At 39.3% G+C, this 144179-nt stretch overlaps 2 long non-coding RNA genes and 1 pseudogene across 2 annotated transcripts, besides 3 other annotated features; 1 reads left to right on the forward strand and 2 right to left on the reverse strand.

The window, feature by feature from the left end:
• RN7SKP142 (RN7SK pseudogene 142) lies at window positions 1729-2056 on the reverse strand (annotated as a pseudogene).
• Window positions 35145-35360: a silencer, noted in NCBI's record as "fragment chr16:51738563-51738778 (GRCh37/hg19 assembly coordinates)". NCBI's record gives its function as "represses an EF-1alpha promoter that drives an FKBP-Casp9 reporter gene in an ReSE screen in K562 erythroleukemia cells {active_cell/tissue: K562}" and the evidence as "EXISTENCE:reporter gene assay evidence [ECO:0000049][PMID:32094911]".
• Window positions 49572-102273, reverse strand: LOC105371257 (uncharacterized). The gene is made up of 4 exons (XR_001752182.1): window positions 102191-102273; window positions 97082-97146; window positions 92423-92909; window positions 49572-50237 (listed from the first exon to the last, which is right to left on the reverse strand). It is a non-coding gene; the product is annotated as an uncharacterized LOC105371257 (long non-coding RNA).
• LINC01571 (long intergenic non-protein coding RNA 1571) lies at window positions 93012-103139 on the forward strand. Its single transcript, NR_110916.1, has 3 exons — window positions 93012-93068; window positions 102057-102165; window positions 102869-103139. It is a non-coding gene; the product is annotated as a long intergenic non-protein coding RNA 1571 (long non-coding RNA).
• Window positions 103760-104260: an enhancer, noted in NCBI's record as "H3K4me1 hESC enhancer chr16:51807178-51807678 (GRCh37/hg19 assembly coordinates)". NCBI's record gives its function as "activates a minimal SCP1, AML or CMV promoter by ChIP-STARR-seq in primed H9 embryonic stem cells {active_cell/tissue: H9 hESC(primed)}" and the evidence as "EXISTENCE:reporter gene assay evidence [ECO:0000049][PMID:30033119]".
• Window positions 104261-104761: an enhancer, noted in NCBI's record as "H3K4me1 hESC enhancer chr16:51807679-51808179 (GRCh37/hg19 assembly coordinates)". NCBI's record gives its function as "activates a minimal SCP1, AML or CMV promoter by ChIP-STARR-seq in primed H9 embryonic stem cells {active_cell/tissue: H9 hESC(primed)}" and the evidence as "EXISTENCE:reporter gene assay evidence [ECO:0000049][PMID:30033119]".

The following is a 144179-nucleotide window of genomic DNA, read 5'->3' on the forward strand; positions in this document are numbered from 1 at the left end:
TATTGGGGAAGGAGGGAGGCTGTGTTTTAATCTCTATTTAAGCAAATTGGTCAATTGACACCTTTCTTTCTTCTGAAATCATTCACTCTGAAATTCATATCCATCTCTCTGATTTAGACACTGGGAAAATCCTCTTCAGGCTAAAAGTGGACTAAGATGGACTATTAGAATGTCTTCCCCGAATTATGTCCAGAATATTTCTCCAAGTGGGAAAAAGTGCATTTTAAACAGCTCTGATATTTTCCCCTTTGTTTTATCAATACTGCCTCATTTCAGCGTGGGGAGGCCAAACGGCTCTCGCTTCATCCCATGAATTAATGATTCTTCAAATCAATTTAATCTGGAGCCTAATAAATTTTCTTAATGACAAATCAATGTCAAAAATAATGAAAGAAGGAGTGATTCAATGTGTTTGCCCCACAATTTCTACTTTCCTAAGCAGAGATGTATTATCTGAAGGGCAGATTTAGCATTTTCTCTTTCTACAATGCATGACACTCTTTCCCGTGCAGGGTGAATTGTCAACAGCAAGAATACAGATTTCTTGCACCCCCTATAATCAGATGCTAGTATCTACAACATTTTCTTTTCTCATGCTTTTTAAAGCCTAGGAGGAGAGTGAGCAACAGAGAACCAACTTCTTAGGCATTGTCTGCTGGGGCAAACAAACAAACAAAAGGATGATGAGTGTGTGAGTGTGTGTGTAGTACATATGTTACTGGAAAATGTTTTAAACAATGTTGATATGTTGATAGGTGAAGGGGTGTAATCTATTAATATAGTGGAGTATGTAATGAAGAAGATGGCAAGGGGTGAGAAAGATAGCCTTCTAGTTTCTTCCTTCTAACCTAAGTTCTATTGCTAGAGACAAATAAATAGTGACACTATTAAACTAGCAATCCTTCCATCTTTAAATGCTTGGCTGGTAATTCTCCGCCCTCCCCCCTCCAAAAATTAACTAACACTTGGTAGGAGACTACTTACTATATGTCCATGACTGAGTCAGGTACTATTGGTGGTTAAAGAAATTAAGTCGCAACTTCAGGAAAATTACACCCAAGCTTAGGGATGAAAATCTAATACATGCATGACAATGAGAAGAAAAGGTGTGTGCGGATAATGATGACAGGGCTGCTTGAGCGTAGGGTGAGGTGAGAGCCAGTTGTGAAGGAAAGTAGAATGGGGAAAGTTGTATTTAGGAGGCTGGAATGCAAGGCTTAGAAGACAGGGCATTCCTAGTGGAATTAAGTGTGAGCTAAGTGAAGATAAGACCTGAAAGACAAGATGGTAAGCTCCTTGTTAGTTCTTCCCTATTTTAATTGTGAAGAGGGTCCACTCACACAATGATTTTTTTTTTTTTCTTTTCCATGCTGACTCCTGAAGGTGTGCTGGGCTAGTGACTTTGTGAGGTCCTGCTTCAAGTTACTCCATTTGTAAAGGGCAGTGGAGATAAATTCTTTTTTCTGCATTTATCTTAATTCTCTAAACTACCTTCAAGTTGGACTGAAAGGTATGGAAATAGAAAGGACAGAACTTAACATCTCAGGAAGATTTCCAGAGAAAGTTATTCTAGAAGTCTCACAGGCTAGGATTCAGACCTTCTCTTCCAGGATCATGAAACACAGATCATATGTACACAGTAATGGATGTTTTTAATAACACTCATTGTCCTTCTGGGAGCAAGGCTCAAAGCAGCTCTACCTTTCCCTTCTTAGAGATGAACATGATCAAATATTTAAGGCTAATTCTTGCCTTTATCCTTGGTCATTGTTTAAGATTGGGAGGGAAGAGAAATACCAATCTCAACCTGGGACACTTTGAGAGTTTATTTGCAGGTTCTAGCAGGGGAGTGCAGCTATTCATATATGCTTAACCAAAGACTGGTTCTCCTCCACCTGGGATGGTCATCCTCTTTGACCAAGCCCACAGCTTCTGGAGGGATGCACATGGAGTGGTAAGAGAGGGAAGGGACACACGCCTAGCCAGCCAGATCATCCAAATAAAGCCTAGTGATCAATGGGGTGACAGACGTCACAGCCAGACCGTCCTGACTTCCAACCTTGGCCACTTTGATATGCTGATATTTCTCTCAGACATTTAAGTAGAAAGGCCAGGTGTGGTGGCTCACGTCTGTAATCCCAACACTTTAGAAGGCCAAGGTGGGAGAATCACTTGAGTCCAGGAGTTCAAGACCAGCCTGGAAAATATAGTGAGACTCCATCTCTACAAAAATATTTAAAAAATAGCCCAGTGTGGTGGCACATGACTGTAGTCCCAGCTACTTGGGAGGCTGAGACAGGAGGATCATTTGAGTCCAGGAGTTCAAGGCTTCAGTGAACTGTGATTGCGCCACTGCACTCCAGCCTGGGCAACAGAGCAAGACCCCGTTTCTTTAAAAAAAAAAAGGCATTTACGTAAGAACGAGTAGGAACCAGGTAGATTTGTGACAAATTATATCAAGCTACTGGGACACAGGAACTGAACTTGGCAGCAAACCCCTCTTTTATGTAGCCTAACTTATTGAAAAGAAGAACCACTTTGTGTGATCCCTTTGATGGCTAACTTGTCCTTGTCAAGATGGCCCAATAATATTGCTGGCAACTCTGTTGACTGTTTCTGGTGAGAGTGGTCAGTTTACACAAGTTGAAGGCAGGGTTAAGACACAAATGGGAAATAAAAACCAGGAAAGACCCACACAGAAGATTTCCCCTATATCATCAAGTCATAGAGTGCCATTTTCAGCATACTCATTGCTTATCAAATAAATACTCAAAACCATGATTTGATAAAAAGAAGCATACGTCTTTCTCTTTACTAAATTAAATTGAATTAAAATTTATTTTTATTTGAAATATTTGGATGTTTCTTGAGATAAGTGTTACTGAGGTGAAATAAATTGAGGCTTACTAGCAAACAGAAGAGGACTGCTCTTGCTGTTGAAAGATCAATAGCTCTAACTCAAGCATCCCATTGCTCATAGCCCAATGCACATTAGCATATTACATGTTTTGAGAAGTCTTGCAGTGAAGAATTCTAGTTTTGCAGCACATCATACATTACATGACAATGGGGCATGTGTATTCAGGCAACATCTCTTCATTCTCTATAGAGTGCACTTTGAGAAATGTGCTGTGAGCTACGTTATAATTATTTGAATTCAACCCCACTCATTCCTACCACCTTGCACAGTGCTCAACCTATAGTAGGTGCTCGCCATATATTTAGAAATCCCTTTTCAAGGTGCTTTAGCACTCACGACATTATTTGATCCTTGAAACATAAAGTTGTCCTCTTATAGACAAGGAAGAAGAGGGACAAAAAGTTCAGTGATCTGCCCAGGGATCACACAACTAGAAGTGGTAGAATAAGGATTCTTATTGACATCTGCTCTCTCTAAAGTGTGTTTTTCATGCCACCACCCCAGGAACCACCAGGGCAAGAAGTAGAAAGTCGTTGCAATACCATAAGAATGAGAGCCACCTAACGCTACAGTCTCCTCTGCATCCCTATTCTCTCCTAAGACTCAGCATGAATGTTTCTATATCAGGCCTAGTCTCATTTTGCTTTGTTCAGGTCTGCAATCTAAACAATGGCTAAATGGGGCATGTGGTTTCCAGTCTAATTTTTCTTACTTTACCTCCTTATTTTTCTGAAAGTCTTGGCTAACCAACAACTTGGACTTTCATAGCAGGCTTGAGCTGCATCGAAGCTGGGTTACTCCTGGCTGAAATGCTAAGATACCAGGACAGATACACTGCGGTGTATGTTCCCTGACCAAGGACAGTAGGGTGTACGCGAAATTCAGGGAAATAAAACATGATTTTGGGCCCACCAAAGAGAGAAATGTTATACATTTATGGGTTGGGAAGGCTAGACTGAGCCTTGGTGAGGCAGGAAGTCCAGAAAATTCTAAGACAGTATCAGTTTTTAGTCTTTTTTAGTCCCGTCCATGTTGTCTATGCATGTGAGCTTCCTCCAGTACCCGCATATCATGGTCTTCCCTAGCACAATAGCCTAGATTGTCCATAGCCCAGGAGGCACACAGTACCTATGCCTGACCCTCAAGGCCTCCCAGAATACAGCACGCTGCCCTCTGCACACCTATCTGCCTGTCATTTCTCTATCCAGATTGGTATTCTCACTACTCACCTTCATCTCTGGCCCAAGCTCACCCAAACTGTGCCACCATTTACGCTGTCTCCTGGAACACTCTACCTGGTCCACTCTGTCTTTCTTACTCCTACCCATTCTTCAAAACTCAGATCTAGTCCCACTTCTCTGAAGTGTTCCCTGACAATTCTAGACCTCGTTGATTCTGAGTCTGACTTAGGTGGTCTCCCCTTTGGCTATATCAGGTGATAGAGTCCTGAACTAACACTTGAACTTTGCTCAGGTGCACTTGTCACACAAGATAGATTTTAAGTTTCTTGACTGTTATCACATATCTTCAAGGTCCTGTGCCACCACTTCCTCAGTTCCCTGGCAGTTAGCAGGGTTTGAGGCCCAAACAAGCACTCTAGTTCCCATTCAATCCTTGTTCATTGCATGATGTTCTCCAGATAACCCTGAAGGGGAAAGCATTTGTATAAATGAATGTACAATAGCGGATGATTTCATGAGCAATTTTTAAAGACTGGTTATTGCTAGCTTTTTTTTGTAAAGTGCTTACTAAACATCAGCTATTTATACTAGGTACTTTACATAAATTATCTCCCAACAATTCCATGATATCAGGGAATTGAGTGAGCCTCAGAGAGGTTAAACAACTTGCCCAAGCTCACACTGGAACTAGTAAAAATGAGATTCAAGTTCAATGAAGAACATTTCATTGGTGGCAGCTGCCACTCCAGGTAGGAAGTTATTCATTTTCCATTCCAGCATACTGATGCTGCAGTTGAAATCTTCCTTTGTTCCCCTAGCAGCTGGAAAATGGACTCTGCCTGTTCTGTGCCAGCCACTATGAGGCAGAAGAGCCGGGCTTTGACAAAGGACCCTTGGAAGACCAGCTTCGGTCTATGCTGTACCGCACCCCCTCTACCCGCCTATGGTCTGGAACCACTGTGGTTGCTGCCCTTCCTCCTGCCTCTTCCAGCTCCCTCCTCGTCCTCAGCCCCCAACCCTGCCATTAATGAGAATCAGAAGGAGAGTGAGTGAGGACTTGAAAGAGTAATTCCTTCCTTATTTATAGGTCTCCACTGGAGGACCAGAGGCGAGGAGTGTGGTCTCTACCCTGAAGCGAGGAGCAAAGCCCTCGTAGGGGGGCTGGGTCCTGGCTGGGCTCGGCCTGTGACCCTTTGTGCCTTAATCTCCCCAGCTGTACAATTAGGTAAAAGTTGGTCTACAATGAAAGCCAGATGTTCCATCAGGAGCAAAGTCTCCTGGGCAAACAAATTAAATAATAAATAAATGCTTTCAGTTTTACTAGCAACTGGCCATTCTGTGCCTCCTCCCAGGCTCCAATTAGAGTACTCCTGTTGTCTTGTGGGGTTTTAAAACCCAAGCATGAATAAGAAAGAGTCCTGGAAAGCCAGAAATGTTTGCTAGTTTTGATTTTGATTTTTGTTGACTGTTGGCTTGGGTTTGGTTTCATGCAATGTCACAAGACTTTTTTTTTTTTTTTTTTTTTTTGCAAATCATCGTGAGTTTTAATTTCACATTCTAGTTTGAGGGAGAGGGGCAGTTAACCAGGTGGTAACCTTTTTTGAGTAATTTGGGAGACATTGATCCTGGAACATCTAATGTGTGAAGGACTCTGGGGGATTACAGAGACATAGCGTCCTTTCTCTCAGTCTGCCTGATCCAACCCAAACCCAAGTCAGAAGGACTTGAGCTCCAGGAAAAGCACTCCTGAGCTTGGATTTCCAACTGCAGCCATTCACTTGAGAATCTCTTTAAAATGTTTATATCAGCCTTCCTGCCTTAGCATCATGTTTGTAAGTAGTCATATTTGGTTGAGTAAAGAACTTGAAAGGCCTCAGACACCTTGCTGTCATTCATTCTTTTATTAGCAAACTCATTCATTCATTCAACTAATATTTATGGAGCACCTGTTATGTACTCCACAGTATTCCTGGCATGGAGAGAGCAGCTGCAACTAAGAAGACTAAAGTTCCTGCCCCCTAATAGTAGAAAACGGAAAAAAACAGAATTCCAATTTCATAACCTGTTTTGGCATTTAGGGGTCCAGTCATTTCCATTTAAGCCTTTTAAAAATTTCAGGAAAATATGCATTGCCTGATTTAAAAAATGGTACAATTAGTGACTACCCTATGGCCAGCCACATTTGGGCAAAAGGGAGCTGAGCTTCCCGTTAGTGCAGTTGTGGCTCTCATTTAGTAAGTTCCTACTGTATGCCAAGCATGGAGATAAGCATTCCACATAAAATAAGTCACCTCATTTTATTCTCACTGCTTTAAAGTCAAGAAGACTGAATCTGCAAGCATCCTACTTGTGAAAGCTCTCCAATTTCTGCTAGCTTCTAGGAAACACAAGGAACTGTCTGGGAGAAGTGATCATAATATCTATACGTTTATTCAAAACCTACTATTTGGAAGACATTGAGCTGGCAACCCTCCATATGTTATCTTGTTCCATCCTCACAACACCTCTGTAAGGTCGATATTGTGACCCCTTTTTTTACAGCAGAGGAAGTAGAGGCTCATCAGGGTGAAGTTACTTGCCCCATGTCACACAGCTAGTTAACTATCCAAGCCAGAATTCATACCCAGATCTTTCTGATCCCTAAGTCAGCATTCTCTCAGTTTCCTCTAAGCATCATGTTTTATAAGCAAAAGAGTAAAGGCTGGAACTAAGAAAACAAGTCTGGATGGATTTATTTAGCTCCCCTTGACTTTGTAAGAGCCCGAACTCTCAAGACATGCTGTTGATATTCCCACATTCATCCCTGGAGGGTGATGACCTTCTCAATGAGCAAAAGAAGACACTAAAGCCTGGAACAATTGTGCTCTTTCCCTAAGCGCTCCTGGCAATTTCAAAGGCAGAGGGATTTCCTGGCTGTGTCCTGGTGGATTTCCATCAGAGATACTGAGTAGACACATGCTCTGGTCAGCATTTTCCTGGGTGGACGTGGATAGGGAAGGAGCTAAAGGAAAGTGACATTAGGGGATTGTCTATGCATCCATCCTTCTGTGTCCTTCTGCATAGTTCCAAATGCAGACGCAGCTCTTGGGTTCAAGAAAGATATGCCTGATTAGGATATGGGACTTTTCATTCTTCATATCTTGCCTTGTTTTTTGTTTTGTCAAAATGCACACCTTCTAATGAACAGCAATGATTTTTTGACAAATGTATACGCTCATGTAACCACCACCATTATGGCCCATATAATTTCTATCTTTCCTTTTCTCTCTCCTTCTCTTCCTCTTTTATTTTCTTCTCCTTAGATGATAATGTGTTTTCTCTGTGTGAAAGCTGGTGATCACAAATTGCGCACATTATTGGGTAGTTGTCTCTTTTGCTTGTTGTTTTTTCAATGTCTTTACTTGGCAAAATAAAAAGTTCACAACCCTAGGTCTGCAAATTTTACTAGTCTATGAAATCTAAAGAGCTATTTCTAGAAGAGGAGAAAGAGTTTGCTTGATTGGGAACATCAGAGAAAGTATGATGAAAAGGAAATGGTATTGTGGATGAGGAGTCAACATTTTTATTACAAGATGACAAACTCTGAACAAATAAAGTGGACCCAAGGCAGGATCTGAACACCACTGTCTGCCTAAGGAGGATTTAGGCAGCTAGTCCCCACATTCCACCTCGGAGTTCCCAGGTGACCTTAGAAGGGGCTGCCCCTCTCTAAGCTCATTTTGCTCATCTGTAAAGTAGAACTGGTTGGTTAAATTATATCTGTGGCTTGATTTTTCCTCTGGTAAGATTTGGATTAATTGGCATTGATTTCCCTAGAGCTGTTCAAGGTCTGAACTCTAGGCTAGCATTTCCAGCCCAAAACAAACACAGTTCTAAATATCAGGCTTCGAACAAGTTCTGCCTAAAGTTTCCCTCCACCTCTTTCTGGGAAGTAATCAAGGGGTCTCTTTCCCAGGAGACTGTAATTTGTTGAAAAGCATTTGATTGTTGTATTGAAAGGTTGCACTGTACATGTAAAAAGGTGTTTATGAGGCTTCGTACTGTATAGTTAATAACCAACCAAGACCAGAGCCTTTATAACAGGGACCCTGGCTGCGAGCATCTATACCATGCCTTGCTGAGGCCTGCGAATGTATAATTACAGTGGCTGGTGGTCTGGAATATAAACCTAGGGTGCTTGCTGCAGGCCTGGAGGGCAGCCTTCTCCTCTATCAATGGTAGCACTTTCTGTACCTTTTTCAGGCCAGGCCAAATTATGCATCCTTACTCTTTCATTCCAGCTCATTGGACACCTGCAGATTCTAAACAGTAGGCTGCAAAGTTGGCCAAGCAAGGTGCATTTTTAGATGCATTGGTAACTAAGAGCCAGGCAACAACCAGTCACAAAAGCGGTCTTGGTGTTTGCTTACTTGTGTGGGAAAACTTATGGCTAAAGGTCCAACTAGGTCAAGCTCTGACCATTCCTTGCCAGGAACAGGGAGACAGCCTCTTATGAGGTCTCCCAAATTCTAGTTTGCCCTCACTCCCCAATCCATGCCCCACACTGCAGGGAGAGCACTCTCCTAAATATAGATGTCTGACCAGGCATTTCCCTCCTTAAAACCTTCTGATGGCTTCCCCATTGCTCTCTAGGACAAAGCCCAGCCTCCTTGTGATGGACTTAGAGCCCTGCACCATCTTGTCTTCGCTGACTTCCCTGGACTCTCTGCACCACACTCCCCCTTGTTCCTAGCCTCTTTTCTCACTGACCTTCTTTTGCTTCCCTCCTGCCTCTGATTATCCATTTGAGTTATGGCAGATGCTATTCCCTTGATCTGAATGATCCTTCTTCTCTCCCAACTTCCCCCAGTACCTGGTCCCCTTCTCAGCTTGGCAAACACCTTCGTAACCTTTAAATCCCAGATCAAATGGCACTTCTTCCAAGAAGCCTTCCCTGATCTCGACCAGGTCAATTTCCTCTACTTGATTCATTTATTCTTTATTCCAAAATCACACTTCTAGAGTGCCTACTGTATGTCTGGAATTGAGTTTGCAGTTTACATGCAATAACTTATTTATGACACAGGTACTAAGAATATGGTCATTTAACAAATGAGAAACCTGAGACTCAGAGAGAGAAAGTTCTTGGCCCAGGCTGTGGGAACTGGCAAGCAACTGAACTCAAACTCCATGACTCCAAACACAAGCTCTTCTTTATGACGTTTTACTCCTGAGTGGAGAAAAAGAAGATCTAAATGATAGGTATAAAACTCAAAGATGTAAAATACCTCCCCCTAAAATGTAAAATAAAAAATGTAGGAAGACTCCAACAAAAGACACAGCCTATTAATAGCAATTGTTGACTGGTGATAGCTCTAGGAGTGCATTAATTTATCCTTTCAGTTCTTCGCTAGTTTCCTAATTTTCTGTTGTGAGATCCTATGTCTCTTACAATGGAAAGATACTCAACTTTAAGAGAGATTTAAGTAAGCAAAAGGTCTATGGCCTGAAATGTTATAACAGCCCTAGAATAAAAAAAAGTTATCCACAATATCACCAGGCTAAATAAACCAACTCTTCTCAATATTGTGTTTGCCTTCCAGGGCTCATCTCTTAAAAGTATTTTATTTATGCATAATCGTAATCATAGTGTACATTCTATTTTAGTTGTTTGTTCTTTTCACTTCATATTTGATCCTGATGATCATGTAAATAGCACTGCAATATTCCATCAAGGTGAACCTCAGTTTGGAGTCGTTAGTGGAATTCTGGCATTAACAAAGCCTCCAAGACTAGCACCATGTCTTCTACTAACACAGTCTGCTTGACTTTCATTCTATTCAGCAATTTAGTCCTTCATTCCAGAAGTATTATGTGAGTGCTTACTTTGCACCAGACATTTGCTAGATATGCTTTAACTTACCCATGCTATGTGACAGCTAGCTCCAACAGAAAGCAAAGCAATGTATTTCCTAAGAAATCTTTAAGAGACAGTAGGAAACTTCCAATGTTTAAGGGGTATCCTATACAAAGCCAATAATTTTGGCTTTCAAGATTTTTCCCTCTCATTTGATACATTTTAAATGGTGGAATTAGATAGAACCTTACAGTGTATAGAATTCTTTTGACTCCATTATCACCTTTAATTCTCCATCATCTGGAAAGTTGGAGGAATTCTCCACAAATGAGGAGACTGAGATCCCAAGAGGTCATTTGGTTTGCTCAAGGTCTCTTCATTCATGAAAAATAAGACCACACCACACATATTGTGTTTTGACTTGATTTTCTCACATATGAATAGGTCTTGGGAATATTTCTAAGCTAGAACATACCTCACTCAGTATTTTAAATAGTTGCAAGTTCTTCTGTAGAATGGATGAAACATAATTTGTTCAACTTGTTTTCTATTGATAGAAATTCATGTTGTCTCAACTTTTTCATTATTCTAATTCTACAATAAAAATTCTCGTAATATATATTTGAGTAAACTTGAGTATATTTCTGTAAAACCTGTTCTGAAATGTACATGGATCAGTGGGTATGTGCATTACAAATTTTGACAGACAGTCCAAGTAAGGCGTCCCCTCTTATTGTATAATGATAACTATTTGCCAGAAATGGTGTCAGCTCATAAAACTATTGATTTTTTAAATTTTGCCAATATTATGAGACCAAGATAATAACTCACTGTGACTTCCAGTCTGCATTTTCCTGATTGCCAGTGAGTTAGCTTGCGCATTTTTTCATATGTATAAACATCTTTCATGTTTCATCTAGGAAGAGCTTCCTAAAGTGTCTGGAAAGCTCTCTAAGAAGAGGGTCCTGGGGCTGGGGAAAGCGAGGACAGGCTTTATTCAGGGATCTTATGGTCTATGGAGTCAATCTAGAGGATAAATTGGAGCCAGAAAAGAAGAATAAATTTTAAGATCAGTAGATTAGAAATGGAGACAGAGAAAGAGAGGGAGAGGATAAGATTTAGGACATATCAAGCAGTTCATGAAATAATCCATAAAGGCAAAGAAGGCTCTGGACACTCCCTTTTTGTGGTTCCCAGTACGCACCCTACGAGTATACTGGGAACCACAGAACTCTTACGAGTTCCTCAAAGAGCCATACCAGCTTGAGCATGAAGCTTTAAGATGAAAGTCTGAGTCAGGGTAGCCCAGGGAGATTCAGATGCTTCATGAAGTTAATGGAGCTTGGTTCTCAGGGCCTCTTATTTTCTTATTAGGCCCCTCATCAGGCCCAGAAATGAGCCCTAGCAGTGAATTCACATAGTCTCATGTTTCTGTAAAAAACTTGCAAAATTAGATATTTGAACTTCAGTAGGTTAAGGCTTGTCTTTTTCCACCCTGGCTTCGTCTCCAATATACTCTGCATGTATTGAGTGGCCATGGACATTTTTTAGAAACTGATCAAAGGAACACTGAGTTGGGGGTACATTTAACTCGTATTTAGTAAGATATAGTTGACTTGTATTTAGTAACTTATATTTAGTAAGATATAGTTGAGGCAGTAGAGTAGGGTCTGGAGGCAGAGAACCTAAGGCCAATTCACGCTGACTTCCTACAACTGAGTAAAGAGGAAAACTCCAACTTTGCATGCAAAAGTAGCAAAAGGACCAGAGGCTACTCCGTTTGCAACCTTCTTCACTTTTTCTGTGTCACAGATGAAAAATGGAAAGTACCTCTAATCTAAAGTCTAAGTAACCAATCAGACTTATCTCTGGCCAGATCTTTATATGCATAAGTTTATAGCCTTGTAACTTCACTTCAACCTCTGATTGGTCTCTTTCCACAACTAATCAGACGTTCACATAGGGTCTAACTTTGTAACTTCACGTCAGCCTCTGATTGATCTCTTTCTGCAACCAATCAGGCTGATCATGGGCCACCACTTCATTTACATAAGGTGTACACCAAGTAACCAATGGGAAACCTTTAAACCCCAGAAAATTCTGTAACCAGGGCTCCTGAGCATTTGTTCAAGCCTGCTCCCACCTTGTGGAGCATACTTTAGTTTTTGATAAATCTCTGCTTTTGTTGTTTTGTTCTTTCCTTGCTTTGTGCATTTTGTCCAATTCTTTGTTCAAAACTCCAAGAACCTGGACACCTTGCAGTCAAGACCTTCCACGGGTAACTCCATGGGTAACATAGTTACCTGTCTCATAATGTCTACGGACAGTAAGTTGTTGCTAGTTGCCTCTGTGTAAGTGTGGCTTCAAGAACACTCCTCCTACCCACATGGCCAACTCATCTGCATAATGATATGAAGGAGTGAGTACAGAGACTGTGTATGAACAGGAATGTGTCCTGGGGTACTTGGCTTCAGAATTTGAGGGGCAGAAGAGAAAAAAGAAGTTTGAGAGATAGAAGGGCAGAAGCGAAGCTATGAAAAATTCTATGTTAATCAGATATGCGCAATTATAAGCAGAAATTTCTGTTCACATTGACTCTTAGTCAAAATAGAAGTTCTTTCCTGTCAGAATATACTCAGTAAAGTAGCATTTTTTGACTCTATAATTATAAACCCACCACAATTTTTGTGAGAATCCATGAAATATAATTTATCAGAAATATTGTGTGTGAAGGATGCAAATCTGTATCCTTCGGTGAGTACATCTATCTGTGAAATTGCATGTTTTATGCATCCCAAGTATCATATTTTTATGACTTTTGATCAACTCTACTAGAGGAAAGGCTAAATTATCTTTCTCTTCTTTCTTTAGGAAATATTACAAAGCCATCATCATAGGAAGAAGCAAAGAGTGTGACAGCCAAAATCGTAGAAAAAAATCACTGTAGAGATATATCAAGTAGTTAATTAATTAAAAAATTATTTTATTTTTCTGGATATTGCAGTTTATTAATATTGTCAGCTTTTTAATATTAGTATTGCCATAATTTCTTTTCTTATTCTAAATAAACATTATTTTTATGCCTAAGATGTGGTCATGACTGTGCATTCTTTTACTTGATAAGGGCTCCAAAATGGAAATATTCTGCAGGCCCCACAATCTATAAGAGATTAGCAGGCCTGGAGTTGGAGCTGGTCTCAGTGAATTTTTTTTTTTTTTAAATGAAGATGAATCCTCACCATATTGCCCAGGCTGGACTCAAACTCCTGGGCTCAAGTGATTCTCCCACCTCAGCTTCCCTAGTAGCTGGGACTACAGGTGTGCATTACTGCAGGATGCCCATTTACTTTAAGGACTTCTTTACTCTAGACTATAAGCACAAGAAAATATGGGTTTATTTCTTCTTTTGTTTAAACTCTTATATTACTAATACACCTTCAGTGATCAGTGTAAAGTAAGCCCTCAGTAAACATTTACTGCATAAATGAATGACCCCTTCTCATTCTAAGATTATCCTCCATGAGTCTTTTGTTTCCTATGACAGATCCCATTGTTATTCAAAAATATTCACTATTTTCCCTATTCTCACTGCCCTAGGAGCAATATACTTTCCCATTCTGCTGATACTGAGCATGGCCATGTGACTTGCTTCGGCCTCATGGTGGGAGGAATACACTGACTGTTCTTCAGCTAGTCTGCTGATTAAAGGAGATGAGTGGAGTAAACCTGAACCCAACCTGCAGCCTTTGGGCCTCTGAGCATAACTGGAGGCCGACTTCAGCCCCGTTTCCTGGTTTTTGTCTTGTGTCTAAAATGTAGTCAGGAAATCATACCCCTCCCTCTTCAAGCAGACACATGGGTAGGGGTACAATGAACTAGCAAAAGTGAGAGGCAAGAAAAACAGCCTTGCAATGCAACCATTTAGACAAAGTCAAATATAGATTTAACAACTAATTATAGGAGAAAGCTGCAAAGTGCGTTATAAAATCAAGTGTTTGCACAGAAACATTTTTGCTAGAAAGCAAAGTGGTAGCTCATTTGCATGTTTGGTATTGTTAGCATACAAAGGAGCTGAACTGCTAAAATTAAGATAGTGAGTTGTTTGAAAACCTCATTTTAAAATAGAATAAATCACACCACAGACAGATGTTTAAGAGGGTGCCTGATGTGTGGAGAGCTGGCCTCAAGTGTGAGGCTTGGCAGCATTTGAGACTTTACTCCAGAAAGGCCAACCCCAATCTCTTCCAGGAAGATCAGGGAGCTGGGAGCAGGAATGTGGGAAGCTCAGCATCTGAGGCTTCCTGGGGTGGCATCATGGTTGAGACTTTATAGTCTGAGTCTAGTCCAGGAGAGTGAGTGTCAAAGCTGGCAAGTCACCAGGGACTAAGAAATTGAGATGGAGAAGGAAATCCTTTTGGACCCTGTCGGTTCTCCCCACCCAAGCATAAAAACAAAGGAAAACCTTGAGTTCCTTCAAGGTAAATTCCAGGCACCTACCTAGCCCTGAGAACTCAATGAGCAATTTAGTAAGCAAAAAGGTGGTAGTGCCTGGAAACAATAGCCAAGGAAGCTGAAGTCACTGGATGTTTAGTTCCCCTATAAAAACTAAAGATTACATCTTAGCATATGTCCCTGAGTTGTTTGTCAGAAACCCAGACACTCACTAAATGGATCTGCTGGCACATAGACTTCAGATAAGAGGGAACTGAGGGCAGAGCTCTAACCTCTGATTTTTGTTCTAAATTTCTTCCTGGGGAGTCTGGAGGAGGTCATGCCCACGACCTGGAGCTAACATGCTTTTTCTGCTGATTCCAAATGTTTAGACAACTCTTTGCCTCCTTAACCAATTACAAATCAGAAAATCTCTGAATGCACCCATGACCTGTGGGCCCCTGTTTAAGGTGTTCCCCCTTTTTAGGCCAAATCAATGTAGACCCTTCATGTATTGACTTAAGACTGCCTGTAACCTCTGCCTGCCTGCCTTTAGAAACCTTTGCCTGCAAGTTATTGCAAAGGGATGAGAGGGACCTGGGTCTTAAGCATGAGCTGCCTGATTCTCCTCGCTTGGTGCCCTGCAAGTAAATGCCCTCCTTTCTCCTGCTGCAAACCTCAGTGTGAATATTTGGCTTTACTGTGCCAGACGAGTGACCCTAGGTTGGTTTGTTAATAAAATGTCTGTGTGCCAGGTGTATGTCAGTGGTTCCACATGCAGCAGGATGAGTCAAGGAAGGCTCTTGGGACACCCAGAATGTCACGGGCACCCACGCTTGGGGGCTGCCCCTGCACTTGCTTGGCCCTGTGAGGGAGCACCTCCCTTAGCTCACAAATGCTAGTCTTGGCTCTGACATTCGGGTTCAATTTTTACCCTCACCCATCTTTGTCATCTAAAATATTATTATTAAAATCCTGTTTTACAGATGGAAATGTGGAGGATGGGAGAGGTTCCAAAATGTCACCAAAGTCCAATGGACAATAATTGGGTTGACTCTGGCACAACCCAAGTCTAACTGCAGGGATCAGTCAGCATCAAACTTTTGAAATTACCCCAGTGTGGTGGGGCACGTGCCTGTGGTCCCTCCCAGCTATTTGGGAGGCTGATGTGGAAAGGTTCCTTGAGCTCACGATTGTGTCACTGCACTCCAGCCTGGGCTGGAGACCTTCCAGAATGAACAAACAAACAAACAAAAAACAACAAAACAAAAACCTTTTTTATTGTCTGCTTTACTGTGAAGAAAATGTGTGAACATACACTTCCATCTATGCCTACTTATTTATTTGAAAAGCATATGCATGCACAACTATATTATCTACTTTATATAGCATGCCCAGAAATAGAGTAATAAAAATGAAATAAAGAAAAAAATAAAAATATTATTTTCTTCACATACCAAAATTTGTTATTTTGCATTTTTGAGGGTGTGATAATTTCCCCGCATTGGAAAGAAGTGCTTAACTACTATGCCTTTCATTCTTACTTCTTCTAGGCTAGGGGAACATTTATTATAAGAGTTCACAGAACCCTGTCCCTCATTTTTATTGATGTACACTATATTAGTTTCCTATTTTTGCTATAACAAATTACCATAAACTTAGTGGCTTAAAATAATACATATTTATTCTTTTGCAGTTCTGGAGGTCGGAAGTCCAAAATCAGTCTCACTGAGCTAAAGTCAAGGTGTCAGAGTGTGAGTCCTTCTAGAGGAAGGAAACATTTTAGCCTGTAGGGGCCACCTTTGCTCACTGGCTATGGTCCCCTTCTTCATTTTCAAAGTAGATCACTCTAATCATCACCTGTTCTTCTCCTCCTCTGACTTTGCGTCTCCTGATGATCCTTCTGATTACATTGAGCCCACCCAGAAAATCCAGGATAATCTACCCATCTAAAGACCTTTAACTAAATCACTTCTGAAAAGTCATGTTTGCCATATAAGGTAACATTCACAGGTTCAGAGGATTAGGATGTGAAGATATATACGACAAGTCATTATTCAGCCTACCATAACATCTCCCACAATTTTTGCTTAATCATGGCTTTCTATAGATTCAAATCTCCACAAGAACAGGTCACCACCTAGAGTGACTGACTGCCCTGCTTTGCCTGGGACCTTACTGGTATTTGCCCTAAAATTCCCATGTCCCTGGAAGTGTTTCATTTCCAGGCACACCAGGATGGTAGGTCCTTTTACTCCCACCTGTAGGTGCAATGCCTTATTTAGAATTTGCACTTATTGAGTGTTAAATTGACTCCCCTTCAAAATTTCTCTAGACTTTTCTAATCCTTTTAACTCTTCTTTCTGGCCCAGGTCATCCCAGAATCTTGAATATTCATCCAAGCCCTAGCTTCATTTTATAACCTTTATATTCCTATATACATAGCACATTATGCAAATTAATTATTTTATGAAGGCAAGTCCTGATGTCCCACTTAACATGTTAAATCCATAAAACCGCACATTAAATGTCTTCAATTTGTATCCTGTTTAATACCTAAAACAGTCCTAACAGTCCTAAATCTCAACAAAAATTCAGAGTAGGTTCATTCTGCCTTGCCAGCAGCACTCACTCAAGATAGCTACACAAAACTGTCAAGTAATAAAGTGGTTAATGGAGATGAAGAAGAAAGCAGAGTGTGAGGGTCTTAAATGGTGATAAATTGTTGGACGTGGTAAATTCAAAGCCATTGCCTAAAGCAGAAGTTCCCAAACTTTAGTAATTTTTATGGTATTTGAAATACTGTGCCATGTCTGCATCAACTGTACTATTATTCTCTTATCTTCACAACAACTCATTTTTTTGGAACTTAAATACATTGACAAACCCAAAATATTTAGTAAAGCTGTATTTTTTCCCAATAGACATAATGATAAATATGAGATTATTGGAATGAACATCTTTCTTTATATAAGTATTAGTTATCTATTTTCTGTGTAATGAGTGTAATGTGTAGGGGCTTACTTGAGTCTTCTGGGTCAAGGTCTCTCAAAGGTTGCAATTGCGGTGTTAGTCAGGGCAGCTCTTGACTCAAGGCTGGACTGGGTGAGGACCTGATACAAAGCTCACTCAGTGATTGTTGGCAAGATTCAGATCTTCACTGGCCAATGACCAGAGGCCACCTCCATTCCTTGCCACATGTACCTCTCCATAGAGCAGCTCAGAACATGGCAGCTGGCTTCATGAAATTGAGCAAGTGAGAGAGTGAGAGAGGGTACACTTACTAGACGATGTCTTAGTCCCGTAACCCACCACATCTTGGAAGTGACATCCCAGCACATTGGAAACACGTCACATTGCCCCAACCCAAACTTAAAAAGAGGGGATTATCCAAGTGTGTAAATACCAGCAGGTAGGAATCACTGGAGGCCATGTTTGAAGTCAGTCTACCATAATATTCCATCTGAAATCCACTTGCTTACTCTTCAGGGTCTGTGCATAGTGCACTTTGGCAATCCCTCAAATTATGGATGCAGTAAGTTGAATTTGGCATGAGTTGCAATGGGATGAAAGGGATTTGGGGAGGTTGAGGAGGGAAAGAGTGCAGTACAGCCACAGAAACTGGAAAAGACATGGATGTGTGACAAAGAAGGTAAGTGAGAGGCTGCACGCAAATCAGAGTGGTTAGCTGGAGTGGAGGAATCACACTAGAAAAAGATGAGGCTCGAGAGTTTTCTGAACTAGGAGAAAAGCCCAGAACCATTTAGCCAGGCTCCACCCTTCCGTTGTACATGTCAGCCTCACCTCAGTGGAAAGCTGAGTAATACCTTCTTCGGTTACAAAGAAAATTATTCTAGATAGATTTTTACAGGTAGCATTTGATAAAGGTGGATTTGATGTAAAAGCTTCAGACTTGGATGCAGATTTTTCAAACTGTTCTTTGCTGCTCTCCTTATACTGAGAACTCCTCCTATTCCTTGAGAATCAAAATCTTATCCAGTTCTCAAGAGTAAGGGTCAGCAAACTCCAAGAGCCAAACCCGGCCAGCTGCCTATTGGTTTATGACCTAAGAGCTAAGAATGAGTTTTACATTTTGAAATGGTTACATTTTAAGTGTTTATACAAGTACCTGCACAATAGCTTTAATTTTGCCCCACAAATAGCACAGCCTAAAATATTTATTATCTGGCTGTTTAAAAAAAGTTTGCTAATCCCTGCTCTAGAGTTCCCCAAACCCTTGCCCAGCACAAAAAAGGGGATCAAAAAGAGTGAGCTATGTGGTTGTTTTATTTTTTGAGAGAGAGAAAGAGGAAGAGGGGAAGGCATGGAAGGCTGAAGGGCAGATCCAGTATGCACAGTTCTCTAGGGTCCAAGCCCATCTTTACCTGTGCTGCTTAATATACACCAGTGCTGGCACTTGCAGATGCTGTTTCCAGATTTTACTGTCTTTCAAATTATCAGAATCTCTAATAAGAAAGAAAGTGAAATATTCCCTAGGTTGAAAAATAAACATCATTTAACTCAAGCAAGAAAGAAGAAGCATCGCTGTCTTCAAAGTGTATCCCATTCTCAGGAAACTACTGTGGTAGTGATGTAAGAGGAAATGGAGCAGTGCTCAACACAAACCTTTAGTTCAAGAAACAGAGGGGAGAGAGATGGAAGAGAAACAGGTCTCGAAAGAGTACCAAGGGACCCAGAATCAATAGAAGGAGACATAAGCAAAAAGGTTACACACATTTTTTTCCCTTAAAAAGAGTACAGCACAGAAATTCCAACATCTTCAAGAATAGAGAATAAGATTTGAAGGCTTTCCCATAAGAGTCACGTTTGCAGCAAAATTTTGGGTGTCTTGTCATTAAAAATAGAATAGAATAAATTTGAAAACCCCAGAGACTTAGAACCTATGGCAGAATTATCAATCCATTGGCATGAAGGGATCAGACTGAACTACATGAGACAGAGGAAGTCTTTCTATCCCATAACACAATAATAACCTATATCTAAGAGTAGAAAAGACACCAGTGGAAGAAGCATTTGGCTTTCTCAACCTCAGAGGCCAGCCTTTCCAGTTGGTGTCATATCACATCCTTCATGTGTCAATGAACAGCTTGAAGACACTCTTTTTTTTTATTATTCTTGTTTTTCTGAAACATTCACTCTGTCACCCAGGCTGGAGTGCAGTGGTGAGATCTAGGCTCACTGCAACCTTCACCTCCGGGGTTCAAGCAATTCTCCTGCCTCAGCCTCCTGAGTAGCTGGGATTACACATATCTGCCACCATGCCCAGCTAGTTTACATATTTTTGGTAGAGACGGTGTTTTACCACATTGGCAAGGCTACTCTCGAACTCCTGATATCAAGTGATCCACCCACCTCAGTCTCCCAAAGACAGTCCCTCTTAACATCCCACAATGCTTCTTGGAAATGGGTTGGAACAAATAAATTCGTTAATGAACATAGGGTGAGTTGCACTGCCCCAGTCATTGATACCTTAGTTATTGGCTTTTTAAGCATCAGGAGGCTTTAATGTACCTATCACTGAAAACCCAAATCAAACTGATAATAAAATAAATGTATTGGTTCACTTGGAGAAAAAGCACCATAGTATTACATTTCAGCCATAGTTTTATCAGGGATCTGCCTCCATTTCTCCACACCTGTCTCACCTTTGCCCTTCCTTATGTGTTAACTACAACATCTATTTCCCTTGTGGTTGCAAGTGTCCATCAGCAGGAGCTGGAGCTAGATGCTCCACCATAGAGTGAGACACCTTTACTTCCCACAAGCATCTAACAAAGCTCTGAGCTTCATTCTGACCTCACCATTTTAGAGGACAGGTCCATTCATGAACCAATCACAGTGCAAGAGGGTGATGTGCCTCTGGCTGGTGTAGACCATCCAGGGTCCACTTCAAGATCTTAGAGAAGATCAGTCTCACCCAAATCACAGCACTCACTGTGGAGGAAGGAGTTGCCATGGATTAGCAACTTCAGCATGTGTTACTTCTGTTGGTCAGGTGAGAGGCAAGGGAAGCCTCCTTTCTCCTCCTTTTGTTTTTCCTCTCCTACAGATGCATATCTTGTTTACCTGGAGTTGGGTTTAACTTCCTGGAGCTGTGGAGCAACAGAAACTTTCACTCTCATGCTCCTCAATGGCCATGGAAACATATCCTCCCTTGTCTCCAGGACTCAAAAATGAACTGGTTAGTGTGGGAAAGTATTCTGCTTCAAAAGGAGTGGCCTAGAGTAGACTTTCTCAAAGTGTAACCCTTAACCCTTGGGCATTAGAAATGTCTGGGATTCTTGAATAAAAGGAAGGACTGAAAAACTGAACTCTATGTCTCACATGTCAGGGCTCAGTAAGCCATATTTCCAACACAATTCCCAAGTGATTTCACCTACTACACTTTTGAGAACTTGGGGTTTTGAATATAAGAAATATATTGTATTGATAAAGGGAACTTTGACATTCACCACTGCCACCATCACCACGATGTTCAAAAAAATGGCTTCTTACCTATTACCAACCAATCCTTACCATATCCATGAGGGACTGAGCAGGAATTGTGACATCCATTTTCAGAAAAAGAAGCAGAAGACCAGAAAAGAAGCAAAATATAGGTAGGTTAGCAGGGTAAATGACCTTTCAATAGTAACCATTGTGTCATTAATATTGCTTAAAGTCACATGGTAAACAGGAAGTTTACACTTCTGGCCAAGATAGATAAAGTAACAGATTTACCCTCGTGCTTGAACAATCAAAATAAACAGACAAAATATATGAAACAATGGTTTTCAAGACATTGGACATAATAAAATAAAGACAGTTGGCTGGGCACCATAGCTCATGCCTGTAATCCCAGCACTTTGGGAGGCCGAGGTAGACAGATCGTTTGAGGCCAGGAGCTCCAGACCAGCCTGGCCAACAAGGTGAAACCCTGTCTCTACTAAAAATACAAAAATTAGCCAGGCGTGGTGGCTCACACCTGCAGTCCCAGATACTCAGGAGGCTGAGGCATGAAAATCACGTGAATCCAGGAGGTAAAGGTTGCAGTGAGCCAAGATCACACCACTACACTCCAGCCTGGGCGACAGGGTGAGACTCTGTCTCAAAAAAAAAAAAAAAGAAAAGAAAAGAAAAGTAAAAAGACAGACAGTGATCCCTGAGAAAGAAAACACCAAACCAAACGGGCCTACAATTGCCCCAGCTTACTGCCTTGAGAGGTTTCCAGGCCATGGCATGGAGAAACAAAACTCAGGGAGAGCCCAGCAGACTCCTTGAGTTTAAGAAAGGGAGTTGAGGGTCTCGGGACTCAAGAAGGCTAGAGTTCACAGGACTAGTAACAGAAGAGAGAAGTGAACACAGCAAAGCCTGGAGCTCTTCTGAGAGTCCCCTCTGAATATTCAGCATAGTAGTGATTTGTGCATGCAAGTGAGGAAACTACGCAAGGCTGGGGAAAGAACAATTCAATTAGAGGATTAGAGGGAAGAATGCTGAGTGCTTGCACAGGGCTGGGCACCGTGCCTGTTCCCACAGCCCAGAGAGGAAAAACTCATAATTCGTGAAACATTGGGTAGAATACTCAGGAATCAGGAATGGTATTGACTCAGGAATTGGGAATAATTAGCCTTAAACTAAGTACTGCTCCTGACCCACCTAACAAATGGTATAGAAATAAAAGCTGGCTTCAAAAGGAACAAACTGTTTCTAAGTAACTCAACTGTATCTCAGAACAAAAGTCAAGAGTATTAACAGGAATACAAAAATATCCAGCACTCAGAGATTACCAGGCAGGCAAATTAAAAACACACTGTGATATTTTTACATACCTACTAGAATGGCTAAAATGAAAAAGTTTTAACACTTAGCTAAAAAGCTAAGTGTTGGTGATGATGTGGAGGAACTGGAACTCTCATGTCCTGCTTATAGAAATGTAACCACTTTGAAAAACAATTTGGCAGTTTCTTAAAAAGATGAACTTGTGCCTACCATATGACCCAGTCGTTTTACTTCCAGGAATTTACCCAAAAAGAAATGAAAGTATATGCCCATACTAAGATTTGTCCACAAATATTCATATGAGCTTTATTTGTAATAGTCGAAAGCTAGAAACAATCCAATGTCAATCAACTGTTGAATCAATAAACAAATTGTAGTATATCTACATGAATTAGTATTATTCCTCAATAGAAAGGAATAAACTGTGGGTGCATGTTACAACAGTTGTCACTCTCATAATAATTATAGAACGAAAATATATCACACCAAAAAGATTACGTGTGGTATGGCTCCATTTACATCAAATTATTGGAAATAAAAACTAATATATAGTAACAGAAATTAAATCAGTGGATGTCTGGGGAGGAGGGTGACAAGGGAGAGACTACAAAGAGTCATGGAGAAACTTTTGGTGGTGACTAATTTGTTCATTATATTGATTGCGGTAGTGGCTTTGGGAATGCATACATGAATCAGCATTTATCATATTATGATATAATAAATTCATAAATGCATAAACTGCACAATTTATATATGTGCAGTTTATTATATGTCAATTATGCCTTAGTAAAACTGATCTAAAAAGTTACATATGAAAAAACTCAATATTATAAATCTGTCAATTATCTCCAACTTGATCTATAGATTCGACACAATCTCAATATAAATTCCAGCATGCTCTTCTGTAGATATGAACAAATTGATTTTAAAGTTTATATTAAAAAAGCAAAAGCCTCAAAATAGCCAAGACAATGCTGAAAATTAAAAAAAAAAACAAAGTTGGAAGAATGACGTTACCCAACTTCAGGACTTACGATAAACCTACGGTAATCCAGACAGTATAGTATTGGAAAAAGAATAGACATATAAAGGAATGGAACAGAATAGAAATCCCAGAAATAAACCCCCACTGATATAGTCAACTGATCTTTGACAAAAGAGCAAAAGTAATTCAATGGAAAAAAGATAGAAGATAGTCTTTTTAACAAATGATACTTGGAACCATACAAAAAAAAAAGACAAAAGGAAGAGAAAGAAAGGAAGGAACAAAGGGAAGAAGGAAAGAAGAAATAATTTAAGCACAGAACTTACACCTTTTACAAAAATTAACTCAAAATGGATCATAGACTTAAATGAAAAAGTCAAAACTATAAAACTTCTATCATTTCTGAATTTTCTTGTGGAAAAAATCATTATAACACTTCAAGAAGGTAACACAAGAGAAAATCTAGGTGACTTTAGTTTTGGCAATTCATTTTCTGATATAGCACTAAATGCACAATCAATAAGAAGACAAATTGATAAGCTGGACTTTATTAAAGTTAAGAATCTCTGCTTTGCAAAAGATAGTGTTATCAAAATAAAAAAAACAAACCACAGATTAAGAGAAAAACTTTGCGAAACATGTACCTAATCCAAAATATACAGACAACTTTTAAACTTTTAAACAAGAAAAGAAATAAACAGCACAATCTAAAAATGGGTAAAAGATCTGAACAGACACCTCTCCAAAGAAGATATACTTATGGCAAATAAGCATATGAAAACTTGTTCAACATCATTTATCTTTAGGGAGATGCAATTTAAATGAACAGTGATATTACTATGGAACACGTATTAGAATTAAGATGTTAAAATTCAAAACACTGAATACACCAAATTCTGGGAAGGTTGTGGAGCAACAGAAACACTTCTCCTTCATTTCTATGAGAATGCAGAAAGAACAGCTACTTTGGAAGACAGTTTGGCAGTTTTCTCACAAAGCTAAGCACAGTCTTGCCATATGGTCCAGCAATTGTGCTTCTAATATTTATCCAATTGAATTAGAAACTTTTGTCCACACAAAAATATGCACATAAATGTTTATAGACGCTTTACTCAAGACCATCAAAAACTGCAAGAAACTAAGATGTACTTCAATGGGCAAATAAATCAACTGTGGAGCATCCGTGTTATGGAATATTATTCAGTTATAAAAAGAAATGAGCTATCAAGACACACACAGACATGGAAGAATGTAAATGCATATTGTTTAGTGAAAGAAGCCACTTTGAAGAGATTACATACCATTTGATTCCAATTATAGTACATTTTGAAAAAGGAAAAATTATAGAGAAAGTAAAAACGTCAATGATTGCCAGGAGTTTGAGAGGGAAGACAGAGGGATAAACAGGTGAAGCACAATCAGAGTGGTGAAACTATTCTGTGTGATACTGTGAGGGAGGATACCTGACATTATGCCTTTGTCAAAACCCATAGAACTTTACAGTGCAAAGGGTGAACCTTCATGTATACATATTTGAAAAAAAATTTAGGAGGTCAGGGGATCCCAGGAAAAAATGCAATCTGTGATAAGAGACTCTAACTGTAGCACAAATGTCTGAAATAACATCACTAGAGGGGACAAGGGTAAAGGTACTGATTGGAACATTGGAAATGAATAGGATCTGTAAGATTAAAGGCAGGAGGAACTGCACATAAGCACTGTACTCCCATTGATAAAGTTGTTTCCCATGGGGGACTAGATTAATAATTTTGATAATGCTATATGTGTAAACTAGAATGTTGTAATAGGGATTTATATAAGTATGGGCAGGAGACCAGAATGATCTATATGTTTAAAAATCCGAGTCAAAGACCTCAGTAAGAACTGATATTTATCTCAAAATAGAGATGATAACATATAGAAATACTTATAGATATGCATACATATATACACGGGTATTATACACACATATACAGTATTTCTTTGCTCTATTAGCTAAGAGGGTCTAGATTCAAAGATGGCTCAATAGCAACAAACATACTTATTGGCCAGATCTTGGTTCCTAATATTATTCTCCAATAAAAATAACCAGAGTTTCTTGAAACAATGTCTGATTGCAGGACTGGGGTGAGAAATAAACAAGATGAGCTAGGAACATCTTATAGTGCTAGAAAACCAGGAAGTCTTTAAGAACAATAATGCCATATCAATGAGGGTATGTCAAAGGCATATAGGAGCCAAAAGAGACGGCCCAGTAGTCAAAGCTGAAACAATTTGAGCAACAAAATAAACAAGGTAATATTAGGTTATAACCCAAAATATGAAATAAATATTGATGAGTGCATACTGATATAAATAAGTAATTGTATAAACTAATAAAAGTGGAAGAAGAGGCAAGTCTCCCATGTGACAGAATTCTAAACAAATTACTTAAATACTCCACCCTTAAGGACGGACTACATAACTGCCCATGCATTAAGTGTGTGCTACACACAGTGACATCCTTCTACAGAGTATGGAAAGGGGAAAGTAACTTAACAGTGGAGAAATGTGGCTAACACTGCCTACGCCAGGTGACCAAGGTCAACATCAACAGTGATAAAACACCTTGATGTATGATGTATCCTTGATATGATCTGATTAAAATGGTACGTTTCCTCTGTAATCCTCTTTCTAAAAAGCCATAGCCTCATCCAATCGTGAGAAAAACATCAGACAAATTCCAATAGAGAGACGTTGTACGATATATCTGACCAGTGTATCTTAAAGCTGTTGAGGTCATCAAAAACAAGGAAAGTCTGAGAAACTGTCACAGCCAAGAGGAATCTAAGGAGACATGATGACTAAATGTAACATGGCGTCTTGGGTAGGATCCTGGAACAGAAAAAGGAGATTAAGTAAAAACTAAAGAAATCAGAATAAACTATGGATGTTAGTTGATAATGTATTAATATTTGTTCATTAATTGTAACAAATATATCACACTAATATAAAATGGTAATAAAAGAACTGTGTGTGTATGTGTGTGTGTGCATGTGTGTGTGTGCATGTGTGTGCATGTCTGTGTGTGCATGGTAATAGAAAAACACTCTGGACTATCTTCTCAATTTTTCTGTAAATCTGAAACTGTTTTAAAGGGTAAAATCTTGCGGGATGCAGTGGCTCATGCCTGTAATCCCAGCACTTTGGGAGGCCAAGGCAGATGCATGCCTTGAGCCCAGGAGTTCAAGACCAACCTGGGCAACTTGGCAAAACCCTGTCTGTACAAAAAAAACCACAAAAATTAGCTGGGCATGGTGGTGTGCCCCTGTAGTCCCAGTTACTGGAGAGGCTGAAGTGGAAGGGTCGCTTGAGGCCAGGAGGTTGAGGCTGCAGTGAGCTGTGATTGCACCATTACACTCCAGCCTGGTGATAGAGCAACCCTGTTTCAAAAAGAAAAAAAAAAGGTAAAATCTACCAATTAAAAAACAAAGTCACATGATTTGTGAGGTCCAGAGATGAGACCCAGGCCCCAGGTGTCTAGACTCTAAGACCAGGCTCCTTCTATTACGTAAAATTTGCCTTGCCTTTTGCAATTAGTGACTAACATGAAATATTTCAGTTGCGGCCAGTACTACCTGGGGATGAGTTGGAGAGCCTACCACCTAAGTCTCTCGAAGCTGGGCCAGTTCTGTGTGTCCTGCCTGTGTCTCCGAATGGTTAACACCGCTCATATGCAGGAGGGGGAAGGGGCAGGTTTACCTCCTACAGAGTTTATGGAAGCCCAGGATCTCATACCATATACAACTTAAGCCTCATGTTTATGTCTGGGAATATATTAAATGCCATCTGCCTAACCATTTGCCATGTTATAAATTAAGGCGACATCAACAGTGCTGTAACACTAAGGAGCACTCTGCTGTCTTCCAGTTTGATATTAAATGGGTTTTGTTACCAAACTCTTCTGACAAACATGAAAAGAACAGTTGCAAGCCTTCTGGAGGAGCAGATGGTCCCGGAGGCTTCCCAGCACAGGCTCTCTGTGAAAGTTCCAGGGTTTACATTTTCTCTGCTGCAAAGAGTTGGCTGTGTTGTGGTTGCTATAGAGGAGAGCAAACACTGCTGTGGAGGAAGTTGAACCCTGGTCCTGTCGCTTTCTTGCTGTGTGAACTTGTGTAGGTTATTCAACATTTTAGAATCTCAGTTTTCTTTCCTGTAAAATGGGGATAACAATGCCAACTTTAGAGCATCGTTATGAGACTAAAATGAGAAAACTCAGTCTTTCTCTACTTATACTTGATACACAGTGGCAAATATATTTTACACTGTGACCTAGTGTGCACACATGTGCACATACACACACCCCCACACATGTAATTAAAACAGAGTTTTCATCAAACCAAACTAGTCCTTCTGAGGGATTAGACACTTTGATATTTTCCACTGTAACAAAATTTATTCTAGTCTATTCTGTTGTGTTCTCTTCTATTTCACAGGCAACCCAGTAAATTAATTTAGACCTACTGAAGGCTTACAATCTCCAGATTAAAAAACACTAAAGTAGTACGCTTAAACATGTAAAAAAGTGCTTGGAACATGAAATATATAAAATAAATGTTAGCTGTTAATATTATTATTATCGATAATATTATTAACTGTGTCAAGGTGATGTGAAAAGTTGGAATACAAAACAGCGTCAACTTTTCTCCCACTCTTTCCAGAAACCTAGTCAATGGGCTCATCCTGTCCTAATCCTGAATTGCATCTGCTGCCCCAAACGGTAGCATTCCAGTAATTCAAATGTCCAGGGCAATGTGCTTATTGAGCCCAAATACTTGAACTCAAGCAGGAGCTTCTGTCTCTCTTGGCTCCTTTCTGCCTCTAGCAAGGTCAGATTCTTTCTCTTTCTCATCTTTCTGCTATTTCAGAGTCCCGAGCAGGACCATCCCCCATGTGCCCACAGCAGTAACCTGCTCATTAACATGTGATGTATTCCTTCCCTTCCCTGGCTCACTTCCTATTCCCCTTCCTATTCACCAGTGCTTCCTGGGATCACCTCCAAAATAAACTCACATTCCAATCTCAGCATCAGCTTCTGGGAGAACCCAACCTAGGACAGTTCTGTGTGTGCTCTCCAGCCTTACTCTACCTACCAAGTCAGCCTCACATCAGACACAGGGGTATTAATGGTACAGGGCAGGCGAATCTCCACATTGGGGCTTAGCCTGGGAAGGTTCTTGGCTTTGCTCACGAAATAATTCAGGAGCAAGCTGGTAGTAGAAGAAAACAGCTTTATTGAGGCAGCAGTGTTATAGCTCTGTGACTGCTCCTGCAGAGCAGGGCTACCCTATAGGCAGTGTGTAAAGAGTAGCAGCTCAGGGAAGTTCTGCGGTCATACTTCTACCTGCTGTTAATTACATGAAAATTAAGGCATGGGTTATTTAGAAATTTCTAGATGAAGTGTGGTAACTTCTGGGTTGTTGCCAAGTGAAGGGAGGGAGGAGGGTAGCTTCCTGGTGTTCCCATGGCAGTGGTAAACTCTCATGGCACTGGTGGGCATGTTTTATAGGGAGGTGCTTTTGGTGACTCTTCCCTGTGTCAGCCAGTTCTTCAATCTGGTCCAGAGTAAAGTCCCACCTCCTACTTCATCAAGACCTATAGATTTATCAATGTCATTTCCACTCATGCAAGTTCCCAAGTCAGATGGAAACAGATAAAGATGGTCTACCAATCCTCAGATGAATGGGGACCACCTATTGAGCACCTAGGAGCTTTTCTTCTTTGTCTACATCCTCTACTTGTAGATGAGTCTTCTATCTCACATGGGTCTGTGTGCCTACGGACTTCTTCAAATAGCACATGACATCTATCTGCCCATCTTTTCAGTTTGTTTTTCAACCAAGTAAACAAAGTGCTCTGATCTTAAACATGGAATAGATTTATTTGCCTAGCTTTCTTAAAACATACCTAATATCCTCCAGGTCTAGAAGGGCCACCCCGCTGTATAACTCACAAAAGCACCCACAAAACTACATTTTCTTCAGACAGAACATATCTTTTATTAGGCTTATGTCTGTGATAATGATGCAGGTGAATTTTATCATTCCTTTCACCCTACTAGTAATGAACAAATTCACTGTGTATTACTTTGGACTTGATCTCTGGCAAAACACTACTGGAACAAACAATTTGATTTGTCAACACCTTTACAAGGGCTCCTCAATCAATGTCACAAATCCAAATTTAAACAGCAAAGTACATTTGACTGCAAGACCCTGGACTGATTAGAGCTCCGAGTTCAGAGAATTGCTCCAGACAGGGCAGCAATCAGATTATTAACTCCACTTGAAAATACTCTCTGCTGCCTGGTATTAGCATGCATATTTTGATATAGATCGATAAGCAATCTCCTTTCTATAAGAAATGCCTGCAACATTCATTTGGCTGATCAAAGGTAGATATCAGCTGGCTGTGACAGCTAGCTATTGTTTCCCCGCTTTCTTTACAGAAGAACCTCTATTAAAAAAAATTCTCTGCCTCTTTTTCAGCTAATAGTGGAAGCCAAGAAAGCCACAAAATCCCATCTCTTCTCAACACTGAAATACAATTAGTGCTGAAGGGACTTGAGTCTTTTCTGAGCTAACTTAACCCATTTTCACTGTGTACACTGTCCAGAAATGCCAAGTTTTTCTCCCTCCTTCCCCCACTCTTCTCCACTCTGATTTATTTTCCACTGGAGTGGTGGTCCCAGCCTGGAAGTGTTAGAAGGATGACACCCACCCTTTCCCAACTGGTTGTTTCCTTGGTGACATCAAAGCTCATATACTAAGTCCCCTGTATTGTTTGAAACTAGTTAGCTCAGATTCAGATTCTGGGTGGGGGCAAAGCATTGACTTACTGCTTTGAGTCTGTTATTCAATCCCCTCACCCCTCTCTCACCTGGATTCTGTTTTAAAATACCCATTTCCTTTTTGAAAACCATTTCTTATTTATATTCTTTGCCTATTTTGTCCATCTCAAGCTCTTCTCCCCTCACCTAAACCTTATCCAATCAACCAACTCAGAAATGAAAACCTAACTTATGCACCAACCGATTCCTCTCTTCTGTCCAAAGACCCTAAAAAATATAAAGCAAGATGTGTTTTTACTCTAAAGATAGATTACTAAGAGACAAATTCTAACTACAGTTTACACAGCATGATTCAGCGGTTCATTTTAAAACAAATACATGCTGTGTTTTATGTGTGTATATATATTAACCATATAAATACATATTCATTATATGCACATATACACATATACATGCATGCACAAACACACACAGAAAGCATTATAGTCCTATAGTTAGTGGTCTTAGAAAGGTAGATTAATAGGAGACTTTTAAATTATGTTTAGCTCTTTCTGTTTTATTTGACTTTGGAAAATCTTTCTTTGTATTATGTTGTAATTCAGGAAAACAATTACTTTAAAAACGAGAATTGGAACTGTCTCCCACATACTCTAGCTGCATTTATGCTCTGATTTGTTCTCAAACTACTTTCCATGACATGTCAGTGTGTTTGTCTTAGCTCATAGGGTCCATGAAAGCCAAGATGGCACATTTTGATGGCTTGGTCTCGGTGTGTACATTACCAGCTCGTGTCAAGAATGTGGCAGTTGTTCAGTGCCTGCTGGGTGGGTGGTGATGTGCTTTTCAGGATGATTTGATTTGTTTTAAAACCTCACTGATCTGAATTGATAGTGGGGGAGTACAGTCTGAACTAGTGAAAATCTGCATTTTAGTATTGTTTAAAATAAACGCACTTGGAACTGAGTCACTTAAGGTATACCTGAAACCACACAAACAGAGAATATCCAGATAGTGGCTGTTGAATACTGTTACCATTAAAAGGTAAAAATATAAAATAACTTCTAATTTCACAATCCTTCAAGTTTTGAAGTGTTTGAAAGAGTATTTTCTTGAAATAATTTGTTTTCTTTCTAGAGAGGGATTTGCTAAGCCTAGCTCTTATTCAAGTAACTCCAACTGTTTTATATGTGGAATTTTGAAGCATCCTTTGAGTTACTTATAACAGTCACAGGTTTTTACGTTACCTCACTGAATCTTCACAACAACATGATGAGCTAAGTTTATATATTTCCATTGTATAGATGAGGAAACTAAGTTTCAAATAATTGGATGAATTGCCCAGGAATTTCAATTTGAATCTGACCATGAAGCTGGAGGGGAGAGACTTATACTTAAATGGCATTGAAATCACCTCATGGTGGAATGATGTAACTGATTTTAAAAGCTAGAGTCAAAAACTGTGGATCATAAAAGTGGTATTTGTGAAACTAATCTTTCTAGAAAGACAATGGAACTGATTTTAATGTTTGATGTGGATGGAATCTTGCTCATGGGTCTAACTCCTAACTAGAAGTTAGAATTAGAGATTTAGAATTCTGACAATTCCTTTACTGATGGACCCCAATTATGTCCATACAGAAAATTTAGCTCTAGTAAATAACTAGATGTGGCAAAAATGTATATAAATGTGACTCACAGTTGGTGCATACTTCCATTTCCTCCTGATTGGACATGCATTCTGACTCAACTAACTAGTTAGGTAACTTTGGTTACGCACATTACCCTCCCTGTGCCTTTTCTGGAAAATGGGGATGATAATAGTGACCACCTGATGTGGTTGCCATGAGGTTTAAATGACACAGCATATATAAAGTGCTTAGAATAGCACCCAGAACATAGAAAGTGCTCAAGAAATATTAGATATTACTAGTAAAACAATGACAGTAAGCCTCCACAGGCCGTGGGTCACTCGTCTATATGTATAATCAGGGACTAGAAAATAAGCAGTTTCTTAAAATGAATTATTCTATTTTTCTAATCTATGAAGGCATTTAACTCTTTCCTCCTTTGCCATGAAGACTTAGGTCTTTAGTTAGAGAAATTATGACAATATTGGCTTCCAGTGTTTTTAAATTTCCAGAGTGATTTTATATACTTTACATTTTTCTATGTCTCACAAAACCTCCTCGTAGGAGGCAAACACAGGGTCATTTAAGAGATATTTATTAAGCATATATTGTGTGCCAGGTGTTCTGTTAGGTGCTGAAAAGTAAAAATGCTGATGTCCCTGCCCTCGGAGATCTCAGTCTCGTGCAAAATTATTAGTCTTATTTGAAATAAACATAAGTGGAAGTGAATTGCCCAGCGAGTATCAAAACCTGGGGCTTCTACATTACGTTTTGTTGCATGAAGACAGTGGCCTTGTATCTACAATCTACAAAGGTCTTTGTGAAGATAGGAGGAAGGAAAAGAGAAAGGAAGGAAGAAGAGAAAGAGGAAAGAAGGGAAAGAGGGAGGAAGCAAGAGAGGAAAGAAGAAAGAAGGGAGGGAGGGAGGGAGGCAGAGAGGGGGAGAAGGAAGAAGGAAGAAAGGAAGCAAGGAGGGAAAGAAGGAAGAAAGGAAGGAAGGAAGGAAGGAAGCAAGGGAGGGAGGGAGGGAGGGAAGGAAGAAGAGCACATTTGCCCATGATAACTGACATTATCTGTTATCATTAACATGATAACTAATAACATCAAGCTGAAATCTTAGCTGGAATTATAAACGAGAAAACAATTTAGTTATCACCTAATCAACATAGTTTGACTGGCTGAAGGAATTTCTAAATAATTCAACCATGCAAAGAAAACCAAAGAGGTAACTAGCAGCTTTACCTTTGTAATCTATGATCGTGATTTGTATAATTCAGAATTGTTTTCATTGTGCTGTCCCCACCAGGGTCTTCTGGTTTGAAAATTTAGTGTTCTACGTGCCTGAACATATTCTTGGAATCATCAGGTTTAGCTCCCTCAAGGGCCATGAATTTACAAGGGAAAGGGCTTTTCATAAGTTCCTGCCATGCAGGACTCTACTGAAGTAGAAACCCAGCCCCATTAGCAAGTATTAATGTGCCCTTGAATTCCATGATGCCAATCTACATGCCATTTTTCTGGATGCCTAAGTGCCAAGCCCTGATGGTGTTATCTGTAAGGGATCAGGGTCCATAGCTGGGGAAAATATGGCAAATTTTCTTTGCCATTGAACTTAAGTTTTGTCTTCTTGGTGTTGTGCAGTAACTACCTGCCTTGGGCATTTTTCTAAGTGCTTTCCACTACAATATATTGTATATAATGATGTGGCAAATGTTTTCTTTTTCCCTGACTGAAAAAGAAAAATGGTTTTCATTTCTAGCCCAATAATCTAGGACTTTTGCAGCAAGAAAAGCGAATCAAACTTTTTGATCCACCTAGTCAAGCCAAAAAGGACATTAAGACTATGTTACTAAGCAGCCAGAGTGAAGTCTTATATCAAATCACTGCTTTTTTTTTTTTCTTGTGTGAATGATGCTGTTGATGAGAATTCAGACAATTTAAGGGCATGTTTGATGAAAAATCTGGTTTTTCTCCTTGGCTTGCCACAGATAAATCAAATGCAAAGTTTGTGAGATGCACAGTGGGTGTCCATTTGTGAGGACAATTTCTCCTTCTGAAGTGAAAGATTGAGTGCAAGAGGCAATCCAGACTATTGGATGGCTGTGAGAATCAATGAATGAAAAATATTCTTCCCCATTCAATGGGGTAATTTATTCTCATTGATGGGACAAGGGGTCAGAGGATGGTTCTGGCTTCCTTAGCTCTCTCACTGGGAGACAGTTCTGATTGGGGCCACTCAAGACAGTGTTTACACCAGCACATAGTCAACATCCGTGCCTCGTAGTGTTATTGGAAATAAAACTTAAAGGAAGACAGTAAATAGCTCTACATTTTGGAATTTCTTTATTGTGTAGGGACAAATGCCATCTTGATGTTATTTAGTTTGATTTGGAATATCACCGTGATTTATGAGTCTGTTAAATAAAGGTCATTTAGTAGGGCCACATCACCTTACCCTTAAGATTTCCAAATATATTTTGGGGAGATTTTCTATATTCTGTACCAGAGTTTGACACATAACAGTTATATATAAATGTTTCTTAAAATTGCCTCTACATTAAAAAATGCAATGAAAATTACTGTTTGGCATGTAATAGGTAATCACAGATGATAGTTATCATTAATAAATAAAATATAGCATATGCTGTTAATTATAATAATGTGACTTTTACCCTAAATTATATCTTTGTTATCTAGTGGGAGAAGCAGAAAAACTATACATATAATTTAACATACTGTGATACAAGCAAGGATGAATACATTTACAAAGTATTATAGTCATGCGGAGGAGAAAGGAATTTATTTGACGTAGTTGAGGAAGGTCTTGTAAAGGAGGTAGTGGCTGAGTTGGGTTTTGAAAGATAAACAGGAGTTAGCCAGGTTGGGTGGGATCCGTAGAAAAGGAAGGGCATGTATACCAAGGGAACATCATGTGAACACAAAAGCACACAAACTCAGAATTTGTGTGCCAATTTATAAGTCAGTCAGTTTTGGAAGAGCATGATATTGTCTTGGTAAATGTTCCATGTGTGCTTAAAAATCATGAGTATTCTGTTTTTATCAAGTAGAGTGTTCTATAAATGTCACTTCGGTCAAGACGGTTGATTGTTTTGTTAACATCATTTATATTCTTCGACATGGTTTGGATTTGTGTCCTTACCCAAATCTCTCGTCAAGTTGGAGGAGAGACCTGGTGGGAAGTGATTGGATCATGGGGGTGGATTTCCCCCTTGGTGTTCTTATGATAGTAAGGAAATTCTCACGAGATCTGATGATTTAAAAGTGTGTGGCACGGCCAGGCGCGGTGGCTCACGCCTGTAATCCCAGCACTTTGGGAGGCCGAGGCGGGCGGATCACGAGGTCAGGAGATCGAGACCATCCCGGCTAAAACGGTGAAACCCCGTCTCTACTAAAAATACAAAAAAAAAATTAGCCGGGCGTAGTGGCGGGCGCCTGTAGTCCCAGCTACTTGGGAGGCTGAGGCAGGAGAATGGCGTGAACCCGGGAGGCGGAGCTTGCAGTGAGCCGAGATCCCGCCACTGCACTCCAACCTGGGCGACAGAGTGAGACTCCGTCTCAAAAAAAAAAAAAAAAAAAAAAAAAAAGTGTGTGGCACTTCCCCTTTCACTCTCTCTCTCTCTCTCTCCGTCTCTCCTGCTCCACCAGGATAAGATGTGCCTGCTTTCCCCTTTGCCTTCCCCCATGATTGTTAGTTTCCTGAGGCCCCTGAATCATGCTTCCTGTTAAGCTGGCAGAACTGTGAGTCAATTAAACCTCTTTTCTTCATAAACTACCCAGTCTTAGGTAGTTCTTTATAGCAGTATGAGAACTGACCACTACACCTTACTAATTTTTTATTTGTTCTATCAATTATTAAAGGAGTTATTAAAATCTCCACATGTCACTCTGGATGTGTCTATTTATTTTTGCAGTTGGATCAGTTTTTGCTTCATGTATTTTGAAGCTCTATTATTAAGTGTATAAACACTTAGAATTATTGGGTCCTCTTGATAAAATTACCTTGCATGTATGTGTATTTGGTTATATTCTTTGCTCTGAAATCTACATTGTCTGATATTAATATAGCCATTGTTTTGCTTGGTGTTAACATGACATGTTTTTGTATCCTCTTACTTTTTAATATTCTTTCACATCCTCTCTGAGTGAAATATATCTTTATATTTAAAGTTTGCTTATTATAGGCAACATAGAGGTGAGTTCTTACTTATATATCCAATCTGACAATCTCTTCCTTTTAATTTGGGTATTTAGGCCATTTATATTTAATATGAATATTGATATAATTAGAGATAAATATGTAATGTTTCTATTTGCTTTCTATTTGTTATATTTACTCACTTTTAATTTTTTATGCCTATTTGGATCAAATATTTTAATAATTCCTTTTTATCTGTTTTGTTTTTTATTAACTACAACTCTTTTATCATTTAAGGGGTTGATTTTGGGTTTATAGTATACATCTCTAGCTTGTTATCTTCAAGTGTTGTTATACTAACTTGTATATCTATAAGAACTTTTGAAAATTATACTTTAATTTTTCCTTTCTCAGTCATTGTGCTATTAACGTCATATATTTTGTTTCTATATAAGTTATGTACCTTACAGTACATTGTTATTGACTTTTGTTTAAAGATTTATCTTTGAAAATATTTGAATAACAGGAAACACTATATTTATCCATCTAGTTACCACTTCTGGTACACTATATTCTTCTGTGTAGATCAATATTTTCAACTGGTATCATTCTTCTTCTGTCCAAAGGACTTCCTCTAACATTTCTTATAGTGTGGATCTTTCTCGGCTCTTATATGACTGGAAAAATATGTATTTCACTTTTTAAATTAAACTGTATATTTTAGGATGGTTTCAGATTGACAGAAAAATTGGGAAGATAGTACAGACAGTTCCCATATATACTGCATCTAGTTTTCTCTATTATTGACACCTTATTCTAGCATTTACGTTCATTTTTGAAAAAATATTTTTGCTGGATGTAGAGTTCTGGATTCATAGTTATTTTTCTAATTCAGGATTTTATTTATTTATTTATTTTGAAATAGAGTCTCGCTCTTTTGCCCAGGGTGGAGTGTAGTGGCATGATCTAGGCTCACTGCAACCTCTACCTCCTGAGTTCAGGTGATTCTCATGCCTCAGCCTCCTGAGTAGCTGAGATTACAGGTGCTTACCACCACATGAAGCTAATTTTTGTGTTTTTAGTAGAGATAGGGTTTTGCCATATTAGCCAGGCTAGTCTTGAACTCCTGATCTCAGGTCATCTAGCCATCTTGACCTGCCAAAGTGTTGGGATTATAGCCATGAGCCACCACACCTGGCCCAATTCAGTATTTTAAAGACACTGCTATACTCTCTTCTTGCCTGCATAGTTTCTGATGAGGATTCTACTGTAATTATTTTCCTTTTCTCTCTGTAACATGTCGTTTCTTTTTTCTGGCTGCCTTAAGATTTTCTCCTTATAATTGCTTTTGAGCAATTTGTTTATGATATATCTTGGTATTGTTTTTATCATGTTTCTTGTGGTTGGGGTTCATTGAGATTTTTTCTTAACCCTGGATCCAAAGCAGTAGAGATTCTTGTATTTGTGATTTTATAGCAATTGAATCTATAATTTGTGCACCAAACCTCTGTAATATGCAATTTACCTATACAACAAACCTGCACATGTACCCTTAAACCTAAAATAAAGTTTTAAAAAGGAAATTAGTGGAATAATTTGCAAAATTTAGATATGCTCTGAATTTTTACCTTATCTACTATGTAGATAATAGTATTGAATCACTGTTAACTTTGTAGTGTGGTTATATAAGATGATAACATTAGGAGAAGCTGAGTGAAGGGTATACAAGAACTCTGCAATATTTGTAATGTTTATTATAAAATAAAAATAAAAATTAAAAACAAAAAATCTGGAATATTTTCAACCATTATTTATTTTAATTTTTTTGTACTATCTTCTCTCTTTCCTCTCCTTCAGCAGCACACATTGTACATACATTAAGCCATTTAAAATGGTCCCACAGCTCTTTGATATTATGTGCTTTTAAAAAATATTTTTTTCTTAGTATGCTTTATTTTTTATACTTCCTATTGCTGCGTCCTCAAGTTGACTAATCTCTTCTTCTATATTGTCTACATTTCTGTTACTCCCATCCAGTGATTTTTTTACCTCTAGATGTTTGATTTGGGTCTTTTTTCTATGTGTATCTTTTTTTAATATTTGGAATACTATAATAATAACCATTTTAATTGCTTTATGTAGTAATTCTAACGTCTGTTTCAGATCTAGGTCAGTTTTGACTGTTTGATCATTTTCTCCATGGGTACTATTTTTCTTCTTTATTGCATGCCTGGTGATTTTTTTTTTAAATCGGATATTCATATTGTGGATTTTACCTTATTAGGGTTTGGACATCTATGTATTTCTATAAATATTCTTTGCCTTTGTTTGGGATGAAATTACGTTCCTTGAAAGTAGTTTAATCTTTTTGGGTATTGCTTTAGGAAGTCTGAGTTTTCGCTGGGGCTAGTTTTCTCCACCACTGAGGCAGCACCTTATTGAGTCCTCTGCCCAGTATCCCATAAATTATAAGCTTTTCATTCTGGCTAGTGGAAACAAACACTATTCTTAGCACTGTGAGTTCCCAGTGTCATTTCCTCTAGTCGCTCCCGCGGTTTTTCCCCTGGCCCAGTGGCTTTTGTTATACAAACACGCTGATCAGTGCTCTGCTGCATACTCAAGAGAGTTTCTACTGACTTCTAGACTTTTCCCTCTATGTAGGTCTTTCCTGTCTGGTACTCTAACTGCAGCCACATTTGTCTTCCCCAGCTCTCAACTCCATCTTCCCAACTCCGAGAGTTCACTGGGCTCCACCTGTGATTCAGTTTCCCGGCATGAGAATCTGAAAACTTTCTGAAGGCAGTAGGCTGAGGCAATTGTAAGACTTGCCTAATTTATTTCCCATCTCCCAGGGACTGACGTCCTCAGTTGCTTGATGCCTAACAGTTTGAAAACTGTTGTTTTATGTATTTTATCTTGATTTCTAGTTGTTTCAAGAGGGAGATTATATCCAATTTGTGTTTCTGTGTCTTAGCTGGAAGTTGAAATCTAAATCCAATTGTGTGTTAAACAAAGGAATTTTATAACCTATTTGCTTTCCTGGAAGTTCTCTTTGGTGTAGTGTGGAGGATCCATTTTGCAGAAGGGAGAAAAGAAGGGAAGGGGAAGGAGAGAGAGAGAGAGAGAGAGAGAGAGAAGACTAGTGTGAGAAAATACTATTCGAGTTGCACTAGCAATAGTCCAGAAAATACATTTCAGGCCAAGTGCATGGAAATGATAGTGGAGCTGGAGAAAAGATGGATTTTAAAGATGCTTAAGAAGTGTACACAATAGGAATTGGTGACTTCGTGGCCAGATAGTTGTTTGTGGTGGTGGTGGATTTATCAGTCTATGTCCCAGCAGGAAAACAGAAACCATTCTAGATTTTTTAAGTGAGAAGGATTTAATTCAAGATATTGGTTACAGCATTTTTGGAAGAGCTGAAACAGCAAAATAGGAAATGAAGTTTACACAGAGACTGAGAACATGTACTGCCTCTGGGATGGAACCCATGAGCCAACATTCACTGCTCTTGTTACTGGAAGCACAAGCTTATGGTGCTAACCAGTGACCTGTGGTGTTGGCACTAATATTAGTGGAGCTGCTGCAAAGATACTGCTGGAAACCGAGATGTCACTATTTGCAGAGGTGTCACTAGAAGTAGATGGGTTTCTAGCGTCCCTCTATCTTCTAACTTGTTGAGAATGCTGCCTCCTGGCTGAACCTATCTGGAACCCAGCTGGCATGGAAATCTGGGTGATGGAATTCACAGGATTTCAGCCCCAGAGAGACAGAGAATACAGAAGGGTGAGTGCTGGCTGGGAGCCCACAACACATATTTGGCACAAGAAGTGAGGGAGGAGGAGGAGTCGGGGTGAGCCCATGGCTTCTGATTATGCTGGAGAAGAGGATACTAGCAGACCGTCTGTGGTTTGCCAATTGTATCATGGTTCCTTGTTCTATAGTAAGACCAAGGTCATCCCACAACTTGAAAAGACAAACTTGGTATCTGGCCTTGAGACGTGTATAATTCCTGATGGGTCAGAATCCCATGTGTACTTTCCTGTCATGACAGTCCCAATTATTGTAATTAAACAACTGATTTGTTGAGACTATAAGCTCCAAGAAGGCAGGTAGCATATCTGCCAGGATTGCCCCTATATTCTCAGTATCCTGAATGAAATCAAACATATAGTCAGTACTCAATAAATGTGGGTTGGATACATGCATGAGTGGATGGTGAATGAATCTTGCTAGGGAGAGTAACACATGTAAAACAACAAACTGCAACCCAACAATAATTCCACAAGAAATTGCAAAATGGTTGGGTGGTCAGACAGATCTGGAGATGTGGGAATGTGGTGATTTAGGGGGATCCAAGAAGCCCTGTGGAGGACGTGTCTGTTTGGAGCTGGCCTGGAGGAGCAGCAGAGAGAGGCAAGATCCCTGTCTTTCTCCTTGGCAACCACCATGAAGGAGAGCCTATGAGGAGGGCTCCAGGCCTCTGCATGCAAGGCCATCTGTATTTTTGTTTCTGCCATCTAGAAAAGGGGGATTTTCTTTCTTCAATGGGGAAACACAGACTTATCCTGGTATGAAAGAGCAGAGGCTTTTGGGTGTACAGAAAGTCTTAGCCACAGAGACAATTATGGATAGACAATAATAAATATCATAAAAAAACTGATAAGAAATGTTTATTTTTCAAGCACTAAAATGCAAAAGCCCCACACTCCACTGAAGGAAAAAAAAAAAGCTTAATTAAAAGCAGAACTTTTCTGAAGGGCAATCAGACCTAGTATCCACATAAAATCACCACACTGGGCACAGGAGACACCAGCAACCCAAAGGCCAACAATAAATGAACCCCGTAAAACCAGAAATAAAATAAGCTCTCTGTCTGAGGCTTGAGGCATGGGGAGGGCTGGCCCCTGTGGCTGTATAATTGTCCAGCTCTTACCTCATTTAGGCCAATTAGGAAATGACCTGGAGGTGACCACTTGTGCTTTATATCGAAAACCCAAAGTAGAAAGGGCTCGCCCAAAAGACGAGGGCTGGAGGTGTGATAAGACTGGAGGCATGGGCACGGAGGAGCATTGTGGTTCTTTCTGTCCTGACTCTCTCAGGAGACGCACAGTGGATTTTCTGACTCACAAGGTGATGAGACCGCAATTCCAGCACGCATTGGCAGGACCTGATTGGCCAGAGCCATGAACTGGATTTAAGCCTCTGAGCCCCGGTCTGAGGCAGCACAGGAAGGCAGCAGGGGTGAGGGCGAATGAGCTGAAATCGTGACTCCTCAATGTGTGGTCCTGAAGCAGCAGCTACATCCTCACCTGATTGCTGGTTAGAAACATTTCGGGCCCCTCCCCGGACCTGCTGGAGCAGAATTGCAGTTTAATAAGATGCCCAGGTAATTCATGATCACACGCTAGCATGAAAACTCTGGCTTATCTGAGGCCTGAAGGGCACGAATGTACTGCACCCAGCCTCCAGAGCCTGGCTCCAGCCACATTCACCACTAAGACTAAGTGGCGTTACTAAGACTTTCAGAACCTGTAAAATGGAGAATGTCATCCCTGACCTGCCCAACTCTCCGGAGAGAATGTTAAGGAAGGAAAATGAGATGCATCCATCAGAAAGTGCCTTCGAAAGGTAGATATGTTAAATGTTTTTTAAAAAAAATGCCAAAGATATTCCTATGGCACACATAAACAAGTTGCTGCAAAAGGCGACCCAGGGCAGTCTCCCACCTTCCAAAAAGCAAACATCCAAGGCAGATGTAGTCATATAGAGAGATACCCCATGTGGAGCTTACAAATATGGGCTCTGAGTCAGACTTCTCTCTGGGATTTATCATCTGCAAAGTGGCAATATTATAGGATGTTATGTGAGTTAAGACATAAAGCACTGAAAATGCCACTTAGTCCAGACCAAATGATAACCATTATTATTATCTCATAGTAGTGTGTTAGGGGTTAAGTGATTTATGTACCTAAAGGAACAACAGCACTACTTACATCATGGAGTTGCAAACAGTGAATGAGATACAGAACCAAAATTTGTGAAGTGCTCCTCTTGCTGCCCAAGAAGGAGTGAAGATTTAACAGCTTTTCCCAGCAGTGATTTTTGCTGACACTACTGTTATTGCTATTAATATTTGCAGACCATGTGCACAAATCCTCTGCCTTCAGATCTTCCTTGAGTATACACAATCCCTAACTGAAGCTCTGTAGATTCTCAACAGAATTACTATATAAGAGCAAGTCCCACCTTTGTGCATGTGCACATGCACACATGCGAGCATCATGCACACACACACACACACCATTTTCAGCTTCCTGGCAGGTAAGTGCCAGGTGGAAAATGGCCTTCATGGGAAGGGATGAGATGACAATGCCAGCAGGTAGAGACTCTGCCCACGAAACCCAGGAAAGCTAACTTGGAGCAGCAATTCTACAGCAGTTCTACTGCTCCAGGACTGTCAGCCTTCGGGTGGGCAAAGCCACCAATGAGAAGGCACACCTGCTTCTTCCCAACATGGGCTGCATGTACACCCAAACCTGCTTGCCCTCTGGGGAGACACCTGGCTGAAAACTCCACTTAAAAAAATCCTGAAGGAGAGGGATATATTCAAAGACGCCACCTGGGTCTTCTGAATCCCCTGCCTTCCTAAGGGTCTTTTCCTTTCTAAAGCTCTTCCCGCGAATAAAAGCTCTGATGTGATCCTGACAACCACTCAGAACAAAGGAAGCCAAGCCCACTGTACACACAAGGAGGCACAGACGTAGAGATGAAAGCACCAGCGGGGGTCATGCCACAGGTTGGAGCTCTGGCTGGCTTAGAACCCAGGTGTTTCCACCCCTCATCTAGGACTGGCTTAGGACAAGGAGCAGTGCACACCCCACGTTAGTGTTTGTACGATTATCTGTTCAATGACTAGCACCACTGAGTTAAGCTCTGTGTAGGAAGGAATTCTGTTTCCTTCTGTTGATGTTGTCCCCACTGTCTAGCACAATGTGCAATACACAATAGGTTCTTAATACATATTGATTGAATACATGTGGGAAAAGTTTTTAAACTGAATCCTATTACCAAGAAGAAAATCTTGACACCACCCTTAGAAGAAAGCCTAAGAGTGAAGAGGGACTCGGCAGAGCTGCCGGGCTTGTCTTTGTCCAGCTGTGGTCCCTTCAAGCAGACACCTGCTCCTTTGTCCATTGTTCATGTCTGTGAGATTAAGAGTATTTATATTATTAACTAATATTAATATGTTCTGTAAATAATGGCAGTGACTCTTGACTGAGCACAAAGGCTTGTGCTATAAATAAACATACCTTTGGTCTCATTTGGCCCCCATGGCTACCATGAACTAGAGATATTATTCCCATTGTTCAGATGGGGATGCTGAACCCCTAAGAGGTGAAGAGTCAGAGGTCATAGAGTTAGTAAACGGCAGAGCTCCAGTCTACCTGATTCTAAGTTTGTTTTCTCTCCATTGCATGAGGCTATCTTATTAAAGGGGCTGCCACTGCTGGGCTTCCTGTTATCCTCCATCAAAAGGCAAAGGCTTTCCACACCAGCAGATTGCTGTTGGAAGGTGGCCTCCCTCAGACCCAGAGTCCTGATGGATATAAATTGCAGGACACTAAGGAGCAACTCCCCCAGTCACCCACCCTCATCCACCCAGCTATCTATCTCTTACATAAACCTTTGATGACACTTCCCAAGTGACCTCTGTGTGTGTGTTTGTGTGTGTGTGTGTGTGTGTGTGAGAGAGAGAGAGAGAGAATGGGCTGTGAATTAGGGTGGAGAAGCAAGAAAAGCAAAGACAAAGTGATTCTTGCCCCCAAGGACCCTGCAGTCTAGGGGAAAAAAGATAAATATAGTCAACTGTAATAATATTAGGCACAGTGATATAGTTTGGCTGTGCCCCACCCAAAATCTCATCTTGAATTATAATCCCCATAATCCCCACATGTCAAGAGAGGGACCTGGTGGAGGTGATTGAATCATGGGGGCTGTTTCCCCCATACTGTTCACATGATAGTGAGTGAGTTCTCAAAGAAATCTGAGAAGTTTGATCTGATGGTTTTATAGGGGCTCTTGCCACTTTGCTTATTCACACTTCTCCTTCCTGTCGCCTTGTAAAGAAGGTGCTTGCTTCCCCTTTGCCTCCTGCCATGATTGTAAGTTTCCTGAGGCCTCCTTGGCCATGCAGAACTGTGAGTCAAACCTCTTTCCTTTATAAATTACCCAGTTTTGGGCAGTTCTTTATAGCAGTATGAGAATGGACTAATACATACAGTATGATGAGGGCCAAACAGGTTCTTCCCACCAGAGGAAATACTAATTGATTTTCTCATGGGCTTGAAGGAGAATTCCTGAAGGAGAAGTTGGTATTTGAATTGGACTTTGAAGAACAATTCAGATATTGGTAGGTGGAGAAGTGTAAAATGATGATAATGATGATGATGACGATGATGATGATAACAATAATATGAAAAGCATTCTAGCCAGAAAGCACAGCACAGGCAAAGGTGTGGAGGCGGGAAAGTGAATATCTTGGGTGAATCCCAGTTATGGGTTATGGTTCCCCTGCTGGCCTGCCTCAGTCCATGATATTGTCCAGCTTTAATTACTCTTTCAGGTGAAGAATGAGAAGGTCCATTTACAGTGCTAGTCTAGAACCAGGCAAGGATGCTATATTCAGACTTATAAATCTTTGGGCACTTTATAAAGGAGTTTTGAGAAAATGGGGCACTGGAAATGTGCACTTTTAAGGTGGAAGGAAGAGAGTAGAGCAAGAATGACATGTCTGTGGCATGTGTGATGCCCCTCCCTCTTTCTGAACTCGTAGCAGACATTACTAATCAATAACAGCATTTCCTCAAAATTTTTTCAATCCAGCACTTTCCCACCCACTGACAACAGATTAGAGTTTATGAATGAAATGCAATCAATTCGCCATCCTTGGAATAGTGCATAGAGCTTCTAGGTAGAGATCTCCAGCAATCAGATGACTTGAGTGAGTCCCAGGTTCACTACTTCCTGGCTGTGTCACTTTGGGTTATTTGTCTGGATTCCTCTGAGCTATTGCTTAGCCATCTGTGGATAGGAAGGGAAGGAACTAACATTTTGTGGATGCTGCAACAGAAGCAATGCTACATCCTCACTTAATCTCATTTTCTTCTCTTCCTGGCTATGTAGTAAAGGAACATTCCCCAGGCAGCTGCTCTGCAGTTAGGTGAAACCAAGTGACTGATTTGGCAAGTGGAATACAGATAGGAGGGGTATATACAACTTCAGGCTTGATCCTAACCACCATGCTCCTCCACATCCTCTGTCCCTTCATCTGCAAAGGGTTCCATGGAGGACTTCAAGGCCTTAGGGTATGTGAGAATAACTAGATGAAAGCAGCCTGGATCCCTGAGTCACCACATGGAAACTGCCCACCAAAGTCTCCATTAGAGTCCATTTAAACGAGAAATCCACTTCCATTTGGCTAAGCCACTGTGATTTGGAACCTGATTATAGCAGTGACCATTACTCATCCCAATTATAAGAGTAAACACATGATTTCATTTAAATGCATTAACAGCCCTCTTAGAAAGGTGTAATTCTGCCCTTTCTCCACCATTTTGCTATTTAACTAATGACAAAACTGTGGCTCAAAGTTAGATAACTTCACTAGTGTCCCATTTTTGGAAGATAAAGGACATTGAAAGACCCCTCCCCCTAAAGGCCCCTAATCTTTATAAAGCATCCAGAATCTTTTGAAAACTCTGTCTACAGTGCAAGAGCTTGAGGAGATTTTGAAGATCTGATGAACTCATGGAGTTGAATAGATTTATAAATACTTAAGGAAATGTACAGAGGCTGATTATGACAATGACGATGACAGGACCAGGCAAGACAACTTCACCCTTTGCAGAAGCATCCTGGCTCTGGCTCTTTCTAAAGCTCAGGCACATGAAGTAGGAGGGGCTGCCCTCTTGTGCTCCTTGGGAGGAGGCATTGGCACCAGGGAGCATTGGCATCAGGCACTGTTCCCCTGAGGAGCCCCAGGGATTGGAAGGGGGTAGGGTGAGGAGAGGGTGAGGAGAATAATTATAATGGCATAGCAGTAAATGAGCATACTTTTAAATATGAGCCTGATTTACAGGTTCCGCCCACTTAATTGTTTCTTTCATAAACTCTGCACATTCCATACATCATAGGAAAACATTAAAGAAAGATCTCTCATGTGAAATATTAAAGGCAAATGGCCTCTTCAAGGGACAGCCACCCACTGCTTCCCTGTGTGGCCAGGTCTGGGGTTTAGACCGGACACAGGCCTTATGTGAAAGAACTGCCCTTCCCCCACTTTGCTGAAGCTGGCCAGCCTGTTCTCCAGTCTAAAGGGACAGGGAGGAGGCCCCTGGCCCTTAGCTGCAGCCCTTGCTTCTGGCTTTATTGCCATTTTCTAAGATTAATAAACCCTCCAAAACATATAAGGCTTTTGCAGGGGGACAGTGCGTCACTTCCAGCTTTGCAATTACAGGAAGGGGATCTCACCATAAATCCCCCAAGTTGATCACAGCTTGGAGTAGAGGAAACCTCACTGAGATGTTCAAAGATTTTTAAAGATGCTGCTGAAAGAGGCTTTTTGTTTACTTTAAAGAGTAGTAAAACTGTCCCTCACATCTTGATTTTGAGTCTCTGGGTACTGTCGACCATAAGGAAATAGACAAGTGGATTTTCTGCTTCAAAATGGAGGATATTATTTAACTCCCTTCCATAATTAATCCACCACCTATTATGTGCCCAGTGTGGTTAGGCATTGTGGAGAATGTAACAGATTTCCTGCTTTCAAGGTGTTTTAAACTTGAGGGAAAAGATTAAAAATATATGATAGCACTCCACAATCATTCATTCAATTGTTGAAGACCTAGTATGTGCCATACTCAATGCTAGGCACAGGACAGATGTAGAAATGGGTAGATGGATTCATAGCTATGGGTAGATAAAATTAGTGGTGTGTTGGTAAGCTTGTAACAATGGGTTCACAGGGGAAAAAAATCCCTGTTTTGTTATATTTGTTGTGGTGTAAATACTCCCAACATGGCCCATTTCAAGCTACCAAAGTAGCATCAGTGAACTTGGGAGTTGGAAAGAGATTGCACAATAGACACACCCTTGCTGGCCAATATGAAAGAGCCAGTGCTGGAGCCACAGCAGACCACTGAATATCTAGACACTCAAAATCTAGCGTGTGTGGTATGCATGGTAAATGTCTTGTCATTCAGAGGGGAAGGAGGACAGAGTATCCTATCTCAATTCAGGAAAGGGCTTCTTGAACAGGAAGAATGTGAGCAGGCATCCTGGAAGAACAAGGTTTGGAAAGAAGGAAGAAAGGGGCTTTTAGGCCAAAGAAGCTAATCAAAGCAAAACCACAAAGACAGGAATGGGTAAGAAAAGTTGTTTTTCTGGAAGTAGATTGCATTGACAAGCTGAAATATTGTGAAGCCAGAAGGCAGACTATCTTGGAAATAAGGCCTAGACTCTTTGTGCCATCTTGGGCTAGGAAGGAGATTTCGGTACATACTTGGCCCAAGGGGTCTCCATCCAAGTCAGATCACAGATGCCTGCACTGATACCACAGATATGCACCCAGTGGCACAATCAGCTTCAGGGCAATTAAAAGGCCCATTGAATAAAAATTACAATAATAGCAAGTGCTTATTGAGAGCTAACTGTTCCATGTCAGAAATACACCAATCACTTTCCATCTATTAGCTCACTTCGTCTGCACAACCTAATGAGGTGGTTGCTCCATTGAGCCCATTTTACAGATCAGGAAACCAAGTCACCACAAGCTTAGATAATTTTCTGTACTCCTTGTTCTGGGATCACACAGCTAGTCATGACAGAAAGAAGATTTGATCCCAGGCAGTTTGGCTCTGAGCCTACCCTCTTAACCTCTCTGTTATTTCTTTTCCTTTCTTTTATTTTTCTTTCATTTTAAATTCATGCCCAATCTTTTATCTATATAGTACTCTTATTCTTTTCTACTCCCCAATTATTTTGAAGCAAATCCCAAGCACATGTAATTCCATCCATAAATAATTCAGCATGTAACTGTAAAATATAAGGACTCATTAAACACACACATACATCCCATTATTGCATTCAAAGTTAACAATAATTTTTAATATCATCCAATATCCAGTCAGTGGTCACATTTCCCCAATTATCTCATAAACACAGCATAAAAATAAATAACCATTTGTTCAAATGAGGATCCATGAAACATCCAAATATTGCATTTGATTGCTCTTTAAGTCTCTTAAAACTCCTCTCTTTTTTTATCATGCAGTGTATTTGTGGAAGAAATCATATTGTCTGTCCTATGATGTTTTCTACAATTTGGATTTTGTAGTTTATATGCCCACGGTGTCTTTGAACACGTTTCTCTGATCTCTGTAATTCTAGTAGATTGGTTGTTATTTCTAGAGGCTTGATTCGAATTCAATATAAATTTTTTTTTTTGTCAAACTTACTTCTCAGGAAAAATCGTATTTTTCTAATAGCTGGCACTTAAAATCTGGGGTCTTTCTTTTTGTGATCTCAACAGCCATTGAAGATTTTTTGCCTGGACCCATTGTCTCATTAGGGACCACCAAATGGTAATGTTCTAATTTTATCATTCCTTCTTCATTTATTCTAGAAATTAAAATACTTCCATGAAGACAAATAGACAAATTTTCCTTTACTATTAACTATTTGGTTACCTCAATGAATATTTTATAGATGAAATACAGGACAGATACTCTAATTTTTTTTTTTACTATTTTCCAAATAATTTGCTTCCTATCAATGTCCAAAGATGAACATTGAGGCTGTTGTTGTTATTGCTGTTTATATGTTTGTTTGTATGTTGCTTTTGTATCATTTTGAACTCAAAGATTTGAACATGTGATGTATTTTAATCTATTGCACTTGTTTTCAATTTAATGGTGCACTTGTTCCATTTTTGACCCATGGGCATATTCTCAGTTCTTTTGGCTCCTGAGTCCTTTTGGCATTGCAGTCTTTTACGTCTTTTTTGTTATCTGGAATGACAAGATATTCTCATTTGCCTAGTACATTTTCTCCTGACCCAGAATCAGCCATTTCTCCAGTGGGAAATGGTATTTAGAAAGTGTACTGTAAAAGCTAGAGAAGTTTTCCATGCTTCTTCTAGAGGTAAATAGTGGCATAAAAATGCCAAGCTGCAGCTCAGTCAAAATATTTTCCATTTGGGTTTAGTTTCTGCTTGAAGTAAAGAAGGGGTGTGACCTAGGTACATTTTCAAGTTCACCAAGTTGCTATGATTTTTCCTCTTTCATTCCTTGCTTCACCATTAAGGCTTCCATGAAAAAGAAAACAAAGCAAATAAACAAAAATTAAAAATTTCCCAAAGAAAACACTATTAATTTCAAAAGCCAAATTTGTTAAATTTTATTCTGCAATCTCCACCTCCTAAAAAGGAAACAGAAGGCCGGGCACAGTGGCTCACGCCTGTAATCCCAGCACTTTGGGAGGCCGAGGCAGGCAGATCACGAGGTCAGGAGATCGAGACCATCCTGGCTAACACAGTGAAACCCCGTCTCTACCAAAAATACAAAAAATTAGCCGGGCGTGGTGGCAGGTGCCTGTAGTCCCAGCTACTCGGGAGGCTGAGGCAGGAGAATGGCGTGAACCTGGGAGGCAGAGCTTCCAGTGAACCGAGATAGGGCCACTGCACTCCGGCCTGGGTGAAAGAGTGAGACTCCGTCCCAAAAAAAAAAAAAAAAAAAAAAAAAAGGAAACAGAAACTAACCCCTTGATCATGTTAGTATTGACCCTAGTGCTGTCTGTTAACTTGGGATATAAGGAAAGAGTTTGAAAATATTATTCTCAGCTTTCTTTACATATTCTCTTTACAAATTTGCTAATATCCTCTAAACAAAACTGTTCTCTAGAGTTCAGAGTATAAACTTTCCAGCAGATGCTGCTGATGCTAAAAATGTCTCCCAATAATACCTTTTAACTCAATTTCCAATCCTTAGTCCTTTTCTACATGCTTCAAGATGGTCTGAGGATTGGCTGTGCAACAAATAGTCTGGGCAAATCTTCCTACTACAAAGCTCTTTAGCACCAAGAGAAGTGAGAAACTGATAGTTGCCCACCAAAGTCCTTTTTCCTTATTCTTCCTGGGCACGCAGCAAGCTCACATTTCCCAGCTGCTCTTGAAGTTAGGTATGGCCAAATAATTACATTCTAGTCAATGGATTATGGGGAGGGATGTGATGAGTCACTCCCAGGTTTGGCCCATAAAATCCTCCTCTGTGGGCTTGCCTGTGCTTTTATTTGCTTCTGGCTGGATGAGATGGAGAAACCATAAGATCCTTGCAGGCAACATGTTGATGATGAACGAGATTCTATCTGCCTGAATCCTTGAATATCTGCAGGGAAGAGAGTTGCCCACCTCCACCAGGAATTCTCGCATAACTCTATTTGAGAAAAAAATACACTTCCATTAAATTTCAGCCATTTCTTATGACTGGGTCTATTTGTTACCAAGTGAAGCTCACTTATACCAAAAGACAGCAACTCTGTAAGGGCCAGATGCTCTGGGTTCCTGTGATCCCCGCCCATACTGTCCACTAACTCTCAAAAATCCTCTTGAAATTAAAATTTGAAGCACATTGTGTAGATATAGATTTCCTACTCATAATATTAAATTGGCTTCAGAAAGTGAAATGAAACTTTCGGAAGCATAGCCTCTCCTAGGAACATGAATAGCCAGTATACTATTGAGTCCAAGAAGAGGACACTTCAGTTAACAATCAAACACAAAACAAAGCAACAAAAATTGTGAACTATTTAGTCAGATTGCCTGGGTTCATACAGCAGCTCCAAATTTTACTACCTGCAATAGTAGTCTTGGTTTTCTCACCTGTAAAATGTGAATAAAGTTTTGAGTTAATTTATACAAAGTACTTAAGTCACTGCCCGGTGCATAAGTGCTCAAGCATAAAAGCTACTATTCTTGAAATTACATGAATTAATGAATCTATTTAACATATATGAATGTCATGCCTCCTATGGTCCATCTCTATGGTTGTCACTGGGGTTTCAGGGAAGTGGGTCCTAGAGGGAAAGGAGTTCTGATCACCATCATTAGACCAAGATGTGGAATGCAATTCTAAAATGGAGCCTCAAGTAATATATTTCCATGCACCCATGAGGGGTAAACTTTGTCAGCCTCAGACAAGAGTCTCATTTACTCATTCATCCATTCAACAAATCATAAAATAGATGTAAGGTATAAAAGTGGACACCATAGCTGGGGTTGGGGAGGGCAAAGATGAGTAAGTTATTACTAATTATTATGAGCTGAAACATTTTTCTAGGAGAGTCAGAAGTCTTCAGTGCCTTCTAAGGAAGCATGAAACAAACTGAAACTCAGACACCCATTGCTCAGCCTCCTGCCAATTCAAAAACAAGCTTTCTGATAACATGTCTGTAAAACTGGTTATTTCAGGGTGTCAAATTCAGAAACTAGGAGGGGGCCAGGCACGTGCCTCAGTGATGGCAATCAACCAGGCTGAACAACAGACCTGCATTAGAATCCCTTCCGATGGGGAGAATGGACTTGGCCGCCATATGGGAAGGTGGACACAGTTTGCCAGTTCTCCTAAGTTTCCAAGAAAAATATCTTCACACAGTTGTTTCTGTTTTCAGGGAAAAATCCATCAACTATTCTATAAACCTAGATTTGTATATGAAAATTTCCAATTTTTAAACATTAACCGATTCTTTAAAGAATGTTTTCCAACTGTGCATGCCCACCAAAACCCAACTGTGGGCCAAACCTGGCATGTGGGCCATCAGCTTGAGATCTCTGGTGTGTTTACTGGACAAGAGTTAAGGGGATTTGGGCAGACAGAGAGTGAGAATCATTAGTGGCAAATTTTTTTTGAGAAGAAAACAAATCAAAACAACAACAGGGAGGAGTCCAGGGCCCTGGGAAGGAAGCCACCGGACTCTCTCTTCTGTTGAAGGAAGCCACCAGCATGGCAGGGAGGCCCAGCCACACAACAGCACCCTTCACTCTAGGCATTCCATATAAATCAGAAGTATTCACAGAGCAAGAGCCCTCCAAAGCCATTTTTTCCCAATACGAATATTGTCCGAGTGATTGTTGGGGGAATACACAAACAGACTGCAATAAAATTAAAAATAACTTTTGAAGGAAATAGTATATTGGAAGGATTCATTACAGAAGTTCAAACAACAGCCCATATGTTTCCCCCCTCTTTATGGTAGAATATACAGAGGGTCTGTAATAAAATGAGGGCAGGGAAGGGGGGTGAAGTAGGACTTGCTTGCTGAGGTAAAGGATAAGATCCAAACAGCAGATAAATAACCAAGATATCTTTATGATTATATAGGCACTTGCCTCCTGAGTTAGCAGAAATTTCCTTGCTGATATACATTTGCAATGAAGTTTTAATTAACACTGGTTGACTGTGATAAGAAATGAATAGTTTTCCTGTCTATTTTTCTGTCCATCTCCCAACCCCCACTCTCCATTTGTCGTTAAGTAAACCTATGAATTTAGTCCCTCTGGATATAAGTCTCTCTCTAACTTTATTGCTTAGAATCTAAAATCCCTTGTGATTTTCAGGTTGACTGAAGGTTACATGGCGATGATACAAGAACCTACCCAGAAGTTATGGTTGCTTATAATTTAAGAGAATTACATTTATTCTCAAAGTCTGTCCTAGGCTGTATACAATGTAAAATTTTATTTTATCTTTAAGATAATAAATTTTCCTATAAATCCTGGAACATATTAACTGTTGTAGACAAGTTTTTGAGGGCCTGAAGGAACGAAGAGTAGAGGAGGAACTTTTTCATACCCACACACAATTGTGCTCAGCCTTAAATTTTCATCACAGCATATATATTAATGATATTTTTATTTATGCTTTGTCCTACAGGCTTTGATTCACAGGAGTTGATACCAAAAGCTTAGAATATACAGTTCAGGCTTAATGAGGGATAAAGGGAAGTTGAGATTAGTTGTATCCTGAACCATCAGTGTAATTAATATTAATTAATTTACTTTTACAAAGGAAGAAATCATCTTTTCTTTTGAAGTTTATTTTCTAAGAAGCCCTGGAGGGAGACCATATCAGACACAACTGAGCTTGAAAGGTTTAAGAAAGTACACATATGAATTGTACACATTTATAAACAGAAAGAAAAGGAGATAAGGAAAGAAGGAAGAAAGGGAGGAAAGAGGAAAGAAAGGCAAAGAGGAAAGAAAGAAAGAGGAAAGAAAGGAAAGAAAAAGAAAAAGAGTAAGAAAGAAAGGAGGGAGGGAGGAAAGGAGGGAGGGAGGAAGGAAGAAAGAAAAGAAGGAAAGAAAGAAGAAAGAAAGAAAAGAAAGAAAGAAGAAGAGAAAGAAAAAAGAAAGAGAAAGAAAACAGAAGGAAGGATCTGAAGAAAAGAAAGGAAAGAAAGAAAGAAAAGAAAAGAAAGAAAAAGAGAGAAAGAAAGAAAAGAAAGAAGGAAAGAAAAAAAAGAAGACCTTTCCACTGTCATTTTAGCTAGGGAGATAATGAGATGCTGCCACTATCTTTCTCAGACCACCTTTAAAGTTTTAGGCTCTTTATTTCCTTTGCTTCCTGGTTAACCTTAAGTTTAAGCCCTAATAAAATCCAAATTTATGGGGATCAAGCTTGTCACCAGCCTTTCATTACTGCCAGTTTCCCTTCAATTTCATCTAACTCAGTTTGGGGCATTTAAAAATGTTTTATCACACTTAGTAGAGACGTTTGGTGTAGTCGCCAGCAAGCCAAATAATGAGTGTTTTGAAATAAGCCAATACGGAGGACTCAGATCAGGGACTAAGATATGGATAGTGCTTTAGAGAGGGGGGTCTTTGCTGGGCCCCAGTCCCTCATGTTTTAATCAGGAAAGGCGGGTGGCAGGTCACAGAGATTAGGTTTAACCTTCCTGATATACATCATATCTCTTGCCCTTTCAACCTTCTAGCAGTGTGAGGAGGCATTCTTTCTGAAACCCATAAATTAGAGACCAAGGTTTCTTTGCAAAGTATAATGACAAGATGACAGAATCCCCATGAAGCCTAATTCTTTTCCCTAGACACGAGATTTTTATTTATTTTCTTTGGAACGTTAAGCTACGATCAGTGGGTCAATGGGAGTACTGCTTTTTTTAAAAAAAAAAAGTTAAAAAAATGCTTTGGTCATGAATGCATTCTGCTAAGATTTAAGATAAAAAAGTTAAAAAAAAGCAAAGGACTCTTCCTCCTTTACATGCTTGTTTCAAAATCCACTAAGTAAGTTATTTAGGTTCTGAAAGTTGTATACAATGTAAATCCATCCGGGCTGAAGTAAAAAAAAAAACCCAGGAGCTGTAAAGCTGGTTTCTATATTGTTTGGACATAATACTGTTCTCAAGTGAAGCCATAAGGGAATAGGGCACTTAAAATAGGGTGTCACATTTCAAGGTAATAAATAGCAGATTGATTCTACCTCCCAATTGATCCTGCAGTTTACTTATACACAAGATGGAAAATAAAGTAACAAAGCCACTGTGATTTACTTTGTAGAAAGGAGACACTCAGTATTAGCTTAAGTGAATGCACAGGCCAACTCTGACAATTTATTACAGGCTCAGTCCAAATGTAGTTTGGATCAAGTTGCACTATTGGCACACACATATTACCATGCATTTAGCATCTCAACAATTAAACACACTTTAGGCCTCTCTATTTCTTAACATACATTTTGCTATGCTCTTCAAACTAGCCTTGTCATTCAACATTAGAAATCTGCCCCTTTTCTTTGCTTAACATAGGCTCTCTTAAATACTGGGACATCAACTTGTTCCTGTCTGTGTAGGAGTGGTTCCTAATATTTGGAAATTGGGATGTGATCTAGATGTTTGTTTTTGAAATTCCCTTCAATTATTTTCTTCCTTCCAAGCACAATGTTACATAATATGGCTGTTTCGTATTATGAATTGAAAACACTTTTATTCCAGGAGTGTTTGGGGGATTTCCCAGCATCCTTTGGGGCACCCTTATCCACTTGTGTGGGTTTAGGGGAAATTGATCCTGGCTTCTGAATGGCTGGCTCATATTGGAAGGTGCTGACTGGCTGTATCACTTCATTCTGGACAAAAGTACTGAATCACAACGATAGAACTTACGATTTTTTTTTTTTTTTTTTTTTTTTAGTTTTCACAATGTGTCATAAACTGTGGTAAGTACTTGTCAATTATTGCCAAATACAGTTTGCCTATTGTCAAAATAGCCCTATGAAGTAGGTGCTAATCTCTGCCTTTTTCAGAATGGGAAACTGAGGCTTACAGAGGTCAAACCACAGAATAAAGGATTCACACCCAGGCCCATCTGATTCCAGAGTCCATGATCTGGGCCAGTATTGTATAATGTCTCCAAGAAGGGCACATAAATATTGTCCCAAACTCTAAATTACTAATGGCTAAAAGTTCATTGTAAAGCTATTGTTTATAATTCTCCATTAATTTGTTTCATTGAAGCAAATTATCCATCCTAAACAGAAACCTGGTGTGAGGGCTCATGATATTGGTATGCAGTTTATATTACCCTGTATCATCTCCTCTTTTGTTTCTTTGATGCCATAATAGGGCATTTCAGTTTTGTTTCTAATCAGTACTTTTTTTGGTCTTCCCATGGACTTAGAATGCAAAAACAGCTTAATAAACTAAAATTGTTTAAAAAATGAATAGTGTTGAGAATGCATGAGCATTTAATTTTTCTCCTAACTCATTGGACAAATGAGAATACATGAGCATGTTTCTATGAGGTATAAGAAAACGATGTCAAACATTGCAGTGGAAGGCATACTTTCAAAAAAGATAAAGGAACATAGAGAACAATAGTCTTTCTGGCTTTCTGGTTCTATAAATATGACAGAGTAGATTACCCACTGCACACACACACACACACACACACACCCCACACAGATGTTCACACAATTAAAAAAAAGACTGCTAAAAAAATGGGAAAAAACTTCTTCTATTTTCTAAAGCATTACTGAGCTCTGCATTTTTGTTTAAGTAAAGAATCCTCAGGGAGAATAAAACAAAAGGAAAAGACAAATCTAGAGAAGGAAAAGACAAATCTAGAGAAGGAAGGTAGTATTCAAATTGGCTTTTGATTTCTAAATGGCTACAGAGGGCACAAGACATGGAAGACGAACAGATACCATTGTACCTCATTCTTCCTGTAAGGATGAAAGAGAAGCATTCCACATACACACATGTCACACCAGGAAGCATCACGGGAACTGGACTCCACTGTCTCCACCTTGAAACTGGATAGAAATAATTTTTAATCATGAAACTGCTCTCATTGTTGTTCGAAAATTCCTCAAGCTGAAAAATTATTTTAAAGTGGTGGCAGGTTTATGGAGCTCCCAGACAACTAGCAGAAGAAAATCAAATATTCTCTGCAGAAACAGAATTCCAAGTATATGCTCACAGCTAAAAATCACAAGCAACAAATGGAAGGAGATCTTATAGAAATAAAAGCCATAATCACAACACCGAAGCCTTTGGTAATGAAATAACAAAATGCAAAATGTAAACAAAATATGTTTATTATAATTAGAAAATATAAAAGGAGATTAAAATATGAATTAGATGTAAGAGGTGATACAAAAGATACAGTAGATTTGAAAAAGTACCAAATAGAACTTCTAAGACTGAAAAAGTAAATATAATTCTTGAAGTTAAAAACTTAATGGATGTTTTTAACTGTAAATTCTAAATAGCCAAAGATATTGTGAACTGGATTCTCAATCAGAAGGAATAATGCAGAATACAGTACGGGGTGACAAGGAAATAGGAAATAAAAGAAGAGGTTACGAGGAAAGAAAGAAAAGGTCCAACATATGATTCACCAGTTTCCCCCAAAAAACAAAATGAGAAACTGAGGGAGAGGCAATATTTAAAGGCTGAGACTTTTCCAAAATTTATGAAAGATACAAGACTCCAGATTTTACGAAACACAAGGATCCACCCCAAACTATATGCAGTCACCTTATAACAAAAACTAAAACTGTAAATGATCTTAAATTCAAGCAGAGAACAAATTATCCATAAGGAAAAACAATTGAACTGACAACTGACTTCTCAAGAGTGACATAGAAGACAATGAGATAAAATCTTCAGTACGCAAAAAACAAAAACAAAAATAAAAAACCAGTCAATTTAAAATTGCATGCAATGTCCAGCTATCTAGAATGAAGGCAAAATAAAGACGTACTCAGTTAAATGGAAATTGAGTTTAACACTAAAAGATTATCAATTAAGAAAAAATATGTTTTGCTATGAGGTAAAAGGAATTTGTATTTAAATTTAAATTTAGGTAAGCATTAGCCATATTAAAAATGATAATGCTATTTTGAGAAATTAAAATATATAGATACAAGATACTAGAAAAATTACAGTTGGAAGGTGTTGACTGGATTTGTAGCATTCTAAAATTTTAGGAGAAAAATACAGATATTAGTTAACTGTAGGTTTTGTAACCATGCATGCAAAAACCTTAGAGTTGCCACTACAGTTTTAAAAAAGAGGAAGCATGGATAATTTACAAAGCAATGAATGAAATAATGGAATTAATGGGGGAAACAAAAATATGGAAGACACAGAGGAGAAAACAGGAAAAAATGGAACACACAAAAAGCATGTACAAGATGGTAAAAATAAATACAAGTGTATCAGTAATCACAATAAATGTAAATGTACTAAATTTATTCCCTACTTAAAAAGCTTGACAAACCAGATTAAAACAATATAAGCAAAATGCAGATGGATGCTGTTTTTATGAGACATATCTGTAATATAAGAACAAATAAAGTTTGAAAGTGAAAGGATAAAAAAAGATATTCCCAACAAAAGCAAGTCAAAAAGAAAGTTATGAGGCTATCTTTCTTTCAGACAAATTAGAATTTAAGGAAAAAAACTGACCAGAGATAAAGATAATAACTGCCATATGAATAATAGAGTCAAATTAGTAAGAATCTTACACAAAATTTCTAAAATTATAAGTGCTTATTACCTAGCTTCAAAATACATAAATAAAAAAGCTAGACTCTCAGGAGAAATTAATAAAATCCAGCATCATTGTGAAGAATTTTAACATCCTCTTAATAAGTGATAAATGAAGCAGCCAAAATATTTTTTTTAATTGTAGAATATTTGGACAGCATATTCAATAAGCTTGATCTAAGGGACCTAAATAGATGAATGAATCCTCAAATTTAAAACAGTACACTAAATGACACTCACTAAAAATTTTTGAAAACTGGCCATGCATTGTTTTTCTTTTTGCTAGTATTAACAGTTTTTAAAAGCTTACATCATACTGTCATGTGAATCACATAATCAACAACTGATCAACAATAATAGTTAACATGCATTAACACTTAATTGTAACTCATAAATATATACAATTTAAAAAGGAAGTGAAAAGACAACCCACAGAATGGAATATATACTTTGCAAATCGTGTGTCTTATATCTTATAAGGAACTTCTATCTAGAGTATAAAGAAAGCTTGCAACTCAAAAATGAAAGACAAATAACCCAACAGATAAGTGGACAAAACATATGAATATACATTTTTCCAAAAGTTGTACTAATTGCTGATAAGCCCATGGAAATGTTCTTAACATCTCTAGCCGTCAGGGAAATACAAATCAAAGTTACAATGAGATACTATGTCACAACCATAATCAAAGGAAAGTTAATAATAGGTGTTAATAAGAATGAGGAAAAGTCAGAAAAACAATTTCAAATGGCTAAACATGTTGTTCCTATCACTTTCACTCCAAGAAATGGAAAATTAGAACAGTCATAATCACTAAATAAATTGAATCCATAGTTAGACATTGTTCCTTAAAAAGACTCCAGTTCCGAACAGGCTTCTGGTGAGTTCTACTCACTTTTAAAGAACAATTCCAAACAAACACAAAAATTTCCAGAGAAGAATAAAAGAAAAAAACCCTCTCCAGCATATTTTATGAGACTAGTAAGTTGTGATTCCAAAACCAGTCAAAGAAAATATGATAGAGAAAAACACAGGCCTATCTCACTAATGAAAAACAAATATACTAAACAAAATATTACCAAACAGAATCTAGTTATGCATAAAATAGATAATTCATCAAGACAAGTCGGATTTATCCCTGGAATTCAAGCTTGAATTAACATCTGGAAATCAAGGAATTATTCACCATGTTAATAAATTAAAGGAGAGAAACTACATGATCATCTTATTAGATGCAGGAAATAAGTGTTCAATATGTGTTACTGTCCATTTAGTTAAAAAGTGCTCAGGAAAAAAGAGGAACTTCTTAATATGACAAAGGATGTATTTTAAAAAAAATTAAGACAAGCATTTTATTGAATGTTGAAGTGACAAATGACTTCTATTTAAGATCACAAAGAAGGTAAGGCCAGCTCCTAGTACAATTTCTAGCCAACATCCCATGGCAGAGTCTAGAAAGCGAAGTAAGACAGGAAAAAACATATATGGAAGGATTATTAAGCAAATAAAAATGCCATGCTATGTAGATGATGTAGTTTGTCTATATAAGAAAGCTAAAATTATCTACCAAAAATTATGAAAGTGAAAGAGTTTAGCAAGGTTGCCAGTTTCAAAATAGCCAAAATATAGAGGTCGGTAGCTTTTATAAACACCATCAACAGTTAGAAAATGCAACAAAAATATTATTTACAACAGCAGTTTAAAGTAAAATACATAGGATTAAATCTAGGCCTTTTACTTTTCCATATATATTTGGAAAGTAAGTTGACTTTCAACTTCCATTGGGATTTTGAGTGAAACTACAACCAATCTATAGAAAACTCTGGAGACAAATTATATTTTTATGGCTTTAATCATTTTTTGTGGATAGCTAAACATTAACATTGATGATGTTCAAGATATAATGCTGTGGGAATAAAGTCATAGCTGATTACCTAATATAAAAATACTTTTGCTCAAAAACATACAAGACTGAACAGATTAGAGACACAAGGGACAACAAGAGAATGATCACACACCATTTAGAATATGGGAGTACCAAACACATTGCTAATCTATTTCTTAATAGGTTGATGAATATACAAATATACACTTTATTATTTTCCTTATTCTTAAAATTCAATATAATTATTTTGTATTATTTAATACAAACATAAGTGTCTTTAGGAAGACATAAACTGAAAGAAAAAAGGATGTCAAAGATAATCTACAGTGATTCTCAAACGGAGCATTAACAGTCAGTTAAAATGATGACGATGATGATGATGACAATAATAGTGGCTTTCTCTATGACATGCTACTAAGAAGTTTATTTCTAGTAATAATATACCAAAGCTGACGAATGGTTTACCTTCAAAAATTATCAATTAGAGCAGAATCAAACTTCTTTCTATTGTAACATCATGTTCACAAACTGGCTTTATCATCTGCTTTGAACAGGGCATGAAGACAGCCACAGCAGGAATCATGCCTAACCCAGGGCCAATTTTGCTATGCCTCCCTTGGAATGACCTACTATAACTGGTAAAACTTGAACAATTGAGGTGCTTAGATGCATAATTAGATGTGTTTTCCTAAAATTTTTTTTTGGAATTCTTTCAGATTCTGGGTGCATCCATGAAAATGCTTTGCATGAGTATATATTATTGATTTATTTCACTTTGACATAACAGTAGTCATCCAGAAAGGGATTAACATTTATTGAATATCATGTTAGGCAGTGAAACATATGATCTCATTTAATTTTTATGATAGTCTAATGAGATAGGTATGTCGACCTAAAAGGAAGAAGTTGAAGCAAAATCAATATACGTAGACATTTGATTTGGGTCAAGCTTGAGGATTGCAACCTGGGAGCTTAGATTCAAGTTGCCCTGAATATACACTCTGATTATATTAGGAGCAGTTACAAGTGGATTTTTAAAGGCAAAAAAGGGGGACTGTGAGTGGGTTTATAAAAAATTGTCAGGAATTCTCATTGGTTTACAGAAATAACATTGATTAGTGATTGGCTATACATTGTGAGGCTATAGGGTGTGGGTACAGCATCCAGTACCATATTATTAGGTTACTTTATAGCTTCCTGTGCAGTTTCAAGAGATGAATACACAGCTCAAGGGGGAAGCAGGACATGACTGCTGTCTCATTTTAATGTCTCTCTGGGCCTGATTATTTAAAAGGACTCACATTCCTTAGATAAAAGTTCTTTTCTCAGGTACTATTATTCTGTTTTTTATATCGGTGAAGAAATGCAGGCCTTAAAATGTCAAGAAATCTACCAAAGTTTTCTTTATTCAGGAGTGACTGAGTTGGGTTTGAACTCAGATCTGGCTGGTTCTAGAGCCCATTTGTCTGGCCCTCATCCTATTCTTCCTTTCTCAGGAGTTGAAAAGCTCCATTCAAATAAAACATCATTATTTTAGAGATGAATGCACCCTAAGATGGGGGTAATTTTGCCACATAGTTCAATTTAAGACCCCAAAATAGGCAATTAATGATAAGCATGGCAGGAAAAAGAGATCATATGAAACTGGGAGAAAGCATTTCAGCTGATTCCTAATGGTTTATCTGTTAAAGAGAAGAGGGCATGGGACTATCAGTGATTCTTAAGCTGTTCAGGCCACAGTATCTCTCCCTGGAAGGAAGTGCATGTGTACACATCCATGCATAATTTGCATATGATGCCAGGGGTTCTCTAATCCCTTGAGCTCCATCTTCAAGTCTTACCAGGAAGAGTAGATTCTTCTGGATCCCATAGATCTGTGAAATCCCTTCCAGCTTAAAAATTCGGTGATTCTAAAATATCTCTTCTAATAGCTACAAAAGGGAGCCTTCCATGCCAGAGGAAAGAACAGGCGCCTTTGGTCCTCAACCGTAAGCTATCTGCAAACTGAGAAACTCAGTGGGGTCTCTCCGATATTTTAGTGTGTCTACTGAGGAGGGCTTTGTGTCAGGCTTGTTGGCAGGAACACAGGAAATGAGGACAGGGGCATTAACAGCCTTTGTAAACAGCACCTTCAAGGTCTTCAATCACCAATTTGAGGGTGTTCACCACCAGGGTGGAAAAAAAGAGAAGAAGAGGTAAAAGCCAAACAGGAAATGCAATGAAGGGAGATGAAAGAAGATCAATAAAGGGAGAAACATTTGGTTTGAAGTCTTAACTTTAAAATAATGGAAACCCCCTGGCCACCCCCTCCAGAAAGTAATTTGGGGCATTACTGCAGGTCTGGCCCTTAGGTGTAATTGCCCCAAATTCCAGGCCCGCAGAGGTTTAGAATTCCAGGGCTTGTACAAATAATTCAGTTTGGGGATGTAGATTTATTACTACCTTTTAAATTAAAAAAAGATTTTAAGATTACTTAATGCTAAAAGAAGATACTGTGGATTTTAATTTTTTCCCTTCTTTCTGAATTAAGGAGAGGCAGAAGGAATTTTCCTTAGAGTATATGTCCAAAAGACAATGCAATGCCATATTAGAGAAATTAATCTCTATCTGAATTTCTGGAGCGGACAGGGAATGGGATTTTCCAGGGCAAGCAATCCTTCAGATCATTGAGTGTGAGACACTGGTCCCTGTGGCCTCCTAGGTCATTCAAAATTCAACAGTCTTTGCCTAAGGAAATATGTAGCATCATCCCTAGAGATGCTAGGACTCTTGAAAAACCAAGCACTATGGGGTACTTTAGAAATTCCAGGTCCAACTGGCAGCACAGGAGTGAGTAGAGAATGAAAACACATTGCTTCTGAAGCCTTTAATTTTCTTTTAGGCATTCATTTTGTTTTTAAGATCTTGAACCAAATGCCAATTTTAGGAACACATTTTTCCTTTGTGTTTTGCACAGAGGAGAACAGAGAGTTGAAGATATTCTAGAAGGAAGGCAAAAGGATTGGAGATTTAAAAGAAGATAAGGAGACAGACACACGATTCCAATTATATGACTGAAGTGGCCATTATGTGGGGGCATGAAAGTATGAGCAATTCCAATCCCATCCCTAAATCGTTTCTCAAATTCCACCATTTAGAGAGCTCACCCTATCTCTGTAGCTTGGAGAGTCTTGAGGTGAAATGAAAATCCCAAATGATTTTCCAAATTGTAGTTTGCAAATTAAATAGGACCAAGTCACCCTTTCTGCTAATTTTATAACAACAGCTGTGTTTAAAATTAAACACCTGTCTTTCCTTATTATTATGGCTCAGCAAAAGAAAGAAGATCCATTATTTTGAGAAGAATTTATTTATTCATTAAATAATTTTTTTTTAAATTTACTTTGATTTGGTCTCTCATTGAAGCACTCAACCAATAGGGTGTGGACAGCATAGAATAATTTTTTTTCTCCCACATTCTCCTTTCTTTTTCATAAATGTAGAATTCTAGGCAGAAAGTGAATCCCTGTAAAATTTTAGGCACACAGTCAGAGTGACAGAGAGATATTAATAAATGCCATTGCAGGCCGGGTGCGGCGGCTCACGCCTGTAATCCTAGCACTTTGGGAGGCTGAGGCGGGTGGATTGCCTGAGCTAAAGAGTTCGAAACCAGGCTGGGCAACATGATGAAACTCTGACTCTACAAAAATACAAAAAAAAAAAAAAAAAAAAATTAGCCGGGCATGGCAGCATGTGCCTGTAGTCCCAGCTACTCGGGAGGCTGAGGCAGGAGAATTGCTTGAACCTGGGAGGCAGTGGTTGCAGTGAGCAGATATTGTGCCATTCCTCTCCAGCCTGGTGACAGAGCAAGACTCCATCTAAAACAAAACAAAACAAAACAAAAAATGCCACTGCAGTTACTTTTACTTTTATTCTCTGATGTTTTTTGTTTTTTTCATTTTGGGGAGAGGCAAACATTTTACAATAGATGCTTTGTGACATCTAAATTACTTATCTCCTCTGTCTAAATCCTAGTGATTTATAAGTCTTAATTTTGTAGATATTCCCCCATGATTCCTCTCCTCTGGGACCTCATGCTTTCTTTACATTCTTCTACTTGGGCCACAGTTTCTATGGTCACCAGGTCACAGAGCACTAACTGTCACCATAAACCATTGAGATTGTTACCTCTATCTTGGGCCAATTTGAGGGAGGCCAGCTTTTATCAGAGCTGTACATCATACCTGCGCACACATAGGGCAGTAAGTTGGGGAAGCTCCCATCAAAAACCCACTGACCACTGGTTCTCAGTCATGGTGGCCCGCTAGACTTATCTGGGGACTTCTAAAAAATACCACTGTCCAGTCCTCACTTCCAGACTTTGAGATAATCTGGTATTTCTAAGCATCAGGATTTTTTAAAGTTCCTGGTAGATTCTACATTGCAACCAAATTCAAGAAATACTATCTTAGAGTCTTTATCTTTTTTGATTGCAGATTTCTTTCCTGCTCCATTGACAGAATTAATGTAGCTCCAAATATGGGAAAACTTCTATGCACATTTCTTCTGCAAACTTCTGAGACTGGGAATTTTAATAGCCATCAAATAACCTCCCTTTTCCTCACCTTCCTGCCCCCAGCCTGGAAAAGCTGCCCATAGGGTTATTTATGAAAGTGGAGTCCATGCCGAGATGCAAATTGCAACTGTGTCCGTAGAACCAAATCAGCTCTTTTAACAAAATGTGTGCTCTTCTCTGATTCCCTGAAATCTGTATCAAAACCCAACTCCTCAAATATTTTGATGGGATTTGGCACCAACATAAGATTCCTCTCCTGCTGCGGTTCGGTGCCTGGGTTCTGTGGTGTCTGGAGGCACCTTTGTAGGTAGTCTCGGTCTTCGTCAGCCGGCAATTAAATCAGTGCCGAAGCGGCTTCATGTTCAGAACCTGAACTATGTGATGTTTTAAGAAATGATTGTTCAAGCTTAGTGGGAGTGGGAGAAATCTGATGTTTAATTGTAGGAAATTTCACATGAAAGGCATTCAGCAAACTCATAAGGCTCTTCCTTCCAAAACTCTCTTCTTTATGCCAGGTGCAAAGTGGCTTTAACACTCAGAGGCAAAGTATCTCTTACACCATAAAACACTGTTCTGGGTAAACATGAAGTGGTTTACTAGAGAGAGTGTAAACTTCCCAGAAAGATTAGATAATGGCTCCTCAGCAGGTGCAGCCTCAGACATCTATGGCCATGGATGGAAAATCTCTGCATGACTTGATTTAAACAGCAACTATGAAGCCCTCTCTTCAAATTAGGAAAGAGATATAGGAAACAAGAGAATTGGATCTAAATGTAGGGTTTCATTTGATCCTCGGATACCTTGCAGATTCTAAGATCTATTTAAACACTGAAAAAATCTAAGAGCATGATGGCAAGTGAATTTGCAAGTGAAAAGTGCAAATGACACAGTTAATAACCATGGAAGAACAACGCCAGCTGTAGCACACTCTTTGGCCTTGCAAGTTCTCAGTCATGAAAGATGCAGAAAGTGGAGGATGCAGTTTTGCTCACTTGCAAATGATTGGGTTCAATATGAATAGGCTATGCATTGAAGCTCTGGCAGACAATGCAGGTTAAAACCGTGCCTTTTGCTCTGCCTGGATTTCCATGACCTTTGAGTAGACTTCTGGGGCAAATGATCCAACTCCCTAACCCCTCACCATATACAGGATCTCTACCGGAACCTCTGTTTAGATGAAAATGCCATCTTTCATGAGCATGAGAATTTAATCCAGTAAAATAGCTCTGCAAAATGACTGCACTCAGCTTTGATTACTTCCTTCTGATTTCCTTTGGCATTCTGCTCATTTGGGATGAGTAGAAGGAGTGACCTATTCTGTGTGAAAGATGTGGTTAAAGAAGTAGGAGAAGAAAGGGAAAGACACATTCTCCAACTTAGAAATTACTGCTGTCACTGTATTTTAAAAAATATAAGCAGTGGTATAAATTGAAGGCAAGAGGGGCTAAAATTAACTTAAAAATGCAGCAACTCTTTGAGAAAACTGAAGGTCTTTTTTGGCACTGGGGAATCAATATTCTACAAAATAATTGTTTATCTATCTGAACATTCTGATTTGAATTCATAGCCCTGTTATCTTTTCATTTTTCTTTATAATATTTTAAAAGAGGTACCTAACCATTTGCGTAGAACAAAACATAAACAGAACAGAATGGTACGCAGTTAAAAGTAGGTGACTTCCCATGCATATCCTCCAGGCATTGTCTTCCATCCCAAGAACAAGCACCTGTATCTTGAAATCCAGGCTGAGAGCATGGGGCTAGATACAAAATCCATGCCAGGGTATTCAGATTGCTGATGACACACGATGGGGCAGCTTATGAGGTCATTCCACAGCCCAAGGAGAGAAGCAGTATTATTTATGGTGTGCCATGAGTCTTATATTTGACACCACATTTGACTCCATCAATACCATGTCAGGACCAGCTACATAATTTGTGGGACTCAGCGCAAAAAACATAAGAATTTTAAGATGGTGCCAGAAGAGCACTAAACTATGATTGCATGGGTCCACATGTCCACAAAGCCTACCTGAAGCACATACTGGGGGAGTATTATCCCCAGTGAACAAATGAGGGAATGAGGCCAACAGAGGCAAAACGACTTGCCCAAGATTGTTTGGCCAATGGGAGTCACATTCACACCAGACATATTGGACCCCCAAAACGGCAGCGTGTCTGCAATCTTGACTGGCTTAGCCCTTCAACTTTTCAAGAACATCTTCCTGGGTCACAGGGGCAAATCACCATGCCATAATGTCCGTATGGTACTCTTAGAAAAGAGTCCACTTGAGGAACGTTTAGGATGACCAGCACATTATGATAATTCAAACCAAATTACAATCCTTATCTTGGATTATGAAATACCATTCAGAGTGAGATTTCATAAGATGAATCGGGCTTATTTATAATAAGTATGTCTAGTCAAAATAGGAGAACTACTTAACATTATAATTAAAACCGATACATATCTAGTTGAAAAACTATCCGGTCCCTAAAATACTTCCACAGGAGACGGTTACATACTTTGGCACAGAATCCCCCTGTCACTTCCAAAACACTGACTTTTTTATTCTGAAGGGGAGATTTTAAATTTTCCCACAATATCATATCAAACAAGAGTCCAGCATTATGCATTCAATGAGCCTCAGCACGCAGCAGCCCCGACATCAAACGCACTTGTGTTGTAAGTTGAGACTCAAGGAAATATTTATTTATTTAAAATATTTTTGTCCATAAGTTACACAAACAGCAATATTTTATTTCACTGTGTTTTAAAACAGCCCTGTAGACAGAAATCCTACAGACCCCGTCTATGATCATGCTTACATCTGTAGACAGATTTAATTATCTTTTCTTTAAAGTCAGATACCTACTGACAATTTTACATATGAACCTAGTTCACTTGGAAGTGGGCGGGAGAAACCAACTATAGAAAATCATACAATCTTTTTGCATTATATTCATTATTTTCTCCGTAAATTTGACCAAAAGCACAGCAACTCTCCTGATGGCAGATACGGAAGTGGGAACCAGTGGCAGACAGAGCTGTATGGGTATTTTCAAGGAGACCCAAGCAGGGCAGATGCAGGTGGCTGGATGATGACATGGTTACTACTGGGAGAGATTGGAATCATCTCTTACAAGTGGTCCCATTTTCAAAATCTTCAAAGGAGGGGTTTTTACAGTGTCACTGCTGATTACTTAAGGTATCGAACATTCGTCTTTAAGACCAACTGAAATCTTTCAGTGTTTTTTTCTGACGTCTTTTATTTTGAAATAATTGACATCTTCCTTCCTTCCTTCCTTCTTTCCTTCCTTTCTTCCTTCCTTTTCCTTTTTTGAGATAGTATCTCACTCTGTCACCTAGGCTAGAGTAGAGTGGCATGATCACAGCTCACAGCAGCCTCAACCTCCCAGGCTCAAGCAATCCTCTTGCCTCAGCCTCCAGAGTAGCTGGGACTATAGGCATGTGCCACCACACCCAGATATATATATAATATATATATCATATATATATTATATTATCTAGATAGATAGATAGACATGTTATCTAGATAGATATATAGATAGATAGATAGAGAGAGAGAGAGAGATAGAGATATATAGTAGAGACTGGATCTCTACATGTTGCCCAGGCTGGTCTTGAACTCTTGAGCTCAAACAATTCTCCCACCTTTTCCTCCCAAAATGCTGGGATCACAGGTGTGGGCCACCATGCCTGGCCTCCATTTATTGCTATTAGCAGTGAGCATGAGCTAGACTAGTGGTTCTCAAACTATGGCCCCTGGAACATAGCAGCATCAGCTTCCCCTGGGCACCCACAGAATCAGAAACTCTGAGGTTAGGGCCCAGCAATCTGTGTTCTAACAAGCTTTCCGATAGATTCTGATGTGGACTACGGTGTGGGAAACACAGAGCTGGAAAATGAGAACCTAATTTGGGATGAGTTTTCTGGAGAAATAATACAATTTTGGTGACGTTTCAATTCTATCAAAGGAGAGATCCTGCCTGGCCTCAAAGCGAGACGCTTGGCCTCAGACAATGAGGAAGGGTGCATATTCACACACTTCTCATTGTTTTTTATGTACCTTTAAAGCTGGTGTGTTCTAAAAGTAAGTATGACTTCTGGTATTAAATCAAATGTCATGGATTCTATGACAGCTATGTCTTAAAAGTCTTGGGTCTCAACCCTCACTGTGCACCAGAATCACCTAGGGGAACATCTGGAAATAGCCAGATACCCACTGTCCCCTTAATATTCACATTTAATTGTTCTGGAATAGGACCATATCTTTTTAAAGTTTTTATATGATTCTAACGTGCATTCAAGGCTGAGGACTCCAAACTCATGGCATTCCTGCTACTATTATTTGCAAATGTTACTTGGTGCCATTTTTGGTAAAACAAAAAACAAAAAACAGAAAAACAACAAAAAAAAACCCTTGAAATTTCAGTTATCCCTTTACTGTAAAGGAGTCCTGGGCTGTGAATCTGAATTTTGTGAATCTATCTGAATATTGATGTGAAAGTTCCTTTCTCCCTCTAGGCCTCAGTTTCTCTCCCTGTCCACTGAGGATCTTGCCAACTGATGCTCTCTGGTTCTATGACCCAGTGAGTGGTCCCGAGGCTTCACAAAAGGGAGGCACACTAGAGGCTGGTGTTGGCAGTGCCCATGGACAGAGAGCCTCAGAGTAGACAGGGTTCAGTCCTTATCTGCTGCTGGCCCCAGCTGAGTTGAGCCTATATGACACCAAAGATGCAAGTGAAGAAGGAGTGACGTAAACATCCCAGTCTCCCTCTTCTACTCAGATGTTTGGCATTAAGAATGCCCTAATAAATGACACATCGTTTTCTGAGACCTGGGTAGTCCCCAGCCCCTATCCCAGCAGTGCAGATTGGGGTCCCTCAATCATTCGCACCCCCAATCAGTCTTCTGTTATTTAAGATGATCCTCCTCCCTAGATGTACCATACTGAGTCCACTCAACCAAAAGCTCCCTCTGAAAGCCCCCTGAGGGAGGGACTATGTCTTAAATTTTGTTGAAGCCTTTATGAGGTGGTGTTCAGTTCCTTGCCTGCAACAAAAATGTCTGACATATTTGTTGACTTGGAATTCAAGGCAATGTGTCAACATATGAATAACTGTTAAGTTCTGTTTTTAAAAAGAGAGTGAATGAAAATAGCTAATAAAGTTGACGACGGTGGTAAAGAAAGCTAATATTTGCTAAGAATAATGTGGTGCTATGTAGGTTTACACATTTAATCTTCACAGCAAACTCATGAGGTGGGCACCGTAATCCCACACATCAAACAGGTAAGGAGATTGGAGCTCCAGAGGTTAGGGAACTTGCCCATGTCACCAAATACTAGGTGGTAGTGGGGATTCCAACCCAGCCTTCTCTGACTTCGAACTCTTACCCAACTCTGTAGCATGACTTTCCACTTCTCTCTGTGCATTCCTATTTAACATTTTAATATAATTATAATCAACCAATATTTGTGTTTAGACTTTGTGCCAGCTCTTTGTTAAGCCCTAGAGTTATAGAGATGGGTAAGACGAGCTTCCATCATCAGAGATTTCATAATTGTACAGGGAAGACAGACGTGTAAGTCATCAATATATATTCACGGTTAGAAATACGTGCAAAAAGAAAGGAGTCCTTAATTCTTCTTGCATTATGTTATGTGCTCTTCAAAAAAGTTGGTCAAGGAAGGTAACAGTTATCCTGTACTACAGGGGAGAATTACTGTTACATAAAGGCAAGAATGCATACATGTATGTGCATATATGAATATCAACACATATATTTACATATGTAATATTGTATAGGTGGGCACATTTGCAATATTTCCTAAAATTTTCTGATTGTAAGAACTTGTTAAAAAAATCCCCAAATGCAACACCTTTTATCAAGTACCCTAGGAGATTATTTTGGCTCTGACAAGTTTGGAAAACATGCATATACATAAAATGGACTTTATGTCTCCTCCTTTTATAAGTGATTATAATTTTCTGGATATAATTCTTAAGTATAATAATTTTTTTTACTGAATTCATTATTACTTGGATTTCTCAATACCGCAAGTTAAATTGTGCTGCTTGAAACATAACTACTTGTAGGTAAAATTTCAATATAATAAACTGACAATAGAACTTTTAAAATATTCTCTCCCACAACATACACACACACACACACACACACACACACACACACACACAGAGGATTACTTTGTTCCTAAGCAAAGATGCTCAAAACTTGTTTGTTAAACAATTCAATGAATACAGTTAACCCTAAGCTGAACAGTAATTCTTTAAAATATCAGCATTACAAAAATAATTGCATCCAAATTACTATGTCTTACATAAGCCATCCATGCAAAATTACAGGGGACACTGTCAAATCTTATTTTTCTATCTCTCATCTTTCAGCAAAAGCATCTAAGTGCAAAGTGCCTTTCTACACTCCACAGTCCTGTTTATTGGTCATAATGTATTAATGGGCAATCCAGATCTCCAAATCCACCTTCCACTTTGTGTTCCCCTTGTTCCCCGTCTGTTTACAATTTCCAAACAATTTTACAGTGAAATTAAGGAAGGCCTGCATTAACATCAAATATTTATTCCTCTGTGATTCTGATTTAGAATTTAGCTTTGGAGTAAAACCCAGGGCCAAATTGCTTCTGTTAATCAGCTCTACAGGAGCTTCGTCCATCCTCCTAGGAGCTGACAATACACCAAGTCTGTGTTCCTCCTGCATGCCTGCAGCAAAAAACAAACAAACAAACAAAAAAAAAAACAGCAGTGGGATCTTATGATTTGACACCAGAGCCTTCCATGGTTGGGACTTTGATGGAGTAAGTAAGGTAGAATGTGAGTGAGCCGGCCCAGAAAGCACTTCTGAGTAAGTTTCAAAAGCACCATCCTATAGGTATGCCCTACTCAACACTCTACTGCAGCTACAAATGGTATCCAGTTGTTGCAAGCCAGGCAAGTCAGAGCCAGTAAGATTCAGTTCTGGAATTTTGATTTGAAAGAAAAATTTTCTTTCTGCTCTACTTACTGAAAGATTAATAATAATAATAGCTTTCTTGCTACAATATCAATTCAAAATAATAGCCCCTTTGGCTCTAAGTTGGCATACTTTTGATCCTATGGGTTAACTTTATGGAAATGGATTAATCAGCACTCTTGCAAATGACAGAAACCAGTTTATTGGCTCAAACAGAATTGTCACGACTTGGTTGCTTTTCTCATTTTCTTGATCCATTTTCCTCTATGTGGCCTCACTTCAGGCTGGGTTTTCCCATCCTGTGGCTAGAGGGTCACCAGTATTATCAGCTTATAGCTTGTTCTTTCATTAAGTCCAGCAGAAATAAATTTCTTTCTCTACCCAAAATCCAGAATTGAGTCTCACTGACTCTGGCTTGCCTGTGGTCAACTGGTCAACCCTTACAAAAATGCAGTGGACAGGCTGAATGTGACACTCAGATTAGCCAGGTCTTAGTATCATGCACACCCCTAGAAGTATGAGCTTTTACTGGGGCTGAAACCCACTGGAAACATGGAACTAAAACTTGGGAAGAAGTAGCTTTGCTTTTATCAGAAGACGAAAAATGGACCCTGGGCAGACAAGACCAGGAGAAAACAAATTTGTTCCTAAATAACCTTCATGGCAGAAATGTTTGCCAAGGTGTAGACATCAAACAATATGATTATAGCTTACTATCTATTGTTTAAATAATTTTCAAAAAAAAGGTGAACTCATGACTCTCATACAGATATACAAGGAACACATGTCAAAATTTGCATTTAAGTCATTAAGCAAAATGAGGATACAATGCAGATGTCACAAGTAGTTCAAAGGAGAATCTGAAGAACATCCATGGTATTAGCTTGGGAATATTGAAATGAACTTGAAGATGAATGCAAAACAGTCTTTCCATAGTGAGGGAGGGCTGTTCCTTCACAAGACATAATGTAGTTGCATGTCTGTAGAAAGAACCCTTCGCATTGCCATGAGTTCTCTAGTCCTTACAATTAACGGCTAGAACCAGAAAACTTGGAGGAGGGTGTCAAAATTGTACAAAATTTTCCACGAGAGATACCCGGTGATCTTTTTTGTTTATTTCAAATTTCTTTTACTCTTCCTCCCAAGGAGAGATTATTCTGATTACCAAATAAGGTTGATTTCATTAACACTGGCCTGATTATTTACATACGTGGAACAAGAGTATTCATTTGAGACAGGAGAATAGGATTTGGAGGCAGGGAACCTAAGGCCCCACCCTCACTTCCTAGAACTAATTGAAAGGAAAACTCTAACTTTCCACACCTAAGTAGCAAAAGGACCAGAAGCTACTCTCTTTGCGAACCCCCATGTTTTCTGCATGGCAGATGGGAAATTGAAAGTACCTCTGACTGGTTGTTTTTTGCAACCAATCAGACCTTTGCATAGCTGTAACTTTACTCCAGCATCGGATTGGTTGCTGTCCGCAACCAATTTCTATACAAATACATATGTATATTTCTAACAGTTATATAGAAATTAAACAATATGTTCCTGAATGACGAGTGGATCAATGAAGAAATTAAGAAAAAAATGAAAAATGTCTTGAAACACATGATAAGGAAAACACAACATACCAAAACATAGGGGAAAGAGAGAACAAAACCAGTACTAATAGGAAGTTTACAGCTATAAGTGCCTACATCAAAAAATAAAACAAAAAAACTTCAAATAAACAACCTAATGACACATCTTAAAGAACTAGAAAAGCAACAGCAAATCAAACCCAAAATTAGTAGAAGAAAAGAAATAATAAAGACCAAAGCAGAAATAAATGAAATTGAAATAAAGAAAACAATACAAAAGATAAATGAAACATAAGGGATTGTTTTTTGAAAAGTTAAACAAAATTGACAAACCATTAGCTACACCAACTAGGAAAAAATTAGAGAAGACCCAAATAAATAAAATCAGAGATGAAGAAAAAGATATTGCAACTGATACTTCAGAAATTCAGAAGATCATTAGTGGCTACTATGAGCAACTATGTGCCAATAAATTGGAAAACCTAGAAGAAATTGACAAATTCCTAGACACATACAACTTATCAAAGTTGAACTATTAAGAAATTCAAAATTCAAACAGACCAATAACAAGCAATGACATCAAAGCCATAATAAAACTTCCAGCAAAGAAAAGTCTGGGACCCAAAGTCTTCACTGATGAATTTCACCAAACATTTAAAGAACTAATACCATTCCTATTCAAGCTATTCTAAAAAACAGAGGAGGGGGAATACTTCCAAACTTATTCTGTAAGGCCAGTATTACCATGATAACAAAAGCAAAGACACATAAAAAAAAGAAAACTACAGGCCAGTGTCACTGAAGAATATTGATGCAAAAATCCTCAGAAAAATACTAGCAAACTGAATTCAACAACACATTAAAAAGATCATTCATCATGACCAAGTGAGATTTATTCCAGGGGTGCAAGGATGGTTCAACATATGCAAGTCAATCAATGTGATACATCATATCAACAAAATGAAAGATAAAAACCATGTGATCATTTCAATTGGTGTTGAAACAGCATTTAATAAAATTGAAAATACTTTCATCATGAAAACCCTCAAAAAACTGGGGATAGCAAGAACATACCTCAACATAATTAAAGCCATATATGACAGACCCACTGCTAATATCATACTGAATGGAGAAAAACTGAAAGCCTTTCCTCTAAGACCTGGAACATGACAAGGATGCCCATTGTCACAACTGCTATTCAACATAGTACTGGAAGTCCTAGCAGAGGAATCACACAAGAGAAAGAAATAAAGGGCATTCAGATTGGAAAGGAAAAAGTCAAATTATCCTTGTTTCCAGATGATATGATCTTATGTTTGGAAAAACCTAAGAACTCCACAAAAACACTATTAGAATTGATAAACAAATTCAGTAAAATCGCAGGATACAAAATCAATGCACAAAAATCAGTAGTATTTTTATATGTCAACAGAGAACAAGCTGAAAAAGAAATCAGTAAAGTAATCCCATTTATAATAGCTACAAATGAAATTAAAGATCTATGAATTAACCAAAGAAGTAAAAGATCTCCATAATAAAAACTATAAAACATTAAATGCATGAAATTGAAGAAGACACAAAAAAATGGAAAGAAATTCCATGTTCATGGATTGGAAGAATCAATATTGTTAAAATGTCCATACTACCCAATGCAATCTACAGATTTAATACAATTCCTATAAAAATACCAATGACATTCTTTACAGAAATATTTAAAAAAAAATTTATATGGAACTACAAAGAACCCAGAATAGCCAAAGCTATCCTAAGCAAAAATAACAAAACTAAGGAATTACATTGCCTGACTTCAAATTATACTACAGAGCTATAGTAACCAAAATGGCATGGTACTGGCATAAAAACGGACACATGGAACAATAGAACAAAATAGAGAACCCAGAAATAAATACATACATCTATGGTGAACTAATTTCTGACAAAGAGTCTAAGAACATACATTAGGGAAAGGACAGTCCCTTTAATGAACGGTGCTGGGAAAACTGGATATCCAAATGCAGAAGAATAAAACTAGGCCTCTCTCTCTCACCATGTACAAAAATCAAATAAAATGGGTTAAATACTTAAATCTAAGACCTCGAACTATGAAACTACTAAAATAAAACATTGGAGTAACTCTCTAGGACATTGGAGTGGGCAAAGAATTCTTGAGCAATACCTCACAGGCTCAGGCAACCAAAAATGGAAAAATTAGATCACATTAAGTTAAAAAGCTTCCATATAGTAAAGGAAGCAATCAACAAAGTGAAGAGACACCCACAGAATGAGGAAAAATATTTGCAAACTACCCATCTAACAAGGGATTAATAACCAGAATATGTAAGGAGCTCAAAAATCTCTATAGAAAAATATAATAATTCAATTAAAAGTAGACAAAAGATTCTGAATGAATGTTTCTCAAAAGAAGACATACAAATGGCAAACAGATATATGAAAAGGTGCTCAATATCACTGATTATCAGAGAAATGCAAATCAAAACTACAATGCAACATCTTGTCACCCAGTCAAAATGACTTTTATTCAAAAGACAGGCAATAACAAAGGCTAATGAGAATGTGGGGAAAAAAACCCTCATACACTGTTGGTGGGAATGTAAATTAGTACAACCACTATGGAATACAGTTTGGAGGTTTCTCAAAAAACTAAAAATAAAGCTACCATACTATCCAGTAATCCCACTCCTAGGTATATCCCCAAAAGCAAGGAAATCAGTATATCGAAGAGATATCTTAACTCCATGTTTATTGCAGCACTATTCACAACAGCCAACTTAGAAGCAACCTAAGTGTCCGTCGACAGACAAATGAATAAAGGAAATGTGGTACGTAGAGGCAGTGGAGTACTATTCAGCCAGAAAAAAAGGAATGAGATCCTGTCATTTGCAACAATATGAATGGAACTTGAGGTCATCATGTTAAGTGAAATGAGTTAGATACAAAAAGACAAATGTCCTATATATTCACTTATCTGTGGGAGCTAAAAATTATACAATTGAACTCATGGAGATAGAGGGTAGACGGATGGTTACCAGAGGCTGGGAAGGGTAGTCAGGGCAGTGGGATGTAGAAGGCATGGTTAGTAGGTACAAAAACATAGAAAGAATAAAGAAGTCCTAGTATTTGCTGGCACAACAGGGTGACTATAGTGAAAAAACAATTTTAATTGTGCATTTTAAAATAACAAAAAAAGTATAATTGGATTGTTTGAAATACGAAAGATAAATGCTTGAGGTGATGTATACCCTATTTACCCTGATGTCATTACTATGCATTGCATGCCTGTATCAAAGTATCTCATGTAATCCATAAATATATACACATACTATGTACCTGCAAACAATTTTTAAAGATATCATTAACATGAAATAAAATCATTGCTGCTTTCATATCAATCAGCAAAATTTTAAAATGTTATCAGTTTCAATTTCTAATATAGTAAGTATCAGTAGTTATAATCTATAAAAATCAAAGTTCTTTGAGGCCTAAATAAGTTTTAAGTGAGTAAAGTGGTCTGGAGATGGAAATAAACAGAAGGGAGATTCACGATATTAGGACAAAACAGAATATTTGAAAATTCTTGAAAAGCAGAAGCATGTACAGTTATATTTCTCTTTTACTCTTTCTCTTAATATAGTCTCAAATATTTATACTAATTAATACTTTAATCAAGGTAACTAACTTCCCTTTCAGGAAGAAAACTGAAGAATGAATAATTGAAAAACGTCTGTCACACACTGACATTCAACAGCCACTCATATTCTTTATACAGCTTCCCTAAGTGACAAATATAAACTTCTTCATTAACCTGGTCCAAATATATAGCATCTCTGTAGTGTATAAAAACAAAAAGGAAAGCAAAAACAGACAACCTTGAAAATATGTTTAGTAGTCAATGCTTTTTAGTGTAGTGTACCTTAGTTAGAAATAACCTACTATAGAATGGTTATCCGTTAATTAACTCCATTTAACATCATTCTCAGATTTTTAGTTACCTAAAGATGTGGGAATTTATCTTCAAGCTGACACACTACTGAATATAATTACTGTTGAAATAAGTAGTTTGTGAGAATAAAATGATTCAATTTAGTTAAACATAAAGTTATATTTACATTTTTCATAATTTAAACATAATAGAATGTATAAGTTTAGGAAAATATACCCAAGCATAATAAAAATATTTGCTTGTATTATAATTGACATGGAAGAAAAGAGAAGATACAGTGGTTTTTAATAAACAAAAATTATTAAACTAGTCTTGTTTGCCAAAGATTTGCCTTAATTATATGAAATTCAGTTACTAAAGTATTTCTGAGTTATTTCTGTAAGGATATTTTTCTTGTAAGTATACAATAGTATCAGAAATTTAAAGTATTAGAAATTTAATTTTCTTACATTTGGGAATTTTAGGAACATTTAATCTGCACATATACATATTTAGCTTTATAAACCAATTAGAACAGAATTCCTTTCATTTAAGACACCTTACAATATAATTTATTAATATTCTTGGGAAATATGGAAACATTACATATGCACTTAGAGTAAAGTCTTGTCTGAATTGCAGACATGACGTGTAGACAGGGAGACACGTAGAAAACTTGAAGCTTCTATTCTATAATTTCAGCCAAAGATCAAGAGAAAATCCAGAACACAAAAGCTCACCAGTCTGACTATCAAGGAGCTGTTCCCCTTCCTGGTAGGCAAAAAAGTCTTATTTGATTTGAACTAAAAATAAACAAACAGACAAAGGATAATGACTAGCAAGCCAGATTCTGTCATCTCTCACCTAATGGAGACTGGATCTCAACCGACCATTAATCTACATCCAGAGATCACCAAATGCTCTGACCACAAAACTAAATTCCCAAGTCATTATTTCCACCCATGGAAAATAACTTATTAGCCATAGACACAGTAAAAGCAAAAACAAAGAATAAAGCAAAGAAGAAAATTAAAATCAGAAAAGAGGAGAATCAGCAAAGTATTTGTGCCAATTCAGATTCATCTGATTCAGACTGAGAGCTAAGCAATGACATGCGTGGGCTTAAGCTGTCATGAAGTTCACCCTTTGACAGTGAACGTTAATCAGCTCTGACAGGTGAATCCACTGGACATCTGGAAGTATCTTGCAAACTGTCAAAATATAATTTTCAAACAAAGGTATAATTACAACACTCATACACATAAAAAATGAACATACGTCAACGATTTTATATAACATGCTATTAGATGAAGGAACAAGGTAGATGCTATAACAGGGTCAAAGGAGAATTCAAACAGTCACATTTATGGATCAGGAATATTGAAATGAATTTGCAAACAGATGCAAAACTGGCTTTTCCGTGGTAGTGATGATGCTAGTGTGATGGTGGGTGGGGAGTGTGGGTGAAGGAATGTTGTTTCTCCACTGGATAGAATTCGTTTGCATGCTCGTAGACAAAAATCAATTGCATTGCCATCAGTTCTCCACAACTTACGGAGCTGTAACACAGCTCAAAGTCAATGCAAGGCCAGGATCAGATTACCCAGACAGGTGTCTTCTAAACAGTGAATAATTTCCTATTGGAGACACTCAATGATGTTTTTTGCTTATTCCAAATTTCCTTATTATGAATGTGGCCAGAGTCTGACTGGCTTTGAGAAAATAGGATGTTCCTACCAAAAGCATCCCGGCAAGTATTCAGATTATCCATTGCAGTTAAAGGAAGAGATTGAATTTAACAGCTATGTACAGCTACTACGTCCAATGTAATGTGCTAGGCTATGTTTCAAGGATTGAAAAATGAATAAGACATTGGAACTAGTTCTTACTTGTGCTCAATGAGACCATGCTTAATTTGCCGCAGAAAGGCTTATTACCAGTCATCTATTGCTGTGTAACAAAGCACCCAATTGTGGCTGAAACAATAAACATTTACTTAGCTCATAAATGCATAGGATGATTGACAGTTTCTTTTGGTCTGGGATAGGCTCAGCAGATTTTAGCTGCCATTGCTCATGCGTCTGCTGTTACTTGATAGATCAGTTGGGAATTGCCTTGTCTAGGATGGCCTCCCCTGGGACAATTCTCCTCCACATGGTCTCTCATTCTTCAACAGGCAAATATGGGCTTCTTCCATGGTGTCCATGGTAGGGACCAAGAGAGTACCGAGAGCGGAATGTGAAGGCAAGGTCCTTTCTTCTGCCAAAGCAAGTGACAAAGCCATTCCAGATTCAAGGGCCGGAGAAAGAGTATCCACTTCTTGATGTGAAGAATACATTACCAGGACATGGTTACAGTAGGAGTTCTGCTGATGACTGCAATTAATCTACCACAGGCTCTTAACTCATGCAAGTTCACTCTCTAGGGCAGGAGGGAGCCGTGACATAAAAACCTGCCTCACAAAAGAGACTTTGATAGATGCTGCCCAAAGGCTCATACCACCACCATATAATAACGGAACAGGAAAAGGCTGACTTGAGAATATCTGGGAAAGTTTTATACATGTGTGATATGAGCTGAGTTTTGAAAGATGGGCAGAAAACTTCCTTTAAGGGGAGTGGGAAGAGGAGTTGGAGATAACTGAAGGGAGGCCAAGAAGCCCAGTAATTAAAACGGAAATTTATAACCACACTCACTTTTCAGGCACATATGTATAACTAAGGCCATGATAACATCCACAGAGAAATGGTATAGGGTTAAAAAAACACAACTCGGTTCAAATCTTTTCCCAATTAAAGGCAGAATAAATTTGAGCAAGTCACTTTTCCTTCCGAATTTCCTTTCTTCATCATAAAATCCATATTCTGATTTGACAACATTAAAACTTAAAAGATTAAAAAAAAAAACTTGTGTAGGACCTTGTAAACAAAATTAAAACTCAAACGAAAGACCAAGATATAATGTATTTAATCACTAAGGCGTTAGTATTAATGAAAGTTCTACAAATTAAAAAGAAAATGAGAAATGATTCGAAAATCGACATTTGCAAATTATGTGAACAGGAAATGCTATGAAAGTGAAATATGAGTGGCTAATAAACTTATACAAAGGTGATCTATTATTCATTACTAATTGAAAAAACACAAATAAAATAATACCATTTTTTCCTTAAAGTTGGCAAAAGTTAAAGATTGATATTATCCAGAGCTAGAAGAAGGGGAAAATGAGCCCTGTATATATTGTTGCAGGTTGTAAATTGGTACAATCTCCTTGTAGGATTTAGCAGCCTCTGTAAAAAACTTGAATTATATATATTCTGATCCAAAACACTCTATCTTGCCTAAATGCATATGTAAACTTTCTCTTTCTCTCTAACCGTGACTCTTTCTCATCCACACACAGGCACACATATGCACACATATGTTATGTATATGTGTATATGTATGTATAAATGTTTGCATGTATACACATACATTCACAAGAATATTAATTCAGCATTATTATATAAGAAAAATCTGAAGGCACCCTAAATGTCTCTAGTTAGACCGAATTTTCACATACTGACACAAAGGATATCCACAACATGTTATTGAAGGGAAAAAAGCAAGTTACAGAAATTAGACATAGCTTCAAATGTATATCATGGTATGATATGTATGCTATGTAAAAAGCTGTCATGTCATGCCCTGGCTCCTTCAAAGATTGTAATGTTAAAATGAGATAGTAGGTAGTTATGTGCTTTGTAAACTGTGAAGTGCTATAAATGTTATTAAGATAAGGCAAATCTAAACTACACTTTAAAAACTTTAAAAATATATTCATTTATTTAAAAGCTCTATGGCTTTCATTTAGGATCCATATTTGATTTTCCCAAGAAGATGAAGAAATTAGGTAGTAGGAGTCTTTGCAAACTGCTTTTCGGTGCATTGAAATGCAAAAAAAATAGCTCCAACTAGACCTATCTAATTTTTCCTCAGAGGAGAAGATCAATCAGCAAAGACAACATTTTGCTTTTCTCTCTCAGTCCTTCCCTCCCCTGAACAAATGCTTAATCTGAATAACAAACTAATAAAAAATAATTTGGAATCTGGGGCATGATTATGGCCACGAAAGACGCTGATGATCACTTCATGTGATCAGAGAAAAACCTAAAATAGAGCACTCTTCAATTACCATAATTTCTACTGTCATTGCAATTTCTGTACATAAAAGCATTTGGTCTGAAGCACAACAAATTTATCTGTAAATTACACAATAAAGGATGGGAAATGGACTTTCCTTTAAAAGAACAAACAGAATCAGTCATTTATGGGGACATCTTCATCTCAGTCGACATGTGAATACAACAAAATGCACACTCCATTATTGTATAAAGTTGTGAAGCTCGTCACCCAACCCCACACCCACCCTCTCCCAAGTTTAATTAAACCAGTATCACACTGAGACTGGAAGGGAAACACAATGATACAACAACAAACAAACATTAATCATGATCATTACATACATTTTATTACATGAAATAAATAATACTGTGGAGCTTTCACCAACCGATAAAGCTCTTCCTCTTGGATAACATCCGAAGGCAATTGAGGGGTAAAATAATACTAATAATGATAACAATAATTAGTATGAAAAGGAAAAAAAGGGTTTATCACCACACAAAGCAGAAACTATAGCCTCCTTCACTTATATTAATCTCATATTCGCTCATTTCTTCTGTTTAGGGTCTAATAAGGATTTCTTCTCATTGAGATAAATGAAAAATAGTTTCTTATTTATAGCCTGACTTTGGTGTACATAATTCAACTCTAATTGCCCTAGGGCAGGAAGAAACATGGAAGATTCTGTCAATATTCAATCCACACTTATGGGATTCTACCAGGAAATAGGAGAGGGGGTTTTGAATGCTCAGACTACACGGGAACCAAAATGAAAGGGAGAGGGAAGGGTGTTTGGTGAGACTGAAGACAATGGTTTTTGTCCTTGCTGGAGAAAAGGCCAAGCCCCCAGTCTCACTCTGTTCCAGGCATTTTCTGAACTAACTGAAGTTCTCCCTGGTTTGTCTCTGAATCAGGAATGAGCACCTTCTTTTGTTTTTCTTTCCAGAAAGAGGGCCTCCTGGCATTCTTTAGTATAAGGACCATGTTGAGAATTGCCACTAAGCATAGAACATGGCTGCCTAGCCCTATTGTCTCATCTCCATGTGAGGACAAGAAGAAATAGGTCCTCTCCTACAGAGAGGCCCAGTAAGGGCCACTTCACCAGCCAGACATGAATCCCACTCTACAGCCTCACTAATTGTCCAAACTTGATGTGTTTTTGTTATGTGCTGCCATGATAACATCTTAGGTAGTCTCTTTTAACCAACAAAGACACCCAATCTGCCCCAGCAGGCCTCATGATATAGAAATAGATATATATTTAGGAAATAGCTTGTGTTCCTTCTCAAAGACTCCTGGACATGTAATTGCTCAGAAGGGTAATAGAAGATTCCATTTCAGTCTTCTCTGGGAATTCCAGAGAACTGCCTCAGCCTATTTTGAAGAAAGAAGGGATGATTACATGAGGATCTACTTTTCACTTCTTTTGAAAAGTTTTCTCTGTTCCACAACCTAACTTCTGTTCTTGCTTGAATGAATCTGACTTTTTTAATGGCTTACAGTTCAGGAGGGGGCCCTGCCTCTAGGTTTAAAATGGTAGCTCTGGATCCATAGGCATGAATAGGTGGCCCTCTGGCCCCGGCACTGGGGCCTCTTGTGTGATCTTTTTGGAGCTTGTTGGTTTGGCTCCCAATCCAGTTAGGAAATAGAAGTAGATTCACATAGGGCATTGTCCTTCCTCAAGACAAGCTATCTCTCCCTCCTAGGCGGAGTCCTTGGTGGAAATGCTTGAGATCCGCTGTACACAGAGTGTGATCAGGGCTCCCTTCTTCTGGCATCTCACACATCTGGCCCTTTCTCCTGAAGATTAATCAGAATGGGGCCAGTTATGAGGAGGCCATTAGGGTTCTTGCCCCTCCCCACCCTGACACTTTTGGACAAATAACGAGAGAAGGAATAGGTGAGCTGACACCCTCCACAGCCTCCTCCCTACCTTAGTCCCTCAGGGAACATCTCCTGCCCTCTGCCAATGAATTTCTAGGGCTGCCTCCATCACAAATACTCTGATTAAAATGTAAATTTAGCCAACCTATCAGCTTCCCATTAAGGGGACTCTTTAAAAATGCCGTTAATCAGCTGAAAGATATGTAGTGAAATACCACTCATCAATTGTAACTGCTTATGACAGTTAACAAAGCTTTATATTTGCCCCAAACATGTGCTGATCTATCCATTATGCCAAGGTTCACTCTCACGCTAATTGTACATTTTCTTCTCTAATGCATTTTTTGCTGTTATCTCATAGGCTAATGAAAGCCAGGAAATCAATAAATATAAATTATACATGCAAAGAAGGACTGCTGCGAACATAAAGTTTCTAATTAATTGCACTTGATTAATTTATATCCTTTAATTATCTTGCTAAGCCACAAACAACATAAATATCTTTGCAATCTGGTTATTGCTATGTCAGTCATAAAAAAGCAGACACAGTAAATCTATGAAATCTAGCAAACTGCATTGCCAGAAAACATGGAATGGCATGGCCCATAAATATTACTGGACTTACTCAAGGCACCTATGAATAATTTCAGTGTGACAAATTAACACTAAATATGTTGTATGGTTATTTGACGAAGGTTATAGTGATGTGATAAGTTTAAATGGTGCATATGGAGTAAGCAAAAATATAGATTTTACCATTGGGCTTATAAAAATCTGCTCAAGCTGGGGAGGAGTAATGTAGGTAAGGACCCACATGCAACTAACCTGTGTAGTTTTGCAAATGGAAGTATTCTTTGCTGGCCAAGTTGAAAAACAAATTGTTAATTGTATTGTTTCTTAGTTTCCCTTAGATAAGTTCGATCAATAAAGAATCCATTTCTTCTGCAAAGGCAAAACTAAAATGCGTATTTGAAGAAGAAATTTAAATCCAGGAACTGAGTACCAGGTTGGGAAGAAAGCTAGACGTTGCATGCTGCTGTTGTCTTAGAAGATGCAACTTTTACATGGAAAGTGGTTTCTTTTCACCCACTACCCCCCTCTTTTAATTTTATCTGACTCTGCTAAGCCAGCCATCTGTCACTGATCTGAAATTTAATCCTCTCTGTCCACCAAGCTTTGCTCTTTGTCCTAGGCCACAGCATATTACCAGCATCTATATCTACAACTTTCATAAATGTGTAAAAAGAAACTGTATCTGTCCTCAGCTACATTCAGACAAAGACCATCTGTCAGCAACTGCAGCCATTCTTTAAAAAAGAAAGCATCCAAAGGGATTTGCCCTTTACCAAATAAACCCACTTAACCCTTCCAATAAGATTAACTGTTATTTGTTTCCATTAAATAAAAATGACCATACTAATATACATTTAATAGTTCTGTAACAGTTGCAGAAAGATCAGCTCTCATGTGGATATCTTTTGTAGATAAAACATACATGCATATAAATAAAGGAATTATGACAGCAACTAGATAACCTATGAGGCAGAGGGATGTTTTCACTTCCTTCCTCCAGTGTGGGGCTATGAAAGAGAAGCCAACATAAAATATAGAAGCCAGCGAGTATCATACTCTCCTGTTCTTCATTTTTACAGTAAATAGCACTCTAGATATAATAAATGGCTGAATACACACAATTATTAAGATTCAGAGTCTGTCCTGTGACTTCTGCCCTCTTATCACTGTACATTCTTGGAGACAGTTTTATAGCTTTTAGGCTACCCATTTCTAAAGTCTGTGTATGTATGGTATACAAATATACCCTCACTGAGTAGCACTGTAATTATGGGAAATCTGCTGGTGGATGGGGAAGAAATACTGTTTAGTGATGCTAATGTAGAACTACAGTTAACATTTTGGGAGTTTTGTCTCCTATTTTCATCTTAAAGATGGCCAAAGTTGTTTGGTTTAGCATTTCAAAAGCAAAATAAATAATGCATTTGCTTCAGTGGAAAAAAACCCAGGCAAATTTTCCAAACGCTTATCTATTCTCTAGATGTTTATGGACATATTACTCCAGTTTTTAATGCCACATACTCAAACTAGCAATACTCAAACTAGGAAGGCCAAGTTCTGCCCACAGGGTAGCTGAAGTGCACATTTCAACTCAGAGTTCATTTGCCACCAGATCCTGATAGCCATCGTGATACTTTCAAGTGCCCAGGATTTTCTGTTTTTTCACTTAGAAACGTGATTACTTGACCGGGGCAGGTATATTGTAGGTAACTGGGGTAGGGTGGGCACACGAACCAGTGGACAGGAAGCAGGACACAGAGAAGACGCTTCCTGCCCTGGTCTGGAACTCCTCAACTGCCAATCTTTGCTGAGGATCAAGACACATTTGTTTCTGGAAGGTGCTGGGGGATTAGAAGGGGTGAGTGGGAAACTACCAGGCAGATGAAATGACTTTGTTTCTTTCTCCCCCCTTGAGCTTCTAGGTTTTCTCCCTTAAAACATTTTATGAAGTTGTGACTATTCAGTTTCAAGGGAAAACCCAATCAAAAGATTCCCCAATCTAAACATATACATTTGGCATTTGGTGAGCCACGTCTGCTTTTCTCCTCTCCTTGAGAGTGACCGTAACTCCCTATGGCCGTTTTGCTTTTCTCAAATGCTCAGGTGGATGCTGCAGCCCCGCTCCCCCAGCCTACTCTTAGCTTGTCTGAGACCTCTGCAGTGAGAGGTGAGCGCCTCAGCCCCAGGGGTCCCCTTCTACTGGGGGCCTCGGCTCCAGGATCCAGACTTTCAGCTTCATACCCAGCAGGTAGCTAGGCTGCCTGCTGCGCCTCGTGTCTCAGGAGGGAAGTGTTCTGTGTTGTGTTTGATGTGGGTGTCGCAGTCACTAAGGAGACAGGTAAATTTCCCAGTGCTGGAATCAGATTGGTGAGGAAGACCTGCTCCTGAGGCAACTGGCCTGCCTCCCGGCTTCTTTCTCCAAGGTAATGAAAAAGCCAAGCTGGGAAGGCAGGCTGGTGACAAGTATGGTCCCTGCGCATTCCTCGGGCTGACGGTAGGAAAAATACCAATGCGTCCAGCAGGGAGGAAGTATGTATCTCCCACTGGAGTTCACTGGATTTGTCATTTTCGGTTTAATGCACCTAGGTAGCAAGCCGACTCACTAGGTTTGACTGCAATTACCTTATCTTTCCTATTTTTAGTGACAGGACCAGATTATTTTAAGTGCATTTTATAGAAAACCCTTCTTTACTGAAGTATAAAGACTGTAATAAAGACAATACAATGTTTTGAAACTGTTTTAAATCCTTCACTCAGCGTTGCTTCTACAGATTTAACATGTAGGGGTTCTAATCTTACCGCTACTAATTAGAGCTTTAGTGTAATTGTGCCAACAGGGTGCTTGGCATAATAATTACTATTGAGAGATTCTGGTGGCGCAGTAACATGCCTACATAATGCAGATATGTCTAGGATTACAGTGCAGTCACCTTTGTATGTTGACTCAAGTTGGATTTTAACCAAGTAAGGGGTTATTTTGCCTTTATAATAAAGCTTAAAAGGCATATACATATGTATGATTTAGGTATCCATTTTTCCTCTTTGAGTCTTTTGAATATTAATTAGCAGGAACCCCAGAAGGCAACAGGGACACATTTTGTTTCAAATATCTCACAATCTGGGGCAATTCACTCTGTAAGTGGGATTGTCCAGGCCTGTGTGGCAAAGAGTCTATTTTGATGCAACGGTGCACTGCTCCTAGATCACTCCCAGGGTGAGGGTGGAATCCTGCCTTGTGACAAGCAGGGTAAAGAAATGGGGACTCTGGGGCCAGCCAGGAGCTGGATTTGTTTAGGATGTGTTTCTTGTTTCCAAGAGGAATCTATAAAAACAGTTTCTCAGTAATTCTCTAGCACTTACATCTTAGAAAATGTCAGGCTAGTTTGGGGAAATCTAAATCTACCCCAGACTAGGTAGTTTCAATGATCATTATCCCTATTCTCTGTTGTTTGCTATAAAGCGGAGATCTAAAAAGACTTGTCCAGGTGGTACACGTAGGAGGTATGTGGAGTGTGGATGTGTGTTTGCCTATGGGGGACACGTGATCATATATACTAGTCCTTCTTCGCCAGGGACAGACCTCAAAATTGGGCAGGTGGCCTTGATGCTTCCTCCAGATTTATCAGGCCACTAGCAAGGGCCACGTTGGTTGGTTTCACTTTGAGTCATGTCAGCTCTAGGGAGGCTCCTTGCCCGCTGTGGGGGCTTCCTGCCGCTGATATGCTGGGCACAGAAGTGAGCAGATACTCCATGGACTGGTACCGATACATTGTAATGCACACACACAGGACTGCTGTTTTGTGTGCATGTGTATTTTTTGTGTGTGTGGTTTTTATTTTTGGCATATGTGAAAGAGTTTCTGCAAAACTGATTTCACAGAGCAATAAGTCACCTAAGAGGGTGTCACCAGCCATTTAAAGTGCACTACTGAGGTTTTTAACGTAATAAATATATTCGAAAGGTAGTGTGTCACGGCCCGGAGCCTGGACTCTAGCTCCATTTAGCTCCGACAGCCTTGTTTTTACTGCCCCTTAGCGCCTCACTTTTAAAGTGACAGGAAACTAATTTCTGATTACAAATCAATGGGTTAGGGTGTCACCTCCGGACAGTGAATTTAGCTGTAAATCCAAGGAGTCACTCATGAGCCTAGGAAATTGGGGGTCAACACAGAAAGGCAATTGCTTTATACAATGAAAATGGAAATACATTTGCGAATACAGCTCTTCAGAACTCGGTCTCTGGGGAAGGCCCAGGTAGCTCCAGCCTGCCACTCAGTCCCTCCTAACAGGCCCAGGGCCCAGCAGGATGGGTTTTCCAAGTGCCTCCAATGTGGCCGCAAAATTTCATTTTGCTGTAGAGGCAGCAGACTTTCCCCAGGCTGAGGCCTGAGTGAGGTCTCTTTCTCCCCGGACTACGCCGCGCCTTGGCCACATCATGTTAACCAAAACTATCTATGCTCCTGTCATGTAAGATACCTTTTGATGAGGCCCCTTTTTTCTTTAAGCTTTTAAGATAATCTTAGAGAAATCATCAAGCTATAAAAAGAAATCAATGAAAACAGAAAAGGTTCCCATCACCCCGAAAAAAATCCATAACTTTTGCATTTTAATAGAGACGCTACAGGACCAGACCCGTCATTTTCTTTCTGATGTGTTCCTTTGATTTCCCGCGCATCTCACAGGGCTCTTGACTTTCTTGAGAAAGGGATTATTGAATTGTGTGTCTCCCTCAGATGTACTTGATCACTCAAGTATCTGTACTTAAGAATGTTAGAGTCTGTTCAGCTGTTGCCTCTTTGGGAGCTCATCGGGGCTTGTCATCTTAATATTAATTGGGTTTTGTGCAGGAATCTCAAGTCCCACATTGAGTGGCTTTCAAGAGAGAAGATTATGCCTAAAGCCAGATACAAAGACAAACATATTTAGCACAACAATTATGATAATTGCAGAAACATTCTGTCATGAAATAAGCAAATCTGATTAAGAGCCCTTCTACATTAACAAATATTAATCTGATGTCTTCGGTCTAACCTGGTTTGAACATAAGAGGCTTCTTATGGTTTTATGTATTAACAGATTTGTAGAAGCTGAACATATAGAGCCTAATAGTATGAGACAGCCAAGCCAGGATAGTAAAAGGATCTTTGCTGAATGTAATCCACTTAAATTTAAAATAGACACAGATAGGATCATAAACCTCAAATCAAAATTAAAATGCACCCTGCCAATGAGACTTTTCCTATCATTCCAACCACATGGTAATTCAGAAACATATCATGGAAAGCATTATTAGTGGTCTTTTTTGTTAGAAAAAAAAATGAGGTCAATATCTTTATGGTAAGTCATCACAATAAAACGGACAGTCACTTGAAACTTTCCAGACATTCAACCTGGTTGGATATTGGAAGCAGTGATATTCTTGCCAAGCCAGAGAGTTAATTTTATTTGTAATTTTCAGCTGCTTTCAGTTTAATTGCACAATTTCCTTAATTATTAAAGTTCATTCTGCATACTTAAGTTCATTAGCTATTGTCAAATGGGCAAATTACTTTGCAATTTTAATATTTGTTGGACAAAGCTGTGTTAATAGATTCACCTCTCCAAACACAGTTTTCTGTTTTTGTTACAGTATCCATCAATAATTGTAACCCTCCAAATCAGGAGGCAGAAACTGTATCATTTTTTCCTCTTTTTATGAATATCTCTTAAATGTTAGTGATTTTAAGCACACAGGTAGGCTTTTTTGTTTGTTTACTTGGGAAGGAGGGAAACTGGGGAAAGCAGCAGCTCTAATGACAGGCTTTGAGTCTTGCATAAATACATATGAAAACGTATATATGATAGTGAAACTTCTCAATATGTGTATGCAATTTGCATATGTCTGATACAGTCATATGCACATAATATAAACCTATAAAAACACAACATGGACTTGTGAATAATCAATAAATCAAATTTTCAATCAGGTTTTTGAGTCATTAGGCTATGTATGGTATGATACTATATGTTATACGATGTATATATACCTATGTGTGTACTTCTGTAAGTACATATTTATGTATATTTTAATTTTTCCGGTGATACATTCCATGGTATATGTGACTGCTGGCATCAGAAAGGCAATCTCTCTCTCTTCCTCTCTCTCTCTCTCTCTCGCACACACACACACACACACACACTCACACACATTCAACATGGAGCTATTTAATGCTTGTGTCTGTAGACTATATTTAAATACACATCCATGCTCTTGTAACAAAAATGTCACTTTCTATTTGGCCCCTTGCAGTTATGACACACCTTTGCCCCCATTATCTCATTTGACTCATGGATATACACTTGTTTCCTCCTGTAGATGCAGTTTACCACCCCATCTTCCAGGTAAAGTGATTCCTGAAATGTATCAGCACCTCTAACGTGAAAACAAATGCAGCCCAATCTGCTGCTGTCTGTGTCTGCCCTTGTGCTCACAGACCCACTCCAAAATGTCTGGGTGCAGATAGGTCCAGACCTGGAGGACAGAATCCCTGCCAGCATGGCTTATCTCCCCAGTAATTAGGCTTGTGTTTCTGCTTTATTAACTCCAATACAACAGCACCCTGCCCTCTGTCACCAGGGGGACTAATAGATGATAGTCGGCTCTGATTTGGAAACCATACAAATTAAATGACGAAGTGAGAGGAAGTGAAGTTGAGGCAAATTGTGTCAAGATAAGGCGGTCAGTCATTTACATAGGAGTTTTTCAAATGTTAAGCAGGGAGCTTTTGATTTTACATCTGCAGATGCAAAACTGCTAAAATAAATAAGCCCAGTTTCCTTGCTGTGTTTGTTAAACCTCAACAATATGTGAATTCTTAAATGATGTTAGGAATAATTGATTGTGGATGTTTATAACCAGGGTAACTTTTCTTCTCCTGAAGTCCCCACATTTTATTGCTTTTCCTGAGAAAGATTTTCTTCTATTAAACATAGATGTGAATCCATGTGTTTATTTTCCCAGGAGCATTGCAACAGGTCTCCATCTTCATCACCTATAGGGCAGATTTGCTTTTACATTTTTAAAACTCATGTCCTACCTCTCTAGGAGAAACAATCAAACATCTTCTGGAAGATTAAAATTACCCACGGAAAGAAAATAAAATTGAATGATGGAAAGAAAAGAAAAAGAGGCTGTCCAGCAAAGCTGATTTCCATCAGTCAGCTGCGGGAGCTGTAACAATTTGTTTAGCAATATGATTTAACAAGAAGCATTAGCTCCGGGTATGTAGCTGCCGGGTTTTGAGAAGGCTGATGAGATGTGATTATCTCCAAGCAGAAATATCAGGGTGGTTAAAAGATAATTTGAAATGAGGTTAAAAATGAAGCGACACTAAGCTTCTCTCACTTGTGTCAAAACAATCCCATCTTTTCTTTTCTTTTCTTTTTTTCCCCTTTCACTTTGATGACATTTGCTCATATTGGAGGTGGAGACATTTCTCATAGCAAACTGTAATCCTTGACTAATTTTAAATTTAATGTGGCTCTGTTTGAAAGACAGCTCTAAATTTTGATCCAAAATCAACTTCTGGATATTACAGAAAGAATTTGCAGTGTTTGTAATATTTGGTGAGCCTTAAAAGTTGCTATTTTTCACACAACTAAAGTTTCATTTCACTACGTTAACTATATTCACGGTATAAACAGCATATGTTGATATGATAAATGACATTTGGTTAGAAAATGTCTTTGAACTTTAGCTTAAAAAATGAAAACAGGTAAAAAGAAAAAACAGAATCAAATGTTAAAAACCATATGTTAGTAAATGAATATTCTCTTTCAGATTATTTAATGACCTTAAATATAATTACTGCTCCAAATGAGAAAGTTTCAAAGCCTGAGAATATTGCTTACTTTGAAAAAATGTATTTTAGTATTAGATATATGTATTCATCATCTAAGAAAAAGAAATCCACATAGCGATATTTACAAAATAAAGCAGTAACATAGGTGAGGAAAGTTAAATATTATCTCTATGTACATTAAGAGAAACAGGAATTGAGTCGCTTGCTGAAAACTTCTAAAAAGTCCATGACAAGACTTCAGATCTTGTTCTTTTGTGTAAAAGATGCTCGGGCCATTCTGCCAGTTTTAAAAGATTAATGAACATTTAAGAAAAAGAAGCCCAAAGTTACCGTGTACACACACAACAGAACAGCTGTGTACTCACTCTTTAGGGCTGTGACTCACAGTTCAATCTGAGCAAGAAATGCTTGGAAATTCTAAAACGCGACATTCACCTCCATGTGGAAGGAAAGGCCTCAATGTTCCCCTCCATCCCTGCTTAATCAATCAGTTGTGAATCAATTCTGCAGTGACTAATCGCCCCCAAACCCCCTTGCTCCACCATCTCTCCCTAGTATGCGGTGCTAGAGATGTTTACGCTGATACGAGGAGATGACAATTAGTCATATTTATCCGTGCTGGGTCCATTTAATCCCCAGTGTTTTTACTCATGTCAAATCCATTATCCCAAACAAAGCTTCATACATCTTGTCGGAGATGCTCACAGACTTGCCTTGTTTACTTTGAGAAGACAGATTTTATGGCAACATTAAATACATACTGAACCCTAACTAATGGAGCCACTTGGCATGGTGAAGCAATTGCACTGGCAATTCCTATCACCCTTAACCCATTGTTGTTTAACTGGGTTCTGAAAACCCAGGGACTTCTGGCTGTGCCTTGGGTGTTCCGAGCATATCCTAAATTTTCTCCACGATTCTACATTTATGATCATTGCACCTCAGTGTTTCCAGCAATCACATAATGCAACCCCCTTCCCCCCAGTAGCCAGAGACACTTTTTCCCGAATGCCTTGAATCTCCTCCTGGCCGCTCTCATGAGTAATTTTTGAGCCTAATAAAGGAACACCTCCCTCCCCGTTTGTTTATTTAGAAAGACAAAATGTTAGGTGCTCTGTTTACTTACATTTCTCAGCACTTCTTTGTCTTCCAAACCATTTTAGCTCTTAATATGGAAGTTTTATAAGTTATTTTATCAGAAAATGCAGACCTTTGCTAGTTGACATGAACACTTAGGATGAGGCTGAGTGCTTGGAAACCCCTGACTTCACCAGGAAAAAAAAAAAAAAAAAAGTAATATGTGGCATATGTTAACATCTAGGCCTGAAAACACAGCCAGTAAGAGTGGCGCACACTAAAGGAAATCACTACTTAATTCCACAAACATTTGTTTCAGTCCAGGAATGGCACTAGAAACTTTGAGCCGTCTGTCTCCTTCCCTGAGCCGGTCGGGCACACGAGGGTCCATAACGTGCGGCGCAGCGCCATCTGCTGGCAGGCCACTCCTGGCCGCCCCAACAGCCGGCAGCCGCGGATGGCTCTGAAATCCACACGGCTTGGTGCCTCCACCTTCGTCCCCCGGGGCTTCTCGCTGCTGGGGAGTCCTGACTGTACTAAAAAAAGAAAGAGAGAAGGAGATTGTGCCGGAGAGAAAAAACAGTGCTGGAGAAACCGTTTCCAAAGATCTATTTAACATGTAAACGGAGGAAGATTAATATCTCTGGAACAGTCCCCAAACGTCTTGCCAAGGGCACAGGTTTTCAGCTTTAAAGGTGAAGTTGAGTTTATTTGCATCTAAAGCAAACAGTTGTTTCTCCTCCTTTCTTTCTCTCTGTTAAACATCGTATCCTAACCATATCCTCTTTACACTCCGGCTCTGCGTGCTTCTTTATGGAGGGGAGGTCGAGTTAATGGCAGCTGTCTGGGTGTCCAGGTTAATTCATTTCCTGGCGGCGTGGCGGTGGTGGTGAGGGGGATTCTGAAGTGCTTTTGGAGACACTGGGGCTCTGTTTGCCCATCCATTCCAGGAATCAGTGGAGGGACAGCCCCTCTCAAGGGCAGAATCTGAGGATTGTGGAAATGCAATCAACACACTTATGCGTGCGCCCACACTGCTTTGAATGGGATCCCAGACTCCAGGGAACTCATCTCTGATAAATTGCAAAAGACCCAAACTAAATGGACCAAAGAAGCAGTCATTATGCTTAAGGGAGGGACCTCACTGTAACACAGAATAAAGTGTTACCTGCAATTATTTTTTAAGGTTGTGGGGGAAATCTCGGTATCCCAATTCTAACTACCCGGCCTTTTGCTAACTGACTGCAACACTGACTTCCAGCATCTCACATCCTCTTCCTCTCTCTATCTTGCTCTATCTTCCCACTCTTACCCAGTCCCATAACAAACAGGTTGGGGTGGATGCCCTCTATGTCCACATTACTTAGGGAGAAAGGGGAGGCTGGATCCATTCCTGGTTTCCACCTAAGGATGATTTGTTTAGGCCCCTGTTGTGAGGATTCTGTGATCCTTGGTGCCTGGTGGCTCACAACAGGGATTAATTGCAATTGTCTTTGTGTATGGAAGGGACTAGGCTTTTTCTTAGGGCGCTCAGCACAGCACTGCCTGCCACTGAGACGGTTCAGGGCACAGAGCTCTCTAGGCCCACAAAGAGGTCTGGCTCTCAGGACAGCCATGGGAGGGGCCTATGTCATCAGGAAAGGGCGTTGTTTTCTCCAGGGCTGCCTCTCAGCCTAAAGAGACTTTTACTCTAATGCCATGAGCTGTCCTTTTGCAGACTAGCAACCGGCTGGTGAGTGCTTTCAGGGGATTGCTTCTCTCTCTCTCTCTCTCCTTCATACACTTTTAGAAACAAATACAGTCAGAATCATTAATTATAGAATTGGAGGCCTAGGGTTGCCAGATAAATTACAGAATACCCAGTTACATTTGAATTTCAGAAAAAGAATGAATAGTGGTTTGATTTTAGTGTAAGTATGTCCCAGATATTACGTGGGGCATACTTACACTAAAAGATATTCTTTGTTTATCTGACATTCAGATTTAAGTGGATGCCTGTGTGTTGTTTTTGTTTTTTTTTTTTCCTCCCTTCCTTCTCCCTTCCTTCTTTCCTTTCTTCCTTACTTTTTTTTTTCCTTCTCAACCTGGCAACCTATTAGAGACCCTCTAGTAAAAATCTTTAGCCAGGAAACCAAAATTGGCAGAGGCAAAGTAATTTGCCCAGTTACACAGCTGGTTCGAGGCACAGCTAGGGTCAGAAATCAGGTCTAGAAATTTAGTTTTGATTCTCTCGATTAACCACACTGTCTTTGCTTCCCCAGGATAGCCAACTGGGAGCTAACGTACCACATAAGCTCACGTCATAAAACCAGTTCTTCATATAATCATTTCAGAATGATTCACGCGTGCTTCAAAGAACCATAAAGTAAAATACCATTCATCTGGAAATGCCACTAGTTTATAATTTGTGAGGTTTCCTGGCAAAGTGAATCTTTACCTAGAGACCCTTTTCTGGCTGAGGAGTCCCACAGCTTCCTTTTCTATCACCATTGTTCATGATTGTTTTAAGGACTTTGTTCTACCAAGTGATTTCACACTCTTAAGCACACAGTTAGATACAAGCAAAGAGTGTGCCAATTAGCCTCCTCTTCCTATTAAAGCAAAAGTTCTAAAGCCATTTCATCTTATCTGGATAAAAAGATTAATCTTAAAATACTCTAATATGCATTATTTCAAAGACTTACATTGGTTACCTATCTTGAGACTTCAAGATTGGTGGCAAAACTGTTATTCCATATTGTGGCCAACCTCAGGGCAAAAATGTGACCTTATATTTTGGCTATGCTGTGACCAAGTGTCCTTGTTCATGTCTCTTATGACATCTGAGCCTCACTTACATTATTTTTAAAAGGAGGGGTTAGTTCCTTATTAAGTCCTCGAGTCCATTTTGGTTCTAAAACACTAGGTTTCTAAAAATCAGACATGCACTCTGTTAACCTCATCTGTTTTTGAAGTTCCAACTGGAATTCAGCAGCAAAAATTGCATCTAAGTCTTTTGTAAGTATCCACTGTGCCCAGGATGGTGCCACAAGCTGCCTGTGCTCCCCAAAGCAATCTGGCCATCAAAACCAAAGTATAAAACCTCACACCGAGGAAGAAAAGAAAAAGGTGTTAATGAAACTAGCTGTAATGCAAAGAAAGGTCAGCTTCAGCTGCAAGCACTGAAATGAAACCATATAATTGCAAGTGGCAAAAAGGGCTCCAGGTGAGACAGGGACTTTGTTTACACCATGCCCTTCTTTTCTGCCAGTCTTATCATCTGAGTGGCTCTTTCTGGACCAGTGAAATAAGAAGCAACAGGCTGAAGATCTGAACCTTCTAGAATTAGATCCAAGTGCCCCAGCCTAACAACAGATCTCCATGAGCATTTCACAGGCTCATTATTACTGGCGAGGGAAGGTTGCAGTCAGGGGCAACAGAAAGAAGGACTGTTCTTGCAAATGATAGCAAAATCTTGTTTTGCCTGGGAACTCCCTCTTTCCCACTTGGACTTTGTGTTTTTCTAATGAATGTCAAAGAGCAGTACATGAGGCCAGGTGGAGATAGAAGAGTGATGTTTCCCTATTTTCCTTTCTTTTTTTCCTTTCTCTTTTGACTTTATTTTTAGCCTTAAAATTGCTCCTGCAGAGAAACCATTCAACACAGGTGAGACTCAACCCAGAGCCAAGGTGCTGGAGAAGCCGAGGCTGCCTTTGCTGGTGGCTTCAAGCCAGGAGAAGCTTTTGTGTCTGCTGGGTGTGGTGCCCACCAAGGAGACCAGGCTCTGACAGGACTATGCCTCCCAAAGACAAATGGATGAATTTTTTTGAAAATATAAAATCCTCATGTACTCTATTTCATGAATGGAACCAATTCAAGGACCTTGCTCTGAAAAATGCTATTCAAATTGTTTTCATTGAAATATTTTCTTGCGCCTCCACTTCATCTTTGGAGCATCCCAGGGGCTTTCCCTCTCAAGTACATGCTACAGTTTTGCAAGCTCCTTTTCTAGAATGGAGATGTGCTCTCAGGACTCTATTGGCCAAATCTAGACATAACCAAAAACCCAGGGACAGCGTGCTGGGGAGGGTGTTGACTATTCAGTGACTGAAGAATTAAGTACTGTCCTGAGAAGAAGGTAGTGACCTCACAACCTGATCAGGCAAATGCTTAGGGCTTTGTCCCTTTCTTACAGATTAGAAAGTTCCCACATTTGCCACTAATAATAACTAGTACTTATGAAGGTTTACTATGTGCAAAGTACTTTGCATCCAATTCTCATTTATAGGTACTGTTATTGCCATTTTATGGATGAGTAAACTGAGGCTTAGAAAGGTTTAGAAACTTGAGTAACATCACATTGCTATTAACTAGTAGAGGCAGAACTAGAAACTAAGTCTCATTGACTCTAACAGTCCGTCTTCTCAATGACTTTTGACAGTAATAGGTAAATTTTCAAGGCTGTGGTCAGCTATGATTGCATCCCTGCACTGCAGCCTGGTGTTGAAACAAGACCTCATCTCTAAAAAGTAATAGTAATAATAATCATAGGTAACTGTAATTGACTACCTACTATGAGCCAGGCACAATTGTGAGCACTTTATGCATTTTATTGCAATAAAACTTCATGACAACCTTGTGAGACAAGTACTACTATTAAGCCCATTTTATGTATGAGGAAAGTGAAGGACAGAGATTAAGGAAAGAGCTGGTGACTTTAGCTACTCACCCATATTGGCCACCTGGGTCAGTGGAGGTTGTTGGCCTCTCTTCAAATCCAAAGAACAATAAAGCCTCATTCAAAATGCAAAAGAAAAATGAATTTGAAAAACAACAAACACACAGCAAAACCTACCCCTCCTCTGCCCACATCCCAACTGGACAGCTGTGTGTATCTTCTTTAGCCTTTCTTTAATTCCCAACAGAGTTTCTCTTCTACTCTTCCTCTTCATATAAATGTAAGACTTGGGGTGGGAGGCAATGTATGCCTCTAAGGTATGTGTGATTCTCTCGTTCTTCGTGGCCACAGAGAATGAAGTCAGTTCTCTAACAATTGCACAATCTCTCTATCTCTTATCTTCTCTCCCTCTGTCCTCTGTCTCTCTCCACACACACACACACACACATACATACACACACACTTTCCTCCTTTGATCTCAAAATTCTGAAATGCAGTTTCTATTAATAGAACTTTCTGTTGATTCATTAGCTAAGCACCAGCACACCAGTTTAGGATAGAGATGCTCTGAGCCTACCTACTGCTGTGAGGCTGGGGTCTGGGCTCCTAGCCCAGGCACTAACCCACAGGCTGGCCAGCCCAGTAGCTGCCTGATGAGAGTGCAACTCTAAGGAAGCCAGCAGGTTTATTTCCCTCAGTAAATCTATTCTGATTAATGTAAACACTGTATAATACTCCACCTGTAGGTGTTGTAATTAAGGTGCATCGGGACCACAATCAGCACAGTGACAGGCAGAGGGAAAATTATTGACCTCCCACGGATTTTTTAAGTCAGCACATTTAGTACTGTGAAAATCACCAAGTCATTAGCAGAGGGATATTTTTTAAAAAATTCAAATGAAAGAAGTCTGCTCATATTACAGCTATTTGTTTGCTAGCCTCTTTGTTCCCTTTTTTTAAGGACTTAAGTTGAAAATTCTCCCCCATTCCATCAGAGCCTCTGCAGACTAAGGGGCACCAATCTTGGTAGGAGGTAAAAGTTTTCCATCCCAGATTTGGAGGAGCAAATGGTTTCTCTAAGGGAGACTGCCGCCCAAGCCCAACGCAGAGGGTCCTAGCACAAGAGGCCACCAAGCAAGCATCCTTTTCTTGTGTTTATAGAGCCAGGATGACCATGAGTGTGACTTGCTGGGCTCCCACGTTGCCTAAGAGCTCACACCTTGGTGCCAAACTAAGCTCCGTGGACGCGCGCGCGTGTGGGAGGGAGGTTGATAGCTGTAGCCTGCAGCTCTGCTTTCTGTCTTGGCATGGCAGGTGTCAGCATGCAGCCCTGGGAGGCAGACAGGCCCCTTGCCTCTCCCTGTCCTTCCGGAGATAGTACCTTCTGGCCTTCATTCCCAGCTACCCCTCCCCGACCAGAGGACTGGAGATGCTGCTTGTGATGAGTTTGAGAAGCAGAGGTGCACCGCACCACCCATCTCCAGTCAGACTCAAGAATTCCTGGACTCTGGAGTCGTGCCTAACTGGGTTCTGCTTCCTGCTCTCCTAATCCCTTGCAAATCCTCCTTGTGGCCCAGTTTCCTCATCCATAAAATGGGGATAACAACAGTACATACCATGTAGTAGTACATACTGTTGTGAAAGTTGAAAGGGATGATCCATGACAAGCCTGCACAATGCCTAGCACATTGCAAATCAGGGGTCTGCAAACATTTTTGGAAAATGCTAGATAGAAAATAATTTAGGCTTTGTGGACCATATGGTCTGTGTCACAACTAGTTAGAGTTAACTCCGCCACTGCATGCTAGAAGCAGCCGTAGACCATATGTAAAGGAACAAATGTGGCTGTGTTCCAATCAAACTTTATTTACAAGAACAGGTAGAGGGCCTGATTTGGCTGTTGGGTCATAGTTTGCAGAACCTTCTTAATTTAAATAATGAATAAATGTCAGTAGCAGTTAAAACATGTAACATTAGCAAGCTGACCAGCTATTGTATACAAAGAATTGTGAGTAAATTAAGAAGATGTAATCTCAGCCCTCTTGTAACTTTTTTTTTTTTTTTGAGATGGAGTCTTGCTCTGTTGCCCAGGCTGAAGTGCAGTGGTGCGATCTCAGCTCACTGCAAACTCTGCCTCCCAGGTTCACGCAATTCTCCTGCCTCAGCCTCCCAAGTAGCTGGTACTACAGGCGTCCGCCACCACTCCCGGCTAATTTTTTGTATTTTTAGTGGAGACGGGGTTTCACCATGTTAGCCAGGATGGTCTTGATCTCCTGACCTTGTGATCCACCCGCCTCAGCCTCCCAAAGTGCTGGGATTACAGCTGTGAGCCACTGCACCCGGCCTGCCCTCCTGTAACTTATAGTGAGTATTAGGGGAGGGGAGGTATTAATTCACAAATATTAAATGAGAGTCTACTGTATCAAAGAAGGTGACACACAGATTAAAAGCTCTTACATAAAGACTAAAGCAATACATACCTTCGAAATGTTTAATTTTCGTTTTATAAAATGCAACTGCCACCCCATGAAAACAAATCAGGAAGATTTTTCATTAAAATCTTAATTTTAATTCAGTTGCACTGCATTAAAATTACATTACCTTTACAGATTTTTTTCAAGAAAAATAATAAAAATGAAATGTGCATGAACATCATCGCATCACACTCTAAACATGGCATGCATTGCTTTAAGTACATTCAGCAGAAAGGAAAGCCATCGGATAGGTTTTGTTTCAGCTCACAGCCCGTTTGCCGAAGTCAATACTCAAGCAGTCAGAACAGCCAGCTTGATATTTTTTGATTGAACAGTCTCCTTAATTTAACCAGGGATCTAAATTGTGGAGAAGTCTGAGATCTGAGCTGCTAAAATGGTTAGGAAATAAATGGACAGAATATCCTACCTTTAAGATGCAATTCCAAAGATATCATTTAAACACATCTTGGGTTTATCAGATATGTCAAAGAATGTGTATCTATCTAGCACTCTATCTATCTATCTAATCTATCTGTCATCTATCTATCTATCTATCTATCTATCATCTATCTATCTATCTGCAATTTAATCTTTAAAGTCAATAAGATCAATTATACACAGATAGAGAGGCAGTTGCTTAACTTAGCTACTTGTCATCTGAAAAGAAATGAATCCTGTTTGAGAGATAAGCCAAACTGACATTTTCTACATTATAGACCATGTACTTTTCATTCATTCATTCACTCATTTTACAAATATTATTGAGAGTATACTACATGCATTGCTTATAGCTAGGGGCTAAGAAATACAAACATGAATGAACTTGAGCTCCTGTTACAAAATGCTTAGACAGAGCATATGGAGAAGACCATATTGCTGATCAGGAGGCTCTCTGGGAAAAATCCGCACACCCCATTCATTACTCTGAAGAACCTTAGTCAACATCTAGTTTTTACAGAAGCAAGGTCCCTCTTCTAACAAAGGACACAATTTTAATGCAAAGAAAGAGCCTGTATCACCTAGTTGTGTGGTAATGGCACCCCCAGACTGATGATATCGACCAACTGGCTTTTAGATCCTGCAACAACAGGAGATTCACCTGTTCCTGTGCTCTCTTTCTTCTGTATGAGTCAGGCCGCTTCTCTGACAACCAATGGACTATTCCTTTCACAAAAATTGTTGAAATGGGTGCTACCTTCCTGCCACATCTATTTACTTTTACTTCCTGCTTTTTCATCTCTAAGTGATTTACTTTTCTTTCACTTTCCTTTCCTAGCACAATCTTTTCTTTTCTCTCTTTTTTTTGAGAGAAGGTCTTGCTCTGTCACCTAGGCTGGAGTGCAGTGGTGTGATTATGGCTCACTGAAGCCTTGACCTTCCTAGGCTCAGGTGATCCTCTCACTTCAGCTTCCCAAGTAGCTGGGATCACAGGTGCCTGCCATCATGCTGGGCTAATTTTTGTATATTTTTTGTAGAAATGGGGTCTCATTATGTTGCCAGGCTTGTCTTGAACTCCTGGGTTCAAACAATCCTCCTACCTTGGCCTCCCAAAGTGCTGGGATGATAGGTTTGAGCCACCTTGCCCAGTCCACTAGCACAATCTTTAGGTTCAGACATTTCCCACTTCTCTTGGTCCCCTCCTCTAAGTCCCCCAGAGCAGTAACCTGGTTCACAAACATATTTTAGGTTTTATGCACTCTCAAACTTCCTTCCTCTTCTGATGTTTGACTGTGTCTCAGATGTGAGGATTGCATAGTAATACAGTAAAATTCTATGAATATGCTGGCTTCTGGGATGCAAGGGGCTTGGAGCTCCTGAGTTCTAAGCCCTAGACCAAAGTTGGCCACGGTGCTCATTTTCAAAGGCAATCACAAGATGAATATCAAAGAATGTGCACAATGCACATTGGGAAACCTGTCAGAACATTGTTGGGAAAATAAAGTGAATCAATAGAATGTCAAGAGACTCAAATGGAAAAAATATTGAATATTCATTTTCTCAGTTTCACAGGGGTAGGGATTTACTAGGACCAAGGCAGCTGGTGGGATTTTCGGCTTTCCTTGGAATGGTTCAAATAATTTTTGTGCTGTGCATTGGATTAGTATTCAATTAACTCCTTTAAAATTATAATGTGCAACTTCAACAAACTTGTTAACGAGCCTACAGCACAATTAGAGCAGTTAATAGCCACCAGGTACAACAAATGAATGCTGTATGTCCATAAACAGGGGACATCTGAAACAAATTCAGTGATGGTGTTTCCTATTTGCATATCTATTCTACTTTCAAAACCAGCGATACCTGTAAACATCAGAGAAAAATTACAGAAGGGTCCTTTTCTCCCATATATTTGTCAAAGAAAATCTGATGTCAAAACCTTGTAGAGATTGTTTCTTTCTAATGTGGCCAGTCCCACTCCAGGAAATCCGATATGCTAACACAACCAGCTCTTAGTGGAGAAACCTAATCGGTACAGTGTTACTTGTATTGCAAACCCATCACTATGGTTGCCAAAATGTTTTAAACATAATCTCTCTCTTTCTCTTACATAGGCCATTTCAATTTAAGAAAACAAAAGATGATCCTGTGAACACTGTATCAGGCATCATTACTGGACTGAAAAAAGGATCACTTGATGGACATGCCTGGCGTTTTGTTTAGGTACATTTCACCATCAGACACTCACCCTCACTCAGAGAAACAGAGCAAACAGAAACATCCATAGTAGGGCTAGAAATTCCAGGGGAGGACCAAGAAGGCATCTGTCTTCCTGTTGATATGTAAAAAATGATTTGAAAAAGAATGCATCAGACTTCCATTATGATGATAGGATCAAGAATGCAACCTTCTGGACATTTCTGAGTTTTCTTAAACTGGATAAATAAAATGCATTGTAAGAGCTTTTAGCATTTGGTTTAATGCTAAACCATCTCTCTTGGCTGAAGAATTTTGCATTTTAATTGGATCTATTCTAAAATAACAGTGGAAAATTGATTTTAAACCTAAAGGTTGTATTCTCAATCATTTTATTCCCAGAAGTACTATTTGTAATTTTTTTCATAATAGATTTTTACCACAGGATATAACGTTATCACATGTGATACATCTTTATCTATGCCTTAGAAGGTTTCCACTCCTTTTACAAATTCAAAACGGCCTTACCCACTCTCCTTTCCACACACATCCACACAATTATGAAAGTATCATGTTATGATTTAAATAGATTCACTACTTTTGATAGTTTGTGGAAGAAATGCTACATCTCTTTTCCATGAGGCTGTAAAACTTTCTCACCATTCTTAAATAACAGCCTAAATAATAAAATCTAAAAAAAGTACAATTTAATTTGTTTGTTTTTTTTCAGAAGTATTTCTTCTCTGGCCTTAGAAGATTAGTTTTCAAAGCGATGGTAAAATCATTGATGTATGTCTTTTCAAGAAAAAGAAAAAAAAAAGACTCCTAAATGCCAAACATTTGCTCTTTGGAGCATAGCAAGAAGAAAGGGAGAGGACCAGACGGCCACATCCTAAGAACAGAGTATTGTCCAGGTAGCTGTCGCCCCAAATGGGATCTCTTTCCAGGTCTTTTTGTTAAAGCTTTTCTTTCCTAAATAAAACTTAATTTTCTCTCGCTAATCTTTCCAGTGGGTGTCTGCCGCTTCCTCATGCCTTGCTATAAGAAAGCTCGTAAAAAGGAAGAAATCTAAAACTAGAACAATTCTATATTCACAGTTTCTCTGACATTAAAAAGTACTCAAGAGAAGAGTTTTTTTTTTAATTTAAAGAAACATCTGTCCAACATGGATGATTTTGAAGAAGAGCACTCCCCTTTGTCCAGAGCCATAGAAAGATAATTTAATTACACTTATCATTACACCCTCCCCAAATTAGACTACAAATGGATCTTGATTTCTCATGATTTTTTCACTTTACAAAATAATCTTAAAGTTTAGGAGGAAGAAAAGATGCTTAAGAATAATCAAGAATGCTTGGAAAAGAGGAAGAAAAAGGGAAATTTCTCCTACTGAACCGGTAGTGCTGGGAAGGGAAGAGCGTGGTCCCTTTAAATGACAGGGAAGTGGGGCAGGGAAGTGCTGGGTAGAGAAAGGCGAGGTCTCTGTCTAGGGCTCCACCCCCAGGGACCTAGGTGAGGACAGGCACTTCTGCCTTCAAGCCCAAATGTTGCATTTTCCAAGACCACCCTGGCCTGCCACACCCCCATTCTGGGCCTATAAAAACCCAAGACCCTAGCAGGCAGACACAAAAGCGGCTGGACGTCATGAAGAACACATGGACAGAAGACACAAGCAGCTGGTAGTGGAGAGCACACGGCGGAATGACGCAGAGTTTTACTGGAGCAGGCCGCCAAAGGACCCGACTCCAGGGGAAAACCATCTCCCTTCTTGCTCCCCCGTCTGCTGAGAGCTACTTCTGCTCAATAAAACCTTGCACTCATTCTCCAAGCCCATGTGTGATCCATTCCCGGGATACAGAAAGCCCTCTGTCCTTGTGATAAAGAAGGGGGTCTAATTGAACTGGTTAACACAAGCTGCCTATAGACAGCAAACCAAAAGAGCACCCTGTAACACACGCCCACTTGGGTTTCGGCTGTAAACATTCATCCCTAGGCACTGCCATTGGATCGGAGGCCCACAGTCTGCCCATGTCTACGTTCCCCTAGGAGGTTTGAGGAGCGGGTGGCTGAAAAAGCTAGCCACACCCCCAGCGCATGCCCTGCAGGGGGGACAAAGGAAACTTTCCAGTTTCACTACCACCATTAGAATATCTTACAAAGTCGGCTAGGCGTGGTGGCTCACGCCTGTAATCCCAGCACTTCTGGAGGCTGAGGCCGGCGGATCGCCTGAGGCCAGGAGTTCAAGGTCAGCCTGCTCAACATGGCGAAAACCCATCTCTACTAAAAATATAAAAATGAGCTAGACATGGTGGTGCATGCCTGCAATCCCAGCTACTCTGGAGGCTGAGGCAGGAGAATTGTTTGAACCTAGGAGGCAGAGGCTGGACTAATAATCATGCCCGTATCTAAGCTATTATCTGTAAAAAGTTGTACCTATTTGCATTGCACTCTAGCCTGGGCGACAGAGCAAGACTATCTTATGGTAATGGTGGCATAGGATTAATGAAACGGAATAGAAGTCCTAGAAATATTCCCAAGTAAATATAAGAAGTTTGTGTATGATAAAAGTGGCATTTAAAAATAAAAGGAAGATGTAGTATATTATTCAATATTTTGGTATTGTGGCAACTGCCTATTCGTTTAGGGGAGGAGACAAAAGGTAGTCTCTGAGTCATACAAGTGAAAGTATAAATTTGAGGTTTAATAATAAGTATTAAAAGGAAACAATTATATAGATGTAATATATTTATAAGTATGAAAAACCAAGAATAAATTTTAGATGTAATATATTTATACATATAAAAAACGAAATGATTATTTTCTAAGAATATGCTGGTGGATATTTATACAATATTGAATTGGGAAAGCATCAGTCCTGAGGCAATAATCATAAAATAAATGAATTAAGTTTACTACGGAAATACTAAAATTGTCTGCCCATCAAAACATACCAAAAATTATGACTAAGAAGAAAGGACAAATTGGGTAACATATTTAAATATACATATACATACATATATATACACACACACACACACATATATATATACACACATACATACAATATGCTCAACATATAAAAAGTTTTAACAACTTTGTAAGAAAAAGATTAACACGGATAATTTACAAAAGAAAAATAATGCAATGAAAAATAATTTACCTACCTGCATTAGGGTTCTCTTCGAGGGAAAAAATAGGAGATATATATGTAAAGGGGAGCTTATTAAGTATTAACTTACGTGATTACAAGGTCCCAAAATAGGCTGTCTGCAAGCTGAGGAGCAAGGAGAGGCAATCCAAGTTACAAAACTAAAGAACTTGGAGTCCGATGTTTGAGGGCAGGAAGCACCCAGCATGGGAGAAAAATGTAGGCTGGGAAGCTAGGCCTGTCTCTCCTTTTCTGCCTGCTTTATATTCGCTGGCAGCTGATTAAATTGTGCCCACCAGATTAAGGGTGGATCTGCCTTCCCTGGCCCACTGGCTCAAATGTTAATCTCTTTTGCAACACCCTCACAGACACACCCAAGATCAATACTTTGTATCCTTCAATCCAATCAAGTTGACATTCAGTATTAACCATCATACTAACCAAACAGCATTTAAAAATGTTTAATACTCAGTAATAGTTAGGATGTGGAAGAATGGGAATTCTCACACACTGCTGATTACAATGCAAATAGGTACAACTTTTTACAGATAATAGCTTAGATACGGGCATGATTATTAGTCCAGCAATGCCACTTCTAGAAGTTTTTGCTAAGGAAATAACCCTGGATATAAATAAGATTTAGCTATAAAGATGTCTGCAAACTGTTGTTTGCAATATTCAAAACATTAAAAAATAATCCTGTATGTATACAAGAAGATTAAGCAATTATTTAAAATGTTTCTGTAGTAAATAATATTTAATAAGTATTGTCATAATATTTTGCCAAATGAAAAAAAAGAAAGCAAAATAAAAATCTTACTAAAGATAATAATTGTAATTTATTCTATTTATTCTTTTTGCTTCTCTCTATCCAACATTTTCTATATTAAAAAAAATTCGTGTGTGTGTGTGTGTGTGTGTGTGTGTGTGTGTGTGTGTGTGTCCCCTACCCTGGCAAGGCCTGGATTCTCTTTATTCCATTCAAGATTTGTAGAGGATTGATTTTTCTAGTGGTATCCCTCCTCCCACCTCCTCCTTCTCTTCCAAGTACCTGGTGACCGTCATCTGAGTTATAATTTCACAGAAGCAGATTCTTCTTTTGTTTTTCTTTGTTGTTGTTCTTGGTTGATTTCAGAGATGACACAGTGTCTGGATACTTCTCTTTTGCCCTCTTTTAACTTTTTTTCATTAACATTTTAAGAAATTGCTAAAGTTCTTTGATCATGGCTCACTGCAGCCATGAACTCCTGGGCTCAAGTGATCCTCCCACCTCAGCCTCCCAAAAAACACCATGCATGGCTAATTTTTAATTTTTTAAGTTGATTTATTTTAATTTTTTTGGAGACAGGATCTTGCTATCTTACCCAGGCTGGTCTTGAACTCTTGGCTTCAAGTGATCCTCCCAACTCAGGTGATACAGAGTTGCCTAAAGCAGAAACTTGTCCTCAGCCCTGCAGCATCTTTTAGGAATGACCTAACTTAAAGCAAAAGTGGGATGTGTGTCTATTTTCTCATCTTTTTTCTATGACTTTATACATATTTTAATGATTCAATCCATTACAATGTATTAGGTATATTTTGTAAGGCAAAATATAATTGCTTACATTTAACTTTATGAATACTAGGAGCAGCCTTCTTTACTTTCTTCTGGGCTAAACAAGAGAGAAAATCAGGGATGGATAAGTATAAAATAACTGTTTTTTTTTTTTCCTGCGTATAACTGAAATTTCCAAATGTCTCTTTTTACTGATCAAGTAACTTGAATATTTATTTTTTAAAAAGATCAGGCTGATAATCAAGAATTGTGACCCTCAAACTGTAAGGATTCAAATTCTTGTAATTTCCAGCAGACAATATGAATGAGAGATGTGAACTACATCTAAGAGGTAGTAGGGAGTGATGGCACTAGCTCTGGGTCATGTATTTGTTGAGGGAATGAAGTCTGGGTTAGTTCTAGAATTCTAAGTTTTAGACAGAAACCTGAAATTTGACTATGTTCTATAAAATACTCAATTTTATATGTTGGCAGCTAATTTAAAAATTGAACAAATATAACTTTTATAATAAGGGGAAATTATGTTTAAAATACGTGTTAAATAAATTAAGTTATAGCTCTTTAAAATATAGAAAATCTCCAAACGTATTCTGAGCGGTTGTGGATAATGTTACTACCAATTAGCTGGAAATACCTTTTATGTTTTGTTTTGTTTTGAGAGAAGGTCTTGCTCTGTTGCCCAGGCTAACTTGCAGCGGCACAATCATAGCTCAAACTCCTGGGCTCAAGCGTTCCTCCCACCCCAACCTCCGGAGTAGCTAGGACTACAGGCACATGCCACCATGCCTGGCTAATTTTTTTTTTTTTTTTTTTTAGAGACAGGGTTTTGCTATGTTGCCCAGGCTGGTCTTGAACTCCTGGCTTCAAGTAATCCTCCGCCTTGGCCTCCCAAAGTGCTGAGATTACAGGTGTAAGCCACCACACCCCATCTGGGGAGAACTTTAGAGTTTAATCCACATGGCCAGGGGACCTCAATTGCTGCCCATGGCAGAACTCAGCAAGACAAAGATCACCCTTCTCTATATCTCTCTCACCTCAAGACTTCAGTGTATCCTAATGAGACGGCTTTGGCAGAGGAAGCTTCTATACGAAACAAAAACATGAATCAATATTTGAATCCTTATCATGAGCCAAGCATGGTGCTGGGCACCTTATTTTCTGTAATACATTATTTTCCGTAAACCTTATAAAAATCCTATACCTAGGTACTATTATAATTGCTACTTTATAGTTACAGAAACTGAGGCTTATAGATGGTAAATAATGCATATGGTAGTAAGAACTTCTTTTTGTTGGACTACAAATCTTATGTTCTACCCAATGCCTTTCCACTCATTCTTTATCTTCGTGTCTGCAACTTTTTCCAGAAGGGGTCTAAAGAAGCCTGCCTTCCCCTATGAAAGCACCTTCCATGCTGATATTATACCTCATTTTCCGAAGGGAGTGTGGTGTGATGGCACCTCAGAATGGCACCCAGGAACACCTCCGTTCAAATACCACTCCTCGCTCTTATCAGTCAAGTGAGTTGGAATGAGTTACTTCACTTTTCAGAAGTCCAGTTTCTTAATCTATAAAATGGGAAAAATGCAACGTAATTCTGAGGCTGAGGATGAGATAGGTGCCTCCTGCAAAGTGGAGGCTTAATAAATACTAGTCATTTCTCTTCCCCTGAGGAAACGTTATTACACATTGTTTATGTCACTCTAACATTGTCCTAAGAGATCTATGAAAATACGCAACTCAATTAAGCAAAGTTTGTCTCTGTAATGTACCTTAAGGAGAAAAAGATACATTGTGGGGAGTAGAGGAAAGATTAGGGAATTTTGTGGTTACAGCTCCTGGAGTTCATCTCTACCAGGCTGAGATCATCTACAGCCCAACCGTATACACCTACATCATCTACTGTCATTTGGAACCTTAGTAAAAATACTCCCACTAATGTTCCTACTAAGTGCATTTAGAGTCTGAACTCGTTACCACCACCATCACCCAAGAAAAATAACTAATGTGTTTATTAAGGTAGGAAAGTTGTTTCAGAACAAGGTGAAAGCCATTCACCAGAAAATACAATTATCTCCCATCCCACATCAGTCTAACATCTGTAAATCTACACAATTTATTTCCTTTAAGACACTGATTTTCAACTTGGAGTCACTGAATCGATTTCAGGAGGCCCATGAACCCCATGAGATCGACTTCTATATGCATGTGCCCATGTGCATTTTTTGAGGAGATGGCTGATTTTCTGAAATTCTCAAGGGAGTCTATTTGCCTCAAATATCTAAGACCCATTAGGCTAGAAGCTTACTATCCAAATCATACATGCTGACATCAAGAAAGACACAATTAGATAGTGGTGTGCTGATATGAAATTCAGGAGGGCATGGTCATGGATAAGGTTGTGTGTATGATTTGTGGGCATAAGTGAGTTTTATGCATTCAAATAGATGTATGAATCTTTCATGAGGAAGGTTTATTTTGAAGGGTTAGTCGTCTTTTTTTTTTTTTTTTCCTCTTCAGACAAGGTCTTGCTCTGTTGCCCAGGCTGGAGTGCTGCGGTGCAATCATGGCTCACTCCAGCCTCGATCTCCTGGGCCCAAGTGAACCTCCTGTCTCAACTTCTTGAGTAGCTGGGACTACAGGTGCACATCACCATGCCCAGCTAATTTCTGTAGAGATGGGGTTTTGCCATGTTGCCCAGGCTGTTCTCGAACTCCTGGGCTCAAGCAATCTGCCCTCCTCAGCCTCCCAAGGTGCTGGGATTACAGGCATGAGCCAGCATACCCAGCTGAGACCTTAGCCTTAAAAAAAATAAGACCTCCTTTCTTGAATTGTGAGCATTTCCTGCACTTTCTCTGCAACATCAAACAACCAAACATTCCCATCCAAGAGAAGGAATTAACCTACTACCTAATTGAAACTGTTTCAGTGATGCATCCATTTTTCTATTTAACACTCCTTTCTCTCACTTTCGCTTTTCATTTCTTGCCTGGGTTCACATGGCCCATACCTTGTCTTTTTTAATAACTGACCAAATTATTACTATTAGTAATTTGGGGAGGGGGAAGAGAAACACAAATAAGGGAAATGGGTTTCCATGGCAACCACAGCCCGGTGAGATCATTTTGAACATCCTTTCTATGACTATTTAATTAGCACTCTCCTGAGAACCTGAATCATCATTAACCCATTTATGGACCAAGTGTTCTTTTGCAGAAGGCTCTTGGGCTGATTATTTATCATTTGGGATGTCGGTTTACTGTTTTTAGAGGGCACTTGGATTTTGTGACCAGAATCAACTGACATCTATATATCTGTCTCCTGCTGAGAGTGTGTCCTGTGATTCTCCAGCATCCTTCCAGAGTTCCTTGGGTGAGGACAAATGAAAACTCATACTTTTAAGGAAGAACTAAATTAATACTTTAAAAAGCAGAATCCTCATAATGACAGTTCTACTGAGGCTAAACTCCATTCTCTTTGGAGGGGAGGAGGCAAAGGAGCAAGTATTAGTCAAAAGTGACAGGCTAGTGCCATGGTAGCAAACAGTCCCTCTGACGGTTAATTTTATGGGTAGACTATGGTTCTGGTCAAACTCAAGGTCTATATGTGGATGGGCTTCAGCCAAACAATTGAAGGCCTTAAGAAAAAAGACAGAGGTCTCATGATAAGGAAAGAGTTTTGCATCTAGATTGCCTTTAGACTTAAGACTGAAGCATTGACTTCTGCTGGAATTTCTAGCCTGCTGGCCTGTCCTACAATTTCAGACTTGTCAACTCCCATATTTGCATGGGTCAAGTCCTCAAAATAAATCTGTTTCTCTCTCTCTCTCTCTCTCTCTCTCTCTCTCTCTCTCTCTCTCTCTCTCTATATATATATATATATATATATATATATATATATATTCCAGTCATATTAATTAATTAATCACTCAGGGGTCAGAGCTAAAGGAAGCTTCACCTCAACCTGTGCTCCCGTGATCACAGTAGCAGGGGGAGAGAGTCATGGTAAATCACACAGTGGCTCCTAAAGCTTCCATCCAGAAGTGATGCCTGCTACTTTCACTTGCATTTCATTGGTCAGAGCAAATCTCATGGCTATCCTAACTTCAAAGGAGGCAAGAAGGTGCAGTCTTGCCAAGTGCTTGGAAGAAGGAAATAGAGAAATATTTGGTGAACAGCCTAATGTCTACCAATCATGGGTAGACATGAGTGACGCCTTTTGTTCCACTGATGTGTTCCACTGGTTAGGAAATGTGAACCAAGAAGTCAAAGCGATCTCTTTGATCCTATTGATTTTGTGATTTTTAGAAAGTGACTTAGCATACCTGGGCATCAGTTTCCCCATCTGTTTAACAGTGGGAGCAGAAGATAACATCCCTTCTCCTTCTTCTCTCCTGTTGCTGCGGAGGAAATGGCCACCCTACTCTCAAAGGCTGTTCTCTTCCTGTGTGCTTTTATTCACACCAGATGCCCATGTGCCATACTTCATTCTATTTTCTCCCACAACCCAACTTCCAAGTCTTTAAAGAATCCTGTTGTTTCTCATTTCACATTTATTTCAACAAAGTCACATCTCTCCCTATCCTGTGCCACCACCTCATTCCAGTCTCCCATATTCTCTACCTGAGCTTCTGCAATAATCTGTAGCTAATTTCTCTGCTGCAATAGCCAATCAGCTCCTATATACTTTCCTGTAAATCCTTCATGAATAATATTAAAATGATGGAAGGAATATAGCTTATGGGTTAAGAAAAGAACAGGATCTGAATATGTACAGCCTGGGATTGCGTTTCTGCTCTGCCACTTGCTAGCTTCATGACCTTGCAGAATTACCTAACATTTCTGCACCTTAGTTATCTTCATCTGTAAATTGGGATAATAATAGTATTTACTTAATAGGACTCATACAAGGATTGATCTGATACATACAAACCGCTTATAATGTTCCCTGGCACATACTAGGCACTGTATGTGTCTGTTATTTCTATTATTAATGGAAGTTTTTGTAATAGTATTATTGTTTTCTTGCCAGTATATCTCTAGTTCCAAATATAAAATGTGACACATAGTAAGGAATCAATAATTAGTTGTTGATATAATAAATAAACCTAGATAATGAAGAAATGAATTCATGGTTGTGATGGGCAGCTTCTAATCTGGCTGCCAGTGATCTCTGCCTTTTAGTTTTTATATTCTTGAGTTGGGCTGAACCTAATGACTTTCTCTGAAGAATAGAATATAGCAAAAGTGATGGGATGTCACTTCTGAGATTAGGTTACGAAGGACTGTGACTTTCTCCTTGAATCTCTTGCATCTTGCTCTCTCTCTTTCTTGCTTGCTTATTCTGATGAAGTGAGCTGTCATGTTATGAGCTGCCTATAAAGAAGCTCATTTGATAAGGAACGGAGGGCAACCCTCAGTCCAACAGCCCCCAAGGAACTGAATCTTGTCAACAATCACAAAGTGAATTTGGTAGTGGTCCTTCACCAGTCTGGCCTGGAAACAACAGCAGCCCTGGCTGACACCTTGATTGCAGCCTTGTGAGAATCCTTGAGCCAGAGGACCCAGCTAAGCTGCATCTAGACTCCTGACCTATGGAAATTGAGATAGTAAATATTGTTTTAAGCTACTAAATTTTGGAGCTATTTGTTACACAGCAATTAGCAATTGATAACTAATAAAATGATAAAGATGACAAGATATGATAGCATGCTTTGAGTACTCAGGAAGAGATTTTTTTTTTAAACCCAAGCTTCAGACAGAGGAGCCACTTCCTTGGGCTCATGGAAAATCACTGGCACCTCCAGAATCTTCCTCTTCCCTTTTTGCCTGTCTCCCCACTTCCTACTTGAGTTTTGGAGGCAAATAGAAAATAATTGAAAACCTGAATCTCTTATTTTACTAACCATGTGAAGTTGGTTAAGTTACTATATTCTGGTCAAGTCGCTCTAAGCAACTTTCATCATTAATAAAATGGAGATGATGAGACTACGGTGAGGGTGATGGTGGTGAGAACCTACACATGAATAAAATACCCCACAGAGTATCTGGAACACAGCTGGTATTCAATTAATGTTGGATCTTGTCCCTAATAACTACTAGTGACTGCTTTACATTTTTTCTTTTTTTAAAAAAAGCTTTAGATTCAGGGAGTACATGTGCAGGTGTGTTGCATGGGTATATTGCATGATCCTGAAGTATGGGCTTCTATTGAGCCCATCACTCGAATAGTGAACATACTACCCAACAGTTTACTAGTTTTTCAACTCTGGAATCCCCAGTGTCTATTGTTTCCCTCTTCATGTCCATGTCTACCAATGTTTAGCTCCTGCTTATAAGTAAAAACATGTGGTACTTGATTTTCTGTTTCTGACTTAATTCATTTAGGATAATGGCCTCCAGCTGCATCCATGTTGCTGCAAAGGACATAATTTCATTCTTCTTTATGGCTGCATAGCATTCCATGGTGTATATGTACCACATTTTCTTTATCAAATCCATTGTTGATGGGCACCTAGGTTGATTCCATGATACTGTGAATAGCGCTGTGATAAACATATAAGAACAGGTGTTTCTTTGGTAGAATGATTTCTTTTCCTTTGAGTATACACCTGGTAATTGGATTGCTGGGTCAAATAATTCTATTTTTAGTTCTTTGAGAAATCTCTAAACTGCTTTCCATAGGGGCTGAACTGATCTGCACTCCCACCAAAAGTGTACTAAGTATTCCACCATTTTTAACCTCATTTATAACCAACACCGTCCTCAGCGTTAACATTCTTCAGAATTCAACAGAATGCAAGTGTCTTTCCTATGGAAAGAGTTCAAATGTGGTGTCTTATCAGATAGAACAAAATTATTCATTTTTGAACTCTTAGTTGGACAAATAATTTATAGTGTTCAAAGGGCAGCAAACTTCTTTAATGCATATGAGGAATTAAAAAACAGAAAAAAAGGTTTAGTCTACCTACCAGTTCATCAGAAAACAAGTTTACTCTATGGATGGATGCGAAACTGCCTCACCCTTCCTATTCCCAATTCCCCACCTCACAAATACACACACGTTCCTGGCCACTGTGGACATGGAGAATGAAAACATTGCTCTGGAGACAAATCCTATGTGTGTGTCTAATGGGGGCTGGAGAAAAGATCACAAAACAGGTGCCATTGCTCTGAGACGGCATTGTCAGGGAACTCAGTTCCAATCCTGAAACTTAGGTCATTAGGAAAAGCAAGAAAAGGCAGAAAGTTTTCATTTACAACCTAAAAGCTAGCCTTTCCTGAACATCAAATGCCGCAATTAAAAACTTGCTTTTTAATAAACACAGTCATGAGTTGGTAAAAGCCAAAGCATCATTCACATATCATTTCCTGCACCACTCAGCTCATATTAGCAGACTTAGGAAAGCATCAACCACAAACATGTTGCTGATAGAAATTTCCTAATGCAAGCAGTCTTTATAGATTTCTGCTATTTCAATGTAGGTCTCCGAGGACCATTTGAATCCATATTAATTTCCTTTCTGGCAGTTATGCGGCTGAGTATGAACTGCACTATTTCACTTTTAATCTGTCAGTAATTTAGTAATGTGTAAACTAATTATGAACAGATATTAATGTAATCGGTTTGGGGAGCTATAAAATCAATGTGTTTTTACAGACTGCATTAAAGAGAATTGCGGTGTTATAATCACATGTCAGTTACAGATAAGGTTATGGAATTAAAAAATGGATGTCACCCCCCCTTCAAGGGGCACCCACTAACTCCATCAAATAATAAGAACATGATCTTCCCACTTTCTGGAACTATAGGAAAAATACTAATATCACAGCCAAACCATCCTGCTTCACTCTGACTTTGATAACATCATTTCCATGACTTCCCTTCTCCACTTCTTCCCCTTCCTCTGTTAAATAAAAACTTGCCATTCATGATTTCAAAGATGGTGTCACAGATCAGCCTTCTAGGGGTTATGTCAGTGCCTCATGGTAATGGCTTCCTTGGGCGAAGTCTGCCCTAATACAATTTACCAGATCATTCAGCAGAGGAAAATCAGTTAACATGAACCCAGTGGTTAAGAGGGGTTACCATAGCTTTTGCAGAGTGGTTCTCCCTAGGTCTGTGACCCTGCAAGTAGTCCAAGATATGGTCATGGGGGTGGAGGCATCTCACCACCTTGGCAGGTGTGTATGCATACAGGTTTTCTACCTCCCATAGAAGAAATCTCACTATTCTATGATAGGTCTTGAAATTCTTAGACAGTTCTTGTCCAGTCAGGTGTTTGCATAAGTTATAGAAATGTATGTTCCCATAACTGTATTGAAGGGACTCCCCTCACCCACTCAGAGTTTATCTCTATTTGTCTCCTTCTAAAGACTTAGGCCTTTCTCTTTTGTAGCCCTAAATATAAAGTTTATAGTAGAATGCGTCATCCTCTGGCAAACTGAAGAGTTCCAGCGTCAGCCTTGCACTTTAGCAAGCCTGTGGCTATGGAAAGGAAAGAAGACTAAGATGGCAGATAGAATTTCAGCTCTAGATGTACAACTTGGAGCCATGCTGAAAGATAGGTCTAAGATAATCATGATTCTCACATTCCCTAGAGGTGTAGTTGCCTTAACACTTGGAACCTCACTTTCCTAATTTGTAAAACAGGATGGTAATAAAATTCTGTACTTCACGGAGAATAAAATGAAGATTGCGCCACGTTTGGGTCATAGTAAATGTTCAATAAAGTAGCTAGTAGCAGGCGGAGGAGTAATAATGCTCATTTGACTCCATGGGTCTACTTGCTTTTCTCTTGTTATTTTACAAGAGTTAAATAGGTAATCTCTAAAGTCCCTTCCCAGCAGTAAATCTGAGGTGTTGCAACTAGCTGCATCAACAGTCCACTTGCAAAGAGGATTCCATGTGGAAGAAGGTTGGTTAAGGACCTTCCCACATAACTTCTCCCATCCACACATCTATCCATCCTCATCACTAATCCCTGCCTGTGATGCTACATTGCCTCATGGTTTGGCTTCCATTTATATCCATCCTTCCTCTAACCATCTAAAATCTCTTGAGTAACTCACACTCATTTAATGGGCTTACTATTTACTCCCCAAATACTTATTACACCTACTAAGGCAGGAAATGTTCATATCGATCAAGTATGGCTCCAGCTTTATTAGAGATAATTGCCTATTAGCAAGATAAGAAGAGTCTACAATAACTATAATTTATTATCAACACCTTCCAAATCCCTCTTTGCATTGACTGAAGTCTGAAATTCCTCATACAATGCCATTTTCTCTAATACCTTCTCCAAAGGAGTCTGTGTCTCCCTTCACTTGCCCATGTGCTGTGTGGCCACTTATATAACACTCTTTGCCACTTACATATAATATTTCCCATTTTAACTTTACACACTCCACCTTTCCCCATTCCCAAATTTCCACAGTCCCCAAATGGATTGTGTGACAATCTCCAAAAACCATACCCACAGTGATATTTTTAGAACCTGCTGCAAAGTTTTTTCTGCCACTCCATCCTCTCATCATTGCTCACAATTCCAATATACACCTACTTAGCTGACTTTCTTCTCTATCTGGCCTCATTATGCCTTGATTCCAATGAATGTCAACCACAAGCCACAAGGCCAACTACTGGCCAACTACCCTGGTCATCATTAAATGAGATAATGTATATAAGCTACAAAGAATGTGCCTGATGCATAGCAAGCACTCAATACTGTCAGCTGCACACCCTTCCCCCCAGCTTTTTGTTATTTAGTCTAATAGCTGTCATGTCCACTAGAAACTTGTTGACACACAGCTTCCAGAGGAGGTTCTTGGGGACAACATTTGTCTACTGTCCTGGAAGCTGAGGGCGTATTTTCTTTTCTTTTTTTTTGAGATGGAGTCTCACTTTGTCCCCCAGGTGCAATCTCCGCTCACCGCAAGCTCTGCCTCCCGGGTTCACACCATTCTCCTGCCTCAGCCTTCTGAGCAGCTGGGACTACAGGCGTCTGCCACCATACCCAGCTAATTTTTTTTTCTTTTTTTTGTATTTTTGGTAGAGAAGGGGTTTCACCATGTTAGCCATGATGGTCTCAATCTCCTGACCTTGTAATCTGTCCGCCTCGGCCTCCCAAAGTGCTGGGATTACAGGCGTGAGCCACCGTTCCTGGCTGAGGACATATTTTCAGAAGGAGAGCATTGGTGGTCACTGTCCAGAATCATTAACATCCCATTATAAAAATCAAATACCACTCAGAGTCCAGAAAACAGATTAGCATTTCTTTACAAATATGTTTAACTTTTATGAAATCAACTTGAGGTCCTTGACCAAAAATGAAAAAACAGAAAGAGAAGAACACAGAAACACAGTAATTTAAAATATTGTAAACATAGATTTTGCATGGGCAATCTTTTTTATATGAATATATATGGTAATTATTTGTACACATACAATATTGTACAGGGTTACAAATTCAACATTATAAAACTGTTCCCTAGGGGTCATTTAGGAGATCTGCAAGTGTAATTTTGGTCATATCTAACTGCTGTCTTTAGACTCTAGTCCACATCAAACATACTGTCTCATCATAATTCATTTTGGGGTACCTTTTTTTTAGCATGTTGGTGGAAGTCAAGAAAAGATTTCAGACCAGGTTGCAGTCAACCAGAAGCTGGCATTATCCTAAATCCCTCTCACTACATGGATCTCAGTAAACCATGGTCGTTAATTGGCTTCATTGCTTTTTCTCAGACACTATGTGTAATGAGACCCCATGCTTCACCAGGAAGGTGCTGAGAGAGGTCACTACCCTGAGATGATTTGTCTCCTCTCTCTTTCCTTACTCACGTTTCTTCAGGTGAAATGGAGGGTCTGGTCTGTTTATGCCTACTTACACCTGACAACATGATTATCCTCTCCAACCATCCTCTTGGCTGTTGAAAGTCAGCTGTTATCAGGATTCATATGTGATTTCTCTTCTTTGCAACAATCACTTGAAGCTGGTCCTGAAATAATTGCCAATAATAAATGTATCCAGGCAGAAGCCTTCACATCTTGGACTAAGGGAAGTTAAGGCAATGGCGTTTTCATTCTCTCATCAAGAATGTCTCCGAGGACAGCTTTTCCTGTGCCAAGTTAGTAAGAAATAAGCCCCAGAGAGTTCTATGTTATGATTGTCAGGACGCGGATTATTGAGAAAGGAATTAGAATCAACTCTGGCAGAGGAAATTTGAGAGGCTGAGGGGATTCTTGGGCAATGAGGACTTTTATGGTGAATGGTTTGGGTTGCAGCTTTAGCTCTTTTGCTCTGCTTCACTGTTGGAGTTATGGACTTTAGATTTTTATCAAGAGTAATTCATGCACTACTAAAAAACTGCACAGCTGAGTTCTTCATCTATGAGAAAACATTGGCAATTAAAAAATTTGAAGCACCTAGATTCAGTTTATCTTGAGCAATCTAGGAATACCCCCAAAGCACTGAATTTGAAGTCAACAGACCTTGGTTCAAATCCATCACTGTTGCCTTGTACATATTGACCAGTGCTGTCCAATATGGCAGTCACTAGTCACAGGGTCCTTTTAAAATTTAAATTTAAGTTAGTTATAATTAAATACAATTACAAATTCAATTTTGAGGTACACCACCCATATTTCAAGTGCTCAGTGGCCCCCGTGTCTTGGTGCTACCATGTGGACACCCAAGCTCTAAACTGAAGACAAATAAGTTTTCCAAGCCCCAGTTTCCTCTTCTGTTAAACAAAGAAAGAAAATGAAAACTGTCCTATTTACTAAGTGCTGTATAAGATAATGAATACCAAAGCACCTAAAAATTATTAAATATTTTATAAAAGATGAACTGTAAGTCATAAAGCACTTAATTTGATATCTTGAGCTTCACTAAGTAGAACAAACCCTCACATTCTTATTTAAATTACTTTGAGGGTTTTTTTTCTTAAAAAATTCATGTGTCATTCTAGTTATTTCCTGTTGCTAGGATTAGAAAAATGGGAATGGATCAAGCTCTATTTAGATTATCTTCAGTCTTGATGTTGTGGCCTTTAGAAAATTAGTGTCTTAGTATTTTCAGTGGGTTTAAAATTACAAGCAATTAATAATTTTACAACTCGTATGAGACCCAGGCAGCATCTACAGAGAATTATATGAAGAGGCTAAGTTGGTGGTGACTTATACAGAGGAAACACTGGTGGCTGGCTTGTCCTTGGGAGCATCAACAGAGAAGTGGCATTTCTTGACCTCTCTCCTATTATTACGAAAACAATAGAGACTCTGCTATATTGGGGATTTACATTCCTTTACCTTACACATTTTCTTGAAAATACATGCCTTATTTCTCCATCTTATCCATATTTGAAAAGGTCCATCTGAAAGGCAAGAAAGAGGTCTTCAGTTTTTTTCTTCATGAGTATCATTGTCTAGAAGAGGGTAATTGAGCTTACTAAGTGGATGTAGGGAGAGATATAGTGAAGGGAAGATTTCTGGGGGAGGATTTGGGAAATGAAGCTAAGAGCTGGGAGGCACCATGGAAGAATGACTGAAAATTTCCTTTAATTTTAAATTCCTTTAATTTTTTAATTAAACCTCCTCTTTTGGAAATTTTTTAATTTTTTAATTAAACCTTAAATTTTTAAATTAAACCTCCTCTTTTGGAAAGGAAAAATTAATTTCCTTTAATTTTTTAAGAGTCAAGCGATAAGGATTCTATATAGCCAGGCAAAGCAGGTATGATTTTCTTGACTGTATACGAATGGGTCTTCATCACCTTCATCATCATCATCGCCATCAAACCTTTCATTGATATTGGACTTGCAGGTCTGAGAGCACTTTCACATACACACACACATTTGATCACTGTGATAACCCACACGGAAGGCACAGTGGACTGCTATGACATCCACTTTCTCTGCTCAGGTTTACTCACCCTTACTCTCAATTTACTGTAAAAAACTGCCTTTCTCTTAATGGTAGTCTATATGTTTTAAGGGTGTTGACCGTATCCCGGATCCAAGTTTGAGTACACTCCTGAGGCCCTGACTCATCAGTAGATGACATCCCCCGACCACAGTGCCTGCTGAAGGACAAAAACATGATCCAAGTCTGTCCAGCAAAACCCAATCCTGGGTCTCTAATTGAGCCTATGAGGAAAAATAAACCTTTTCCCAGTGAGATCCCTAAGCTTAGAGGATGAAGCCTGGAGCTCCTCAGGCCTTGGCTTGGGGATAGGTGGTCTGAGAATAAAACTGACCCTGAGGACGGAGCCAAAAGCTGGAGAGCAAGAAGCCTGGGTCCTCAGGGTGTGGTTCTAACCCCTCCTATTTGGATCTGCCTAAGGCAGGGCTCGGTCTGGAGGTTTTAGATAGAGCCAGGTTGAGTTGAGTTCTGTTACTGGCAAAAAGATCTGGCTATTGAAGCTAGCAGAGAGAGACTAATAACTCCTTTTTCAGACTAGAAAACTGACAATCAGCACAGCAATCATTAAAAACACAATTTGGGCCATTCCAGTGTCTCTGAATATGGAATTTCTAAGGTCTTTTTGAAGCCCGTTGTCAGGGAGGGTGGGAAGGAAAGGGATGGCAGGCCGTAACTACAAATAATGTTTAAGGGTCTCATTAAAAGGAAAGTGAAACGAGAAAGAACAGAGCCATGCTTATGGCATTACGGGACCTTTGGGAGAGCAGAAATGCTGAAGTTTACAAATGTGTAAGAGGTGGGCAGATAACTACAGTTGGGTTTTACTAAAGAAACAGTGTTCAAAATTAGAATGGAGTTTAGCAATAGTGGAATACACATTGTCTGGAAGAAAAATCACTGCAAGTATTTCTTGTAATTATCTTATAATTACATACAATATGGCAAAATGTGAAAAAGTATTCCTTAATATTCAAATACAGTGTGTGTGCATCAAATCTCTGACTAGAGCATTCATGGAGTGATGATCCAGATGGGGAGAATTTGTGTATTAAGGGGGTGGTTCTCAACGTGCGGTCTCTGGACCAGCAGCATCAGCATCACCTGGGACATTCTTAGGGCCCACCCCAGATCTACTGAATCAGACCCTCTCGGGTGGGAGAACCAGCAGTCTGGGTTCTAACAAGCCTTCCAGGTGATTCCAATGCCTGCTAGAGTGTGAGGACCACTGCAGTAAAATATACACGAATATGTCGATGGACATCTGTGTGTTTGTGCAACATTTAAGAGAATGTTTATCCACCTCCTCTTTTGGAAGTCTTGACAAAAAGACTGTCACTGGTATGAACCTATCCTGGAGATGGAGGCACAGATTTGCAGCCCTCTAGGCCTTTCTGGTCTTTCTGTGTGTGTGGTGTTTTTTTGTTGTTGTTGTTTTGTTTTGTTTTTTTTGTTCTTTTTGTTTTTTGTTTTTTGTTTTTGGCTTGTTTGTTTTTGTTTTTGAGATGGGGGTCTCACTCTGTCACCTAGGCTGGAGTGCAGTGATCTCGGCTCACTGAAAACTTCTGCCTCCTGGGATCCAGCGATTCTCTCACCTCAGCCTCCTGAGTAGCTGGGACTACAGGTGTGAACCATCACCCCCAGTTAATTTTTTTGTGTTTCTATTAGAGACGGGATTTTGCCATGTTGGTCAGACCAGACTCCAACTCCTGACCTCAAATGATCTGCCCACCTCGGCCTCCCAAAATGCTGGGATTATAGGCATGAGCCACTGGGCCCGGCTGCCTTTCTGTTTTGAAGAGTCCTCTGTAGTCATAGAACCAATGGCGCGCAGAGTGATGCAGGACTATTCCATTTTCAGCTTCTTATTCTTGTTTTTTAGAGATGGGGTCTCACTCTGCTGCCTAGGCTGGAGTGCAGTGGTATGATCATGGCTCACTGCAGCCTCAAACTCCTGGAGTCAAGCAATCTTCTTGCCTTACCCTCCCCAGTAGTTGGAACCACAGGCACATGGCACCACACAAGACTAGTTTTTAAATTTTTTTGCAGAGACAGGGTCTCACTATGTTGCCCAGGTTGGTCTTGAACTACTGTTCTCAAGCAATTCTCCCACCTCAGCCTTCCAAAGTGCTGAGATTGCAGGTGTAAGCCAACGCACCTGGCCACAGCTTCTATCTTACTTATAACTTGTGTGGTGAGCAAAATTCTAAAGATACTCCCTCCACCCAAATCCCAATTTCATGACTATTTAATCTGACACCAATCTAGAAACTGCTGTGAAGGAATCTTGCACATGTCATTAAAGTTCCAAGTCAGCTGACCTTGAGGTGGGGAAAGTTATCCAGGTGGGCTGTGTCCAGTCAGGTGAGCCCTTTAAAGGCAGAAATTTTTCTCCAGTTGGTGGAAGAAGGACTAGGGGAAAGATCTGAAGCCTAAAAAAGACTCAGTGTATCAATGTTGACTTTGAAGATGGAGGGGCCACATGAGAAAGATCGTAGGCAGCCTCTAGAAGCCAGAAAAGTGGGACCTCAGTTCTACAACCAAAAGAAATGAATTTTTGCAACAACGTCAATAAGTTTGTAACTGGATTTCTCTCTGGAGCCAGTGGATGAGGACTTAACTTGGCCAATATCTTGATTTTAGTCTTCTCTTACTTTGAGCAGAGAACTCAGCCATGCCATGCCAGACTTCTGACCTCCAGAACTGTGAACTAATAAATGAGTATTGTTTCAAGCTGTTAAATTTGTAGCCATTTATATGCAGCAATAGGAAACTAATATAACTTGAAAGAATATGGCAGCTGGAATATGGAATTTGAGTATTTGGAGTTACATGAGATCTAATCATTTGGAATGAACAAAATAGTTGATGTAGGAGAGAGAGGAGAGAGCCTTTGGAGGAAGATTCAGCTCAGTGAAGAAGAAAAAGTTCATTGAAAGAAAGAAGAAACCTGACTAATAGATAATTAGTAGAGACCAGGGAAGACATTAAAAATGAAAGGGAAGATGGATAGACAATTCCATGGAGGATGATGGAAAGCCACAGAAGAGGTTCATGCTGCTAAGTGACAGGGGGTTACATGGCAAGATTATTACTTAGAAGCATGTTTGCACATTTTATTATTTGAAGGCATTGTTGAGACAATATAATTTAATCCTTCAATTATTTTGTAAGATACATATTTAGAGATGAAGGAAGAATATGTGGATTGATCATGGTTACAGGCAAATTAATTTCTGAGTCAAGACCGCAATTCACATCTCCTGATGGCTCCTTTTATTTTGCCAAACTCCTTTGGTACTAGGGCCAGTTCCCTAAGGAAGAGGAATAGCTTACATTGTCACTGGGAAGAGGGCAGAGGCCTGCACAAAACAACTGGACGGTTGATACCGTAGCTTTGCGAGATTAAGCCAAGCCAAGATATGATGACTTTTGCTCCCTAGCCATCTACAAAGTCCTTCACATTGTCACAAAGCCAAATGCAATTAGCACGCAGGGCACGATCTTCCAGGGAGCCTCAAACCTGATTAACGGGTTAGAAAATAGGGCCTGTGGAGCGAGATGATATTGGGAAGCTTGTGCCTGGCAACAAGGTTAAAGGATGACCGGATGGGGAGGGCAGAGCGAGGCTTGCAAGGTGCACAAACTGAACTGCCCTTCCTAGGGCGCGCGCGCGCGCGCACACACACACACACACACACACACACACACACACACACACTAGGTCTGGCCCTGTTAAGCAGTTCCTCTTCTATGTGGTTTTGTTTATTAAATAAATTACGGTTTATTAACCTCAAAGCCACTGCCTTCCCCTCAAGAAACTAAATAGAATATTAGTTCATGCAAAAGATCCTGTTGTTCAGATTGGAAGAGAAGTTACCCATGGGCTGGTATCTGTTTCCATGGGAACCAAAAATAAATATTGATACTGCGTTAATGGTCTGTGTCTCACTTAAGCTCCATTAAATTTCGAGCACTTGCAAGAAAACAGCCCATTGATGGCCCAGCTGAGGGAGAAGGAAGAGGCTTTATAAAAAGCAACAGTGTGGAAGGCACACGGGGTGCAGGCAGGACTTCTGAGTGCTTCTCAACCAGGAAGCTCTTTATGGAATTCTTCCAACCGAGGAGACCTACTTAGGTGCACTCAAAATTGCTGCTTAAGATGCTAGTTGCAGACTGAATAGATTTTTGTGAACCTGTCCTTTTAATAAAGAATAGTTGTATGTTTTACAAAGCTGATCTGTAGACAACAATATTTTCCAGGAACCCACATGCCCAAAACACAATCAACAAATGGACTGAGAGTCCAAATTAGAATATTTCTTTCTATACCAGTTTTCCCAAAGCAATTCAAGTGCAGACACTGAGGTCAGTATTGTTGCCTTTTATATTTATAATCCTGCTTTTAGGAGCAAAGTATTGGATTTATTGCATGAAAGTAGTTTACAGCTTTAAGTACTGCTACTCCTTGGAATAAGGAACATCACAGCCTGCTTAATTTACACAAAGGATGTTAGGACTATTTAATGGCATGTAAACATTTTATAAGGCAAGTTCAAATTGCAGGTGATATTTAATATACTTTAGCAAAATGGACCACAAATGGATTCTAGTTCTTATTTATTGGCCCAATCTTTCTTATGGCATCAAAAGTGAATCGAGTTTTAAAAGGTGTTAAGAGTTTTCAGTACAGTTCGTGACACTGGGCACAATAGGTAAGGCTGCATAAAACAAGCAACATGTGAATTAATTCCAGAACCAGAGAAGCTATGAACCTCTGAATCAGACTTTATCGTGTGGCTTCTGGGGCTCTGTCAATAGGAGTTCTTGTGCCCTTGGTCCCTAGAAGAGCTCAAAGCCCCAAAAGGAGCTGCCAAGATGAGCACTGGGGAAGAATATCGTCCAGAGAGTGTGGTTTCTTGTCATGAAAAACCACCAAGGAGAAAAGCCCTCCCTAGCAAAATGGAGATTTAGGAAGTATCATTAAGCTAGCGATGAGAGTCCTAAGTTATCATAAGAATGCAAAATAATCTGTGTTATAAACTTCCAAAGCCTCTGAATGGTAGACGTATGATTCTTGCCTAGAATTTCTTTAGGAAACACCCCTCACCTTGTACATTTTATCAAAGCCCATGTGCTAAGGCCAGGCCAGTGCCACCCCTAACCCCTGATCTGAGGCTGTGCTGGGACCTGAGCACACCGGCTAACAGTTCAGGAAAGACTTGCAATCCACGCTGGTTTAGGAAAAGCACTCAAAGACTGTGGTTGTGGTTCTGTAACTGAACCAAAATTTGTTCAGTTGCCTGCGAGCAACAGAAAGCCAGACACCAAAGAACCAGGTCTTTGCAGGGAGAAAAGTCTATTGTCAGGTGACCAAAACAAGGAGACAGGAATTGAACTCAAATCTGTCTCCTGGAGTTGGGGTTTGAAACAGGTTTTACAGTCAGAGGTGTGATCTGATTGGACCCTGCTGTGGGGTGTTGACAAGGCTCAATCTGATTGGTTCTTGGATCCTGCCATGTGGAGTCCACTTCTAAATTCAGTTCCCTCTCCTCAATCTACACGCTTAGGTTCTGCCTGTGGTTGCATGCTTGATTCCTGTGGGCGTGCTCTGGTTATGTGATCTTCAACCTGGAGGTCCACAGCACCTGAAAAACTCACCACTTTGTGGCATAAAGATTGAACCAGATTGACCTGATGTGGTTACAGTTCTGGGAAGGAGGCCTGAAGCTGTAGCTTGTGTCAGGAGACCACCTGAGAATGAAGGAGAACATTGCTGAGAGATGTACCACCAAGGACCCTGTTAAGTATCAGGATTGTGTTGTGCTGAACCTGACCTTAACTCCTGGTCTTGGCATTCTGGGAGCCAATAAATCCCATTTTTTACTTTAAAAAAATTGTGTTTAATCAACATGTGTCAGCTATCATGCAAGGTGTTAGAACAAACTCACTGCTCGCCAGTGGGAAAAAGGAAGGGAAAACTGGTTTCCACTTCCCTTGGGTTTAATCAAATGAGAAGAGCCTCATTCCATATGCCTCCCTCTGCACCCTCACCCCAGATTCCTGGATCATTTTCCAGTTATGCTCCCTGAAAAATAAGTCAATGTTGATTTCTCTCTCCCAGCAGATAGCTCAGGTTCCACTTCTAGCTATCTTCTTCCTGTCTCTGTCTAGACTCTTCCTGGCTCAGAGACTGATTATGAGTAAATCAGTTAGTCTTTCAGAGCTGTTATCTCAACTATAATGAACTTTATACAAACAAATATCCACTTGTATATTCCCCCCAAACCCTTTTGTCAAAGGTGTTTGAACCAGAGCAACTCCATCTTGAATAGGGACTGGGTAAAATAAGGTTGAGGCCTCCTGAGCTGCATTCCCAGGAGGTTAGGCATTCTTGGTCATAGGATGAGATAGGAGGTTGGCAGGGCTGATTTCCCAAGATACACAAGGTCACAAAGACCCTGCTGATAAAAAAAAGATGCAGTAAAGAAGCTGCACAAAGCCACCTAAATCAAGATGGCAACAAAAGTGACCTCTGGTTATCCTCACTGCTCATTATATGCTAATTATAATGCAATAGCATGTTAAAAGACACTCCCACCAATGCCATGACAGTTACAAATGCCATAGCAATGTCTAGAAGTTACCCTATATGGTCTAAAAGGAAGAGAAACCCTCAATTCTGGGAACTTCCTGCCCCCTTACCCAGAAAACTCATGAGTAACCCACTCCTTGTTTAGCATATAATCAAGACACAACCATAAGTATACTCAGTCAAGCAGCCCACGTTGCTCCTCTGTCTATGGAGTAGCCATCCTTTCTTTCTTATTTCTCTATTAAACTTGTTTTCACTTTACTCTGTAGACTCGCCCTAAGTTCTCTCTTGCATGAGATCCAAGAACCTTCTCTTGGGGTCTCGATCAGAACCCCTTTTCTGTAGCGCTTTTACACCCACATTTCGTATTAACCCTGTGAAGGAGGTAATCACATCACCATTTTATAGACACAGAGAGATCAAGCTAGCCTCCTAAGTCACTTCTCTAGGAGGTGGTAAAGTTGGTTCCAGAGCCCCTCTCCTCCATCCTTTCCAGCCCTGTACAAGGATGTGCTTCTAAAGAGTCTTTGGGCCCCGATTTCCCAGTCGTCTTGGTCTCCCCATTCCTTTTATGCCCCTCATGACAATGTCATGGGTTAGATAACACAGGGGCCGAGGGAAAACCTTTTCCTTCACCCTCTAAAGGTTCACTAAAAAAATCAACTCACAACAGGTGGATTAATTGGAGAAAAGGCATACAAATGTATTAACGTGTACATGGAGGAAGAACCACACGGTGATTACTCACTTCCCAACAGGGTGCAGAAGCTTACACACCATTTTGAGGTTACAGAAAGAATGGGGGCATGGATCCTGGCAAACCAGTTATGGGGGTGAGAAGGAGAAGAGGAATTCTGTTGAGGGGCAGAGTAAATAATTACTAGGGAGAATGAATGGATCAGGAAGAGATTAACTGTAGAAAGTTCTCTTTGGAATTTTAATGAGCCTGAGAGACAGACATTATCTTGTGAAACGGTCTGTTCAGTTGCCATTATACTCTTGGTCTTTTTTGTAATAGATGGACAGTAGGGGTGTGGGGTCATTGAGTTCTTGGGGCTTCCTCAGTGCCATACTTTGGGGTATCAGGGTTTCTGAGACACAACAGTAACATCTGCCCTCTTTTACAAGTGGGGAAATCGAAGCAGAGAAACTAAAATGAATTGCCCAGGTTCTCAGGGTCAGGATTCGTATGTAGGTCTTTTTGGACAACAAAAGCCAATGGGAGATAGATGGGCCAGCATGTCAAAGTCCACTTACCTTACAAGTTTGCCTTAGCTGGCCACGCAGCCAACAGTCAACAAAATGTACCACATACATGAAAGCAAGGCAGATATGGGGAAGACAAATCCTAAATAATAATGGCACAGCATGCTCATTTACAATGGAAAGCAATGAGATACTTCAGGAGCATATAGAAGAGTGAAGAAGGTGTATATGGGGGAAAGGGCATGGGAGAATAGGTAGGAAAAGCTGACTAGGGGAAGTGATATTTAAGATAAGACCTAAGGGATTGTGCTGAATCTAATCCAATAAAACAGCTCTAAAGGCCCTCAATATGTACGTTTTCTTTCCTGACTTAATTTTAAAAGCCAAAATAGCATTGCACACATAGCCCTTCCCCCATTTGGGGTTTCTTCTTATATTTGCTCCTTATTTTGGCTTCAGGAAACCCTTTGATGTGTGGCTGCCAAGGGCCCTGCCTATGGGGGCCTGCTTAAGGCCGAACCATATTTCATCCAAAACGGGGATTCAAAATGGGAGACCATTACCAGTCACGTAATTAACGCTGCTGAAGACATACTGCTTTATGAAAAGGAAAATGCTAGTGCTGATTATGAAATTTATGAGGTGCTTACATCTAGTGGATTGGAGTGAATTATCTAGTTCCACCGATGCTCTGACCCATTTAAAATGAGAACAGAGAAGGGCAATCTGTTTCCCTCTCAACACCCTCCACCAGGAAGGTAAAGTGGGTAATTTATATCTTTGTATCTGGCCACTTATTCAGTCTAGAATTAGATAACGGGTTTGTATTTACATCTGTAAACCACTCTCAGTCAGGAGATGACATACCGCAGAAGAAAGCAGAATGATTTCACACATACCCTCTCTCTGGGCACCTCTGCCTGTGAAGAAAATTCATTTTGCTGGAGAAGAGCCTGTCTGATGTGGGAAGTGCATGGATTAGGATGAGGAGCCTGCACTTCTTCATGTGTCACCCTCCTTTCTCTTCTCAGCGCATTCTCATTCAGGGTGAGAAGACATTGGAATGGAAGGACATAAGCTCTAAGGCTCCCACTACCAAGTCTCCAAAAACAGCCTTTTTTTTAACAGTCATGGGGTTTACGGCACACATACTTCTATTGTTTCCAGCCATGCGTAAGATTCCCTCCAGAACCACCTTCAATACATGGTATGGAGCCTAGTTACCATTTCATTACCAAAATCCTCTGCATTCCAAATTTAAAATGAGGCCTCAAACCCTTGACACCCAATTCGTTTATTACAAAATAAAACAAAATTTTAGAAAACACTAGAAGACCAAATTCTACATAAAGAAACTGGAAAGAAAATTCCCTAAAGTGCTGTTAGCTCACTGAAAAGTTTTTATTCTGTCTGAGCAAAGAGCTTTGCTGGAAGGAAGGAGTTTGGCTAGAGCAGTGGCTCTCAACAGCAGATGATTTCAGCATATGGAGGACATTTGAAAATGTCAGGAGTTGATTGTCACAAAGGAGGGATGCTACCAGCATCTCGTGGTTAGAGGTCAGAGATGTTATTAAACATCGTACGATACACAGGACAGTCACTGCCACACAGAGAAAGAGCTGATCTAAAATATAGATAGTGCTGAGGTTGAGAAACACAGCATTAGAAAAAGATGCAAAATAATAAATAATGATCCGATATTTTATTTTATTTTATTTTGAGATACAGTCTTGCTCTGTGGCCCAGGCTAGAGTGTAGTGACACGATTACAACTCACTGCAGCCTCACCCTCCTGGGCTTAAGAAATCCTCCTGCCTCAGCATCCCGAGTAGCCAGAACTTAAGGCACATGTCACCACACTCATCTAAGTTTTTGTTTGTTTGTTTGTTTTTAATTTTTTGTCAAGATGGGGTTTTGCTTTGTAGCCCAGTCTGGTGTCAAATGTCTGGCTTCAAGCAATCCTTACACCTCAGCCTCCCAAAGGGCTGGGATTATAGCCATGAGCCATTTTGCCCAGCCTGCTTTCATCTTTCAGATTCTTGGATTTTAGTGGAGCTGGTGTAAGCCAAAAGGTACTGGCAATCATAACTTCAGAAGGGAGTGCAATACACAGGCTATAGGACATAGGAGCAGAAGAAATATCACAGGGAGCCTGGGGTGATTTTATCAGCGCTGATGAGACTGAGAGGTGGCCCCTGGTATCATGTTTGGAAAAGTTCTGGGGAGCTCTAAGTGACCATTTTCAGAGGGCACAGGGAGCAGACAACAGAGTGCAGTGGCCTGAATGTAGAATTGGAGAGGAAGATTAGTATTTTCTCAGGACTTGGCCAGCAAAAAAAGAAAAAAAAAGTTTTAAAAAAATTTTTTGTTTGTGCATGTTGTTCATCTCGTCAATAAATATAATATTAATAACACAGCAGCTAATATATAGGAAGCACTGATATGTATTGAGTCAGAAATTGTGGTGAGTACTTTACACTGAGTCCTCACCACAGTCATATTTATTGCTCCATTTTACAGATGAGGAACCTGAGACACAAGGATTGCTGTGAGAGCCCCAAATCATACGGCTGCTAAGTTTTGGCTCCAAATCAGTTTTATCGGCAGGAAAGTCCATTTTGCTGCTGACTGTCATATATTGCCTTCCTAGTAATAAAATAACTTTGTCTAGTACAAAAAAGAGTGGAACAAAGGCTCCATATTTATGTATATGAATAGGTGTCTACATAAGCTGGGTTTTTACAGTCACAGGCATTAAGTGCCTCAATAAAGAAAAAAGAAAGAAAATGATGCAACCCCAATAAATTGTTTCTCATGCCCAAAAGAAGCTCAGCCAGAGGCTGCAGAGGGAGTTAACCCTTCACCCATTCCTTGAGTCTCACAAAGCGTCTCCCAATAAATCACTGGAATTTAGGTATTTGGGTTTCTACTCTGGGTGTCCATCTAAGGATGAATTTTTGGTAAAATTTGTTATCTGGTGCCAGTTATGCAGATATGAAGACTGAATCATCCTGAGGATGATTCCAGGGCAAATCTAAAAAAATGATATAACAAGAACACCAGCAATATGTAAAAGTTGAACAAGATCAAAAATTCAAGATCAAAATTCAAAGTAATCTGTAATGACCAATAGTTGAACAGGATCAAAATTCAGTATAATTTGAAGTAGACCTGCAGCTTTACCCACAGCATTGATTGTAGACTGAACATCTGCTTTTCTATTTAATCCATTCAACAGCACTGGTGGGCTCTCATTTTTCAGATGAAGAAATGGGGACAAGGGTAGGTTACGAGAATTGCTCCCACACACAGGCAGAGCCAGAGAGGAGTCAGAATGCAAGACTTCTGCCCCCAAATTAATTGAGCTTTCTACTATAGCACTCTTGCTCCTCAGTTAGGTGAATATCTCTTCATTTAATGCATCAAATAATAACTGGGCCACTGGGCCTAAGCTTATGGGATCCAACTTAGAAACAAATAAACTCAAACTGAACGGAAGCATGACCCATGGTCAGGAGTATGGATCCTGGAGTTTGCTGGGATCCTGGATCCTGGAGTTTGCTGGGCTTAGCAGAAGGTTTGAACTCTGATTTCATCTTCTAGTTATACCAAGGAGTCAACACTCAGCAAGTCATAGTGGCTCTCTGAGCATTTGATTCCTCTTCGGTAAATTAAGATAAATAGTAGTATCACTCCTTAAGGTTGTGGCAAGTAAGAAATTACCTTCAACTGCAAGGTGAAGGTGATGTGTGCAACATTGTTAATATTATGCCTGATGCAGAGTGAGAATTCATTAAATAGCAACTACGGTATTATTATTATTACAAATTATTTAGCATAACCATCTTTTCTAGAGGTTGAATACACAGATAAACCACAAGAGCTGGGTATAAAACATAGTGATTAAAGCAAGTCCATGTGGTGCAACAGGGATTGTTGGTGACTGGTAAAATGTAAAGTGCATGTTCTGTCAAAAATTACTAAAATAATAATGATAATAATAATAATAGCTCTGGCACATACAATATACCTGTGGGTTTTGGGGTTCATAAGCCACCACTTTATAACTGCTATTTGAATCCAATTTTCACTGTAATTGTTAGAAATAAAGGCCCAGTGAAGGAGAGAAATAATGGCAAAATTCAGATTAGAAGTAGCAGAGTACCCTTCCACTTCACATTCTTTTACTGTCAGCTCACAAAATTGTGAAATCTCAGTTATTTACTTACATTTTCTTTTAAAACCAAAGAGGGAAATACCCATATCATCAACCCAGGGAAATAAGTAAAGTAGATGGGAACAACTAAGAAAGAATCATAAGAAATTAAGTTTCATGAAACGTTTTGTTTTCCCTTTTGGGGAACAGATTCATGCTCCTGGTGAGTGGAACTGTCACAGAAGGTTAGAGGACAGAAGCCCCATTAGCAGTCTTGCTGACACTAAAGATAAAAAGGGAATAAAATATATAATTTAAAAATCACAAAATACATCATTTCATTAGTGCCATATTCAGGGGTTCTCACCTACATCTCAGAAGAACAAGGTATTGATCTGACTATTAAGCTGCAACAATAAAACAATGCTCTATTGACTGGCCCTGCAGGGTTGCCTAATATTATTTATTGAAGTAAGCTGAATAGCAGAAGGAAAAGCACTGCCTCAGTAATAAGTGGTAATTGCTGGGAAGTGAGGCATTGCAGTTCTCATTGACCCCTGCATCCTGATATTTTGATGGATTCTATGTAACTCCATTAGGATTGGCATTGTAATATTACACCAGCTCAGCTGTAGAACAACAGACCTCAGTTTGGATCATTGATTTTTGATTATACAGCTCCTCAGCATATCCCATGCCTTAGTCTATTTCATACTGCTGTAACATAATACCACAGATTGGGTAATTAAAAATAAACAAAAATTTATTTGGCTCATAGTTCTGGAGCCTGAGAAGTCCAAGAGCATGGCACCAGCATCTGGCAGGGGCCTTCATGCTGCATTGTCTCCTGGTGAAAGGCAGAAGGCCAAGAGAGGGTGAGAGTGAGAGAGCAAATGGGGCCCAAACTGGCTTTGATGACAAGCTCAGTCTGGTAATAACTAACCCCCTTCTATAATAATGACATTAATCCATTCATGAGAGAAGAGTCCTCATGACCTAACCACTTTTTGTTAAGCCCCACCTCCCAACACTGTTGCACTGGGGATTGAGTTCCAACACATGAACTTTTGGGGACCATATTCAAACCATAGTACCCATGGGGAACTCCCATTGCTAGGGCTGGGAAAGTGGAGTTGTTGGGGGTAAAGGATGAAATATTTCATAACCTCCAGTTAACTCCATGGTGCTGTAAGAGAGCTGCCTTATCTAGGAGCCTAAACAAGGGGACAATTGCAACACCCACTTTTTAGTGAGCAGAGTTAGCTAGGCTTTAAAATTGTGTCCACAATGAATATGATACAATTTAGGGCATGTTTTTGGAAAATTAACTTCTTTTTTTTTTTTGAAACAGAGTCTTGCTCTGCCACCCAGGCTGGAGTGCAGTGGCATGATCTCAGCTCACCACAACCTCTACCTCCCAGGTTCAAGCAATTCTCTGCCTCAGCCTCCCAAGTAACTGGGATTACAGGCACCTGCCACCACTAATTTTTCTGTATTTTTAGTAGAGATGGCGAATTTTTTTGTATTTTTAGTACAGACGGGGTTTCACCATCTTGGCCAAGCTGGCCTTGAACTCCTGACCTTGTGATCCACCTGCCTCAGCCGGGATTACAGGCATGAGCCACCCACCATGTCCAGCCTGGAAAATTAACTTCTTAAGGTTTGGGTTGAAATTGGCTGAATGTGCAGCCGGTGCTTAGAATACACTGGTTAGATTTTTGACATTTTCATAATTGTTTCACTCATGTTCTTTCAAGAATCATGTCTGAAGGAGATGTTTTCATGTCTCTCTGTTCATGCATTCATTCCTTAACTCATTCAAACAGTGGTATTTATAGTAGTCCATGAATCAGTGCTTCTCCCGGTCTGACTCTCCTGGGAGAGGGGGTACTCAGATGAATTCTTGAAGCTCATCTCCATGACTGTGGAACTCTAGATTTGGTTGTGAAAAAAACTGTAGGTAAGAACTTAATTGATGTGATAAAACCTGCTAGGGAAAAGTTTCAGAATAAAAGCAATGAGTATTTTCACTGTGAGTGAAATACTTTATCCTTCAGTAGAAAAAAGCACCATATATGCTTCATTAACTCATATCTAAGCAGGAGTTGGGCTATCTCCTGAGCTACAGTAGTATGATCTTCCATAGCACGTCATAACTGTCTGTTTAGGACTCTTTGTTATTTTCAACATTTTCCGTGATGCATTTCTATTTGTTTTCCATGATGCATTTCTATTTGTTTTCTTAGAATCAATGGTATAGTGGACAAAGAGTAGGTCTAAGAGCCAGAAGTTTTTCTTTGGCAAATAGCCTGGGACTAAGAGATTTTGAGACCTGTCATCAAACCTTGGCAAACTCTACAATCTTCAAAGAATGACATAGCAATACCCAGAGAAGGCTGAATATATTCCTCTGAATAAGGTCTCACTGGGTATCTGAGGCCAAGGCGAAAATGTCAAAACAAAAAGGTAGGAGACCTCCCTGAAACAGAGAACTCCTCTCTTGTCCCATTTACTATTTTTATGCTTCCTTGACTTTGCGTCTGTGGTTCTCTTTTCTTACAATGCCTTTTTTTCTCTTTCTAGAAAAATACTTACCTGTCAATGCCTGGAAGTTCCTCACTGCTTAACCCAGGGCAACACATTTGGGTTATTCAATCTTATTCATGGAACTTTTTGCAAACAGATTCATCTAACTCGTATGACTTGTGCCTTAAAGGACATTCAATGAAGGCACATCTAATTTTGCTTTTTTTTTTTTTTGAGATGGAGTTTATCTCTTGTCACCTAGGCTGGAGTGCAATGGCACAATCTTGGCTCACTGCAACCTCCACCTCCTGGATTCAAGAGATTCTCCTGCCTGAGTCTCCCAAGTAGCTGGGATTAGAGGCATGCGACACCATGCCTGGCTAAGTTTTATATTTTTATTAGAGATGGGGTTTCTCCACATTGGCCAGGCTGGTCTCAAACTCCTGACCTCAGGTGATCCACCCGCCTCGGCCTCTCAAAGTGTTGAGATTACAGGCATAAACCACTGTGCCCAGCCTGATTTTGCTTTTAATGAATATTTTTCTGCAGAGAGGGGACATGCTGAGAAGCACCTTTACGGGTGTTTAGCTTGCTCAATAGTTACTTTTCTCACTACGAATTAATAAACATCAGTCAGGCATCTATTCATCAGTCTCTGGGAGTCTGGTTAATAGGAGTCCTACCCCTAAAACAATAATCAATTTAAGGTATACTTGGGCTTCCTTAGGTGACATTCTGCTTCAAAGAAGATCCTTCTATCCCAATTACAAGTGCAATGACATTATCTTGTGCAAAGAAGTTTGTTTAAGGGGTTCCGTGATTTATGGAATTCCACCAAGCTCATGTGTGACCACTGAGCAGAATACCCTCTCCAAACCAATGCCAAGGCACTGACTATGGTTCCTGAAAACAATCGGTGAGGGTGGGGTGCAACTGAAGAATGAACTCTGCTGTGATTCTTGGCAATATTTACAGAGGGGAAACCAAGATAAGATTGGACTTTCTGATAAACAGCATAGATGGGGACTTGGAATCATGGTAATTCATTCCCCACTCAGGTAAGGCAGGATATATCATCTTCGTCTCACTGCAGGAGGGATCAGCTGTGTGGCTGGTCACTCAGGCACTTGAGCCAGGCCACCAGTCCAATGCCCCATAGTTGGAAGGGCATAGCTGATAAAAAGATTTTCACATTTCTTTTGCTGTTTTCTTAGTTTTAATTGACAAAATCTTTCTTTAGTTATGTTCATGTTGCCCAAAGTTTTGCTTTGTTCAGTTGTTGATTGTCTTTTAAAAATATTACTTCTACACGAAATTCACAACAAAAATGACCAATACACAAACTAAATGTGGGAAATGTGGCATACTATTGCTCCCTTTTGGAAATCTTAAATTAATGTATCATAAGTTCTATGAAGTCCTATTTGGAAGAAACCTTCTTATAATTACTTAAAATTATTTTTAATGTGCTATCTCCAATCTATTTGGTTGCAATTTTTTTTCCTAGCTAAACAAAGACTCTTGTCACAGAATTAGTGATCTACAGAAATCACTTCGGGAAACATTTAATCAGGAACTATAGTCAAATCTTGCCCCAGGCGGCATGCCATCTCTTTAAGGTGATTTTCATCCTTTCTCATCATATTCAAATGTTTATTATTATTTTATTTAACTTGGCCTCCTAGAAAGCAATCCCATTTCCTTATTTCCAGGCGTTTCCTGGGGTTCCTCACTGCTGCCCCTTGTGCCACCTGAACAACTGGGTTTTCTAATGTTATCCTAAATTACTGTCAAAAGTAAATACATGTTACCACATGTCAGGCCCTTTAATGTGACTAAGGAAGCCTTGTTTCTATATACTTCCTCCTAAATGCATTTTGATAAAGGGCATTTAAAAAAACACATTAAATTTTATGACGACTTTAACAAACAAGTCAGTGATCATGATTTTAATATGAGCAGCAAGCAGTTAAGGAAAAAGGTCAGCTAAGCCATGGCATACAGAGTTTCTGCTGGGAGAGGGAGGACTGACGCTCTCTCTGTAGCAAATGGAAGTCAGTGGACTCCCTAATGCTATAGTTAAAACATAGAGTCTAAATAGTCAGGCAAATGACTCCAAAATTAAAATAGTCCTGGCCCCTGGATGCAGCTAGTAATTAACTTTTAATTTTATACAGAAGCATGTCATGCTTTTGACCCTTGACTTTATTTAGTTCTCTCCTGGCATTTCAAAAGCACGATCTGCTAAATAAGGTTGTTAAAATCAGTATTACAGAGAGGGGCAATTGTGGCAAATGTGCATATGGAAATTATAGCTAGAGGGGCATTTCATAGAGAAGCTGCCTCCATGAACTTAAATTTGTGCTAATTGCTATTGCTGTATTATTCAAAATTATAAATTAGGCTATTAGCAAATGGAATTATGTAAGACCTATGGAGCAAAACAATTATTGTCTTAAAGCCATGGAATATTATAGCTGAAAAAGAATTTATGGAATATCTATTAATCCTACTATCTTACTTTACAATTGGGGAAACTGAGGCTGAGTGAGGGACTCTGAATCATCCAGAGTTATACTATTAGTAAGGGGGAGTCTCTGTTTTAGTACACTGGAAAGGGGTGCAATTTGATTATTGTTATTTTGTAGTTTTTAAAAAAGCGCTCTCAAGTTTAACTTTAACCTGCTCTTCACTCTTGAAATTGGGAGGGAGAATTGTGGTTCAAAGGTTAAATTCTAAAAGTATGTACATATGGCAGACTGAGACATGATTGCCCTGTCAGCAGCTAAGAATTTTGTACGTGAACCGATTTTTATTTAATATGGTCTTAGTCTGCTGGGGCTGCCATAACAAAATACCACAGCAGACTGGGTGGCTTGAACAACCAAAATTAATTTTTTCACATTTCTAGGGGCTAGAAGCCAAGATCAAGGTGTTGTCAGGATTGGTTTCTGGTGAGACCTCTCTTCCTGGCTTATAAATGACCATCTTCTCACTATATCCTCATGTGGCCTTTTCTCTGTGCCATTTTACAAGATGTGGGGCAGGGCAGGGGGTGTGAGGGAGAGAAAGAAGAGAGGGACAGGGAGACAGAGAGCTGCTGTATTTTTCCTCTTTTTATAACAGCACTAATTCTAACAGATAAGAGTCCCACCCTTATGACCTCATTTAACCTTAATTAACTTTCAAAAGACCGTATTTCTAAATATAATATTGAAGTTAGGGCTTCAACATATGAATTTTGAGGGACACAATATAGTTCACCTACTTGTTCCTCAAAATGTATGCCCTTCTTGCATGCAAAATACTGCTACTCCTTTCCAACAGCCCCCTCCAATTTTTAACCCATTCCAGTATCAACTCTAAGTTCCAAGTCTCACTTAAATACCTAAATCAGGTATGGCTGAAACTCAAGGTATGATTCACCCTGAGGCAAAATTTATCTCCAGCTATGAACCTGTGAACTCAGAGAAGTTATATGCTTCCAAAATACAATGATGAGACAGGCATAGCATAGACATTCCCATTCCAAAGGGGAGAATTCAGAGAAAAGAAAGAGGTGATGAGTCTCTAGCAAGGCAAATGCCACCAGATCTTAAACCTCAAGAACAATCCTTTTTGGCTCAATACTCTGTCTTCCATCCTTACTGGAAGGCAGTGTCACCTCTATGGCCCTAGGCCACCACTCCACCCCCTTGGCTTTGCCGTCTTGTTCCTGAAGCCCTCAGTGGGGGCAGTTTGTCCCCCTGAAACAGAGGAGGTGGCCCCATCCTCTGAAACTGAAGAGAAAAGAGCCTTGCCCATTGGGACTGTGGTGAGAGTGGCACCCTTGATGATCTCTGAATCACCTTTGAGGTTTTCTTTCTTTTTCTTGAAGGATAACGCATGTTTGAAGCCAGATAGCTCTATTGCCCCATCCTGTAAAATCCCAGTCCACTGCCATACTTTGTTCCATCCCACTTCCTCTGCCTTCATTCATTTAAACTGGCAGTGTCTCTGCTGGTATAATCCCTTTTCTATTTCTGGCTTCTGCTGAGATGGCTGATTAAACTCATGAGTAATCTCTTTATGGAGTAGTTATCCAGCTACGTCTTTGGTGTTCTCCAGAACATGCTTTCTCTCTCTTTTTTTTTTTTTTTTTTGCAATAGGGATAATCTGAGAAATTTCCACATCTTCAAGTTTGGGTTCCTTTTGCTTAATGATTCCTTAATTTGATATCTCTCCTCTCACATTTTGCTATAAATAGTAAGGTGAAGCCATGTTGCACCTTCAACACTTAGCTTAGAAATTTCCTCAGCTAAATATCCAATTTCATTGCTCACAAGTTCTGCTTTCCACAAAACTTTAGAACACAATTCAGTCAAGTTATTTGTCACTTTATAATGATTGCCTTTTCTCCAGTTTCCAATAACATGTTCCTCATTTCTCTTTTCTTTTTTTTGAGATGGAGTCTCGCTCTGTCACCCAGGCTGGAGTGCAGTGGCGTGATCTCGGCTCACTGCAAGTTCCGCCTCCTGGGTTCACACCATTCTCAGCCTCCCAAGTAGCTGGGACTACAGGTGCCCGTCACCACTCCTGGCTAATTTTTTGTATTTTTAGTAGAGGTGGGGTTTCACCGTGTTAGCCAGGATGGTCTCAATCTCCTGACCTCGTGATCTGCTGACCTTGGCCTCCCAAAGTGCTGGGATTACAGGCGTGAGCCACCACACCCAGCCATGTTCCTCATTTCTATCTGCAACTTCACCAGAATTACCTTTACTGTTCATATTTCTATCAACAGTCTCCTCAGAACAATCTAGTTTTTTTCTAGTAGGCACCTCAAAACTCTTGCAGCCTCTACTCATGACTCCATTCCAAAGCCATTTCCGTATTTTTGTGTATTGGCTATAGTAGCACCCCACTTATCAGTACCAACATCTGTTTTAGTGCCCTCAGGCAGCCACAGCAAAATACCACAGACTGGGTGTCTTAAACAACAGAAATTAATTTTTCTCACAGTTCTGTAATCTACAAGTCCAAGGTCAAGGCACTGTCTAGGTTTGTTTCTGGTGAGACCTCTCTTTGTTGCTTCTCGGAAAGATGACATCTTCCTGTTGTATTCTCATGTGGGCTTTCCTCTGTGCACATGAAGAGGGAGGGAGGGTGAGATAGTAGATAGATAGATAGATAGATAGATAGATAGATAGATAGACACTTCTATAGAGATGCTTCTATACTCTATCTATATAGATAGATAGATATGTAGATAGAGAGATGATAGATAAACAATAGATGAATAGAGAGATAGGTAGGTATGTAAATAGACAGATAGATGATAGATAATAGATGACAGATGATATATAGAGAGATGATAGATAGATGATAGATGATGATAGCTAGACAGATAGCTACATAGATAGATAGATAATAGATATAGACAGATAAATCGATGATTGATTGATAGCTAGCTAGCTGGATGGATGGATGGATGGATGGATGGATGGATGGATGCATAGATAGATAGATAGATAGATATCTGGTGTCTCTTCCTCTTCCTATAAGAATACCAGTCCTATCAAATTAGGGCCCACCTTTATGACCTCATTCAAGTTTAATTACCTACTTCAAGGCTCTGTCTCTGAATACAATGACATTAGGGGTTAAGGCCTCACCAGATGAATTTTGGAGGGAAACAATTTAGTCCATAACAATATGTTCAATATTTATTTTGAGGAGAAGCTCAGGACTCACTGAAGAGGTTGTGACAACAAGAACTTTGTTGTTATGATCAGTTCCTCCAGTTGTTCTAAGCTTTGGCATTAACTTGTATATCCTGTTATATTGTGAGACTTAATATTTTAACATCTGCCTTGACGTCTTTGAGTCACATAAGGCCTCAAAGATATAATCATGAGTTTCCCCCCACTTTTGCTAGATATACTTCGCATCCAATGAGAAAGCATCCCTACCCAGCTAGTTCTCCATCAGTGGGACTTGCTTTACTCTACTGGGTCTCCCTAATGGGTTTAGCTTCCCGGATAAACCACAGAATTATTCAAACAAGCCAATCACATTCTGCTGAAGGAACCACAAGGCACTCCACCCTTTTGTTACTACAAAGCTTGTCTCCCACAGCTCCTGATGCTTCACTTCACTCTTCCAGGGTGCAACCGCCATATGGCCTTGCATCACATGTGGTGACCTCTTCCCCAAGCTGTGAGTATATATAACTACTAATATGTTTTCAAGCTTACCTGTCCAGTGCTGGATGTCATTAGGGTGAGCGAACCCTCTTTTGCCAATGATGTGAATAAGAGGTCATCAGAATACTTGCCCGAGAACACAAAACCTCTTCAATTTAACAAGATCTTGCCTCTTTGGAAGGCACTAGTTGCTCCACCCTGTGGGGGGGTCCAGATCCTACTCAGTTCCTTGCAAGAAGCTTTCCAATGCTCTTCTTTTGACTGTTTACAGTTTTCTCCATGAAAGCTGGATAAACACAATTTTCTCCATCTACTGACATTTTCAGTGATATTTTATCTGCATTTATTGATTGGCACTCTGGGATACTTCCCTTAATTGTGTGTGTGTGTGTGTGTGTGTGTGTGTGTGTGTGTGTGTGTTGTATGTGTTAAAAAGAAAAGAAGCTGGATACCAAGAAAAACCCATTTCAGCAGGCAGGCTGTCATAATCCACCAAAGAACACATTGAAGATAAGGGATGCATTCTGGTATCAAAAAGACGAAAACCTTAAACCATAAAGTTGACATTATATAAGCTGTGCTTTTGAATAGAACTGAATTTTATATTTCTATCTCAAAAAAATGTACTATTTTAAAATTACATTACCTGCTTTTAACTTGTCTTCTCCTCTACAAATAATCTCAGTTTTAAAAAAACAAGTTATATTTCAAAGATTCATGCATAAATTAATTAAGGAATGATGTGAGAAAGCATTTGGCCCACAAGTCAGTGTTAGAAGTAGTGTGTAAGTTCACATATTAGCCCTCAGAGATCTCTTTCACTCAATTATTTCCCAAGGAGAAAAGGGTATTTGTCTGAGCCATAGTGGAAAATGATACTTTTAAAATAAAAATATTTGAAATCAAACAAAACATTAAATAATGTGTCACCCTCATAGCATCATTTTCACCTAAGCCTCAGTTTTTCTATCTAAAAAAAAAACAAAAAAACAAAAAAAACGCTATTCCCAGCCAGGTGCTGTGGCTCACACCTGTAATCCCAGCACTTTGGGAGGCCAAGGTGGGAGGACTGCTTGAGTCCAGGAGTTTGAGACCAGCCTAGGCAACAAAGCAAGACCTTATCTCTACAAAAAATAAAAAAAATAAAAAATTAGCTGAATGTGGTGGTGTGGGCCTGTAGTCTCAGCTACTCAGGAGGCTGCAGTGGAAGGACTGCTTGAGTCCAGGAGTTCAAGGCTGCAGTGAGTCATGATTGTACCACTGCACCACTCCAGGCTGGGTGACAGAGCACGACCCTGCCTCAAAATAAATAAATAAGTGAAAAACACAATTTCTAATGATTAATTGTGGGGAAAATGCTTTTAAAATCTACCACCTAAAATAAATGTAACTCAAAATTCAAGTAATAAAGTAACAAACAATGACAACAAAACCATACCAGAAAGCAGATATATGGAACTTCAAATGTGGAATGATATTGTGCAATTAATAAAATAAAAAACAACAACAAAAATCCACTTGCCTTTGATGGCTAAGACTATTCACTTTTAAGTGACAAAAAGAGTCATAACACTAAACCCTCAAAAATATATATAATTCTTGTTCTGTAGGAAGCAAATACAGTTATTTTAATATCACTGAATATCATGTTTCTGGCTTTAAAATCAAATCATAGCCAAATCTTGGAAAACTTAACTATGATTAACAAAATATCATATATATATATGATAACATAATATTATCATTCAGATATTTGAAAGATTTTGTCTAAAGCTGCTGGAACAAGAAATAGAAATTTAATTATATGGTTTGATATTGCATGGGAACTAAGAGTAGTAATAGAACTTTCATCTTTGCTGTGGTCAATGAATAGAACTTTTATTGACCGTACCAAAAAAAAAAATCAGCCAGTGGATAATATCCAGCATTGACTCACCAAGAAAGACTGATTACAACACAGTCTTCAGAGCTGTAGGGGTAAAAAGTGTACTAAAAACAAAAATATTAAAATTGCTGTCTTTGAGAAGTACAAATGAGGGAGCGTCACGGAACTGGATTTTTTCTGTGTGTCTTATAAGATTTTTTCTATTGTCTGTTGGTGGTGGCACTACCATTATTCCATGTGTATATATACATACATGCATATTACATACATATATATATATTATTTGAAGGCTAAGGTATAGCACATAGAATCTTTTGTGACTATTATACAGAGCTTTCTTCATATTCTTAACATCTCTTGCCATATAACTTTCCTCTTCTTTAGGCAGATATGTCACTTCAACTCTGGCCTAGAAGAATCTATGTAATTTGTCCCTTTTCTTTTGCCTAACTCTTTTCTCCCTCTCTCTAATTTTCTCTCAGGCCTTACAGACCTTCTCCCTGGTTTAGAAACCACCAAACTCATTTGCCCCCTCAGGTTCTTCACATTTGCTATATCCCATTCCTTGGGAAACCCTCTGCTCAGACCTTCCTTACACATATCTCTCCGTATCATTCAGGCCTCTGCTCAGTGAAACTTCCACAGGAGACCTTTTCTGACATCCCTAGCTAAACTGTACTCTGATAATTTTCTACAAAACCTTTTTTCTGCTAAGTACATCATACTCATATAAAAGAATATATCCATAATTAATATATGCATTTTAAATAATAATACATTAAAATGGATGAATTAAGTGCATCCCAAATCCAGCTGATGGACAGAACATTGCTGTACCTTGGAATTTCTGAAGGGCCTGTAACCAACCTTCTCCCTCTTTCCCTCTCAGATTAACTACACTGCTGAGTTTCATGTTAGTAGTGACCTTGCTCTTCACCACAGGTGTATGCATCCTTCAACATTTCATTGTTTAGTTTTGCTTATATTGAACTTCACATAAATGGAATCATACTATATTTGCTTATTAATTTAATGTAACATGTTTGAGAACCATCCATATTGATGGGTGTAGCTGCGGTTTATTCATTTTCACTGCATGTATTATTCTGTGATAGGACAATATCACACTTTATCCATTCTGCTATAGGTAAGCATTTGGATTTTTCCAGATCTTTGTTATGAATAACAATCCTATGAATATTCTGGACATGTTATTGGCATGGCAAGTTTTTCTCTAGGATTAGAATAGCAGCATCATAGGCCATGTGCATGTTCCATTTTGGTCCATAATATCAAGCTGTTTACTGAAGTGCTTGTACCAGTTCACACTCCCGTTGGCAGTGGGTAAGAAGTTCTGCTCCATATTCTTGTCAACACATAGTGTAACATATCATACCATTATCAGACATTTTCTGCAACCCGAAGGGTGAATGGTATCTCATTGGGGCTTCTCATCACTTTACATCCCCTGAGCCTGTCTTATTTTTTCCACAGCATTTGTCACTCACTAAAATTATATTAATTATATTTATATAAGTTGTTTGTTTCTCCCACCAGAACATAAGCTCCATGAAGAAAAAAGACTCTCTTCTCCCTTGCTGTTCTAAACATCAGTTACATAAGTTGTGCAATCATTCTTGCCATTATAAGCCCTGAAGAGAATCACTGTTTGACTCAAAAATGAGAAGAGTGGTAGAAAAAGGAAGAGTGTGATTTGATCATGGATAAACACTGAAAGGAAGCAGGAATGAAGACATGGAGTAAAACAAAACTAAAGTGTGTATGTGTTATGAAAAAAATATACTGTGAGGTTGGCATTAACTGAGAAATGAAGGCAAAAGAAAAGTAACATGAGAACATGAA

Source organism: Homo sapiens, chromosome 16, assembly GCF_000001405.40.
Source record: "Homo sapiens chromosome 16, GRCh38.p14 Primary Assembly".
NCBI lineage: Eukaryota > Metazoa > Chordata > Mammalia > Primates > Hominidae > Homo > Homo sapiens.